Raw genomic sequence first — 108607 nt, 5'->3', positions numbered from 1 at the left:
TGACGGCGAGGTAAAGCGGCTGTGGATGGGAGCAGCAGAAAAAGTATTTTAGCCACCTAAAATAATTAATATCAGTTTAAGTGTGCACTATATTTAGAATATTTTCACAGCTTTATCTTACCGTCAGACAGCCCTTTTGCGAAAGGGAACTGAAGTCTTTATATTGCTGTCTTCAAAGCCACCAGAACAGACTCCATTCACAAAAACAATAATTTGACCTCGCAGAACACAAAATAATGTGGCCTCCACACAGCAGTACATTGCTTAGCTTCCGTGCCGGTACTCCTGTCTGCTTCTATAAACCGGGAGCGTGCCGATCGCCATCTAAGTTGTAACGTTAATACTCTGACTATAAGGATGTATATATTGTAGTGTCATTATGCAAAAACCTACGTCAGGTCACGTGTAAAAAAGTTTTTAGAAGGTCTTGGGAGAATAGCATTTTGACACTAAAGCATACTTTGACCAAAATTTGAATGTTTGGATTTGAATACACGAGGAACACCACTGGGAAGCTACAGAATGATATAAAAACCTAAAAAATAAAAATAAAAATAATGGACCCATCCTTTAAAAGGCCTTTTGAATACCATGAAAGAGATTTGGAAAGGAGGTTGGTGTTCTAACTGATAACTTGAAGGGGCGCGTCTCGTCTTTCTCCTTTTCGTCTCACTGCATGCACATGATAACCTGGGAGAACACACAAAAAAGAGAACCAGTGTTAATAATAAGACCAACAGGCCTCTACTCTGCAACGAGTGTAGAAAAAGAAACATGGAAGAGAGATCTTGACAGTTCAAACTCATCCAGAGTTGTTAACTGTAATCATGCAATCAGTGCATCATGTCTCCATGTTGTCACAGGGATCAAACTGGTGGACATGAAGTTGTATGTACTGTATGTTATTCATGGGTCATGCCATTGGTGCATGGGGGGGCTGTGTTTTGTGGGTTTTCACAGCTTTTTAGCTTAAAACAGCTGCCACAGTTGTGGGCCGAACAGCTAAACGATGAGCTGAAACTCACTATAAAGCTCCGTAAAGCTGCAGATTCAGGTGATAATTCTCTGTAAGTTCGTCAGTACGAGCGACCCCTTTCATATTGTCACATAATCATTTCATAGATGTTATTATACAAATCTTCATTACAGCCACCATAAATTCTTATTTTCTCAGTTTTGGCTCCCGACTTTAACACATTTTCTTTGTCTTGTATAAAAATTCAGGCTGTTCTCTTTCACTGTTGTATACCTACGAAAAAGAATGCACTGTCTCCTACGAAATCAATTTGTATGTAATCCACATATGTGTGAGCCAGGAAGTATAAAGAGCGACAGATGCTGCGAAGGGAGGAGGTCGGGGTGGGTCCAAAAACATCAGACCAGACCAGGAGACCGGTGTACGTACCCTGTGTAACCAGAAGTCAACGTTGATTTATTTGTCACATAACTTCCGTACTTAACTTACGCCACTTACAGAGTTATTTTAACCCAAACCACGATCTTTTCCTAATCCTGACTAAGTAGTTTTGTTGTCTAAACCAGCCTAACCAATATGTTTCCTGTAAACAAGTTTATTTTGAAAAGATTGGAGTGGAAGTTGACACGTGCGTCACGTGTTGCTGGACATTCGTAGGAAAACGCACGAAAAATGAGGAATAACTTTTTGTAAGATATCATGTGAACTGTTGTATGAGGATACGTTGCAACAAAATTCTGTCAGTAACAAACTGATTTCAGTGTTTTTCTGTTTTAGGCAGTGCTTTTCCTCTTCTACTACACCCCTCCATTCATACCACTTCTCTTCTCCCGGCCCTGTCATCCCTCATCAAATCCCAACCTTCCACTACCTCAGTCACCTTAGCCCCTGCTTCTCTACCTGCTCTCACTTCACCTCGACCACTATACCTCCACCTGTTCACCTCCTACCTCCAAACCTCCTCAGACTTCTACTCCGCCACACCACATTCTCCTTCCTCTCCGCCATCACCCCCTTCCTCCCTCCCTCCCTCCCTCCCTCCCCTGATAGGAAATGTTGACCCTGTGGCTGGTGTCTCCTGGTACTGGGACTGCCTGCCAAGCTGAATGGGCCCGGGGCATCGGGTAGCCAGGCTGTGTGTGTGTGTGTTGGGTCACGGCGTGGGGATTAGGTGTGTGTGAGTGATTGAGGGTGACAGCGGTCCCAGCATTAGGGGCCCTGTGGCAGATTTCGTAGGCCTGTTTTAGACACACTAATCTGGATTTACCAGCAGCAGTGTGTCAGCAGCGATGCAGCCTGCCTGGACCTCCTACAGAACACATACACACAAACACACACACGCACACGCACAAGCACACACACATCACCTCTGACCCCACCTATCCACCTGCAACCAGTCCGACGTCCCATCATCCCTTTCTCTCTGTGTATTTCTTTTTACTGGTAACAGTTAAAGATATGTTCCTGCTCTAAAATTTCTGATTTCCTTTCGTTTGTTTCAGTCGTTTCACGCTACAGTGAAGATGCTGAGGAATGATGGACTCTGTGGTGCATGCAGACCACTGTAGCATGCACTGAGCATCACCCGTCACCTCGACCCCAAAACAAACATTGGAGCCCAGTCAGCAAACTTTGCACAAAATCCATTTTAAAGGAATACAAACTAGAAACAGTGGATTTCTTTAACGGCAGCAAAGTATAAAGGCTGTTCTCATTTTGTAGTTATACCTACAAAAAGTAATGCACTGTATGTAACCCACGTAATCCTGAACCAGGAAGTATAAAGAGGACGGCTGTGACCAAAAACACCAGACTTTCACCCAGGAGACCGCTGTTCGTACCCCGTGGGAAATAAGAAGTCAACGTTGATTTATTTGTCACGTTACTTCCAATATTTAAGTTTTGCCACTTCCTGAGTCACTTTAACCCAAACCATGATCTTTTCCTAAACCTAACCAAGTAGTTTCCTGTGAAGACTATGCATGTAACGAGCAGAAATTGACATGTGTTGCATGAAAAATGAGGAATAACTTTTAAGATATGAACCGTTGTATGTGAAGTAAATCGAAGTGCAGCTTACTTTGGTGAACTTTGATGTGAATTTTCACCAACAAAAGATCCGCACATTGTATATAGGCCTTTTAATTTAAAGAGGTGCTGACAGAGTAGAGTCCAAAAGGTAGAAAGCCATCCTTTTAGCTAAATACTGTTTAATTAAATAATGAGCTGGCAAAGTAAAAAAGGTGGTGCAAGCCTTGTGGTGTAGCATATAGTCAATATGCCCTTTCTACAGCAGACATTTTGACATGTCATTGCAGGGTAAACACAGGTGTAATTAATAACATTGATTATGGCCCTGATCCATTTAGGCTTTGACACTAACTATAACCGTACCATAATTAGTTTGATCAATTACACCTGTTTACCCTGCAATTACATGTCAAAGTGGCTGCTGTGAAAATGGCATTTTGAGATCATGGTCGAATAGATGGTGTGTGTGTTAGAGAGCTAGGTAGCTGGCTAGGTTCTGATACTAATATGCAAAACAATTTCTCTCTGGCATTTAAAGGATATATTGACGAGACTCTTGAGGGTCTCCTCAAAATCACATTTTCTGCATCTGAGAGTTGTTCATCCTTTCCTTATCTACAAGTTGCATGCTGCTGGGAGTACTGCTGTATCTGTGTGGTCACTTTGTGTGTGTGTGTTAACGCATGGGGTTTGTGAGGCCACTGCATGTCTGCTCACACATGTATTGATGCTTGATTGTGTGTTTCTTTGTGTGACTTGTGCACACCTTTGTCTGTGTGTGTGTGTGTGTGTGTGTGTGTGTGTGTGTGTGTGTGTGTGTGTGTGTGTGTGTGTGTGTGTGCCTGCTCCCAGATCTCTGTTACAGCCTGTCCATTGTGAAGGAGAGTGTTGAGCAAGATCCTGACCCACCGGCGAGTACTAATCAGACGCATTCCTCGGGATTAAACGGCCAATTAACAATAAGAGAGCCATTGTGGCCCGGTCTCCTTGTGCGTCACAGTTAAAAGGTTTTGTGTGTGTGTACTTGTCGCAGTGAGGCGCGTGTGTGACTGTGTGTGTGCTTTTGTGTGTGTGCAAGGTGCTTTTTGTCATTTAAAAAAGCACTCTGTGATTTTTGTACCAGCATGTAAATTAACATGCACGCTATAGCTTCATAAAAAAATTGTGTGCAATTTAAAACAAACTGTGGCATTATGGGTGCTGCATGCCAAATAGTGGCTGCAAGTCACAAGATATGCGTGTGTGTTTGACACACTGTTCTTAATGATGCAAGTTAATCCATGCAGGGTTTGTTCAGGCACCAGTGGTCAGTCCACCTGGCCATTAATTCATGTTCTCTTCTATTCATTAGTGTGTGTGTGTGTGTGTGTGTGTGTGTGTGTGTGTGTGTGTGTGTGTGTGTGTGTGTGTGTTCGTGTGTGTGCTGCTGTGCATGTTGTGTGTCTATTGTGTGCATGCATGCATGAATGTACATAAATGGTGTCTTCAGTAACCATGCATGTGTGAGTGTGTGTGTGGGTGTAGGGTGGGTATATGCATCAGTGTGGCACGTGTCGGAGTGTGGCAGAGGATTAGTGAGGCTCAGGGCCTGTTGCTCCACTTCCATGATTACTACTGTCTACTGCCATATGGGCGGGTGGTGGGGGTGCAGGTGGGGGCGGGTGGTGTCGGTGGTGGTGGAGTGTGTGTGTGTGTGTGTGTGTGTGTGTGTGTAGGGGTGGGGGGGTACAAGCTACTGTACCACGCTATACACACACACACACACACACACATGCCCAGAGGGGGTTTACACACACAGTCCTTCATAAGGCAGTGCATATGAAACCACGCATGAATGCATATGAGCTTTGTTTTAACAAGTTGAAGACCGTGTGTGTGTGTGTGTGTGTGTGTGTGTGTGTGTGTGTGTGTGTGTGTGTGTGTGTGTGTGTGTTGTCCATACACCTGCCTGTCTAAATGCTGAATAATTAATACATTTAAAAAATGTTGTACTACATAAATTGCAATACTTTTTAAATTATTTAATGAAAACACGACATTTTTATATTTTAAATCTCTATTTCTCTTTTACTTTAAGTCGTTGGTTTTGACCAAACTTATGACCTGATAAATCGTCCTTAAGAAGATTTCTTTCATGAATTCTAATAACATATAAATATGAATTAGCAGTGAATAGGGCTGGGCGATATGGATAAAAACTTGTATCAGGATATAGGTCATTAAATATCTCAATAACGATATATATAATGATGTGGCATGTTTTCTCATAATTCAGTAAATATAAAGTCTATATGAAATAACCACATGGTAAAGCCTATTTCTGTATACTCCTGTGTGAAGTAAATACTTGACAAATGAAAAGTACTTTTTTTTCTCATTTAAGTGCAAAATGAACATAAATGTTTTAAGAAATTATAGCAAAAAAAACAAATAAATATAGGCCTGGCCTATATCACCATAGAAAAGATATAGAAAAATACTGTATATACGATAGATATTTTAATATAATTTTGACGATATGTACAGTATATCGTCATATTGCCCAGCCCTAGCAGTGAATAATCATTTAACTATAAAGAAAAGTCGCCTCATAAATAACCAGTTGGAGCTGCATTTCACTACAGTAGATAATTGATGCAAGCTCTTTCATGGAGGTTTTATTATATCATTATTATAGTATATTATTATGTACAGAAACATTTGATGAACTCTAAATATTAGAATAAAATATGCTCATATGGTTTGATAACAGTCTGGGTTTGCTCATCTTATCTAATTACAAGTGTATGAGTATGAGGGCATGAACAGGTGTTAACTTGCTAAAACCCCAGACAGTGGTGAAGGAGGGGGCTAAATGATGACAGTGAACACACACACACACACCACCTGCTGCTGTCTGCGGTGGATTAGAGGTCTGTCTCCTCTCAGAAGACAGCAGGACACACACATCCACGCAGCAGGGGGTCCACTGTCTGTGAAATTGATCAAGATGCTGAGGCCAGACATTATTTACAGATGAACTCATGGTCACAGACACGATGCATGCTGGGAAATTTGTTACAATGACAGAGAAAAATGTTTCCCAAAACCATTCAGCTCTCAGCTGGTTAACACGCCTCAGCCAACGAAATAACTACTAAAGGGTCACTAAAACAATGGTCCACAGTCGTCCCCCGGGGAGCCACGTTACCCAGTCTGAGCGTAGGCCTTCAAGTGAAGGGACCAGCTACTGGTTGTGGCCATTTTGCTGGTAATTTACTACACAAAGCTGCTTGCTCCTGATGCAAAAGTAAAGTCTGTCTTATTAAAAGCTAGAAGTGTGTACAAAAAAATCATAAAAAGTAAGTAAAAGTTAGCAGATGAATTACATGAAACACTGGAATGGGTTTGAGGTTTTTATCTCAGACATAAATTATGCACGGGAAGGCGTATAATTAACACGACATTACACGGACATTCAGCGCATCATGAGGACGCATTAATTTTGCGCGTCATTTTTACACCACGCAAAAAAACTACGGTAATGTCCGCAGGTTGAGGCAACAAAACCACTTGGGTAGGTTTAGGAAAAACGTCATGGTTGGCCTTGAAATAAGTACGTAAACTAAGTACAATACTATAAAGGGGAAAAATTGCCTTGTAATATCTTTGATGTCTGTTAGCTGGTTGTTTTCTGTTATTGTTGATATTTGTGTGTTTCAACATGTTTTTTTAAGTAATAATGTTTGACTAAGATTATTATTATTATTAGTATTAGCACTTTTCTTTTCCTTCATTGGTTACTAATTTTGAAAAAGAAAAGAAAAAGAAAAAAACTAAGTACAATACGTACGGAAAAAACGTCACAAACGTCACTGAAAAAACACGTCACAAACACCAAAAATATAACTTAAAAGTCGTGTGTTTGTTACCTCCCCCACCCGCTCGCCATAAGCGTTCTTTCTCGCTTTTTGTTCTACATCACTAGCTCGGAGCGTAGCATATTTACGCTGACTCGTTCACATTGCAGTCAGTACTGACAAATGACGCGCCAAAAGTAAGAAAGGCGTTCTCATTGCCCGCTAAATGCCTTGCTAATGTCATTCATTCTGAATTATGTGAAAGCATAAATATTGGGAAAATTACTAAACATATATTTACATTTAGGAGGATTATTTTAACTTCTAGAACCATAAATAAGAACTCATTAATCCCTTTGTTACAGTCAATACAGAATAACTTCTATAGTCAGTACTTAGAGGATAACTGGAAAATAATATGGAGTAATTTGTGCAAATCTGGGCCGTGGACAGGTCAATATTTTTTGTGCATATAAAACAGATTTAATAGTAAAATTATAAACAGACCAATATTTTAGATCTGTAATGTGCACTACATTATTAATGTGAAATTGAGCAGCTAATGAAAAACAAACTTACGTAATTAAGCTTTTAACGGTGTAGTTAGTAAACTGTTCTACATCTATACATAACCCCGTAGGTTAAATATATATATATATATATATATATATATATATATATATATATGCTCACTTTATATACACTTGTACACTTAATAGTTCATCATTATATAAGCGACCACAGAGTTTATCTTTAGCCTCGACCCATGACACACTGCTGACAACCCAGGTCCTACTAAACCAACACACACACGCATCCCCCTGCACCATATACACACTTATACCCACACTAATGGCATGTTCAGTAATGGCAGTCTAACAGCAGGGCCATTTAATGTAACCTGTATATGCAGATCCGGGTCCTTCATCTCATATTGTGTTAGTGTAGATGGAAGAGGAGCGCTGCTGCTGTGCAGAGAGACACATGGTCTGACCTGGACTCACGCAGAGTAATCCTCACATCACTTTAATGAGGAGTTAACGCGCTCTGACCTCAATACACACATACACACACACACACACACACACGCACACACATGTACTATTTTTAACTATATAAGCATACAGACAGTTGCAGCAGTAATATCATAAATATTTAAAACACAGAATTGTAAAATGACATCGTATCATTAACTAAATGTAAAGCAACAGAAGATAAATTCACGGCGTAAAGACCCTCAGAGAACTGAGACTACGTCTGTCCCAGTGCCCCTCCCATACCCCCCCTCACCCATCTGCCTCTCCCTCTTCTTCTACTGTTTTCTACCCTGTTTTATCACCACACTCTTCTTCTCTTTCTTCTGCAACTTTCCACCCAGTTTCCTCCAGTAACAGTCTTGACTTCCACTCACATTAAACACCACATGCCTTCCTCCTGGTCTGCCTCACTCAGTCTGCCTCTCTATCACACACACACACAGCTGTGGCCCTCTCAGTCGGTGCCTTCCCGTCCCGTCCCATAATGCTCCGTTACCTTATCAATAGTGATCGATCCAGCCACAGTGCTGAAGGTTCCTGCTCTCTGTCCCCGTGCAGCGAGCGCTCGGTTCTCTCCATCCACCCTTCCTCTGTCAATCTGGCCACAAACCCCTCTTTCCTCCCTTTATCCCGAGGTAAGATACTTACTTTTCAGATAAAGCATATTATGATAAATCGGCTGAACTCTGTGCGTGTGTGTGTGAGTGTGTATGTGTGAGTGTGTAACTGTCACACACACACACATTAGACTATAAGCACACAGTGTGTGCACACACAGACAAAAATACAGTGTGTGTATCGAACAACATGATGTCAGAGGTGCTTAACAGCTGGAAAAGTGTTAGTGGGTTTATATAATGCATGTGTGTGTGTTACGTTTTGGGTCTTTTGGGATGTGACGGCAATAATGGAGACACAAACGCACATGATTAGGAGGAGGGATGCTACTAACAGTCAGGGCTGTTAAAAAATGTAATCACGATTAATCACAAATTAATCGCACATTTTTTATCTGTTCAAAATGAACCTTAAAGGGAGATTTGTCAAGTATTTAATACTCTTATCAACATGGGAGTGGGCAAATATGCTGCTTTATGCAAATGTATGTATATATTTATTATTGGAAATCAATTAACAACAAAAAACAATGACAAATATTGTCCAGAAACCCTCACAGGTACTGCATTTAGCATAAAAAATATGCTCAAATCATAACATGTCAAACTCAAACTCAACAGGCAACAACAGCTGTCAGTGTGTCAGTGTGCTGACTTGACTATGACTTGCCCCAAACCGCATGTGATTATCATAAAGTGGGAATGTCTGTAAAGGGGAGACTCGTGGGTACCCATAGAACCCATTTTCATCACATATCTTGAGGTCGAAAATGGCCATGCCAGTTTTTCCTCGCCAAGATTTAGCGTAAGTTTGGAGCGTTATTTAATCTTCTTCGCAACAAGCTAGTATGACATGGTTGGTACCAATGGATTCCTTACGTTTTCTAGTTTCATATGATACCAGGAGCCTCACTCTATCTTTAAGACTGAGCCCACTCCAAAAGATTGATTGAATTAATGCGTTAAAGAAAAACTAATTTGCGTTAACACATTATTATCGCGTTAACTTTGACAGCCCTACTCATTGTCCATTAATCTATTATTTTCTCATTTAAACGATTAGTTGTTTGGTCTATAGAATGTCAGAAAATGGTGAAAAATGCCGATCCGTTTTTCCCTAAGCCCAAGATGACGTCCTCAAATGTCTTGCTTCGTCCGTAACTCAAAGATATCCAATTTACTGTCACAGAAGAGTAAAGAAACTGTAAAATATTCACATTCAAGAAGCTGGAATCAGAGAACTCAAACTCAAAGTCGATTATCAAAATAGCTTGCAATTAAATAAATAGTTGAGAACTAATCGATTAATTGTTGCAGCTCTAATTAGGAGCCTTTCCTCTTTTGATGTTTTAATCATCAGCGTCATCACACACGTACAGAGGATTGAAATCAAATGCACATAACAAAGGCTGGTTTACCAGGGAGGATTCTGGGAAAATTTTTGTTTCATTACTCTCAAGTTTCTGTAAAACTAAATAGAAAGACAAAAAGGCTATAGGCCTGTAGTTTCTGTTAATAAAAAGGGTTCAGAAGGCTTCAACATAATGATGATTGTGTTGAAGTCAAACTTCAATTCAATTTCAATCCAAAATCCTTTTTTCATTTTGATCTGTTGGAGTGGTCGTACCGCTGGTTTAACAGTAAATAAAACATGCTGATGAAACCTTCACTAACACACAGATGACGAAGATTGTTTCCTTGTTTTACTATAATTGTCTAGAATGAATGAGTTTCGGACGCGTGATGCACGTCTGCTAATGAAATGGGACAAGAGAAACGGAGCATATGGGCGAAATGTTCTCCAGCAGAGTGGGATGGAAGTTGAGGTCACCGAGGGGAATAAAAGAGTTTGGAGAAAATGAAAACTAAATGAAAAATACAATGGCTGTGTTTGCCTTCGGGGACGTGTATGCGTGCTTGTTTCAAAATGGGATGTTTATGAAATGCTGTGTGTGTTTCTGTGTGTGTGTGTGTGTGTGTTTCTGTGTGTGTGTGTGTGTGTTTCTGTGTGTGTTTCTGTGTGTGTGTGTGTGTGTAGGAGTATAGATTAGATGCACTAAGCCTCTTATGTGCTGGTTGTCCTTAATTTGTGTCTGCTCTGGGTCCTAGTGCGTCCAAACTACCAGCAGTCCTTCAGCACAGAAGAATTTCCACACGAACAACACAAAACATCACATGCAACGATAAAATAGTGCATTAATATATAGGACTTATCTCAGGCCATGCATATATATAATTATGCATATGCTCATATAAAAAAAATAAAAACAAGATTAAACTTTTCTAACTAAATTACTTGGATGTGTCAAATTTCCTCTTGGGACAGTAAAGTATATTATCTGATAAATAAAACTAGACAACCAATGTCTTTAATCTGTTAGACAAATTTTTGTTTTATGAGAAATCATGAATGCAGAGTTGCTGATCATTCATTATAGGTGATATAAACCAAAGATTAAACAAACTAATGAATACTTTCTATACCATCTCTATATGAATTTACAGTGTGTGACTGTTTAGTGCTCATTCTACTTCTTGTAACAGCATCATTATGGGAATTTGAGTGTAATTTAGAGTGTTACTTTTTCGGCCTACCATTATCAGAATCAGATTTATTTGCAAAGTACATACAGTACATACAAGAAATTTAACAACAGCTGTCAGTGTGCTGACTTGACTATGACTTGCCTCAAACTGCATGTGATCATCATAAAGTGGGCATGTCTGTAAAGGGGAGACTTGTGGGTACCCATAGAACCCATTTTCATTCACATATCTTGAGGTCAGAGGTCAAAAGGACCTCTTTGAAAATGGCCATGCCAGTTTTTCCTCACCAAAATTGAGCGCAGGTTGGCATTATTTAACCTCCTTCGTGAGCTTAGGTTTCCTAGTTTCATATGATGCCAGTATCTTCTTCCAGCTTTAAAACTGAGCCCGCTACAACCTCCAAAAGATCAATTAAAAGAAATTAGTGGCATTAAAATGAATTTGCGTTAACGTATAATTATCACGTTAACTTTGACAGCCCTAAGAAAAAGTAAACACGTCAATTGGGCCTAGCCTGTTTTTAGCTTTATTTAATAATAGGCTACAAGAACAGTAGGCCTAATACAAGACACCAAAAGATAATATATAGACATTTTATTTTAGTCCTTATTGTTGGTCAGTGGTGCTTTTTATATATATGTATATTAGGGCTGTCAGAGGTCAGGGGATAATAATGCGTTCACAAAAACGCTAGAGTGAAGATGCTGGCATCGTATTAAACTAAAAAACCTAAAGAATCCACCGGTACTAACCATGTTATACTGGCTTGTTGCAAAGGAGGTTGAATAACACTCCAAACTTGTGCTAAAGTTTGGCGATGAAAAACTGTCATGGCCATTTCAACGGGGTCCCTCTGACCTCAAGATATGTGAATGGAAATGGGTTCTATGGGTACCCATGAGTCTCCCCTTTAAAGACATGCCCACTTTATAATAATTAATAATTATTATTATAATTAAGTTTGGGGCAAGTCATAGTCAAGTCAGCACACTGATACACTGACAGCTGTTGTTGCCTGTTGGGCTGCAGTTTGCCACGTTATGATTTGAGACATACATTTGCATAAAGCAGCATATTTGTCAACTCCCATGTTGATAAGAGTATTAAATACTTGACAAATCTCCCTTTAAAGGGACTGTTTGTAACTTCTTACACTTATAAATCTACCGGGTCAGGATCCCATGCGCGCTCGCATATGCATGCTCGCATATGCGCGCTCACTTGTGGCCGGAGTCTCTGCTCCTCTGCCTGCTTGCCTTCAGTCACACACCGCGCGTGTTCTCGCTGTTTCGCTCCACCTCACGTGCATGCGCGGACACTACACACTGCAGAAGACTTCGTAGCTCTGAGAATATCTAGTCAATGTACATTGGACGTTTGTGCAGAAATAAATGCTACAGCTCCTCCAGACCAACAGAGGTTTTCCGTGTCTTGTGAAGTGACGGGGCTCCGCAACGAGTTACGTTATCGTAAGCAGGAAAAGCCAACACTAGGATCAGCATTGATTCATGGAGAGACCTTCGTCTGGTCAGCTAACATTACTGCCAAGCAGGTGAAATATAGAGTGATATTGTGGTTTTAGCTGACGTGTGTCGCCTCACTGTTTTGAGCGATGCTCGTTCATGTAGAGCGAGCACAAGCCCGAGCCCAACGCTGACTTTCGTTGACTTAATGGCCATAGGTGTCGCTGTTAACAAGCATTTCTGATTCTTACAAACAGTCCCTTTAATTTATCGTGATTAAAGATTTTAATCAATTGACAGCCCTGTTTTTTATGCTGGTCTTTTAATAGCATTTAAATAAAAATAGCACAAAACTATTAACATTGTGTGCGTGAAAATGGAGGCTGCAAAAAGCTTCAGTCTGAGTGAAGCAGGTGCACGATGAAGTGTGCGCGTGCACAGCAGTGGTGCGCGCAGTGTGTCGCGCGCTCTGAGGCAGATCTGAGGTCTCTTTTTTTCCCTCTTTCTGTCAGATGGAGGTCTCGAGACTCCCCACAGTTATAGCTCTAGCATCTGTCCTGCTGTCGGATAGTTTAGCTCAAACTACAACAACAAACAAACAAACAAACAAACAAACAAAGCATACCTGTGAGAGCAGCAGCTGAAGCGTCCAGGTATCCAAACGCACACAGGCCTCCTCATCTCCAGCAGCTCCTCACACTCACCTGAGCAGGTGAAGACAGCTGTTATTGGACATTTAGAGGTTGAAACACGCCGGTAAAGTGTCTCTGTCGCTCTGTGTGTGTCTTTATATCTCCGCTTTGGCTTTACACAGCTAGATAAACCCCTTATACAGTTTGGGCTGTAGCTACATGGATCTGTGTGTGTGTGTGTGTGTGTGTGTATGTGTGTGTGTGTGTGTGTGTGTGTGTGCGTGTGTGTGTGTGTGTGTGTGCGTGTGTGTGTGTGCGTGTGTGTGTGTGGATTTTAAACTATAAGAAATCCGATTCAATTAACAAGCGCAGAGAATCGGCTTTGGACACTGTGAAATTGTCCTGCAGCAGCAGCAGCAGAGGAGAGAGGATGGCACAGAGCTACGACCAATAGACAGAGAGAGGAGACACGACTCTAGTGTGGATATATATACTGTATATATAGGTTATATACAACAACAAAAACACGAGGACTCTGCGAGAATATTCCCTATAGAAAGAGAGAAATTAATAAAAACGAAATTACCTTTATAAATATATATGACTTCAGAGCTGTAAGGCTCAGATTCAAAATATGTTTTAGATTTTTTTTTTTTTTAATTTTTAATGTATATTTAACAAATAAAACCTATATTTGTGTCCTCTCCTGCCTTAAATCATACAAAATAATTGAATTATTTAACATATTATTTTACTGGACTATTGGTTCACATGTTGCGTGTTCTATTTCAAGTACAAAACATTATGTATTATCTTTAATTCTATTTTAATGTATTTTTATTTTATTTTATCTAGTTTAAAGTAGTAGTAGAGGTATATCTTTAATTCTATTTTACTGTATTTCTTTATTCCTTTTATATAGTTCTTTTATCTAGTTTAAAGTAGTGGTAGATGTATATCTTTAAATCTATTTTACTGTATTTTTTTATTTATTTTATTTAGTTTAAAGTAGTAGTTGGTATGTTAGAGATTTGTAAATACAGTGTTTTTTGTACTTACCTCGTGTCTTTTGTGTGACTGATGCACGTTTTTGTGATGTATGTAATTTGCTGCTGTAACACCTCGATTTCCCCAAATCAATCAATCAAATCAGTAAATTATTAATGTAGGCTATATTGTCCTTTAAAACACATATAACTTGTAGCCTAAGTTTACGTTTAAATATCTATAACCTAAATTTATAACAAGCGTCTTTGAGATCTTTAAAAGCGCTTTATAAGTTGAATTTATTATTATTATTATTATTTATGTCAAGAATATCCACCAACAAGTTATGTAAAATAAGAAGAAGAAGAAATAAATAAAATAATAAGAAGAAATAAAACAAAGTATTATTATTATTATTATAATTATAATTATTATTATTATTATTATTATTGACTGCATTGAATGAATGGATGAATGGGCCGGAGGGAGCATGTTGGGGATCAGAAGGGGATTTAATAGCAGAACAACGAGCTCTTTGTGCTCTTAATCCGGCCTGTACCCCCTTCTCCTCCGCCTCCCGGCTGCTCTACCTCTGCCTCCACACTCGGGCAGGGTCGCCCAATTATTCTAGGAGGCCAATTTCACAAAATGGTTCATAACAATAAAACGTCCCTTTTGGAGAAAAAGATGGTTATTGTGGTTAAATCTGAATATTCACCATAGTTGTATGAGGTGGGCCTAAACTTGCCAAGTGTCTTTATGAACACGAAAATGTAATTATGTCTTAATTTCTTCCTTTTTTAAATTTGTTTTTAATTCATCTTCAGCCTACTAATTATATGTAGGCTATCAACAGGGTTCAGTGCTGTTTGGATCAGAGCCTGCACGTTTCAACTAATTTAAATAAAAGAGACAAATCAAATATAGCTTATCCTTCATATTGTAAGATTAGATTTATTTTTGTAAAGACTTATTTTATACAGTATACATATTATAGTTCCAGATCTAACTTAAGGAGCAGAATACAATATGTATACTGTATAAAATAAGTCTTTATAAAAATAAATCTAACCTTACAATATTTAGTACAACAGGCCCAACATGAATACATAATGACAGAATGTGTGTGTGTGTGTGTGTGTGTGTGTGTGTGTGTGTGTGTGTGTGTGTGTGTGTGTGTGTGTGTGTGTGTGCGTGCGTGCGTTTGTGTGTGTGTGTGTGTGTGTGTGTGTGAGCCCAAGAGAGAGAGAGAGAGAGGAGGAGAGAGAGATGGAGAGAGGAGGAGGAGAGAGAGAGAAAGAGAGGAGGAGGAGGAGGAGGAGGAGGAGGAGGAGAGAGAGAGAGAGAGAGAGAGAGAGAGAGAGAGAGAGAGAGAGAGAGAGGGAGGTCTCTGTGTCTACTTGGTAAGAAGTTACTTCTAATTAGCCAGCCTCTTCTTGCTCGCCTCACTTGTCCACCGTGCAGATCCAGATCCTCTCCTCAGAGACCAGAGACCAGGTACCTGCAGAGGTACCACGACACTTTTCAGCAACAACCCATCAGACCCAGCAGACTTTTTGTGCGAACTGCTGCTTTTGGCACCTCTCACCTGGAGACGTCTGTGCCCTGTGCCCAATTACGCACGACTTGGATGGAAAAACTGCATCATAGCGCAGGGGATTTTTTAAGTTATCCTTTATCATATCATAATTTTTTCAATGTGGTGTCATAATTGATAGTCTTGGGTTGATTTTAGTTGTTGTTTTTCTTATTTAAGTAGAGGAAGCATCAAATAGACTCTCTACAATCAGCGGTTTTTACGCATCAGGTTAAAACAGGTGTAACGTTACATCTACAGTTGGAACAGCAGGTGCCTGGTTCGACAGCTTTAAGTCAGACTAACATGTAACTTTGTGACAACTAAGTGACAAACAACCCAGGATAAAAAAAAAACAGAGGCACCCATCAGACCGCAGATTTTTTGTGGGAACTGCTGCTTTTGGCACCTCTCACCTGGAGACGTCTGTGCGTAATTACGCACGACTTGGATGGTTTTTACGCATCAGGTTAACGTTAAAGTTACATCTACAGTTGGAACCACAGGTGCCTGGTTCGACTGTAACTCAGAGTAGACACAAAGGCAGTAAAGGACGACAAGAACAACAACTAAGTGACAAACAACCCAGGGTGAAAGAAAAACAGAGAGGGAGGGAGTGACAGAAAAAACAGAGAGAGAAAGAGAGAGAGAGAAAGAGAGAGAGAGAGAGACTCCCCCTGGAGACTAGCTAGGAGACCCAGCCCCTGGTCTGAGAGAAGGAGAGAGAGAGTGAGGTAGTGAGGGAGTGTTTTTAAAGCCAGCAGGAGGCATGATGTCCTACATTAAACAACCACATTACGCAGTGAACGGGTTAACTCTGTCTGGCCCAGGGATGGATCTGCTCCACTCTGCTGTTGGATACCCCAGTGAGTATATTTACTACTTATGTTGTTTCTAATACTTTATAACTGTCGTTTAATTGTTGTTTAAAGTGAAAAAAATGTTTTTGTAATGAAAAAATTTACAGAAAAATGTGTGTAAATTTTGGGTTAAAAATACAAGACAAGGCAAGGCAGCTTTATGCGAAGATTTAGAAAATAAAAAATAAAGAATAAGAATGATCATACCAACAAGTGGACATTCAGAATCAGGTTTATTTCCCCATTTATACAGCTACATACAGGGGATTTAACTCCAGTTGTATGCAGCTCTCTCAATTCATTTCATTTCATTTCATTTCAAAATGAATTTCGAACATGTAGAAAACAAAAAAATAATTAATTAAAAAAAATAAAGAAAAAGAGCACAGCAGAGTGCATTTGTAGATAAGGCAAGGCAAGACAGCTTTATTTGTAGAGCAAATTTCAGCAACAGGACAATTCAAAGTGCTTTACATAAACATTCAAGAACATTAAGACATAATTAAAACAGTTATAAAAACATTAAAGATTAGAAAATAAAAACAAGCTAAAAATAAAAGCAAAGGATAGAATCTAAAATAGAATATAATACACAAGAGTAAAAGCTGTAATGCAGTATAAGATCATTATCTGGTTTAATACAAGGCAGCAGCAAACAGGAAAGTTTTAAGCTTTGATTTAAAAGAACTCAGAGTTGGAGCTGGTCCTGCAGGTTTCTGGGAGCTTGTTCCAGATATTTGGTGAATAAAAACTGATTCTGTATGTTTAGTTCCGACTCTCGGGACATTAAGCAGACCTGATCCAGATGACCTGAGAGGTCTGGATGGTTCAGAACATAGCATAAGATCAGAAATGTATTTTGGCATTAAACCATTTAGTGCTTTGTAAACCAGCAGCAGCATTATTTAAATTTAACAGTATATTATGAGTATGCATAGATATTATCTGATTCTTCATCCATCACAACATGTGTTCACTTGACCTATAAGTTCAGAGGATTATAGAGTCAAAAAACAATAAAATATCCTGTGTGAATGGAAATGCAGCCTGTTCTCACACAGACTTAAACTCCAATCTGTTGCTCTTATAGTGTAACCTATTTTACTAAATGAAACTCATTGTGTTTTATTTTGTGTCATTCTTATATTGTTTTAGATGATCAGCATCTGTCATCCTGGAGAGGAGAGTATGAATGAATGATGCTGAAGGTTTTGTAGGTTACGAAGCGTGGCCTTCTTGTAGCAGATTAGTGTTACGACTCTTTTTAATATAATATTCAGATTGCTTTGGAGTTACTTTCGTTTCTTTCCTTTGTATATTTCGATTCAAACAGTCTCAGTTATGAAAGATAAACACCAGAAGAGCAGTTATATAATTTTATTCGATCCGATAAAAACATCAAGACATTATTTTACTCAACACCACATGACACTAGAGGCCAATAGAACCGATGAAAATTACTAAAATGTATTAAACTTCATCAGGTATTTTGCAGGATATGTTCTGTAAAATAATGTATAGGCCTTTACTATTAAAACCATCATTATAGGGAAGTTTATAAAATGTAGCATCGTGGTGAAGTTAAGTTTTATTATTTGCAATTTCAAGAGAAAGAGCTCAAATAATAAGCAATCATTGACATTTTATTTTGGGGATTTCCTTAGGCTATTAAAATAACTAACTAACTAATTTAATAATGTATTAACTGATAATTTAGAGTAGAATTAAGTGCTATTTCCAATCTGTTGAATTATGAAGGTTTTGGAAAATGTAGAAGTAAAGTTTTATTATTTGCAATTTCAAGAGAAAGAACTCAAACTTGATTCATAAGCAATCATTGATATTTTATTTTGTAAATTTCATTTGACTATTAAAATAGCCTCTTTTAATAATGTATTAACTGATAATCCAGAGTAGAATTTTATCGAGTTAAATGTTTAATAGTCTTTACAGCTATAGAACATTTGGTAATGCAATTTTAGTGCAGAATCTTTTTAAATACCAACATAAAAATGCAATAATAATAATAATATATTTTTCTACTATTAAAATCGTCATTTTTGGACAGTTTATATAATGTAGAATCGTGGTGAAGTAAAGTTTTATTATTTGCAATTTCAAGAGAAAGAACTCAAATAATTTACTCTATTCAATCATTGAGATTTTATTTTGGGGAATTCATCAAAATAGCCTTAAAATAATGTAGCAAAGGATAATTTAGAGTAGAATTTAGATACATAGTCTTTACAACTGAATTTCGGTGCAGAATCTTTTTAAATACAAACATAAAAATGCAATAATAATAATAATATTTTTTTTTTTCTTCCTTATAGACACTCCGCGTAAACAGCGTCGGGAGCGCACAACCTTCACGCGCGCACAGCTGGACATCCTCGAGGCTCTGTTTGCCAAAACGCGCTACCCAGACATCTTCATGAGGGAGGAGGTGGCTCTCAAGATCAACCTGCCGGAGTCACGAGTCCAGGTAACACACATCACTAACAAGTACAGTATTGATCTAGAATATATTGTATTAAGTAACTTAATCTTAACACTGTTAAGAATTTCCCAGTAAAATAACAGTAAAGAACTGGCAGCAGGGTTGCCTTCATGTTACTGTAAAATTAACATTATTATACTATCGCTGAAATTTACAGCTTGTACCGTTAATGAAAAATACAGTTTGAACTAGCTGTTTTTTATTAATTTCACAGTATTTTACAGTTTAAAGATACATTATATAGCTGTTTTTCACCTTTCTTTTACATTATCTTACTGATTTGTTTTAATGCACTATTTAGGTTGTATTTTTTACACGCATTTTATATTTTGCCTAGATGAATAGACTTAGCAGGTTACAGACATAGGAATAGTCACACTAAATACAATTAAAGGCACTTGTTAGGAAAAAGGCTATAATAGACTTGTTGACACTTTTCCCAAAATGTATATCTATAGCTGGCTACAAGCACAGAATGCAAACCAGAACAACATGTGAGTGAAGAACAGAGCTAATTCACTGATTTTACAATCATGTACAATGTACAAGCCTCTCATGTGCAGATCAGGTCCCACAATTAAAAAAATACTGCATGAAACTGTTACTGATGATACTTTAGACAGTTGATCAGCAGTAAAGTGATGTTTTTAAAGAATGCATTATAGTTCAGTTAAAAAACGGCCTATGAGCGTAATTTAACAGGTTTTCTTTTGTATTAACAGTAAAGCACTGTTTTTAGCAATAACAGGTTAATACTGTTGAAATCCTGCTGTAAATTAACAGCAATTGTTTACAGTGTACAAAATTAATTTTGATGCTCACTGAAAGAAAGAAATGTGTGAGAACTTTTACAGTTTGACTATTTGTCTTAAGCACTGGATTTGATAATGAAGTAGTGGTGGTAAAGTGTCCTTGAGTACTATAAAAAGTGCTCTATAAATGTATTTAACCTTTATTTAACCAGTCAATTAAGAACAATTCTTATTTATAGTGGTTGCCTGGCAAAAGGCAAATCCTCTTGAGGGAAAGAAATACCCAAAGCTAAATAAAATGTATTATTATTGATTATATAATGAACCTTCTCTCTCCTCCATCCTCCAGGTCTGGTTCAAGAACCGTCGTGCCAAGTGCCGCCAGCAGCAGCAGCAGAGCACGGGCCAATCCAAACCTCGGCCCCCTAAGAAGAAGGCGTCCCCTGCTCGGGATGCCAACTCTGAGGCCAGTGTCAACCAAACCAACGGACCCTACAGCCCTCAGCCACCTCCTCCAGGCACCTCCATCACCCCCAGCTCCAGCGCTGCCAGTGCCACGGTGTCCATCTGGAGTCCGGCCTCCATCTCCCCTCTGCCAGACCCCCTGTCTGTCTCTTCCACCCCCTGCATGCAGAGGGCCTCCGCCTACCCCATGACCTACACCCAGGCCCCGGCCTACAGCCAGAGCTACGCAGGCTCCTCGTCCTACTTCACGGGCCTGGACTGCAGCTCCTACCTGTCCCCAATGCACCCACAGCTGTCGGGCACCGGAGGCGCCCTGAGCCCCATCACGGCCTCCTCGATGGGCGGGCCCCTCAGCCAGTCCCCGGCCTCGCTCGCCTCCCAGGGCTACACGGCCGCCTCGCTGGGCTTCGGAGCCGTCGACTGTCTAGACTACAAGGACCAAGCTGCCTGGAAGCTCAATTTCAATGCCACTGACTGTCTGGACTACAAGGACCAGAACTCCTGGAAGTTCCAGGTCTTGTAAATAACAAGAAGTGGGAGGCGGGGAGGGAAGGGGATTGGGATAGGATGGGGAGAAATCAAAGTAGGGTGTTTTAGAAGAAGGAGGAGACCTTGGGATACTAATCAATAATCATATCAGTTGAAGAAGCTGAAATAAAGTCTTCATTTTTGGCTGTTTCATAAAAAATATGTGTGGAAGTAAACTGACCTGTTGATGCTTGTAACAAAGAGATGACAGTAGTGATCCTCCTAAGTTAAAACAACATAGAAATCAGCCTTGAAATCAATCAATGAATGGCTGAGCAAAAGGAAAACAAGATATCTGTACAATAAAATCTAATTAGTGAGAAAGAACAACAACTTTATATCTTGGTATTTGGGCTGGAATTGTCGTGATTTAAACACAGTATTAATATATTACTGGTGATGAGAATTTAAAGTGATAATGCGTAAACAAAGGCACATGTGTGTGTCACATGCTGAATGCATCATTTTGATGGCTGACTCAGTGGTTTTGGTTTATAGAAACTTACTGCTCGACTGGCCTCCACTTGGACCAGCAGAGCTTCACACAGCACAACAGTTTCAGTAACGTTTCCTGCATAGACAGCTTTGAAATCGACTGGAACTGACTAGAGCCCAAGCTCATGTTTATTTCTTCCTTCTAGACTTTGTCTTGTATTTTCTGTGATGTATTTCTTTTTTTTTAAAAAAGCTGCTTTTCATCAGCGAGCTGACTCAAAAAGCAACTCAACTATCTGACATCTTTAATAAGTAAGGTGTCTGTCTTTACAGGGTGGCCACTAATTAAATATGTTAAAAAACTGTTTAGCAGCTGATGATTCCCAGTAGCCTTGTGTGATACTGACCCTCTGCAGCCTGTGTGTGTGATACAAGCGGAGGGGGTAGAGTTGAAGTGACTGCAGTACAAACCTGTTGCCTTTGAGCATGGTTGAAATCATTAGCAGAGTGGCTCGTGCATTGTTAGTTTTAATAGGATCACTTCCAGACAATTTGTGCAACAATGGTCACATTGTGAGTACCTAACCCCCCTCCTCCCCACTCCATCTCACAGTGTTTGCATGAGGTTAGCGGATTGTTCAAGCAGTTCTCGAATCAAATGACTTTATTATAAAACTGCTCAAGTGAGGCGTTTTGATGTGAGAGATGACTGCACCAGAGAAAGGGAAGGGACTGGGCCGCCATGCAGCCCCCCTTTGCACAGAGAGCTGGGTGCCTCTCTCAACTCTGACCTGTAAAGATGTGATGGGTACCACTTTATGTGTTTGATGTATCGTTTGATTTTGTATTAGACTTAAACATGTTTCTTTTAAAAAAAAAAAAATTGTGAATTCGTCGAAGTAAAAATTGTGGTAATTTGTTTATTATTATCAGTATTATTTACTATCATTAATATTATGTCTTCAGCTGACATGGACACTGCTAATATACTTCTTTGTTGTTCTTTTGTAAATATTAAAACTTGAAAAATGCAATCAAGTCTGGTATCAGCGATGAGTTGTTACGCAGGCGCTCCACCCAACAGAATCTCTCTTTCTTAATTTCTAGAAAACTGCCAACTTTTTATTTTTTTCTGTTTATATTTTCTGGTTTCTTCTTCTTTTTTTCAAACTCAGGGGTTTATCCAATAAAAGTAGCAGTAATAGGATACAATGCTGTTTATGCTTCTTAATCATTTACTGTACTTTTATCTTTTGCATGACTATAATCTTCTCTGCTTATTTTTCTGACATGAACTATTTTGTATATTTCATTTGTCTCCTGTGTTCGAACCAGTCTCACCACTACCATGCTAGATAGCGATGATGTTTCTGAGACATTAAACAACTTCATTAAAACTCTGGCGCCAGTGTGTTCTGTAAGTCATTGGATTGTTTAAAGGACGGGTCCATTATTTTGTTTTTTTTCCCAGTGGTGTTCCTTATGTACTCAAATCCAAACATTCAAATTTTGGTCAAAGTGTGGATGTTTTAGCATCAAAATGCTATTTTCCATTGAATTTTCCCACATGACCTGACGTAGGTTTCTGCATGATGACTCTACATGTACAGCATATAATATACGTCCTTATAGTCAGTGTATTAACGTTACATACAGTAACGTAGATGGCGGTTGGCATGCTCCCAGTTTAGTGAAGTAGACAGAAGTACCGGCACTGTACTGCTGTGTGGACCACACATTAGTTCGGATTCACCAAAGTCACACAATAACACAAACAAACTAGCCGATCGATGCAGCAGTAGACCAGCGACTCCCGCCTTCTGCAATGTAAAATTACTGCTTTTCTGAATGGAGTCTGGTGGCTTTGAAGACAGCGATATAACGGATTCAGTTCCCCGTTGGAAAGGGCTGTCTGACGGCGAGGTAAAGCTGTGAAAATATTCTAAATATAGCGTACACTTATACTGAAATCGATTTTTTTAAGGTGGCTTAAATACGTTTTTCTGCTGCTCCCGTCCACAGCCGCTTAACCTCGCTGTCAGACAGTCCCTTTCCGAACTGAAGCTGTTATATCTCTCTCTTTAAAGCCACCAGACTACATTCTCAAAAACAGTAATTTTACCTCAAAAATCATAGGTGTTCATATATGAGGATTATCTTGGTGAGCAAAACGTGTAAGCATCATAAATGTTTGTTTGCCACAGAGTTTATTTTCTGCAATAATCCAAAACCCAATGGAAAAATCCCATCGGCTGTTTGTCAAGGGAACCAGGGGGATGCTAACTTCCTGGTTGGCCTACAAAAATACGTCATCCCTGGAGCACTCTATTGATTAGCTTACTTTGGTAACAAAAAACACCTACACCTATGACATGTGTTATCCTTCCCTTTGGGGCTCCAAAAGGAGAGAAAAGGGAGTGTGGGACATCCAGAGAGGGGAGATTGGGAATCAGTTTCTGGGAGCGTCCCACTAATCCATACAAGAGGTTGAGTGGGTATAAGGCAGAGATGAGAGGGAGCCGGGCAGAGAGCACAGGAAACAGATTAGAACTAACAATAATACTGAGTCCCAAACTGAAGTACCAGAGTCGGCAGATTATTTTGGATTGCTAAATGTTTCTGTGTGTTCCTGCCACCGGTAGGCCAGAGGGTCAGCATCACGGGGGTTGTGAGTAGTGCACTGGATGAAAGGTTTTAGGGATGTTATTAGCTCATGGTGTGTTGAGATGTTTGACATCTTGAAAAAAAGGCTCAAATCACAGTGATACAATACACCTATTAGAAGTAAATGTGTCTTAATCATGATGAATGGTTCATCCAAACATGTAGCCTAATACTCGCTGCTGTCAACTGATGCTGTTGTTTTTAGCCAGACTAGCAGCATGGCTCTAGGGATGTTGGCCCACAACTTTATATCTCTGTTTCACTATTGGATGGGTTGCCATTAACTTTTGCACAAACAATAATGTTCCCCAGAGGATGAATCTTCCTCTGGCACCATCATCAGCTCAAAATTTGAATTTGTCCAATATTTTGGTTTATGATTAAATACGAAGCGGCAACCTCTGGGTCTGAGAAGTGAAGCCAATGCTGAAGTGCCTTAAACTTGCATTCTTTCTAACAGCCAGCAGGGGGCGACTGCTCTGGTTGCAAAAAGGATTCTGATTGTATAGAAGTCTATGAGAAAATGAGCCTACTTCTCACTTGATTTATTACCTCAGTAAACATTGTAAACATGAGTTTATGCTCTCAATCGCTAGTTTCAAGTCTTCTTCAATACAGAATGATGTTCATTTAGTAAATTATGGTCCCATTTGGAGTCAAATAGACCATAAAGCAGGGGATGCTTTAGGGCGTGGCTACCTTGTAACCTTTTGAATGTCTTATTCAGCGTTCGGTTGTACTTAGCTCCACCCTCTGGTGTCACTTCTGGTTGCAAAAAAACAAGATGGGGATAACCAAAATGCCGAACTCCAGGCTTCAAAATGACAGTCCACAAACCAATGGGTGACGTCACGGTGACTACGTCCACTTCTTATATACCGTCTTTGCTAAATACCTACAAAATGAATGGCATTCCAATTAGCCTCAGTTGTACTTTTAGCAAATGCAAACATGCTAAACTAAGATGGTGAACATGGAGAACATCTTACCTGCTTAGTATCAACATGATACAGGAGCGTTGTCATTGTGTGCATGTTATCATGCTAGTACCAGCATTTAGCTCAAAGCACCGCAGAGTCGCTAGTGGCAACTGATTCGACTGTTATCAGGCCGTTAAATAGTCGTTATCGGTCGCTATAAGCACCATAGATGTGGGTCGGTAGGGGCCTACTACGCCTACTACATTGTAAAACTGAAAGCAACACCTAACATGTAAAACTGAATGAAAGGTTATGTTTTGAACACAACAAAAATGCTTCTTTAGGTTTAGGAAACAAAACCACTTGCATGTCAAAGGGTGTTGCACTCGGCTGCGTCCCTCACATTGCGAACTGTGAAATGCTTAATAGGACTATAGCTTAACACAATCAGACCTATGCTCACAGTAATGCTACAGTTAGTACTGCTTGTCTTGGCTGGTTGTTACACCATCAGACTGCCAAGTACCAGTGAGTCTCTGCCCTCTGACTGGGATTTATCCTGAGAACACAGAGCTGGTTTCAGCCTCACGGTGACACAGCACAACGCCGGCCATGTAGCACAAAAGCTCATTACAAAGTGCAGTAGACTACGGTCACTAACAAGCTTTAGTGGGTGTTCATTCACCAAGTTTGTTGCACTGACAACTGAATATTATAGGCTACTATTGTCGCTAGTGTCGCTGATATTGTGAACAGTCGATTCAGCATCAGATAGATAGATAGATAGATGGATAGATGGATAGATGGACCCCCTTCTGTGCCCTGCAGGTTCCAGTAATCCCCCAGCAGCAGCAGCAGCATATGGACTCTGAAGCACAGAGACACAGACACAGATACACTCAGGACTTAGAAATATGATTCATTTCTTTCCTCTCTCTAATCCCCAACAAACAAGCTGGTGGCCAGCCTGCTCTGGAGGCACACTGTAATCATGCTACAGGCTGCTGCCAGAGCTGACCAGCCTCCCCTTCATCCCTCCCTCCCTCCCTCTCTTCTTCCTCCCTCCTGCCTGCCTGCAGTCCATTTTCCTCTTAATCGATTCCTAATCCCAACGCCGCCAAGCATACACGCGCTGAGCACGCGCCCAAACACACGAACATCATCAAACACATCAATATGAATACAGACTCACACACACGCAAACAGACAGTCACGATCAAACAGATAAAAGACATGTTTTCATAGACAGTGACACACACGGTTTTAATAATTCCTAAACAATGTTGTTGTTGTTTTTTACGTGGGTTAGAATAAAATGAAAAAATAAATCCATGATGGAACAGAGTTGAAGAACATTTTGTGCTGTTGTGTGGGAAATCAGACGAGGTAAAAACAGTAGTTGAAAACACAATAGACCTTTTCATTGCCATTCCGTTGCTAGGGCAACAGCTTTGGTCCAAGTCCACTTCCTGTCAGCTACTGCATTAACAACCATTGCAACAGGAAATACAAAGGGGCTTTATGTTGTTGAGTTTGAAAGGGTCTAAAGGTAGCCTGGTTTTGAGGGGCCAGATCATGAGTCCCAAGATTCTTTCTCAAGCTGTAAACGCCCTATAGAAATAGAATTAGCAGTAGAACGAACTTTCCCATTCAAATCAACATAGCGGTCAGAGCGGAGACATTTTTAAGTGTACTGTTGCAATCAAGGCTTATTGAATTGAGGCTGGGACACGGTCTTGAGCTATGGGGTATAACTGGAACTGCAGTCATGTGTTGATATTGGCTCCATTTCGGCGAGTGCGGACCAGATTTTACTGCGCATGTGTTGTACCCCAATGATGTGACACGATATGACGCTGTGACATCTCCTCTTTCAACCATGGATGTATAAAGAGAACTGGATACAGCGTTGTAGGCGGGCTCCCATTCATTCCTATGAGAGTTGCCAAAGCCAAAATGGCTCGACTGCCGAGTGATAAAGTACCCGGATTGTCCGGTGATCTTCCTCATCCATTGGGCCCATAGAGCAGCCGAAGTAGCGTTTCCTGGGTCTCATTCACATGAACAGAGGAAGGGAAATAACTCTGGATTCAGCTATTAGTGCATTTTACAACTTTTAGGACCTAATGATTTAAATAAGGGCTATTCAAGTGTTCGTACTGGGAAGTTGATTTAGCTAAATAAAAAATTATACACTGATTTACGGACGTCTCTTTCCCAATGTAAGTCTATGGGGAAAAGCCTTTTTGGGCCCAATGATATCACGTGACAGACATGGAAGATGTAGTATACCGCCGGGGTTGAAGTCAGCCTGCTATAATGGTTCTACTTCTATCCTATTTCTATGGGAATACTATATAATTATGCATATAGGTGGATCTCAGTAACCTGCTTTAACACTTATGTATTAAAATATGATAGCCATGGTGCAGTCGTTCCACAATAAAATTATTCTACAATTAATTGAACACATAATTGAGTGCTCATTTGTAGTCAAACATTAACATCTGCTTTGAACACAGTAAAACCTGTCAAATAAATATCAAAACGGTTTTTAATTTGTCTTAATAAATATATGGCTACTGCCAAATCATCATCAAATTGATCATACATACAAAATCATTTGCATAAGTCATTAAATAAGATTTGCGACGGTGCAGTAATGCTGCTAAATCACACAGAGCTGCAGTGTAAGTAGGTGTGAGTGATCTGCAGCTAGTAGATGGTAACAGGATCAGTATTACAGTATGAATGGATCAACCAGCCACTGTCAACCTCAGCATACACTTCTGCTGAGGGTTTTACTGCAGATTACAACTTAACACCTAGTTAATATCACTAATAGTAAAAGTCAGAGTTTAGAGCCACAGATTAATGATATGTTGGACTGAAACAGACGTCTGGATTATCAAACACAAACCTGATCAGAGACACTGAGAGGCTTTTTTTCTCAGAATAGGTCTCGATAAATTGCACTTTTCAATTTCGAGCTGCTTTGGGGTTGAATGCCTTGCTCAAGGGCACTAACTGTAACATTAGATGTGTGTATTTCTTCCTGTTTAAATGATTCAAACTGCATGGCAACAGACTTTTTACACATTTTTTTTCCTGTTTCTTTCGAGATTTCATGCCATATTCTTGATGCATGTAACCTCTCTCTTCTGTCCCAGCAGCACCCCTCCTTCGTGCCACCTTCCCTCCTTCGTGCCACCTTCCCTCCTTCATGCCACCTTCCCTCCTTCATGCCACCTTCCCTCCTTCATGCCACCTCTCCCGGTGTGCCCCCTGTCCCCCTCCACTCCACCTCTCCTTGCAGTTTGTTATTCTTGCTGATCTAATTTAGAGAATGTCCCAAATCCTCTTAGTGTCCTGCTCCCTCAGCGCAACACTAAGTGAATTAGACAGGATTACTGTCTCCCTCTTCCTCCTCCTCCTCCTCCTCTTCCTCTTCCTCTTCTTCCTCCTCCTCTTCTTCTTCTTCTCCGTGCTCTCTCCTCATCATCCCACTATCTATCTATCTATCTCTCCACTTGTATGTCCATCTTTCTCTGGACATTTCTCTTTTCATCGGCAGGATTAAAGCCTTCTCCCTCTCCAGATGACAAATTGGTTCCAATGTTCCCCCGGTGACAGATGCTCTCGCAGGCCCAGTGCATCATGGGACAGAAAGTATCATTAATTAAACTTTGACCTTTCGCAAATAAAAATAGAAGAAGAAAAAAACCCTGACATAACACAGATGAAGTCCACCAAACATCGGCACGTACAGCTCGTATACGGGGAGAATTGGAAGTTAAAGTAAAACAGTTACTGCTCTATTTATTTCTACTTTCTCACAATAAACAATTATACCACAGGTGGAGTGCTATAGAGCCATCGCCTCGCTGTGGCTCTACGTCACCTCCGTTGGTCCATGCTTGGCCCAGTCAGGCCACCCAGTTCCAGTTTCATGTCAGTGTGATGTAGTCTAATCTGTAGTCTGGCTCTCACAGGTCCACCCTGATCTCTGCCATGCCAGTATACAGGGTCAGTTTAGTATCTCTAGTCTTCACCAGGACAAAAACACTGATGTTGTTTAATTATGTCAGATTATTTGTTCTGGATTTCTTGTTACCATCCAGGAGTCTTTGTCTTTAGTTCTTTTTATTGGATTTTGTACGAGGGATGCATGTGGTACAATCAAGTTGTTACGTTGTTAGAAAAATTAAAAGGAGAAAGACAAAGGAAATAATAATAATAATAATAATAATAATAATAATAATAATAATAATAATTTTAATAATAATAGGTATTATTATTATTATTATTATTATTATTATTATTATTATTATTATTATTATTATTATTATTATTATTATTATTATTATTATTGTTATACACAGTCAAATTTGCAGTTCTTGAAATAGTCACACATTTAAAAATTTTGATTTGTGTACATAGACACAAATTTCCCTTTTTATTTTGGGACGCTCAGCCCGACTTTCAACGTATTTTTCGTGCATTTTCCTAAAAATGTCCAACAAGTTAAGTCTGTTATCCTGACAGCTAAAAGCCAAACTTCCTTCTTGTTTTCTTGAACAATTGGGTGGACACTTCTATTTTTAGTCAGCGTGCCAAAACATTTCTTTTGGAGAACGAGAATATTCCAAGTTCATACAACGCATGCATGAAAACCAGCAGTTTTTTTTTTGCCATTTAATGATAATGATTATTCTGCATTGCTCAATTAAGACTATATGCTATTGTATGTAATACTATAAAAACAACTAAGAGGCACTTTCTACATTTACACTGAAGTATAGAAACTCAATAGAAAAGCAGACACTACAGTTCAGTCTGTGAGTTCCTGCCTGAGCTGTTGACCTTTGACCCCATCACTCCACCACATTTATGTCCCTCTGCTGTTTTCTTTATCTGACCTACTGCAGGATGAATGAAAACATCTTTCACCTTCTACACAATGATTTTACAAATGTTTTATTCTTTAGAGCTCCACTTTGTCAAACACACTTTAGAGCATCAGACGCGACACCAAGACCTTTGTTCAATCCCCCTTTTAGTGTAAACCGCTGAATATCTTCATCCATCCTCTGCTCCTCTTTCTTTGTCCCAATCTCTCACTATCTCTCTTTTCTTCTCTCTCTTTTCTCATCCTCTCTTCATCATGCAGGCCATCTGAACTACCCTCCTCCTCCTCCTCCTCCTCCTCCTCCTCCTCCTCCCGCATCTCCTCCCTCACTTTCAGTAATTCCAGCGTTGCCTCTCTCGCTCGCTCGCATAGCTCGCCCTAATCCAGCTCTGACCCCAATCCCGTGATGTAACGGATCATGTGATGTGGGGAGAAAGAGAGAGAGAAATAGAAAAGAGAGAGAGAGAGAGAGAGAGAGAGAGAGAGAGAGAGAGAGAGAGAGAGAGAGAGAGAGAGAGAGAGAGGAACAGGGGACGTAAAGTGGGGAAACATGGTCTAATCCCTGATGCTGGAGCCACAGTCCAATCACAAACTGATGGGGTAGGGGGGTCACGGGGTGCCTCCATTAACTTACAAAATATTAGTCAGACACACACTGATGCACACATACACACACATACCAGCACACACACACATAGGAGCACACATATACACACACATCCTTCTGGAAACAACAAGTCAACATGTTTTCATCTCTGTGACTCAGTGGCTATTTACATGCCAGTTTGTCTGCGTACTGCGAACAACAAACAACCAGTCTGCTTACGACTGCTTACATATATATTTACTGAATGAATATATATATATATATATATATATGCATTTATATACCTGTTGTTGTAGGAAAAACATGGTTTTATATGTACCAAACCACAGGCAGCAAATCTAAAGTATGTTATTGTCTCGCATAATTTACAAATCTACTCTATAGATTTACATAAACGGGCCGTTACAACAGAGTGGCCATATGGCTGATCATCTAAATATCATTAGAATTGATGTAGACCTACGAAATGTACTGTATATTTTAAAATGGAAGCCCATTTCAGTGTTTTTTCATCATTATTTTTCATCAAATATGAGTTATTTGGCAGTATGTCATAAGTATAGGTATATAGAAGATAAGATAACAGGCTCATAATCATGAAATAGTATTTTTTTTTTTTAAAAAGGAGAAAAAAGAAACAAACTTGGGTACCTGTTTCAAGTGTCATAAATGATCTTCCATAAATAAATAAATATATAGATAAATAGATAGATAAATAAATAAATAAAATCATAAATAAATAAACAAACATGAATAAAAGTAAACGTAAAGAAAATAAAAGTATAAATTCATGTATAGTTTGGCTTAGCAGGCAATTTCTTCCTTTCTTTCAGCTGAAATGTATTTTGACTTCTTGTATTAAGACTTCTGTCAGACAATAAGAAAAAAAAATTCTTCATTCTAATATTAAATATTTTAGCATTTTTATCATGTGTTTCTTCAGTTTTACCGTGTCTTTCCCTCCGTCATTACAGAGTCTAAACTTGACTCAACATTTAAAGACAAACAGTATATTTTGTGAACTATCAGGGATAAATTGAAAAAAAATACAACTAGTAATTTTGTGCATGTTGAAATTTGTTTAGTATTGAGTTGTGTTTTTGCCTGTACTCTCTAATGTCATAACTGGTCATTAGGGGGAGCTGTAAAGAAACAACATAACATAATGACAGAGAGACTCCTGTATGTTCTCCTCTCCCTCCCCTCTGGTTGCTGGTAGCAGTGTGACTAGAGAAGCACATGGCCGGCCAGACACTGGCACATTGGCACAGCAGCACAACTCACAGTCGTGAACTACAAGTGAGATTGAACTTTGGAATGACTTAAGTTATTTAAAGTCCCCCTCCACTCAGAAATGTGTTTTGCTAATTGTTCCTTCCTGTGATGTTTGAGCTCCACTGTACAGAACGATGTACTGTATGTGCAGAGACTATAAATCTGTTTTCACATTGAAGAGGGAAAGTACGTGGGCGGTAGCCTTTATGACATCACAACCAGTTGGGAAGCCAGTGGTCCAACATGCAGCTTACACAAGTGTGATGTGTAAACCTCCAGTGAACATACAGAGAATGGACTTCATAGTGAAGTAGGAGACATTTTGTCCAGCCGTTACACCCCACCCTGGGGCAGCCCTATTGGGACGGCTGTGGCTCAGGGGTAGAGCGGGTCATACACCAATCATCAGTTCAATCCCCTAGTTTACATGTCAGAGTGTCCTTGGTCAAGATACTTAACCCCAAAAGACTAGAAAGGTGCTATATAAATGCAAGTCCAAATGCAAGTCCATATTGGGGCGAACAACACTCCACCACTGACCCAAATCAAGCACAGAAGACACCCTTAAAACACTAACATACACAGGATTTATTAACAGAGACATACAAACAAGTCAATAAAAAATCATAGGCTGAGAGGCCTCTCCCTTCTGCTGTTGGGAGAGGAGCTTTCAGCACATCCTTCCCAGGCCAGGTGAACCTCGTTGAGCAATGCAGCACACCTGGGCAGAGCTACTGGAGAGAAAAGGGAAAACACATATGGCCATTAACACCAGTAGTTAAACTTTTGAAATGAACTATATTCTGGATGTTTCATTGAGGTATAAGGACCAGAGGTAGGCTAATTTTAAGATTGTTTAACTGGGTTATCAAACTTTGTTGTAAAAGAAAAACCTGTTTACTTTGCAACCCCTTTACTCTGTGTTGTGTTGAGTTGCTGGTAGTGTAAGGCAGGCTTCTCGCTGCCTTAACTATAAACTTACCTGTTACTTAATTAAACTACTGTAGGGTTGTGAGTAAAGCAAGAGCACGGGGAGAGCTTCGTCTGTGCAACAGGATCCCCTTTAATATCTCCACTCAACGTAGGACAATTGAACACCAATAACCAAAAGGTGGCACATCACTTCTTACATCGTATCACTCCGCCAATCTTAATTATCACTCACCTTACAAGCAAGTAAGGTGCGCTATATTATATAGTTCCAGATCTAACTTAAGGAGCAGAATACAATATGTATACTGTATAAAATAAATCTTTACAAAAATAAATCTAATCTTAATACAGAGGACTGATAATATGAATTTGCAAAATTTCTACTGAGTACTGACCTTAAAGGAACAGTGTGTAACATTTAGGGGGATCTATTGACAGAAATGGGAAATAATATTAATAAGTATGTTTTATTTAGTGTATAATCACCTGAAAATACGAATCGTGTTTTCGTTACCTTAGAATGAGCCGTTTATATCCACATACAAAGCGGGTCCTCTTCACGGAGCTGGCTGCTGTTTCTACAGCAGCCCAGAACGGACAAACCAAACACTGGCTCTCGAGAGGAACATTCGTGTTTTTTGCGTCGCCCACTGTAGTTCTCCTACACGCTTGGCACAAGGGAGAAGTTTAAGTTGGATGCAATCTGTACCTCACCGCTAGATGCTGCCAAATCCTTAATAGCCTACTTCAGGCGTATCTCTCAAGAAATGGAAAAGACCACCAGCAGCATTTAACTAAAAACCTCTTCTACTGAAGTTATGGAAAGTAGAATCACACTTTATAAACAGTTTTTGTCCCACAAACTCTGGGTCAGAGACATAAACTTGCATTAAGTGATATTTTTTTGCAATTACCACTGAATTAAATGACTGTATGTTGTTGTGCTAACCCTACACATAGTTCTAAGCATTTAGCAACTTTTAGCTTGTTGTTTTGGTTTTCCAGCTGAACTTAAACTGTGGTAGTGTCTTACAGCTCTCATCATGACCCATAATACTTGTAGGCTATACATAGAATATGCTAAAACAACATGTGCTGCCAGTGTCAGTTCTTGTTAAACAGTTTGTGTGGCCCCTGCTGTGTTGCTAGTTGACAACCAGGTTGTGCTAATGGCTCAACACAGTTAATCCCTGGAGCGATGCCCGACTCCCTCCACACCCCCACCCTCGGGTCCCTCAGCCCCCCCACTCCCCATGTCTCTTTGTGCACTAGTACACTACATTAATCTCAGTGGTGCGCTCATCTAGTCTGAACCCACTCACCCCCTCCTCCCCCTCCCCCCATCTCTCCCGCCCCTATAGGCTACATGGCCCCAGCACACACACAAAACACACCCCCATGTCTTCGTCATTTACTGCCAATCATTCCACTTCTTTCCGAAATCGACAATCCGACAATCACACCCATGCACTTCCTGCAGTAATCGGCCAGGTGTTTGGAGGTGTGAGTGTAAAACAGACTGTGCGTTCCAATACCCACACTACCATACTATTTAGTATGTCCGAACAATATTTAGTATGTCCCAATACATAGTACGTCAAATGTAGTATGCCAAAAATACCAGGATGTCCTACTACATCTGGTCGCATTTTGCAGTATGAAAGCCAGCATGCATTTCTGGCTATTCTGACCCACAATCCTCTGCGCAGCGGATATCATTTATGAGCAAGAGGGTCAAAGTTCAAGGTGCAATGTTATGACGAAGTAGTATGTCCCAGTTGTACGTTAATCTGTCATTTCCAGGTATTTGAAAGTGGTAAAGTAATTACAGTTTGAGCTTCCTCAAGCTCTCTCTTTTTTTGTGACGAAATTACATAATTACTTTCATAATTTTTTTGCATGTACAACTGAGTGCAACACCATCGATGCCTTTGAGGAGAGACTATCTGAAAATGTGTACCCTTATCCACATATGTGTGATTTACTCTCCAACCCATCCTGACTCCAAGTACAACGTCTTCGAGTGGCCATTTGGAAGTGGTATTAGATGTGATAAATGACACATAATAAGACCTTGTTAGTTTTAAGCATGCTGAGGCCTTTATGATACATTTACCTTCACCTGGGGAATATTATATTAAAGGGACAGTGTGTAGGATTTGTTGGCATCCAGTGAGTACCACTCCGCTCACTCCATCCTTTGCAAGACTGCAGTTTCAGATGATTTTACACTAAAGAACACATACTTATTAATATTATATTCCATTTCTGCCCATAGATCCCCCTAAATATTACACACTGTTCCTTTAAATAAAATAATTTATAAATTAAAGCTGTAACTATGTTTTCATTAGTGCATAATCACCTGAAACTAAGAATCGTTGTTTCCGTTATCTTAGAATGAGCCCTTCATATCTACACAGGATGTGGATCCTCTCCACGGCTGCCATGTTGCTACAGTTGCCCAGAATGGACAAACCAAACACCGTACATGTGAATACATCTAAAGACATACAGTAGGTAGATAGATTGACTTTATTGTCCACCTCAGTTGAAATTTGTCTTTGGCTTCTGCAAATACAGCAAAGTTACTTACAATACACAACATGTCATTAAAACATGCAAATGTACAGTATATCCAAAAATGCAATGGGCAGGTAGCAGCAGGATATATAAGGAATAAAAGAGAGCAGATAAGTGATATGTGTGTATATTAACTTGCTTTTACGTTACCTGGGCGACCATACTTCTCCGACACGTTTGTAAAACTGCGGTAACGTGAGCCGAAGAGTTTAAAACCATGGTACCGCCAGCCGCCGTCTGACTTCCGTTGCTCCTACAGTAGTGTTATTATGGTAAGGATGTCCTCTGAGCGAGGCGAATGGCGTTACCACGGTTTTGCGCTCTGCGGCTCACGTTACCGCAGTCTTGGAAAGGGAGGAGTGAGCGGGGGGGTACTCAGTTGGTTGCAATCTGCAACCACACCACTAGATGTTGCCAAATCCTACACACTGTACCTTTAAACAGGCTTCGGTGTCTCAATCTATCTCTGTTCCTCCACTCCAACTGCAATCATACATTCTCGTCTGGTTCAGCCATGAAAAGTACCTCAGCAACTACGACCCCCATCCATCCGCCCACCCACCATATATACTGTACATCTGTCCCTCTTCCTTCTTCCCCTTCTGTCCCTCTCTACTCTATAACCCCCCTCCCTCTACCAAAGACACACACACACACTGTACCAGTTGTGTACTAATCTGGGGTTGACCTCTCAACCCGCCCCCCCCACCTCCCCCCAACACACACACACACACACACACACACACACACAAACACACATCTCTCTCTCTCTTCCTCAACATCCATCCACTTCTCTCTTCCACCCACACCCCATCTCTCCATCCCCTCATCCCCCCCTCCCCTTCCAATCCCAGCACTGTGTTAATCTGGTGCTGGTCTGACGGTCAGCACTTTGAGCGGCAGACAGACAGATTGGCTTTAATCCCCTGAGTGCCACAGATGGAGCGCCACTACGCAGACCTTGGGGAAGGCGAACGCACAGTTGTGCACACACACACACACGCGCACACACACACACACATACAAACTCAACACACACATGGACAAAGACGTACAATTAGGAAAAAATAACTATGCACATATCTTTTTTTAGATGTGCTCAGCAATTAGGACAGCGTACTGCTAATGAGTATGTCACATCATCATGATGTTCCTCTAATGTAAAAGCACCATAAAGTAAATAAATACACACCGTGCTCCGTGTTTCTGATGAACAAAGCTACAAAGTGCACGTAAAGAACAAGTGGGGGTTATGTTGCAATCATTAGCATAGTGGAAAATAAAAAAGGAAGTTTAGATCATAAATAAGGTGGCAATTTAACGTAACCACAGGCCCGTTTTGCCCTCTTTTACTCAATTTGAGCTCCAGCTCCTAGTTTGCACATTAAAAAACTCAGTAGAATAGATATTTCCATATTGTCCACACAATGCAAGAAAAATGCAATCATCATAATTCATCATTCATAGGACTTATTTAGAACAATAAAAGCCTGCTCCCACATACTGGACCAGGCTTTGGGTCCAAATCCTGAAAGAAAGTATTCTTTGATATGCCGCCATGTAATCCTGCAGTTAGATTAGCTATTTATTTTTTTTATATTTTAATCCAAAAATTGAAATAATTTCATGTATAATTATCTGGTTAACTATGTGAACCTAGTTGTCACTGTAATCTGGGAAAATGTACGTTTCTGATACAACTGAGAAGAGAAAAGATTATATGAATTATTACATCTTCATAGCAGGACTGTATGTAGAACTGTAAACATTCTCAGATTACATGTTATAAATGAAACACCTTTGCAGTTATAAAAGCTAGACATATACATAACTCCAGTGATTCCCAACCAGGGGTGCTTGTATTGTACTTCAGCTGTTTCCACTCTACTTTTAGTACATACTTGAAGCTGCCCTTACAAAGTACATAATGTTGCATGCAGTATGCAATTAATTGGGACATACTACTTCCTCATAACATTGTGCCTTGAACTTTGACCCTCTTGATCATACAGTATATTCGCTGTGCAGAGGATTGTGAGTCAGAATAGCCAGAAAAGCTGCTGCCTTATGTAACAGAAGGTCTTTCTTCTTTTTACTACCTCGAGACACAGTTCATGACGGCCCCCTGTTAACTTTGTTTTGTATCGCTGATAGCAGTGGCAGCCAACAGTTTCTGCGTTGTGTTTGATTGTAGACCAACGGCTGACAGTTGACGTTCAAGATGGATTTATTTGCTTACAAGCACTTCGGGACACCCGTTCACCTGGGAGATACAAGCCCAGTCTCTTAGATTATACATTATACATAGACTATACATTTCATTTTTACAGATTCAAATTTACACACACACACACACTCACCTGAGAGATACAAGCCCGGTCTGACTTGTTCCCCCAGTGATGAGCTTTTATAGCTCCATCGTTACCATGGTTACTGTAGTATTAAATATTAAAAGTCCCATATCATGCTCATTTTCAGGCTTATTTCAGGCTTTACATGCTGCAATGTTAAAAAAAAACTTTATTTTCGTCATACTGTCTGCCTGAATATACCTGTATTTTACACTCTGTCTGAAACTCTCTGTTTTAGCGCATTTCAATGGAATTGCAATGGAATTGCGTTGCTAGGCAACAGTTTGGGTCCATGTTTACTTCCTGTCAGCTGATGTCATTCACATACACTGCAGCAGGAAATAAATTGGGACACATTTAGAATGTTTATGTTTAAAACCGTGTGATAATCTATATATTGTATATTTGTGACATCACAAATGGACAGAAATCCTAACGGCTTGTTTCAAACGCACAATTTCTGAATACGGGCTATGTGTATTTCTCCGTATATTGAGCGTTTTGATAGTTTAACAGTATTTATATATCACTTAAACCTGCTTTATAATATAAAAGCCATGAAAATGTCACTTTTTTCCAATATGGGACCTTTAAAACACTCAACTGGGTGGAGACGGCGCTGACCCTCACCCTGATGTTGACTGTATGTGTGTGTGTATCTACACCACTGTAGCTGTGGGTCCCATTCAAAACAACAGGATTAAAGGCTGGTGTTTGATTAGATGTTTGTTTATGTGTTTCATTGTAATGAGTATAGACGAGGCCATAGTGACGTGGGTGAATGTGTGTGTATGTGTGTGTGTGTGTGTGTGTGTGTGTGTGTGTGTGTGTCTTTCATTGTAATGAATATGGCTGAGGGCTAGGCTTCATCCCTTTTAATCAAGGAAGTAGAAGGATGAAATGAAACACTGATGAGGGGAATGATGTCGAGCCAGAAAAGAATATTAATTGTAATGCTGGAGTCTCACATCTGTGTGTGTGTGTGTGTGTGTGTGTGTGTGTGTGTGTGTGTGTGTGTGTGTGTGTGTGTGTGTGTGTGTGTGTGTGTGTGTGTGTGTGTGTGTTTGTGTGTGTGTGTGTGTGTGTGTTTGTGTCTGTGTGTGTTTGTGTTTGTGGGTAACAATTTCCCAGATAGAAATAGAAAACCAGGTAGAGTCGTATATTGTATCATCAGGTGAAAAATGTGTAAAAAGTGAAATTCCTGTTAGTATTTGATCACAATCCATTAGTAGAATAACAAAGAGGGATGTGAAGAATACATGTAAGTTTGTGCATGTTTAAGAAGGAGAAAAGCGAAGGATGCATATTTAATAATATTGTCCTACTTCACTCCAAGCTAAAGCCCAATTTAATATCAGCAGGAGATCCATCCCTCAGTATGAAGGAGCTGATTTTACTAACGCAAACATGGTGCTTTACTGCCATCTAGTGGTGCAACTGCTGTCAGTGTTGGATTAGAGTAAGGATGCGGAAGAGTATTAAAGAATCATTTATGGATCTAGGATTATAGGTCATATTATGTTAAGGTAAAGGAAGCAATCTGGGAGAGGTTGGTAATGATGTGTGAGCATATATGGGTTTGTAACATTTATTGCTAACCTCAAAATATACAATGGTGCGGTAATATCCTTTAGCTGTTCTTTTAACAGTAAACAAGAGATATGTTGAGTTTTAGGTGCTGATTTTGCATTTCCTGGGTTGTTTTTACCATTGCAATGAAATCATAGCTTAGTTTCAGCAATGTCTCAGTTGTATATTGTCATGCACTGTTTGAATTTACTGTACTTTGTAAGAAGAACCATTTAAAATGAAACCGTGGGTCCAAAGGTGATCCATTACTGGTTATTTACCTCATATTTCTCAATGCTAGTGCCACCAAAACAAACAACGATGCAGGTAACAGAACAGTGGTGGATGGCCTTTTTTATTTTCTATCAAAACCATCACCTTATTGTAACTTCTCCTAACTTTAGGTATCATAATAATGTATTATTTTATAACACAGCCCTGTTGAATACTCGATTCTGGTTGGTCAATCATGGTGTTGAACAAACCGTTGTTATGGACACAGGTCTGATGTCGGACTCTGGAGGACCGTTTTTGTCTCAAATTATTGATTTCATATATACAGCTAGCGGGTCATTGTCGTCCTGTCAGGGTTTATTTCACAACAATGACCAACTCGCTGTACATTATCCCTTACATATACTGTAGGTATTGTTGTTATTATTACTATAAAAGTGGGTGTGATAAAATAGATAAAAGTGGAAGTGTGTATACCACTGAGACAGAGGAGTGTGTGTAACATCCATTTATTACCACCTTATATGACAAATCTGGAAATTACAAACATTGTTTAATTGAAACATCATCCTCAACATTTCAAAAAAAAAAAGAAAAGAAAATCAAATTGAGCAAAAAAATAAAAATTAAGTTAAAAAGGTGACGAGTCAACCTGAGAAACGGTACACAGACAATCAACTGATCCGGAGGAAAACAAAATAGAAGCAAAGGGGGGACGTATACAGAAAACAACACCAGTATTATTTGTCATGTAACACTGATTTACAACAATTTCACATTTTAATCAGTTATTTTTTTGTTTTTAAAAAAAATATTTTCACACTTTGAGAGCTTTTGGTTTTGGAGAACATTACAAACCTAGATGAACCTTTGTTATAAAAAGGTTCTTTTATTTAAAAAAATGAGCCACTGCTACAAAAGTATCTCTGCACCGTACTCGAGCTCTCAAGCTTTGGCTTTAAATAATTAGATGAAACCAATTTGAACACCACAAAAACAGGTGAGGTTAAACTCTTCTGTCAGTTAGGAAAAAGAGCGTCTACAAGAGGATCAAACTTTGGTGCCAAAACGGGTCAGTAGCTTCACATTTCAGTAGAAAAAAATCTGTTCAAATCAGTTTTTTTTGTTTTTGTTCTCTGTAGGTGTTTTAATCTGATTTATCCCCCCATCTCCACGTCATCCACAAATAGTTTGAAATGAAAACAAAAATCCTGTGCGTGAGACTCATTTGGAAGGAAAAAAAAAACTAACATGATGAATGACAGCAATATGGTAATCATAAATCTCAAAAGATGCTGATGGATTGTATACAATATGCTGTGGTGATCAGAGCCAACACTCATGCAGACACATACAGGGACAGAAAATCCAGCCTCGGCCGTCACGAGAAGACCGTCGTCTCTGCACGTTTCTGAGCGAGGCTGGCAGAGGATAGAGAGCAGGAGAAGAGGACCGGGTAAGTTCTTCTAGCACCCTGCTGCAGAAAAGAGACAAGAGTCCCCCAGCAGACACATACCCGACCTCTCCTCCTGGCTGTCCCTCCCAAATTTGCATTGTTCTATGTCATGTTTTTTCCTTATTCTATCCACAAATCATCCTCTCACCCACAGAGTCCGATTAGAGACAGTGCAAACCAGGAGACATGTGCTTGAGGAGATCTCATCACCAAAGAGTCGGTACATGCACAAAAAGAGAGTACCCTAGAAGTCTGCTGCCGAGAGCACTAAGAAAAACACGACTATACACTTTATCCATAATATAATCAGTTTTCTTCTACACACTACTAACACAGGGAGGGAGAGAGGGAGGGTGAGGGGGCAGAGGGACGGAGAGACGGACTGGTGAAGGAAGGGCAGGACGAGGTGAAAAGGAGAAAGACCAAGAGGAGGAGAGAGCGTTTAAGCGCGCTCCCCGCGGATACGACGTGCCAGCTGGATGTCTTTGGGCATGATGGTGACACGCTTGGCGTGGATGGCGCACAAGTTGGTGTCCTCAAACAGACCCACCAGGTAGGCCTCGCTGGCCTCCTGCAGAGAAGGAAAACAGAATGTCAGTAGAGCAAAAATCATTGATAGTTTGACACTTTTTGAGATGGAAAGTAACTAATTTAGTGACAAAAATAATCAATAAATTAACTGTCATGAAATTGTCGTAAGGTAAAGCCCTAGCCATCAGTCCCTGCAGAATTGTATGAATACATTGTGTGCATGTACAGTAACGTCTTCAGTTGACCTGCTTATATGGATAGACATGCATTTTTGCCTATTCTGTATGTATGCACATTAATAGTATTTTATAACTCCGCTTTGTCTTCTGGTCCAGCTTTTACAACATCATAGTCATGTAGAGTTTATTGATAGTAACAATTAATCATTTGCCAACGTTGTGTGCATGGTGTGGATTTGATTGCGACACTGACCTGCAGAGCTCCGATGGCTGCACTCTGGAAACGCAGATCGGTCTTGAAGTCCTGGGCGATTTCTCTCACCAGGCGCTGGAAGGGCAGCTTGCGGATCAGCAGCTCAGTGGACTTCTGGTAACGACGGATCTCACGCAGAGCCACAGTACCAGGCCTAAAGAGGAGAGGCAAAAATGTACATATGCAAAATTTGAGATGGGAGCAGCTGAATTGACCTGCTTATATACAAACGTATGTTATCCTTCTTATACAACAAGGGGCATAAAACTGTAGCATCCCTTGTGTTGATTATCTTTCCAACACAAACAGAAGAACTATATGACCTCTCACCTGTAACGATGGGGCTTCTTGACACCACCAGTGGACGGGGCGCTCTTGCGAGCAGCCTTTGTGGCCAGCTGTTTACGTGGGGCTTTGCCTCCAGTGGACTTACGGGCAGTCTGCTTGGTACGGGCCATGGCTACTAAAGATCACCTGAAGAAGATGAGGGAAAAGGAGGATAAACGGCTTTGGTTTAATACGTCTTCATGTGATTTCTTGTACTCTCTTTACCCTGTTTATTCAGAAGGAAAAAACAAACATGATAACAGACAGAAAGTAAAATATTGTGTTCAATATATTTTGTTGGTTTGACATTACTCCTACACTTGAGGTGAAGACACTGTAGTGGAAGAGGAGTCTTCCTTAATAGTGATTATTAATTATATAAATCTAAATAGATAGATAGATTTATAGTAACTTTATTGATCCTGAGGGAAATTCAAGTTTCCAGCATCACAGTTCCATAGTGCAAAACATGTTAGTAAAAAGGCAGTAAAAAAGTTAATAGTGCAAAGTACAAAAAAAATATACCAGATATAAAAATACAAGGAGATGAAGAAAACTGTTAAAAGTGAATATAGTGCAGGGTAACAGCTGTGATACAGGACTATTAAAAAAGTGAATATAGTGCAGAAGAGACTGTGAAAAATGAATATAGTGCAAGGTAATTAAAATATTGTACTATTTAAAAAAGTGAATATAGTGCAGAAGAGACTGTTAAAAATTAATATAGTGCAGGGTAACTCCAGTAGCTTAGTCTATGAAAGTGCACTGTGTGCATTATTATCTGTCCTGTGTCTAAAATACAGTTATAATACAGTTTTAAACTTGAATTAACTTTTTCGGGAAGTAAACATACAAGACAATCCCTATCACAATCAGCCGGACAAAAACGTCAATCAAAGACGAACGAAGATCCTATTGGCTGTTGGACCAGTGCGTTTTTAAAAAAAAATACCATCTGAGCCAATCAGCGTGCAGAGTCTTCAAAAGTGGGCGGGCTCTACAGCTGCCTTCCACTGTTGCTAGGTCCCGCCCACCACAGCTCTGATGATGGCGGCGGTTTGATGCGCAAACGGGATAAAGACTCAGAGCTAGAAGAGCGACGGAGTAGCACGTAAACAACTCCAATTTTACAAATAACCGCTGTTCAAGCGTGTCGGGAAATAGCAGAACAACACAGAAGACATCTCAAGGAACTCATACATAGTGTTAGTTGAGCGGATCGGTCCATAACGGCTGAGTAGAACCGAGCCGAACCGGAGCAGACTTTGTATTTTCAGCTCATCTGAACGGCTGCAGAGAAGAACCGCGTTTCAACCGTTTGTTATTCTCCGCAACACAACCGAGTTAAAAGCGTTTTTAACACTTTAATGCGCCTAGAAATACTATAAAAATACAACTTTAAAATATAAAGTTCATTCATAAAACAGCATGGTGTGTTTTGGAGGGGCTTACCTGCGGGGGAAAGTGAGTAGAAGTGCTGAGAAATGTTTCGCTTGTCTCTATTTTCTTCTTCGTTTCCACAATGAGGAGCAGCGTCCAGCGGGAAGATGGCCGCTGCGTCAATCATCCTCCCACAATGCAACAGCGGTCATAACAACACTGTTTTCACTTTCATAAATACTCTTCTCTTCTCTTTTTAAAGAAATCATGAAAACACACATTCTCAAATTTGATTGTTTGGTGACCTGTAGATGTTTTTTTTTATTTTTAATTTTTTATTATTTTTAAAAGTAATTGTTTTACAGAAAAGTTTAATTGTTTTGGATTGAATTTACAATAAAGGTGTTTCATTTTAAGTATGCCCCTGGATTTTTATTAAAATAATGTATATAAAATAAAAAATATATAATAATATAAATAAAACAAATACCCAAATATTCATTATAACCTCAACCTTAATATTCTGTAAGCAAATTCATAAAACAAACTTTTTTTTTTACAGTTGGTAACTGATAATGATATGACAACTGTTAAAAGTCTGTTTAGAAGTGACTCTTTTCTCTTCTCTTTTTAAAGAAATCATGAAACACACAGGAGCTATGTCTCAAATTAGATTTTTTTGGTGACCTGTAGATGTGTTTTTTATATTTTTTATTTTTAAAAGTAATTTTCTACAGAAAAGTTTAATTGTTTTGGATTGAATTTACAATAAAGGTGTTTAAGTATGCCCCTGGATTTTATTAAAATAATGTATATAAAATAAAAAATATATAATAATATAAAAACATATAACAAATACCCAAATATTCATTATAACCTCAACCTTAATATTCTGTAAGCAAATTCATAAAACAAACTTTTTTTTACAGTTGGTAACTGATAACAATGATGTGACAACTGTTAAAAGTCTGTTTAGAAGTGACTCTTTTCTCTTTTTAAAGAAATCAGGGAAACACACAGGAGCTATGTCTCAAATTAGATTTTTTTGGTGACCTGTAGATGTTTTTTTTTATTTTTTGTTTTTTATTATTTTTAAAAGTATTTTTTTTACAGAAAAGTTTAATTGTTTTGGATTGAATTTACAATAAAGGTGTTTCAGTTTAAGTATGCCCCTAGATTTTATTAAAATAATGTATATAAAATAAAAAATATATAATAATATAAAAAGAAATACACAAAACAAATACCCAAATATTCATTATAACCTCAACCTTAATATTCTGTAAGCAAATTCATAAAACAAACTTTTTTTTTACAGTTGGTAACTGATAACAATGATGTGACAACTGTTAAAAGTCTGATTAGAAGTGACTCTTTTCTCTTCTCTTTTTAAAGAAATCAGGGAAACACACAGGAGCTGTGTCTCAAAATTGATTGTTTGGTGAGCTGTAAATGTGTCTTGATTTTATTATTATTAATTTTTAAAATATATTTTCAAATATATAAAAGAAGTACTCAAATATTCATTATTACCCCAACCTTAATATTTTGTTTTTTTAATACATTTTAAAAAGTAATTTTCTAAAAAAAAAGTTTAATTGTTTTGGATTACATTTACAATAAAGGTGTTTCAGTTTAAGTATGCCCTTGGATTTTATTCAAATATATAAAAGAAATATTATTATATAATATTATTACTTCAACCTTAATATTTAGTGAACAATTTGGTGTTTTAAATGGTGACCAGTAGATGGGAAATACAGACATGCTGCAGCTTTTTGGAGAGTTTTTCCTTTCTCTTCAGGTCAAACCCAAAGTTTGACATTTTACATTAAAAAGTTAGTTGTAGTTTTTACCGGTTGTTAAAGGGGGTTTGGTTTGAAAGCGCTGCAATGGATAACAATCATGTGACAACTGTTAAAAGTCTTTTTAAAGTAAGACCTATGTCTCAAATTTGATTGTTTGGTGACCTGTATGTGGGTGTTTCTGAAAAAAAATCAGAGTATTTAATACATATAATTTGTAACATGTTTGTTTTTAATGGTTTTCATTGCGTATTGTCATACTAAATATCCTTACGACAACATTAAAATAATGTTAATTTTATACATTTTCATTTTTATAATATTGTTAAGACATTTAAACTAATTTTCCTCAATATTTGTGCATCATTGTAAATTTTGATTTTGAATTATGATTTTCTTTACTCCCTGAAAAATTAGACAGTAACCATAGATGTCAGTCTTCATGCAAAAAAATATATAATGTGTTGTGTTTTATGACAGATATTTCTAATTCTAATGTCTTGTCTTGATTGTGCAAGTATTTATCAAGCATTGCACAGCAAATTTTAACAAAAATCAAAAATTTCATTGCTGGGACTTAAAAGTGCCCGTAGTTGTTGTTTTTTGATTTTAATTTAAATATCATAAAATACCCCAAATACTTATTACCTCAACCTTTTTTGACAAGGAAGTAGCTTTTATTCTTGGAAGGATGAAGAGAACAGAAATGTACTAAATGTTTGCACAATAATGTGCATCGGGGTTGCAACTAACTATTATTCTTGTTATTGATTCATCTTAAACTGCAGATAAGTTTTCTGTCCATCGAATAATCGTTTTAACTAAAATATGAATACTATTTTGATGTAGATATCCACTCACACATCTTATTTAACCACAATAATCTATTTATTATGTTTGTATGTGAATTTCAGAGTACAAATATTTTGCTTTTTAAAAATGACTGAAAACATAAATCAAAAACACAGTAGAAAAAAAAAAATAGGTTATCGTATCAACCTGAGAGAGGAACAAAAAGTCAAAACATTACCTGGACATAATAACGTGGCTGAAAATCAAAATATGATCACCATAGGTCTGCTACATATACGCCGCTTGTATTCTGCCAAAAATGCAGTGTCATCATAGCACAATGACGTTCCTAATTGACAACCAGAATCAAACTTTTGTATTTTCATACATTAAACACTAACAGTAGAAAGACACCAATAAAAAAAAGAAAATCACTACTTTTACAACAAATCTCTATTTTAAAAAATAAAAATCAGGAGACCTATTATATCAATGTAAATGTCCGTCTGAAGATGAAAATGTCTTAACCCTAATGCGATTTCCTATGCTCTTTTCATGTCACACTATTCTTGGCCTGCAAAAACACCTTATGCATGGAGATAACAAGCACCCTGTGAGCTAGCTAGTTAGAAGTGAGGAGTGTAACTGACTCAAAGTTTCAAACATACATGAAGATATCTCTAAGGAAACTGCTACTAGTAGCACCAAAGGAGACATGATCACACATTTTACGGTTATCACAATCATGATATATATATATATATAAGACCTCAAACCAAACTACTAACTAAGTATAGAGGGAGGAAAGAGATGAAAGAGTGGTGACGGGACAAAAGGACAGCATATAACAAATCAGAAAACATTTTAAGCGCGCTCCCCGCGGATACGACGCGCCAGCTGGATGTCTTTGGGCATGATGGTGACACGCTTGGCGTGGATGGCGCACAGGTTGGTGTCCTCAAACAGACCCACCAGGTAGGCCTCGCTGGCCTCCTGCAGAGAAGGAAAACAGAATGTCAGTAGAGCAAATATGACTTTTTTGACTTTTAGAGATGGAAAATATCTATAACAAAACATTGATTTTTAGTTGGAATGATTAGAACACTAGTTTAGTAATGTTATTAATGGTGAGAGCTACTGACCTGCAGAGCCCCGATGGCTGCACTCTGGAAACGCAGATCGGTCTTGAAGTCCTGGGCGATTTCTCTCACCAGGCGCTGGAAGGGCAGCTTGCGGATCAGCAGCTCAGTGGACTTCTGGTAACGACGGATCTCACGCAGAGCCACAGTACCAGGTCTAAAGAGGAGAGGCAAAAATGTACATATGCAACATTTGAGATGGGAGCACACTGCTTTTGCTCAAACTTATGTTATCCTTCTTATACAACAAGGGGCATAACATTGCAGAAGAAACAAACAGAAGAGCCATATGACCTCTCACCTGTAACGATGGGGCTTCTTGACACCACCAGTGGACGGGGCGCTCTTGCGAGCAGCCTTTGTGGCCAGCTGTTTACGTGGAGCTTTACCTCCAGTGGACTTACGGGCAGTCTGCTTGGTACGGGCCATGGCTACTAAAAGATCACATGAGGGCACATGACAATGTTTATTTTTTTGTAATGTAACTAAAATGCATTTATTTGGCACATGTACAACAGAAGGATACACTGGATGTGAAGGATAAAAAATTATTTTCCAGTTGTATTTTAACTTATTTAAAACTGTACATCAACATTGCAAACTCTACTCTTCAGAGTGGGTTATAAAAAACATAAATCAGCAGTTTTTTTTCAAATTATATCCAAGGCATCTTATGTAATGACTGTCGTTAAAGGGGACAGAGACGGCATCCAATCAGAACTGAGCTCTTTATCGTGTCAACCAATCACATTCTGTAAACAAGCCTGTGAGGCGGGATGTTGCGAACAATCCGACCAATCACAGCACGACGATCACCCGAGAAGCCCCGCCCCTTGCGCAGTGAACGTGGGTGCGTTCGTTTCCTATCACCGTGCTCCCCCGGTTGCGCACAAGCCTTGATTTTTTATTCAGAATGAGCTATTTCGAAGTAAAACAGAGCGAACCCGCCCACCCCGGCTGAGCGATGTCCGCAAACGAGCACACCTTAAAGATGATGGCTGTGCTGCTGGATGGAAGAATGCAAACGGGAAGGAAAAAATCGTTGTGAAAAAGGAAGAGGTTGATGATATAAACGACGGAAGATTATAAAAACTACCGCACGAAAGTGGAATATAGTTTTTGTAAATGACACTAGACATGTCAGGGGATCTTTTCATGAACAATATTTTGTCAGATGACCCCTCACTTTAGGCGCATTTTCCGAGTCAAATTTGACCAGATCACAAGTGCTCTTCAGGTCTCCGACTCCACCGAGCAGGCAGATAACAAGCTCGACAAAGCTCTTCTTTTTCATCGAAAATAAACTAAAAAACACGTCCATCCGAGAAATAACTTAACATTAAATGAAAGATTGGAGTTTCATTGAAATGTTGATACCTACCTTTGGGAACTTAGTGAGAGATTTGCAGCTCAGAAACGTGAATGTATTTGCTGTAGTCTCTAAAGCGTTGTTCTGTTCTCGCTATAAAATGAAGGGAGGAGAAGAAAAAAGGAAAAAGAACATAGGAGAGCAACAGGAGACACGTTTCCCATGATGCATCTGGGACAAACATATTAACATGCTGCAACATGATAAACAACATGAACACACACACGTGCAACAAGTTTTACACACTGATTATTGACAATTTGGTTAGTTTAGGTTAATAATATGATTATTATTAAATTTATTTAATATGGAAAGAAAAAAAAACAAGCAACCAAAGCACTATTAATATCCGTGACAGACTATAAACTGAGTGTTTAAGACCTTTAATACCATATTCACAATTTTATTTATTATGTAATGCATATAAACAATTATAATTTTTAAAAAAAACATGATAGTCTTCTTTGTTTTGTGTATCATGCAAAACTATGTTGTTATTAATACCCTCACCCTGTGGTAAATACAGAGTAGTATTTTATCCATATAAAATATGAAACAGTGAGATAAAAAACAAAACAAGTTAAAACTTTTATATACATGGAGACAGCGTTTACACTGTCGTTCCTGCAGGTGGCGCTACCAGCGTCCCTCCAGTCCTCCAGCACAGAAGAAGAAACATGATAAACAATTGCATGACCACACACACGTGCAATGTCTTTCAACAAGTTTTTCACACTGATTATTGACAATGTTGTTAGTTTAGGTTAATGATATGATCCTTAATAAGTTTATTTAACATGGAAAGAAAAAAACAAATCAAAGCACTATTAATATCAGCGAGAGAATATAAATTGAGTGACATTCAGTGTTTTATACTTTAATACTACTGTATATTCACGTAATGAATAAAAACAATTATAATTAAAAAACAACATGACAGTCTTCATTGTTTTGAGTATCACGCAAAACTATTTTGTTATTAATACACTCACTCTTTTGTAAATACAAAATGTTATTAAAATAAAAATGTAAAATATAAAATATAAAAATACAAAAATATAAAATATAAAATATAAACATTGAAAATAATAAAAAAATATATATATAAAATAAAAAATATAAAAATATAAAATATAGAATATAAAAATATAAAACTTAAAATATAAAACTATAAAATATATAATATAAAAATATAAAAATATAAAATATAGAATATAAAAATATAACAATATAAAATATAGAATATAAAAATATGAAATATAAAATATAAAAATATAAAATATAGAATACATAAATTAAAAAATATAAAATATAAAATATAAAATATAAAATATAAAATAATAAAACATAAAAATATAAAAATATAAAAATAACCCAAGTTAAAACGTTTATATACATGGAGACAGCTTTTACAGTGTGTTACACTCTCTGTCCTGCAGGCGGCGCTACCAGCGCCCCTCCAGTCCTCCAGCACAGAAGAAGAAGCAGCAGAAACAGTAGAAGAAGAAGAGGAAGCGTGTTTCTTTTCCACGGCCTCCAACATGGCGCCGACCAGGAGGTTGAAACGCGTGGCGGCTTCTCAGCCTGGTTTTCTTAATTTAAAGTCAACTTCAGGCGCTGCAGGCTCGCTCAGCAGCGGGAGAAAACGTGTGAACAGGAATAAGAAGAAGAACTGGAACAAACACGTCGACATAGACGATGTGAACGAGTTTCTAGAGGACGTGAGACACCAGGAGAGAACCACAGGGTGAGTTACACCAGCTGGTTAGACATGAAACAGTCAGACAAACTGTGTGATATAGTGTACTTTACGTTAAACTAAAACACCAAGAAACGTCCAGCAGTAATCTTCCTTTAATACAGGACGTGTTGTGGATGTTTTACCGTTTATGGCCTGTTGTTTTGTCGTCGTCTCCACCACATAAGGGCTGTTTAAAACGCTGCCTGTCTCTTTAACAGGTTTGTTTAAGTCAGGGGTCAACAACCTTTACCATCAAATGAGACATTTTAGGCAATAAATAAATAAATAAATCTGTCTGGAGCCGCAAAACATTTAATCATTGTGATGAAGGTAACACAGTTTATAGTCTAAGTATATAGTATATAAGTCTAATGCAGTGAGGGCCAAAGTGCAAATGTACTACGGAGTGTTAGGGCCACTTTGAGGGACAAACATCTGAGATTTACAGAATAAAGTCATAATATTATGACAAAAAAGTCGTAATATAACGACAAAAAGTCATACCTTTACAAGAAAAAAAGTCATATTACGAGAAAAAAAGTCGTAATATTATGAGAATAAAGTCATAACTTTACAAGAAAAAAAGAAAATGACACGTGCAGAAATATATAAATGAATTACTGATATAATTATCCTTATCAAAATATAAATTTGTTATCAAGCCAGAATACCAATTAATTACTTATAATATAACTTAATCAAAATACAAATTCATTACTTGCATATTTAACTTAATCATATTGACTTTGTTATCTTTTCTTATGTACTTTACTTTCTTTAATGTACTTACACAGAATGGGAATTACAGGATAAAATAATAAAAAATGTCTATATACAAGTGTTCTGGAAGCTGTAAACAATACAACGGGATGGATATACATGGACTGGATGATTATGTACATGTGGATATGTCTATATACTTTATTTACACTGAGTAGGATTTATATTTATTGATGGAGATGGAGATTTATTGTCACAAAATTAAGTTTGCTAAACAAAAAGTTCAGTCAGCTAGTGATGAAGCTGAAGGTTTTGCTGATTAGGCTTGTCATGTTTCACATTAATTGCTCAATTTTTTATTTTAATTCATATCGAAGACCTTTTAAAGGAGTTAAAATGAAAAAAAACATTTGCTGACTCCAGATACCAAATATGAGGATTTGCAGGATTTTTCTGGCTTTCGGATCATTGTAAATTGAATATCTTGAGGTTTTCGACAAAATAGATGGATAGAAAGGTAGATGTACTTTTTCGATCCCAAATTTGGAAAAAACAGTAAATATACATATCAGCACTAGAGATACATATCTATAGTACACACAATATAAAGAATGTATTAGAATACATTATAAATATACCAGACTCTACTACAACTAACTTAGAAAATATAAACATACTATATACATTAGCAAAGTGTGCAAGTTACAATTTTTGTTTTAAAATAGAAATTAAATGAGGTAGTAAACTGATGTGCCAATTCAACATGTGCAAGATTATTGTAGGATCAAAACAGAATGAAGTGTGGTCGAGACAGAAACTATAAACGAGAGAAAATGACCAATAAATAGTTAATAATTTCCCTGTAAAATTGACTGAACAGATTTCTTGATAATGAAAATCACTTTGTTGTAAATAAAATGTTGGAAAAAACAGTTTATTTAATTCAAAGTCTAAACTGTGACAATGAAAATAATAGTTGGTTGTAAATAAAAAGTTGGGAAAAGCAGCTTCTTCAACTGTATGTCTATAATGTGACATGATGTGATCTTTCTGTATTTCAGGGGTCTGCTGTCTGAGAAGTCAGATGAAAGTTTGTTCTTTTTGGATCTTGGACAACCAAAGAAAGCTGAACAGAAAGGTAAATATATTATCACATTACATATTACTGACACAAACCTGTGTAAACACATATGCATGTAAATGTGTGCTTGATGATTAATCAAAATGATCTATATTTCCCTGTGAAGTAGAGGAACCCGTCAAGGGGAGGAAAGGGAGAGCGTCCCGTCCTCTGAGGATAGATCTGATCCTGAAGCACGACTCCCTCGTCTCGGTCCCTAAAGAGTCAGTATCATTCATGACTACCTTTGTGCTTTTATTTACCCTTCTACTATGGCTACATTCAGCATCCTTAACTGTTAAGTCATTGTCAGGAGAAACGGAGCACAGTCTCCTCTCAAATGTTATTTTCGGGGTATATAGCGGTAGTGTTTCCGAGCCACAGAGTCCCTTTAGAAAACCTCTTATTTTACTGCAGCAGGGTCTGATAGTCTGCCCCGATCAGACCTGGTCTGGTTCTCCCGTGCGTCCTTTCCCTCCAGCGAACCCAGCAATACAGTCTGTGTTTAGTTATGTAGGTCATATAGAGGCATCAGTATCAAACTGAGACTGCTTAATAACTAGTTAAAAGCTCCTCACAGTAACTTTAAAAATCAGCCTTGCATTTGTTTATTTTAATGTTTGAGGACGGTGCGTGTCCCGTGATGATCTCATCCTTGCGCTCACAGTATTCCCTTCATGGGAATGTGAAGACAACACATAGGAGCTCAGGAGACTGTTATGTAAACGGTGTCCTGGGATCTGAGGATATGCAAACACGCATCATGAAGTAGACGGTGTCAAATCAAAGGGGTCTAAACATCTAGTGTGCTGGTTATTGTTTTTGCGTCAACTCATGTTTCATGTTACCTGTTTCTTTGACTTCCTCCTGCTTCACATGATCACCAAATCATCTCTTCTGCTTCCCCCCCCTCAGTGTTCTGGCCTACCAGCAACCCAATGCCAAGAAACTCCGTCGCATTGCCGAGAAGGCCGAGCAGCTGGCAGCCAAAGGCGTGGTGCCACGGAGGCAGAAACAGCTGCTGAACAGACGGCCGGTCGAAAAGACAGCCAAGAAGTCCGTGACAGAGGCCAACAACTACCCAGACAGAGAATACTACGACATATGGGGACCAGAGAGTGAGTTATCTCTCTGTGTGTGTGTGTGTGTGTGTGTGTGTGTGTCCAATGATGATCTCATCCTTGCGCTCCCAGTATTTCCTTCATGGGAATGTGAAGACAACACATAGGAGCTCAGGTGACCGTTGTGTAAACGGTCATCTGGGATCTGAGGATACACATTTCGTAGTATAGAGTTTATGTTGAGATCCACATGTGAAAATAGGGATGGCAGTAATAAATAATTAAATCATTCATAAGAACTTTATTATTAAGAACCTGTTAAGCTAAAATGTGCAAAGTCATGTGCATCCGTTGGACCTCGGGTCCTTCCACGTGGGAGTTGGAGGCTAAACCAGTTAAGGTAACTGTACAATATGTTCCACAAGCAAATGTGATCAGAGCCTGAGATACATACCTCAAGATTTCTTCAGCTAAATGTAGCCTCTTGTCCCTGCCAGCTGATGGTGATCAGAGGAATCTAAAAGAGGAAGCCACCAGGGTTTTATTTTATTTTCTGAATTGGTGAATACTGGCCTATTTGGAGTGTCCATTGCAACACAGATGGCCTGATGTACCCATGTGAAATGTCAATTTAGGCCATAGTCCGTTTGGCTAGTCCAAATGAAATGGGGGGGGGGGAAATTGATACTTTTGATTTGTTTTCTGTTTAGTCTGGTTCGGTTTTGCAGTGCACAAATTAAAGCGGACCGAATAAAACATTTTAGTTGCTGAGGGGCGTTTACGAAGGATTGAATTTATCTTTTTCATCTGAAGAGCTGCCACCTCTATGCAGGGAATTGTGGACTTGAAACTTTCACCTCCTTCAGTTTATCTTGACTGACTTTAAAAAAGTCATTATTTTTGTAGACTTTATTTAGCGTATTCTGTATGTTCTCTTCGGCCCAGGTGTCAAGCAAACATCGGACTTCTGCAGAAGTCCAGGTCAATCCTCTCCCTCATGTTAACCTGTCGTATACCTGTGTCCATCTGCACAAATGCCCACACAGGAAGCCTGCGTTTTGGTTCACTTAGAAACATTCACTCGGACCGTTTGTTTTGGTCCACACCAGAGTACAATTACTGCGTTCACAACTTCCCAAACAAACCGCACACGATTTAGATTAAAACGGATTAAGTGTTGACTTGTGAAACCGCTCTAAAATGTAGAAGTTGAGGAGGGAAATGCGTTATCACAGTCTCTCTCATCGTTCTTTTTAAAAGCCCAATCTTTCTGGCGTGTGTACGAACTAAAAACCGTACAACGTCGGAGGATTACAGCAGGAATCACAATTGATCAGAGATTTGCAGCTACATGATTTGTAAATGATGACTTGCTGTAAGTCCTGATCAGCTGTCTTTAGTGCACTTACATGCTCATATGCTTGAAACTGTTTTTTCTTTTTAATGTAGTCAAAGACACAGCTGACCCCTGGTACCTCCAGCAGACACGTAAGAGCCGCGTCAAGGTGAGAACAAATGTTTTATTTTGTGTTAAAAAGTAAAATGTGAATCTAATGAACTGCCAGCAGGGGGCTAATATTTTATATTGTATATGTGCTGATTTGATTTTGATGAATGTGGCTGCATCACTGTTTTGTCAGCGTCCAGCGAAGTTGAATGAGAAACCATCTGTGCTTCCTGCTGTGGAGGTGATCGCTCCTGGAGGATCCTACAACCCCGACTTCTTCTCCCATCAGGTAAATCACAACTCTACAGCGTACTGACTAATGGCTGCAAATAGGAGGGCTGGACATCAGCATTTTAAATGTACAGTCATTTAACACAACCTTCATATGACTTCATTTTCATAATGTTGTGATTTGATGTTGAGTTTAGCTGCTCTTGTACAGGATAATTTATGCAGATTTATATTCTGATAAAAAGGTATTTATTTGTTTATCCTGTTGTAATGACCTGCCCTAACTGACTGTTAATCTCTCCTCCTTCACTCTGTGAACACAGGCCTTGCTGCAGGAGGCCCACGAGGTGGAGGTCAAGAAACAAAAGGCGGAAGACAAACTACAGAGACAGCTTGCTGTCAACAGAGATCACATAGCAACAGAGGTGCAGATGACTGTTCCAGCACGTCCATCATTTTCGGTTTATTCGTAATAACGTGGAAGTTTGGATCTTCGATTTTATCGAACATGTGTTTGTGTGTTCTGCAGGAGACGGTCTTTAGCGAGCAGGTGGAAGGCCTGGTGGAAGAGGAGAATGAAGAAGAAGATGAAGATGCTCCTAATAATGAATTCGATGGTGGGGCAGTGGGAGCCATCTCACTTGCAGTGAAGAAGACTGAGAGACAGAGGAAGAAAGAGAGGGCAGAAAAACTTAAGGTACAGGAGGTTCTAATCACAGAAATCATTCTAGTCTTCTGGAAAGTAATGAGGCTTTTTGATAAAGTGATGCAGCAAACTTAACAAAACAAGATGTATTGATCAGGTTAATTCGTATTACCTTTATTCATATCAGATTTTTTTTGCAAAAAAAGCCCTACATTGACCGGTTGTAGCTTCTCAGATGTTGGGATTTTTTTTTGTCACTCACCATCTGACAATCCTCCTCACTGTTTCTCTTCCTCTTCCCGTCCCAGTGGCAACGGCGACAGGCCCACAGAGTGCGAATGGATAAGCGGCAGCAGATCTTCCAGCTTCGCAACATAAAGATCTCCATCAAACAGCAGGAGCAGGACACCCAGACCAAACAGATACAACGCAAGGCCAATCAAGAGGCCCAGAAAGCTCAACCCAGACGCCTCGGCAAACTCAAGTACGCGCCTCACGCTTTCCTAACATCAGCCTCCACATGTAAACTTCAGTGATTTAGTGAAGGTGGGGGACTCGCAAGAGACGGAGAAAAAAAATGGTTAAACTTGATAGTGCAGAGTTTGAGATATCCTGACACTTTGTATGAGTAGAGCTCCAAAAACGGAAGATCCTAGATTTCCCATAATGCAACTCAATGACATCTTTTGTTAAGACCCTCCCTGCCCCCTGAATGCCCACTTCAATCAAACTCACACCTCCAGTTTCCTTTCTATTTAAAATAATGTAAGTTTCAAGTCCAATACGAGATAACCTTAACAGTCATATGTCGGTTAAAGGTCTCTTCTTGTTGTGTCCTCACAGAAGTTAAACCCTTTAGTTTAAACTCAGTTGCCGCGTCTTGTAGAAATCACCTAAACGCCACTAGAGGTCATCGTATCTGAAGGTTTACCTTGCTGTAGATGTGGTGTAAGACAGGAAGGTCTACATTACTCTGATCTGAACCTGAAAACGATTCAAGCCCAGCAAAATTTGACAACCCTTTATTTAGGACTATCAACATAAAAACAATTTGAGAAATTATAAAACTGGCTGGACGTGGAACCTTCAACAGCACCTGGATGCCAGACCTTAGGGTCCTTGTTGCAGAATAATGTGTCACACCTTTGCAAATTATAACAGAACCAAACCATACAGGGCTTTGAAAGTAGCTTCAGGAATCTGAACGCTACAGGAAGTCAGTTGTAATCCAGCCAACTGATGGCAACATTGCAAACAAACGTATTCATAAAATACAGTAGGCCGATGATGGGAGTAGTAGAATACCGTAGTTTTAAATATTTTTCCATATGTTGTCATGTATGAAAAGACTCAAAATGAACACTGTGGCCGGACTACTTGATAATAATAAGCAAGTTATTTAAACAGCGTTTGTATAAGTATGATTCTATCCCAAGCTTTTTGTTCACTATAAGTGTTTTCCACTGTAATTCTGTCTACGATGTTATTATTAATGAGTCCACTCATGAGACCGATTGTTTTTGTTTGCTCTCCAGAGCCATTTCAGCAACACAAATTATATTTTCTGGCACTAATTTATAAAGTATGTATATGTGGATCTATTTGAAACGGTAGTTCAACATGTTTGTTATTTGCAGGTTTCAGGCTCAGGACATGGAGGTTCAGCTGAGTGACGAGCTGGCCGGCTCCCTGCGACAACTCAAGGTACTTCACTAGTTATGTTTTCTCGCTCATCCACTGTGACCTTTGAGGACACGAGTCTTTATCTGTAATGAGTTTTGGTTCATTTGGTTGGTGTATTATCTTCAGCACTCTGTATTGTCTTATTCTAAGCTCTATCCTATTCTCTAATACTGCGACGACCCACTTCTCCCCACAGGGATCATTACAGTTTCATGCGATCTAATTGCCAGCGGAAAATTCTCTATCTCCTCCATTATGTCTCTGAATAATACTTAAAATCAGCCTTTGTGGTGTGAATGTGGTTTTATAATTTGGGTGGGAATTGAGTAAAAGCAGAGTGACATTTGTCTCACATGAATTTATCTCTTCCCATCTCTCGTAATGCCGCGTCTCTGCAGCCAGAGGGCAGCGTCCTCAAGGACCGCTTCAAGAGTCTGCAGAAGAGGAACCTGATCGAACCCAGAGAAAGAGCCAAGTAAGGACCGCTGCCTCGCTCTTACGTAACACCTCCTCAGAGGCTCTCAGTGATGCACAGATTCATATATTGATTTTAAATGTGCCTTTCCTCCCCTCTGTTACCTCCCTCCCCCGTCTCTTAGGTTCAAGAGGAGGCTCAAAGTGAAGTACCAGGAGAAGAGGGCTTTTAGAGAGATCACTTAGTGCCGACCCACAGACCACAGGAGCTGAACACAAGAAGCCTGGTAGCATTTAAAGCCACAAATGCAACATGATGGAACTGTGTATATATGACTTGATGCCCGTTGAGGGCCTGTTTGACCCTTTCAGACAATTACAACTGATAACAAATTAATTAATGTCACATCAATTATATAAACTGAAGTGTTGGATATCAGTGTGGTGCATTTACTGTACTGGTGTGTAATATTTCACACGTTTCAGTGGGCCTCATGCAGGAAGCGACATACCAACAAATACTCTTGTTTTGTTAGTTCCATCGATTTTCTGGGATACAACAATGTTTTATTTTTGCTCTTCTCTTAGGTAAGAGAACATTTTTCAGTGGTCGAGAGCACTCTCACCAAGATAAGAAAAAAACATCTTGTTTTCACAGTCCACATATTGTTTAAAAACCAGCATTCTCTGGTGGGATCTCTCCAACTCTTGGGCATTTGCCAGAGTATTTGCATACTGCACAATACCTGCCCTTTTTATAGTGTTTAATGGGTATAAACAATCTGATTAGGGCTGCATGATTGTGGAAAAAATATGTAATTGCAATTATTTTGACTGATATTGCAAGTGAGATGTGATTTTCGATCTTTGAGGGAATGATCATTTTTACATCATTTTCATTGAAAAACATGATTATGGTGTGATTTTTGCGTAGACATGTACCAAACAAAGATGTTTTCTTAAGTCTCCTGAATATGATGTGGAGGCTGGGACATCTCTGCAGCGCCATAATATTTAATTAAAAATGGTATTTAGAATTTTGATTTCCTCCTCGTCCTGCGATTTGGAAATTGCCGTAGGCTATATTTGGATTTCAATAAAATTGTATACAATTGTGTAGCCCTAAGTGGGATTTATCATTCAGTACACATAGGTATGAGCAGACTGTTGGTGGTTAAGAATATTTGCTGCATCTAGAGCTGACTTTTATCACACGGCTTTGTTGAATAATCTATTCTGATTGGTCAATCAAGGTGTTCTACAGTCTTCTTTATAACGGACCGTTGCTATGGATAACGGACCATTGCTATGGGCGCAGTTCTGATGTCGGACTCTGGAGGACCATTTTTGTGTCAAATTATTTACTTAAGTAAGTAGCCGTGTAATACGGGGGATAATGTACAGCTAGCGGGTCTTTGTTGTGAAATAGACCCCTCTGTATCATCCTGTCCAGGTTTACTTCACAATCGCTGTACGTTATCCCTTACTTATTTTGTCTCTTAACAGAAAAGTATGGGGGAAATTTAAGAAAATGTCGTTGCATGAGGCTCAGTGTGTGCGTTATGTAATATGACCCCTATCAGAAAAAGGTTTTCTGAGGGTTTATAGTATACAGCTGAGTCTGCTGAGGCCAGGAGTCACTGTGTCACTACTCTGCTCATACATGAGTAAAGACTTGCAGCTTAGGTTAATAACAGGGTCAGATACATGAAATATTTCCATCTACTGCCGGGGTATTGGTCAGGTTCGCCGTATGTCGGCTATCAGCACGCCTGATAGTTCTCAAGATGACCGCAGTTTCAAACATGTAAACAAGCTTGTAATATATCCTGACCTCCCATCAGGAAGCAATGTTTAATAAAACATTCAGTTTTACAAGAAACTTCATCAGTGGCTTTTTTTAGCTATGACCGTGATTAAAAAGTTAAGAGTAGATGCAACAGAAATGAAAAAATTGATGTGTTTTCCATCTCCATAATTAGATTACTTCATTAAGTGGAGTTTAATTGAAGTAGGTTAATGATTTTTTTTTTTATCTTAGGTGAAATAAACAGACAGATGGGCTTGAGGAAGTTGGCATGTGATAATTGATTCCAACCCGCTGGCTTAAAACCATAATTGCCTTCAGTGTCCTGCTGGTGTGAACAAGGACTTGCGCGCACACACACACACATACACACACACTCTCTCCCTCCCATGGTGCCTGGAGCAACGCCAAAGCTTCTTATCCGTTAATCGGTGTGAAAATGTAATCTTTTACCTTCAGAAGCCCCCCCCCCCCCATCTCGCTACCTCAATCAGTTGGTCTCCCGTTTTCTCGTCACATAAAGTATGTAGTGAACCTTGGGCCACCTCACATTTCAGCGGCTTATCAACGCTTTCATGCCAATTACCTGCTGATGAATTAACCTCCATAAAGCCACAGTTTGTCCCCAAGGAGCCTCAGTCATTACTTTTCTACTTAAAGGATTTAGTGCAGAATACGCTTTAATACATGACGGTGAATCCTTCACAACAGCCACCACGCTTCTATAGCAAATGTATTAACGGTATTAAATATTGATTGAAACTCATTGGAAGATCCCCCAACCCTAATAATGTACACTTAGTCAAAATGTGTATTTTTGTAAATCTGTAACAGCCGATACGAACTTGTAAAGTTTGTTAAAGAGGACCTATTGTGCCTTTTCTCTTTAGTGTGTTTAATAATTTTTTGTGCATGTAAAAAGACTTCAAAGTCCAAAGTTCAGTCCAAAGGGAGTTACTCTCCCTCACATAAACTCTGCTCCTGAAACGCCTTGATTGAAGACCCGCCTTTTCTTCTGTAATGTGGTGATGTCACCGAGTAACACATTTGCATAATACCTGCCTAGCAGCTGGTTGACAGCCCTCAAATGGAGCTGGACTGAAATAGTCCAAAGTCTTTGGTTTGGTTGACCAATCACAACAGAGGGCTTTTCAGGAGGGCAGGGCAGGAGATCAAACATGAGAAAAAGTATGTGTTTTTTTAACGTTAAAGCATGTAAACATGTTATAATAGAAACCCCAAATACAAATATTGAACCTGAAAATGAGCATAATAGGTCTTCTTTAATTTTTGTTTTACTAATGAAGCTGACTTTTCTGGATATCTGCATTTCTACTTCTTTATCCGTGCATAATCGGGCTTATATGGAAAGGAGTAACCACAACGTTTGTTGGTTTATTATGTGAAATGCAGCTGCAAATCTATTGGACACCGTGATAAAAACTTGCCTAAGTGCTATAAGATAAAGCTGCAGCCGTGCAGCTCTGTGAGGCTGTACTCGCTAACATCAGCATGATAACATGCCCATAATGAGAAGGCAAACGCTGATGTTTAACATGTATAATGTTGTCGTGGTGGCGCTGGAGGAAACAGTCAGAGGGTCAAGTCCTTATGATTCATCCTCTGTGGACCATGAATATCTGTACAAAATGTAATGGCAATCCCTCCACTAGTTGTTGAGATATTTCAGTCTGGACCAAATATTGAGGAATAATACAGAGTTTATATATTTTGAGGTTTCTCAGGAAGAGCAGATTATTAGTTTAATAGCTGAATTACAGAGTTACAAGTCTCCTTACAAGGATATTGTGAGGTTGGAGTTAAATATGTTGGTGTTTTCTTGTGCTCTCGTGCCAGACGGAGGCAGATTACAGCCAGTTTGTGTTTTTCTTTTTTTCTCTCTTTTTCCTTACTCTCTTCACGTGGGAGACACGGTGCTGCCAGATTGTCTTGGCATGGGGTAGGACGGATTACATGCGTGTGTCTGTGTGTTTGTGTGCAGTCTCTCCTTACCTCCTTAAGAATAGATTACTACTCCTCCGGTCTGGGGATCCAGGGAGGGACAGAGGAAGCCACTGAAACACTCGGCTGCACTGCATGGAGATGCTGCTGCTGTATGTGAGTATTTGAGTGACTATTGTCATGTAATCCCATTTACAGCTTGTTTGCTGCAAAGTGACACAAAAATCCAATATTAACACAATAATAATCAGTTTGTTTCACTTGGTAACGAACTACTACAAATATGTACGAACTGTTGGCATTGTGTGAATGTCCAATATTCATTCTCCTTTCAGCTTTTTGGTCTCCACCAACTCCAACTCCCTCTATGAGAGCGGCGAGAGTGAACCAAACCAGTAAAGTTGTAGGCTGATGAGATGAACTGCTGAGTCAGGTTATAATTCTGCATTTATAATCCATTTATAATATAAATAAATATTAATTATAGCTGCTTCAAGTCAGTTATCAAGCAAAAAATTGTCCAATATTTGCTGATTTTTAATATCATTGCAAACTGAACATCATTGGTGTTTAGACCTGTTTGGACAAAACATGCTAACTGAAGACCCCATCGTCGATTCCCTAGCCCCCAACCCCCCAATTAAACATTTGACATGCCAGCAAAAAAAGTCTTACATTTTGGCCCCTACAGGATTGTCCAAATACTATTTCAAAGCTTTCCCCACAATGTCAAGAATATATGATATAATATAATTTAGGCCAAATTTATTTGGGCCGAAAACAGTCTTTAAATTTAAAGCTAGGGTTGGTAATGTTGAGAAACTATCAAATTTAAGATAGATTTTAGAAATTAACCAACCGAAAAACCGAGCCCAGTGTTCCCAACTTTTTTCCAATGAAAGCAGCAGCACTAGCTCCAAAAGTCTCTAAATCTAGAGAGAAGATGCCAACTCTAGACGATTACATTCCTCAATTGCGGAAAAAAGTTTTTTACGCTTGGTTGAGGTGGTTTTTGCCTTTACTGAAATAGAGTTGGTGCGCTAAATGGATCATGGAAACACCTTTGCCGAATAAGTTCTAACGTAGCGAACATTTAACTCATATGACTGATCAGCTGTTTCTGCTGTCGGCAACTTCTTGGTTATTCCCATAACGTGTGAATGCTTGTCTTGTCTCTGGACAACATGAAATATGGCAAATACTAACTGACAAGAAAGAACAATTAAAACTTAAGAATATGAGATGGTCAAACCGACTTGTCTTTTTTCCGGTTCACAACCTCTTCTTCTACTCTGTTTACTGGTGGATTACATCCATGCAGCCTATCAAGCCAACTTCTGACCAAACGACGCTGTAGCCGAGTTTATTCACCCCAAATCAGTTGATGGAAACGCGCCTATTTTGCCTTTCTTTTTTTTTTGCGACATTTAAAAAAGTTTGCTTAAAATTTGCTTGACAATTGAATGTCAACACAGCTACTGACAGTCCGTCTCCTCTCTCCTCTCTCCAAAACCGATCTCCCATAATTATCTTTATGAACGTAAACAACGAACAAGGCTTTATTAAAGTCCTGCGACAGCCACAGATACAAGATTTTTTTGTTTTTTTTATCAGAGCATTTGATTTATTGATTGCTGACAGGATGTCAAGAGAATTTCAACAAATATAAAATGTTTTTGAAGAAGATTATCAACCCTAGCTTTAAGTATCTGAATCCAACTAAACGTGATCCGTCTGTAATTGTAGATGTCCTCAAGTGGTCCCGACCCTGGCTCCACCCAACACTAACCCAAAAACAGAGACTTTCATGATTACAGAGAGTGTGTGTGTGTGTGTGTGTGTGTGAGTGAGAGAGAGAGAGAGAGTGTGCATCCAACCCATCGAGCAAATTACTCTAAATCTTGATGACTGCCACTAATTCCATTTCCATCTCTCTCTCACACACACACACACACACACACACACACACACACACACACACACACACACACACACACACACTGCATGGCACTGCCTTTCATGTCTCTGTCTGAGAGTGCGTGTGTAAACAGCAAAGATCATCCAGTAGGTATTCATGCACACAGACAAACAAGATGATAAAAACATAGATGGAAGGCAAAACCATGAGCATTGTGAGAGAGAAGAGTGGAAAATGATTTGTGTGGTGTTGCAGTAAGAGATGAAGAGGAGGAGGAGGGAGGAGGAGGAGGAGGGAGGAGGAGGAGGGAGGAGGAGGAGGAGGAGGAGGAGGAGGAGGAGGAGGAGGAGGAGGAGGAGGAGGAGGAGGGGGGATAAACACAGTGATGGAGAGTGAGTGAGAGGGGGGAGGAGCGGAGAGATGATTCCTCTCTCTAATCCTCTAGACACACGCTCGGTCTGGCTGCCTACTGGCTCAGAGAGAGAGAGAGAGACGGAGGCAGGTGGAGGGCGCAAATGGAGAGAGAGAGAGAGAGAGAGAGAGAAACCAAGTGGGAAGGGAAAAACAAGATGAAGGGAAGAGAGGAAAGGAGGGCTGCCTCTCGTAAACCACGCTGACAGGAACGCGGAGAGAAAGAGGGAGGACGAGGAGGACCGGAGAGACCTCTCGCACCGTTCCAAGCAGAGGGAAGGAGACGGAGGAGAAGGAGGAGGAGGACGATGCTTCAGTCCAGCGCTGCCTGAACCAAACCAGGAGAGGAGCAACAGAGAGGAGAGGAGAGGAGAGGAAGGAATCCATCGAACAATAGCTGGAAGAGGACAGAGAAAGAGGAGACAGAGGGAGGAAGAGGATGGAGGAGCGGAGAGACACAGATCCCCGGTTACTCTGGACCTGAGTCCTCCCAGAGTTACTACAAGATGCTGTCAAAGAGTGTGAGGGCGGAGTGATGGGTGACTGTTTGCACAAACTACGGCCGCTCCTTGAAACTCAGTAGAAATAGATGAGTGTCAGTGTCGAGAATATATGACAGAGCAGCTGTTTTAGGAGGTAAACGGGGTCAGGTGCACCCAGAGGAGGCACGCAACGAGGGAAGACAGGCACATGGACGGAGAATTACACTCATGGACACAGAAAGACAGACGAGCTTCAGTCCAACCATCTCAGGTGCAGCAGCGACGATGAACTGAGCTTCTTCAGAGTTGCTTTTGACTCCTCTTTTACACGGGACGAGCCACCTGAAGCCGCTCCCTACCTCATCTCAGCCCAACAGGTGGATTCGAAGACTCATAATAAGGGACTTTTAAAAATCAGCTCTGGTGCTCATAACCTCAACCATGGGAGAATGGACGATCCTGGAGCGCCTCCTGGAGGCCGCTGTCCAGCAGCACTCTACTATGATCGGAAGGTGAGTTCTTGTGTGTGATTGCTATCATGTGTGTGTTTTCTTGTTTCTATACTCTATGTGTATGCATTAGGGCTGTAGAAGTTAACGTGATAATAACGCGTTAACGCAAATTTGTTTTAACGTCACTAATTTCTTTAACGCATTAACGCAACTTGCGATTTTTAGGTTGTAGCGGGCTCAGTTTTAAAGCTAGAGTGAAGATACTGACATCATGAAACTACAAAACCTAAAGAATCCATTGGTACCAACCATGTCATACTAGCTTGTCGCAAAGGAGGTTAAATAACGCTCCAAACTTACGCTAAATTTTGGCAAAAATAAAACTGGCATGGCGATTTTCAAAGGGGTCCCTTGACCTATGACCTCAAGATACGTTGATGAAAATGGGTTCTATGAATACCCACGAGTCTCCCCTTTACAGACATGCCCACTTTATGATAATCACATGCAGTTTTGGGGCAAGTCATAGACAAGTCAACACACTGACACACTGACAGCTGTTGTTGCCTGTTGGGCTGCAGTTTGCCATGTTATGATTTTGATGAGCATATTTTTTATGCTAAATGCAGTACCTGTGAGGGTTTCTGGACAATATTTGTTATTGTTTTGTGTTGTTAATTAATTTAAAAATAATAAATATATACATACATTTGTATAAAGCAAGCATATTTGCCCATTCCCATGTTGATAAGAGTATTAAATACTTGACAAATCTCCCTTTAAGGTACATTTTGACCGGATAAAAAATGTGTGATTAATTTGCGATCAATCGTGATTTACTATTTTAATCAATCGACAGCCCTAGTATGCATACATACAGTATTTAAAATACAAGTATGCCAGTGCATGCAGGATATGAATCCTTCCCTGCACTCAGTCTTTAATCCCTCTGAGTGACATGACGGGAGGGTTAGGCGACCATGGAGAGGCTTTGACATCAGAGCAGCGCGAGGACATCTCACCTTGAAATCATTTATTGTGCTCATCAATTTTCTACTGTACCTCTTCATCCTCATGTCTTCTTTCTGTCTCCTTTTTCCTCCCTCTTTAACATCAAATCTGCTTCAGAAGCCGTCCCGTTACACAAGCGTGCCTCATACAGCGTTCCCAGAATCCTCCTCCCTTCCCTCTTCTTATCTTTCTCTGACAAGTATGAAGTCACCCCTCAACCTAAAAAAAACTAGTCACGAGCACGAGGTCACGGCTGTTATGATTTATGCATCATTCTACACGGCGAGAGATGTCTTGTATTTTAGTTTGGATAACTCGTCAGCCGCAGAGCGAGCAATTATTGATGAGCGTTTTAGCCACAGAGGCACATCAGCTCTGTGGACGGTATTAAACATGATGTTACATCTAGTAAAGAACACATTCATGAGTTTGGGTTTTTTTCTTGGTACATCTTTAAGAACCAAAGGTTCATTAGAGACTGTCTGAATGAGCAGTTTAAACCAATCCCCTGAGGCTACTGACTCACTGTGGTTAGTGGTACTCTTGAATTATTGAGTGAATAAATGTCAGCCAGTTTACAAAGTAAATGATGTGGAGAAACATTGTTCTTTGGCAGAAGATGAGTCTTCTCCTGCTGACAAAGCTCTGAGTGTGAATGTTGTCGTGTTATGAAACTGACGTGATTTGAAAGCAGTCTGTTGGTTGAACGGTCAGTTAGAGTTGTTTCCTTCGGTGTTATGATGAATGATTGGTCAGCAGCTGCTTCCCTTCATTCATGACACACTGGAGGAGCGGTGTCGCTCATCAACTGGACTCGTCATCCTGGCTGCAGGGGCTCAGCGCGAGCGAGAAAGAGACAGAAAGAGAGCGTTGTTAAGGAGGAGGAGGAAAAATGAAATCCCCCGAAGGAAATCGAGGAAAAGAGAGTTTGGTTGCAAAGTAGAGAGGATACTAGTGGAATCCACCGACTGCGAGATGTGAGAGACGGGAAGCAGATGACGGAGAAAGAGTAGAAAGTGTAGAGTGTAGGCGAGGGGCGGCGAGGAGCAGTTATTCACAGACAAGCGAGCAGACACATGGCCTCAGTCTGCAGGGCGTTGGTAGGAAGCCAAGAGGACTGTCTCGTCACGAGATGGTGCTGTGTGTCATGACCTAAGCGGGGCAACCAGGACACCCGGCGGCGAAAAAGCCTCAGATCATCTTCGCGCGGATTATATCTGTTGTCCAGACAGTTGAAATGTTCAGATGACGGGAGGAAACCGGCCCAAACCTTTTCAAAATAGCTACATTTACACGTAGGATTCCCAGCAGCCACTGTACAGTTTCACTTTGTTTAGACTCAATACATTTGGTTTCCATTCCTACAACCACTTACTGTACTATAACGTACACACTGCTTCAGTAAACCAGTGAATTACAGGTTTTGACATGTTTCCAACGGTCTGTGTACAGTATCTCTCTGAGAAACCTGAGGTTGTGCATTTTTTTGTATCCATAAAAAAAAGGTTTTATGTATACAGGAAGTTCAGAGATCAGGGTTATATCAACTGTCAGATTGGCTTGAGCTCAGGTTGACATGTTGAAGGATGCAGCGATGCATTTATAGTTATTACAGTTAGCAGTTAAACTGCAAGTGGGACTCGTTTGGCATTCAGTCTCTGACATATTGACGACTGTCCAATTGGCCAACTGATTGAGTATAGGCTGTCCATTCCTTGTGAAAGTCTTACTAACTCTACTAATTGAATTATCTTTGTGGTTTCCATGGTAAATTAACTATTTATTTGATGTAAGCTTCCAAACCAGTGGGCAACCTCGGGTCTGAAAAGTGAAGCCAATGCTGAAGTGCCTCAAGCATAGACTGTATATAATGAGTGGATGTAGTCACCGTGACGTCACCCATTGGTTTGTGGACTGCCGTTTTGAAGCCTTGAGTTCGCCATTTCGGCCATAGTTAAGCATCCCCTGCTTTATGGTCTATTTGACTCTAAATGGGACCATAATTTACTAAATGAACATCATGCTGTATTGAAAAAGACTTGAAACTAGCGATTGAGACCATAAACTCATGTTTACAATGTTTACTGAGGTAATAAATCAAGTGAGAAGTAGGCTCATTTTCTCATAGACTTCTATACAACCAGACTTCTTTCTGCAACCAGAGGAGGCGCCCCCTGCTGGCTGTTAGAAAGAATGCAGGTTTAAGGCACTTCAGCATTGGCTTCACTTTTTAGACCAGAAGGTTGCCCACTGGTTTCAAGTCTTCTTCAATACAGCATGATGTTCATTTAGTAAATTATGATCCCATTTAGAGTCAAATAGACCATAAAGCAGGGGATGCTTTAGGTCGTGGCTACCTTGTGATTGACAGGTCGCTACCACGGCATTTTCGTCATACAACTTTAACCCTTTAACAGTGTGTTTTCAGTTCATGAAAGTTAATTGTAATAGTTTGGTCGCCTAAAAATTTCTTATTCGGCATTCGGTTGTACTTAACTCCACCCTATGTAGCTCCACTTCTGGTTGCAAAAAACCAAGATGTTGGCGGCCAAGAAGCCAAGATGGCGAATTCGAGGCAAACCAATGAGTAACTGCGTCCACTTCTTATATACGGTCTATGTTCACAACACGTATGCGCTGGTATATGTTTATAAATCTAAAGGGGCATTGCTGCTTGGACATATGCAGTATATGACATTATACCAACTTTGAAAAAAAATGGATAAACAAAGGGAGGATGTCATTCATGGTATTTATTCATCTCTTAAATGTCGTTAATCGGAAGCACTTCTAATCACTTAGTGCCATTACTGATAATGTGAAAAGACCATTTCTAGCTTTAGTTTCTGTGTGACAGCCTGTATGTTCCCACATTAAAGTGCCTTCCCTGCATCTGGCTTTTCTACAGCTCAAAACCGTCTAATCTGGGACATCACTGCCGCCGCTGACATGAATTTTTATAAACGCACGCTAATACTCCCTCAATCCTGAGACTTATTGGTCGCCCCGCTGCGATTTCACGCGTCTCATTGGTCGGCACAGGTGGAGAAAGCGTTGGACAGGTTTGCCGTCCCCGAGGCGACGCCAGCGTGTGTTCTCATGAGCCCGCCATGACAACAGCCTGCAGGCCTGAGTGGATTCGTCATACATGAGTCACACACACATTAGGGGGGATATAACACTTGTTGTTTGTGTAAGATTACAAGCGGCTCTGGAGATTCCCCTCTACGGTCGGTTAGGGTTGTGTGTGTGTGTGCATCAGACTGTGTGTAAATCGTGAGCTTCTGAGTGGTTTTATCACATGTGCTTGGTCGGGTTTCGGCGCTGTCTGTGAGTGTTTGTGTATTCACCTACGAACCTGTGATTAATCCCTGCCATTACAGGCAGTGGGGCAGGTGTAAATCGACTCGGACTATCTGATGGACTGTGGGACCCCAGCGCTCGTTGGTACACACAGAAACCGTGATGAAGCACTCTCTACCTAACTACCGTCAACACATCCCTCATGCTGTCTCTGTGGTCTCACTCCCATAGGCTACTGTCCTTACAGTGAGCTGCCATTGGTCAGAGTGTCTGCTAAACATGCAGGTGCATCCTCTGAACACCCTGATATTGATCTCCAATAATGGAATAGGAAGTGGAGCTTGATAGAAGACAGGGCACTTAATGAAACAGTCTTTAGGCCTGTCCATTTGCAATACAAATGAACTCATTGGCTGCAGCGGCTGGAATGTTAAGTGAGTGATTAAAGCTGTTAGTACCTCATTGACTGTTTTGCCCGTTAAAATAAACCACGCCAGTAATTAGCACACCAAATATTTGTTCTGGCAGTAACTTTCTCGACTAAAGAGCTGTATAGTTAAACACTGCGAGGGCAGATAAAAGTTAAGGGGGCTCTTCACAACCGGTGTTACGACTTGTAAAGCTGAGTGGGAACTATAAACTGGACAACTCTCACTCCCAACGCCTCTTTAAACATCATAATGGCCGGATATAAAATGTCTTATATGATGCCCCCTTTTCCACAGATTTTTGGCAGCCTGACAGATAATTTTGTTTTCTGTTTCTGCAGTAAAGACGTCGGAAGATGATTTTACGTTGTTTTCACTCCTCCGGGAATTTATTTCCTTCCAGAAAAATCAGACATGAGGCGATATAAATTACATACTAAATGTGAGCGGTGCAAAGTGGGGGTCAACCACACATACTTCTTTGCTGTTGGTCGAGGTTGGAGGCTATGACTTCAACGGTCGAAGTTCACCAAAGTTGAACTCCACGCGATGTGAAGATGCAAATTTTGCGCATGTGCGACCATGCCCTTCGTGACGAATAAACAAAGCGAAAATGCGAAATACTCACCTGTGAATATTACACGTCTAGGGCTTTTATTCTGAAACGTAAGAGCAGAAGGAGTCGATCTGATTTGCGCTTCCTTTGTCAAGGTTAAAAGGAGTTATAAAGTTTGTTGTGTGTTGTTGTTTCATAAATATAGGTGCAACTCAACCCGTTCCGCACAACGGGATTGGTTGACGCCTATATTTGTGATGCAAAAGCTCAGAAAATGGACCTCATTCCGAAAAGAAACCTGTGTGCAAAGGCCTTAAGGCTACAAACAACCCATAATGCAACACTCTGTACTCTCTCCATTCAAAAATAAAATTGAATAGGATACTTCCCTTTTTTCTCTTTCACACATATTTCTGTATCTGTTATACATAGCAATGGTCTGTTATAAAGAAATAACATTGTAGAACACCGTGATTGACCAATCAGAATCGAGTATTCAACAAAGCTGTGTAATAGGTTACTATAAAGGCCTTTGTACGCTTCTTCTGAACTAGGCTGAAGGTTGAACAACGTTTTGTCCGACCGCGTCTAAAGGTAAAAGTGTGACAAATCACATTTGAAATTTCTCTCAAATGATTCCACTCTTCAATCTGTATTAATTTGTCATCTCTGCCTGCTGAATTGTCCAAAGGGGATAACAGCACACACTTTTGAATGTCGGAGGACATACAGAGTCAGCCTCTTCACACCTGGCCAATCACTGCATGAAATAACCGTGATAATCATCGGATGCATCCCTCTCCAATCCCACTGTGAGAATTGAAGAGGATTCCAGTGGCTGTTATGTGATCCAACGAGCACTTAGAAGCATACTGAGGCCTTAAAATGGCTTTGAAGCACTAGATGTTCATTTTAAAATACAGCCCTTAACAGCTGTAGTTCATTTGGAGCGCTAGGTAGAAGAAGAGATGGTTGAAGGTTTGCTTGAATCACAGCATGTCTTTGCACATGTGCACTTTACAGGAGGTGATGAAGAGTGTGTGTAGGTGTGTTTCTGCAGAAGCTCTCCTTGACTTAGACCAGCCCGCTCAGCATGACTCCTCAGCACGGCTCCCCTGAGTCAAATTAGTGTCGTCACTCAGGAGCCCTCAGCTCATCCGTCTAGGAAAGCGTGTGTGTGCGTATGCCACATGCACTCTTTCAGCACAGCACAAAGCCAAATCCAATATTTATTAGTGAGCGGCGTGCACTCGCGACTCAGCGTGCCGGCGTTTGTTGACAGGTTACAGCTCGGTCGTCGCCTGACCTTTAGATCATTGTGCTTTTATTCAGCGAGTCCCCGCGGAGCGCTCGCACACCCCACGGAGGTGATGGATGGAAAACGAGGCTTATCTGGCAAATGTGTGCTATATTGCAGAGAAGAAGCAAGCGAGGAAGAGGCTGTGATATCGCCTCGCTTGCGGCAGATTCCCCTGAGAGATTGTTAAGAAGAGACACTTACAGGAGGCCATGCGAGACCTCCGACATCTATTTGCTCCGTCCCTCGCTGTCTCTGCTTTCACACTTCCTCCATCCATATGAAATGACCCCCGGGATGCATGGCGGCTGTGATGTCAGCGCCTTCTCCGTGCTGCCATGAGGAACCTGTTATTAAAATGACCTCACATATTCCACAGGGAGATTATGAATGGGAGATGCTGGTAATTCCTGCTGCATCTCAGACTTTTAGAACAAATGTACAGCATCCACCTGCTGATAAATCCTCAATTTATGGATGAAATAATCATAATGTCAAGGATATGTTTATTATTGAAGATGCTCGATACGGCTGCGCTGCTAGAGATATACAATCATCGTGGAAATGAGCCTCGGGAGCCTGAGAGAGCTGCTCTGTAGCTGCTGGCAGCCTTTCATGAGTGGAATACTACAACCAGCCTCCATAGGGACCGCTGGAGATGCACAGTTGTAGCTCGGGGAGAAAGAGAGAGCAACTGCTCATAATTATGCAGCTTGTGTTCTCATTTCTTTCTGCTTGCACCTCATATACACTCCACCACCCCTCCACCCTCTCTCTGGTTCTCAGCTGCTTATTCTCCCTCTCTTGATCCTCACAGTCCACAGATGCTAAGGTCAGAGTTGACGTGTTGTAATCGACTCCAATTGCATGTGTGTGTTCATCAGATTAATTATGTTAGAAGATAAACCTATATCTTCATCCTGTGTTAACGCCAATCATACATACATTTTACCGTTCGTAGCTATACCTACGAAAAGTAATGCACTGTAATGCATATATAGCCCACAAAATCAATTTGTATGAAATCCACGTGGGAATCAGGAATTATAAAGAGCGACAAACGCTATGTAGGGAGGAGGTGGCTCAAAAACACCAGACTTTCGCTCGCTGTTTGTGCACCAACACATTCCCCCTCCCAACTCGTCAAATGCTGCCATTTGGTCAGTACCCCTCGGCATCGGACACCAACGCACGGGGTACCCCTCTTGCGTTACTTTTGGACGAACCAGGGACGGCATGACGGTGCGCTCGTTCACTTCACTGACGTATGACTCACGTGTCTACCGAGTGACTCACAGGGCTATATGACAAAATAAGTTACCAGTTACTTTAAGTTTAACACGGGACACGAACAGCTGTCTCCTGGGTGTAAGTCCTGTGTTTGTTTGACCCATTCGCCCACCCTGAGCGGACTTTCATGCTCTTAATACTACGTCACATGCTCAGACCGTCGAGTAACGCCGCGGGGTGGGTTTACATTGGCGTTAGTTGAAAGCCTGGTTCTTACAGTCGCTCAACGGCTTGGTGAAACCAGAAGTCAACGCCACTTCCGTAGTTATTTTACCCAAACCACCATCTTTTCCTAAACATAACTAAGTAGTTTTGTTGCCTAATCCTGACCAAGTTGTTTCCTGTGAAGACAGAAGTTTATTTTGAAAAGACTGTATGCATGTGTAGAGTACAGTCTAGACCTGCTCTATCTGAAAGGGTCTTGAGATAACTTCTGTTATGATTTGAAGCTATATAAAAATGAATTGAATTGAATGTAACAAGCGGAAATTGACACGTGCTGCTGGATACTCATAGGAAAATGCATAAAAAATGAGGAATAACTTTTTGTAAGATATCACATGAACCGTTGTATGAGGATATGTTGTAATTTTAACATCTATGTAGTGCGTAGTAGGGCTGGGCGATATGGAGAAAATCAAATATCACAATATTTTTTAACAAATACCTCAATGACAATATTGTTACAGTATTGAAGGGTTGATGGTGCTTTTACAAAGTATTTACACGATGAGATTTCTGATAAATAATAATCAGCAATGTGGATGCCCAGCTCTAGTGCATAGTGTCATAGTATCATGACATACATGGAGGGAAACTGGAACACAATAACATGGATGGTCACAGAGGACAGATAGAGAGAGAGAGAGGGATGAATGGATAAAGATAGAGAGATTAGGGCAGACGAAGGGGTCCGAGTCCAGACAGGTTTCACCTTGCAGGTCCTCCGGGTGAGACTGTCTCTGGCAGGGTGACTCAGTAAGGCTTACAGGTTTAGCGTTAGCACCTCGCTGGGGGACAGAGCAGGTCAGTGTTAGAACCGGAGGGTTAGTTTAACCCGGACATTACCTCACACGCGCGCACAAACACAACAGAGAGAGCAACCCTGCAAAAACAGCCACCTGAGCCGGTCACCTAGTCGTATGTTCAGTCATAAAATATGGTTACATTTTAAGGTATCAATATAGAGTAGGAACCATGGATTGATCATTCTGTTGGCTTTACTTTTTTTGTAAAAGTTAAGTTTTTGTGAAGTGGAACATTGAATTAAAAGCAGGATCCCGTTTGGTAACTCTTCCCTGCTGGTGCATTCAGGGACCTGTGATCAGATCTGACATCCAGGGAGTGAAAATCTGCCAAGACCTACACGTATGCTGTCAGAAAATCAATACTTGAACACGACAACATGAAAAACATGTCCCTGTTCTCATCGGCATTACCACATGATGACAACAGTGATGTGATGAATTATTTATCTCTTTGACATCTCTGCAAGATGATTTTCATACCCTGTTGACGTGACCTGTCTGCAAGATAAATAGAATAAATATGTTGGGTGTTGGGTGTTGGGTGTTGTGATACCAGCGCATATACAGATATGTTAATGATGCTAAAAATATGAAATGGCCAGCTTTATTAGAAAGTTGTCTAGAGACCTAATGTCAGGTGATTTAATGTGAAGTAGTGTAACCATGAATTCGTAATGAGATAGTTGTCACTCTGTGCTGCAGGTAATGCAGCTTCTCTTTGGATAATGTTCTTTAATCAACATGACAAGACAGTAAAATACTTCCCTCTTGGTTTTCACATTAGACTCTTAGACCATAGACTGTACTGTATATAAGAAGTGAACGTAGTCACCGTGACGTCACCTGTTGGTTTGTGAACTGATGTTTTGAAGCCTCGAATTTGGCATTTTGGCCATCGCCATCTTGTTTTTTTGCAGCCAGATGTGACACGAGAGGGTGAAGCTAAGTACAGCCGAACGCTGAATAAGAAAATGTTCTAATTAACTTTCATGAACTGAAAACACACTGTGAAAAGACGTAAGTTCTAAGACGCAAACACAGACCTGACAGCGCCGTGGTAGCGACCTGTCAATCACAAGGTAGCAACGCCCTACAGCATCCCCTGCTTTATGGTCTATTTGACTCTAAATGGGACCATAATTTACTAAATGAACATCATGCTGTATTGAAGAAGACTTGAAACTAGCGACTGAGACCATAAACTCATGTTTACAATGTTTACTGAGGTAATAAATCAAGTGAGAAGTAGGGTCATTTTCTCATAGACTTCTATACAATCAGACTTATTTCTGCAACCAGAGGAGTCGCCCCCTGCTGGCTGTTAGAAATAATGCAAGTTTAAGGCACTTCAGCATTGGCTTCACTTCTCAGACCCGGAGGTTTCCACGGCTCTTGACTTGTTACCTCTGTTACTGTTACAACTGTCATGTACATGAATACGTAACCTAAAGGGCACACTAAGCTATAATAATAGTCTTTGAATCATCTTTACATAGATACCATTGGAGCAAAAAGTCCTGTAGCGCTAAGGCAGAAGATCTTGTGTTAAAGGATGTTAACAAATAAAGAAATGTTACAGAGACTCATGCTGAAGTGTCTGCGCTCTCTGGTATAAAACATCGGACTCTCTTATGCCGTCATATACAAACAGAACTACATAAAATATGAGGGACTTAATTATAACAAATAGCCAACTTTGATCTGTGTGTGGTGCGAAGCAATGCTGCGGCTTTTGAAGTTTTCTCGGGTAGAATCTATTTGTGTGCGCTTGTGGCTGTGAGATTGTTGTCTTATTTATAAGATCTGCTTTTATAACTCATGACTAACTGCATTTCTATGTGGGCATCATAAAGTTGACATTCTCGTTTTGTTTGATTGATCGTGATGTTCTGATAAAAACACTTTTTCACTCTGCCTCCTCACTTTATCTCGCTGTTTGAAGATGAAACAGTCGCTCTTCTTCCACTGATTTATCCTCCTTATCACCACCCGCCTCAACTCCCATCATCGGCTGCATCTTCACTGTGGCCTCTAATGAACATAGCTGCACTTACACTGCAGTACATTCACGTCTCTGAGCGTGTTTTAGTGTGTGTTTGTTCCTCAGAGGCAGTATCAGCTCGTGCACAGTGTGATTGACTCAACATGAATAAAAAATCGTGAGTTCACACACAGTCACACCTTGCTAAAACATACACCATCTCCGCCAGGACCAACATACTATGAGGAGACGTCTGATTCACCGCCCTGTCACGCGTGCACACACTCTTAACCAGATGGTCATCCAAATATACAAACGTGTGCGTAAGCAAACTTGCAGCGTGGTTGATATATTTAGTCATCACTCAGGGGCGGAAACGTAGACGCGCTTTCTCACACATCCTGCCAAAGCTGTCAAAGCCCTCGTCTTTGCATATGAGCAACCAGATAGAGTGTGACAATGCATTCGCACCTCACCCCACACCCACACACAAACACACACTCTACACGCATGATCCCATGTGCAGATTCTTCAATTAAGCAGTGTCAAGCTGCGGTGAGGGCGTTTGTCTCTCGGCAATATGCTATATTCACACAGCTCTCTTAGCCAATTATGAACAAGATACTTGGTAGACAAACACATACGTCTAGCCTTCATAAAATAAGAATTAACAGGTTTTCTGTACAGTTATTCCTATATGAGCTGAATGATGCATTAGATGTTGACTGGGTTTAACCAGGTCAGGACTTCAGAGGGGTGGCTGGTGTGCTCTTAAATTCATGAGTCGGGACTCAGCTTGCAACCTCAAACCCTCACTGTGCTTATAAATCCCATTTCATCATACATGTATCTAATCAGATCAGCAAAAACACATTAAATCCACATGTAAAATGCACCGCAGAAGATCCAATCATCCACCACGGACTACTCCAGCATTTCCCATACCATCCTAAAGCAATTTATTTAAATGCTTAAATAAATTAAAATGAGATGTGATGTTTAGTGTCAGTTTTAAAAGCTGCAAATAGAAAAGCAAGAAATTAATACTTCAGTATGTACATTTAATTATCATACCCACCCCATGATACCGACTCTCAGTGGTGGAAGTACTCAGATCTTTTACTGAAGTAAAAAGTACCTGTTCCACAGTGTAAAATTAGTTTAAAAAAAAAAACAGTTAACAAAGTAAAATTAGTTGTTTCAAATGTTTTTTATTGTGAAGCATCATTTTACCAAGATAGTAAAACATAGTATTGCCATGTTTCTTTTCCACATAAACAAATAAACATACATAGTGTCAAAAGACACAACAACAAATAAATATTTAAATATATAATAAAAAAGGAAAATAAATAAATTATAAATGAATGTGTTTATATTAAAACAAATTAATAATAACTAAAATATAATACGGTAATAATAATAATTGAAAAATGGTAATAATAATCATGACAACAATAATAATGAACATAAGAATATTAATTGTATAACTTCACCTACAAAATATTCTAGCCAACATATCCAGGTTGTATTATAATTAGTGATGCATTAACGTGTACATCACTAATGTTGCAGCTGTTGCAACTATACTTTATATACTGCAGCTTAATCTTATTAGTTGATTTATATTTTGTATTAATAATCTGAATCTGCAAAGTAACCTCAAAGTTAGATGGAATTATTCAAGTTAAGTACAAGTACCTCAAAATGTTACTGGATATGAGACATGCAAAATATAATCTGTGTATATTTCAGTCATTCATATTTCTTATTGACCTCCACTGGAGCCGCTCTGGTGGATCAGAAACACGATAGAACAGGTATAGGAGTATTTTTTGTTGTTTGGGATGTTCCCTTCAAGGCCATGTGCTGCCTGCTTGTGTGTCATGGAGGCTCCCTGCATGTGCCAGAGCGGTTGATTTGGGTTGGAGCTTGGCACGGGAGAGTCGCGGTGGGTGGGGAGTTGGCATGGACGCGACGGCCCTAACTCGGGATTGTCCAAAACCCACCGTTTTAATCCGGATTACGCCCATCATTTCTCTCTCTCTCTCTTTCTGTATTTCCCTCCATTGCCCCCCCCCCCCTCCCTCCCTCCATTCCCACCCACGCATTCGCTCTCTTCCTCTCTCCTGCTGCTCTTTTCCTCTGCTCACGTCTCACCCCTCCATCACAGCCTACCCCAAAAACCAATGCTCTGCTGCACACTGGTTGGTACGTTGCCATGGCGACCACTCATGTCACTTCTTTTCACTCCTGCCAATGATTCGCTCTGAAATGATCGCTCAGACTAGATTTGAGAAAAAGTCTATTTTTAATGTCCGGGCTCCAATTTAACTCTTACTTTTATCGCCTTGTCTGTTGCCAAGGTAACTGCCACAGTTATTATCGTCATGGAGACCCTTGCGTACAGCGCACTTTATGTACCAGTGCACTGGTAGGAAGATGGGATACTTCATCTCCCTCAGGATCAATCTGTTCTTTATTAGTGTTTAAAAACTACAAAAAAAAATCCTTTTATAGTCAGCGGTATAGAGGATACATAATTTAATTTGACAGAAAATACACAACTGGATGTTTGTGCATGTGTGTGTGAGAAACTGTTAAATTTGAGTTATTGTTTGCTTCAGTGGAGCTATGATCTTCATCAATCTATCTCCAGAGAGTCCGTCAGTTCACATTCATCAACACACCACTTACATACCTTTGTGTGTGTGTGTGTGTGTGTGTGTGTGTGTGTGTGTGTGTGTGTGTGTGTGTGTGTGTGTGTGTGTGTGTGTGTGTGTGTGTGTGTGTGTGTGTGTGTGTGTGTATGAGGGGGGCAGAGAGATGGATGGATAAGTGAACAGTATTAGAATGTGCTATTATTAGATTTTCCATTTTAGGAGCTTACAGATCCCGGATTACACACGGAGACGATACCATAATAAAAAGAGTGCTGTCACCGACCACCTTATCGTTGCAACAGAAATATGCAGTATATACAGAGTCCTACAGTGCATGGAGGAGATGAATAAACGGCTGTGTAGTTATATTCAGTAATGTAAGGAAATATATTTGTTAGGCAAATAATAAAATAATGCTAAAATGTAATTAAGAACTAAGATGTACTACTTATGGGTGTAAATCACAAAGTTTCATCACGATGCAATATCATATTGATTCTTTGGACAACGCTACGATATTTGCTGATATCACAAAGTCTGCCACGATACTTTTATCACTGGGCTCTGTAGGAAGGAGGTGCACTTTGACGGAAATGGGAATTTAAAAATAAAAGAGTATCTTAAATGTATTGATGTTTTCACTTTGCATCGATGATATTGGATCGTTGATCATTGAATCGATATATTGATCCAGATCGATGTATCGTTACATCCCTACTAGTGGTGGAAGAAGTATACAGATCCTTAAAGTGCAGAGGTATTATCAACTATCAGCTTACTTAAAGTATCAAAAGTACTTGTTTCCTCAGAGGATTGGCCTCTGTGACTGATATATTACACTTTATATCAATATATTATTATGAATATATTACATATATTACTTAGGCATCCATGCACAAGTAGCGTTTTACTGTTGTAGTTGGTCGATGTGCAGCTTTAACTGCTTTATATACAGCTGAAGTTTGGTCCAGTCCGGATGGATGGATGGGTCAAAAAACCCGGACTTTCACCCAGGAGACCGGTGTTCGTACCCCGTGTGAAACCAGAAGCGTTGATTTATTTGTCACGTAACTTCCGTACTTAAGTAACGCCACTTCTGTAGTTATTTTGAGCCAAACCACGATCTTTTCATAAACCTAACTAAGTGGTTTTGTTACCTAAACTTAACCAAGTTGTTTCCTGTGAAGACGGAAATTTATTTTAAAAAATAAAAATAATTAAATTGACACGTACGTCACATGTCGCTGGACATTCGTAGGAAAAGGCATAAAAAATGAGGAAAAACTTTTCATAAGCTATCATACAAACTTTTATATGAGGATACGTTGGTCATAATTGTACTTAAAAATGCCCCCACATTGTCATAATTCATAAAGCTACTCCCCCCCATGTTTTTATATCCTAGTCGACACCATTTTATTCTTATCTTTTTCTGTCTGTATTAGATTGCTGCGTGTTTTTTTTTTACTCTACAGTATGTAAAGCGTCTTTGAGAACTTTGAAAAGCACTCTATAGATCTGATGTATTATTATTATTACAGTAGAATAAATATACTGCACGCATGCCACATTTATCTTCCTAGGAATATTTGTTTTAAGGTGCTTTATACTGCTGCTTGAATAGTCATTCAAATAAGCTTTGCTAGTACATTCTGTCACTGAACTGAACTCAACCCGAGAAGCCGCTGAAGCCACCTGCTAGGAGTTCAAAGGCTAAACAAATAAAACCATTATTACTGTTCACTATGATAGAAATTCATCTTCATCTCCTCCTGAGAGGATGGAGAAAACACCCGGCAATGTCAGACACAATCGGCTTTGTGACGCCCTGCAACAGCTGGACGAGTGTGTGTGTGTGTGTCTCTGATTAAAATGTGTGTGTGTGTGTGTGCAGATGTGCATGCAGAGGTGTCCTCAGAGATTTCATCCTCTGATTCTCTGTGTTCTGTGTAAATCTCTGTATATTTCTGTTGTATTGGTCTTAGTGTGATCGTGAGTGTCCGTGTGTGTCGGAGCCTATATGTATGTGTGTGTGTGTGTGTGTGTGTTCGGTGGACGTGCAGGATAAAGGTCTGTCAGCAGGGGAGAGTGCAGCAGCCCCCTCACTCCTTCTGTCGCCGGCCCGAAGCACTGCAACATCCCTTCTGGGTGTGTGTGTGTCTCCTGTGTGAGGTTGGATACAGCTCAGTGCCAGGCGACCTACCGTGAACTACGAGCTATTGATAAACCTTGGCAAAGGAACACAAAGAGAGAAAGAGAGAGAGCATGACAAGTGTCCATCCGTATTTGATGTGACAGGATTAGATTCGTCAGAGCTGCTGGTTTGTAGTATCTGGGTTACCACCTGGCACCCTTAAGACCCACAAGAGAGACACAATGCCGGAACACTGAGAAATAAGGAGAAGAGAGGCTGGATGGAGGTTGGAGTAAACAAAGAGATGGATGGACTGAGGAGGGATTTTCCCAAACCACTGATGTGCAAAACATCAGTGCTGCAAATCCCAAATCTCAATTTGTGTGTGCAGCGGACCCGCCGCATCACGACAGTTGATTGGTTGAATCAACTCCTGTCAGGAGGCGGGCTCCAAACAGAGACAAAAGAACACTTTTAAACATATTACACAGAAGTATCTATAAGTATAAGTATAGCATGTTAGGGCTATTGTGTGGTAATATGCTGAGAAAAAATTCTGAATTTTTTAGATTAAAGTTGCAAATTTGCAAGAAAAAAAATTGGATATTCCCTGAGATTAAAGTGCCAAATTTTCTAGAAAAAACTCACAAATTTGCGAGATTACAAAGTTGTAAAAAACCCGAAAAAATAATTGAGTGCAAAACCCCAATTTTTTTTTTTTTCTTGGAATATTACCCCTCTCCCCCGGCTCCGTAACTTTTTTTTTTCCATACATATATTTTCATATTTTATTCATTATGTTCTTCTCTAGTATGCTAACTAGCTACAGTGTGTACAGTTATTAAGATATGATTATATCAACCCAGTCTGGGAAGGCGTATAAATAGCACAACATTACACAGACAACATGTCAAGACAACATATTTGAGCCTTTTTGTGTGTCATTTGTACGCCACGCAACAAAACTACTGTAACATCCGCAGTTAGGTTGAGGCAACAAAACCACTTAGTTAGGTTTAGTTACTAATGTAACTTACGAAACATAACACTGGTCTCCTGGTTGAAAGTTGTGTGTTCTCCCCACCCGCCCACCTTAAGCACTCTTTCAACGCTTTTATCCAACATCACTAGCCCTGAGCGAAGCATATTTATGCAGACACGTTTACATTGGACTCAGTAGGCCTACAGACTGCTTGGCATGCACCAAATGCAAGAAAGTTTGTATTGCACATCAAACGCCTTTCAAATTATCGTGGCATTCATACGCCTTTTTTGTGCAAACGGGCTGGATATTATATGACCAAAGTCAGTTATAGGCTACTTCAATTAATATTACTCACCTGGAGGACAAGCCGTTGGTCAATATCCGCGTTCACTTCTTTATTTTGTACGTCTTTATGTGTTGATGGGTCAAATAATTAAAGTCCTGCAGTGTGATGTGAAAGTCAGTTTAAGAGAGAGATATTTTTGCCTGAACGTGACTGTGGCCATTCTGCTTGATTGCATTACATTACATTGGCAAACGTTTACAGAGCGCGTCTGGCTCACATTGCCATCACACTCCCATCATGCTGTGCTCCTATAGTTAGACGTGCTGACCTCTGAAAAAGGGTAAAAACTGCTCACTTCATGAAATTACATTGAGTGTGTAACTACAGTGAGTCGTCCAGACCTCTGACATGAAGTGAAATGAAAGTGAAGTCTGATTATCAGGCTAAGTGAGCGACATGCAGATCAGAGGTTGTGAGACAGAAGACACATGACGGGAGGCTGATTGGTGAATATTTCAGAGAACTGGGATGTAAATCAAGGAGGGATGCAGGTTGTAGAGGTAATCAGTGGTAGAAACGGAGCTGCAGCAGCAGGTATGGAAGCGTAGAAAGGGGGGAAGGGAGCGGTGAAGAGAAGAGGCAGAGCTTAACAGAGAGGGAACAGGTATTGATGGAGGCTAAAGGTGAGGCTCTGAAGGGGATTAGCAGGTCAGCCAAAACATTGGACTTGTTTACATCGCTGTCCAGAGCAGCTGACACTCCTCAGCCTGCAGAGACACACCTAACAGCTTTTTACTGATTATCCGTCCCTGAAACTGAAATTTAACATTTCAAAAACACAAATTTTAACTACTTTAAGACTATGCATCTATATTTTTAAAATGTCTTATTTTGAGAATAACCTATTTTCAAAACAACAGTAGAGTTTCTTCTCTCCAAAATACGTTCTCCTGGTTTTCTTCACGGCATTATCTTCTAAGTAGCATCATGTGGTTTTCCTTGCTGGCATCATTTGTCGTGAACTCTTCTTCAGGCTTTTTTACATGAAGTAAACAAGCATCCAGCTCTTTGAGGCACCTAAAGCCACGCTCTAACTGGTGCAACAAATCTGCAGAAAACACGCTGTTCTTTAGTTGACTTAAAGCTTCTCGTCGGCACACTTCTCGCTCTCTTCTTCATCTCCCTTCGTTTTTTTCTGCCCCCTCGCCTGTTGCCGTGGTAACGAGCAGAGGGGAGTTGAGTGGAGGGGAGATTGAAGGGAGGGAGGAGAGATGAGAGGAAAGGAAAAAAAGGGGGGTTGTGTGTTGGGTTTCTGGGTAAAGGAGCCACGGCCGCTCTTACTCCTCCCTCTTCTTCTTCTTTTTTTATCTCCTCCACCACATCTTCCAATCTCTCCAAAACCTTGCGCTCTTTATCGATCCCTAACCAATTATGTCTTGTCTTTTGCCTCCTCTTCCTCATTATCCTCTCACAGTTTTGCCTTCTCCTGGTTTATTCTCTTCTTCTGTTACCTCCTTCGGTCACAGTTCCTGAATTTTGTGCTTTTCTACCATCTAACCATCGTCCCCGTCTCTGTCACATCTCCGTGGAGAACAACATCTGGGTACTTTGCAGTGGAACAATACTCAAAAGGGCCTCACATCAAGTGTACATGTTAGGGCTCGTCTTCAATACCATTTTTTGGGCTTCGAAGCTTCAGTGAGAAATATTTGAAGGTATTCAAAGCTTTGGGACAGCACCACTGCCGCACTACTGTACTCACACGCAGCTCTACACATAACCAGCGATATCCATCTGAGAATAACTACTAGTAATGAATGTTGAATACGAATAATATTGTGGGATTATTCCTTATTTCATGGGCTATTTTGGGATTTATACTTTATTATTACATACTTATATATAAAAAACAACAAAAAACAAAGCATTCGAATACTGTTTTGGAGGTCGATTACCATGGCAACGGTCGAAGCTTCATGTGTCGTCATGCTTTGCCTCAATAATGAGCGTATATTGACACGCTGTCCCTGGTCCGTCCAAAAGTAACGCAAGAGGGGTACCCCGTGCGTCGGTCTTGAGGGGCACTGACCAAGCGGTGGTATTTGACGAGTTGAAAGTGAGAATGCGTTGCCCACACATGATCAGCGGTAGAATCGCTCTGCGCTGGTTGTGCCATCGTTTTCCTACGGGGAGAGCGGTGCCGCCCGACTAGGCGGAAGCGCTACCCTTGGTGTGGGGCACCACTTGAAATCACCACCGAGCGCTGCGCTCAAAGCTCAAATTATTTCAACTTTGACCTCGGTTATCGCTGACCTTTCAAAGCGCAACCAATGAGAACAGCTGCAACTGTTGTTGTTGCCTAGAAACAGTGAATGGCGTTCCTTGCACTCTTTTTGGTGACATAGTTTACCTGCTGCCTCTGCGAGTTTCTGCGCCCGACCTCGCTGTGAGTGAAGAGCAAACGTCTTATCATGTGAAGGCAGCTTAAGCTCTACAACTCAACTTCAGCTCGACCTACTGAGCTACACACAACTCCCACCTCGGCTCTACTTCTATTTTTATGCAGCTCGTCATATAAACAGCGTTGAAGGTTTCATTAAAAGAGGCTGGCATTAAACATGAAGGAATATATTCAGTAATATCAAGGGAGCTGCTCTGTGAACGGCATTTCAATTTCTCTGGAAGTTGAATAATGCAGACCGCTGGAGCAGCACGGAGGAGGCAGACGTACTGTAACTCGATTTCTCCTGTCAGATGCACAAACTATGATTATGTTTCACATTTCTGTTACACATTTAATTTCTGACAATTAACTGCCACCGTCCACAATGAGAGCTTTGAATATGACAAACGCCCCCTCAGTGCCACCGATATCCAGCGTCAGATAACAAAGAGGAGAGAGAGAGAGAAAGACGGCCGGTCGGGGAAACACAATCGCAGGAGGAGAGGAGGCGTTTTGGACTTGTGTGTTGGCACAATGCTTCTGTATAATCACCACGGTCTGTGTGATAACACAGTCAACATATTAGTCAAAGGGAACAACAAACAATGTCTGCTGTGACGGTGTTGAGATACGTGCTAATATGTCTGCCATGTTTGATGCATATGTATGCAATGCAGGGCTGAGCTGATGGTTATTCTGATTATTGGTTAATTTGTATGTTGTTTTTTAGGTGAATCAATGAAACTTTTACTCTACAAAATGTGAGAAAACATCGGAGAGTCCAAGGGGACGTCTGCAAGTTGTTTTGTCTAACCAACAGTCAAAAGTATTCAATTAACAATGACAAAACACCTTTGAGAAGTTAAATCCAGCTTTAAGGGTGCTATATACACGATATCCAGAGCATTAAAATAGCCGCAAACAACTATTTTCTATGTAAAGATACAGTAGAGTAATGTCTACCTGAGCAGAGAGTGAAGTCGCTCTCCCTTTGTGTGTGTTGTAATCTGAGCTTCTCCGTGCTTTGTTGACCTATCCGGCCCAGCACTGCTCTCATATGGAAGTTACAGCTGATAACGGCGTCCCGACCGACGGCGCCGTTGCGGAAGCTTAGCACCCAACCTCCAGTTGCCCCCCCAGTTAACTCTGTTAGCACTGTTGCCATTGTTTGCACCGTTAGCTATGCGCCCAACACATTCTCAGTCCCAACTCGTCAAATATCAAAAATCTGAGACAGGCCCAGGGGGTACCCCTCTTTTGTTACTTTTGGACAGACCAGGGACGGCGTGTCAATATAAGCACGTTACATTTTGTCCTTACAAAATAAACTTCAGTTTTCACAGGAAGTTAGGTTTAGACAACACAACCACTTAGTCAGGGTTAGGAAATGGTCGTGGTTGATGTTAACTTCACTGACCAACGACTCACGTGACTCACGGTACTGATGATACCGATGAGTCCCGTGACTAAAGAATGACTTGACAAAATAAGTCACTTACTTTTAGTTTCACACCGGACACAAACACCGGCCTCCTGGTTGAAAGTCTTGTGTTAGTTTGACCCATCCACCATTCCTCCTATCTGCCCTTAGCGGACTCTCACGCTATTAATACTACGTCACATGCTCCGACCATTGAATAACGCCGCGGGTGGGTTTACATTGGAGTTATTTGAAAGCCCAGTTTGTGTGTCGGTTTCCAATGCTGAGGCGGTATTTGATGAGTTGGGAATGAGTTTGGGTTGGCGAGCTGCCGGCTCAGCTGTCATTTAGAGCCGTGCGGCGGCAATAGAAATGCTTCCAATCTTGCACTTAGCACCTTTAATAATAACTCAACATTGTCATCAGTGTTTTTTTTCTTCTGTTGATTGGCAAATAAATAATTTAACGAATGAATTCATCAGTAACACAAATGTATTGTAAATGTTTCCACAAGATTGTGCAGAGACAATTAGAGAGCGCATTAGGAGGACTTTGGTGTGGTGTTTTCTGTTTTTGTGGGAAGCCACCGGCAATTTAGACGCTTACCCTGACAGTTAGCAGCGAAAGGAAGCTCTTCATAGAAAACTACAGACACAATCTGGAGATTATTCCTGTCACAGAGAGAGAGAGAGAGAGAGAGAGAGAGAGAGAGAGAGAGAGAGGGCCACAGCAGGAGCTCTGGGAGTGCAAATGAAAGAAATAAAAAAAGATGCTCTAGAGAGGAGAGAAAAAACAGGTGGGGGGTTGCTGTGTGGCGTACGATAATCTAAAGCTATTCGATGGCATTAACAAAAAAAAAAAAAACTAATGCAAGAATCCTCCCTTGGCCCAGCCACAGATTACAGCAGCGGGTTTGCGTGTGGAAGCTATTATATAATTCATTCTCTATGATGAGATTTTCCTCCATTGCTGGTTTTCCCTTTCTCGCGCTCTGTCTCCCGGCACTGGCAGGTTTCTCTTTTAATTTAAGGCAGGGTTGTCCGAGCCACACTGGTTTTTTTTTGGCGACTTTATAATCTTTTTATCCCTGTCTGGAACTAATTCATCTCAAACAGCAATTTGATGTCTTCTCTCAGTGGTTTTAAAACGGTCTCCACTCACACTGGTGGTGTCTGGTTGGTGTTTTGTTGCATGGATATGTGTGTGGACATACAGAATACATGTGTGTGCACGTGCACCCATTTCGTCTCTCACTCTGTTATTGTGAATTCTGCGCTTGCTAAGCTCCTTAATGGAGTCACTACAAGGGCAAACGCGTTTTCTTCCCTCCCTCGCTGCATGCCAGCTGATCACAGGTGGGCAGATTGGCATTAAGTCCTTTATTTTTCATTTTGGAGGTCATCAAGATGATGACCCGCCGTTTTGATGAGAGATACATGTGAACCGCACGCCGTCAGACTCTGGAAAGGATTAACTCTGCCCTTCGACTCCACATCTGCGCCGCGCGAGACTGGCAGAGCCACTGTGTGATTGGTAGATTACCCTTCACACACAGCCAAATGCCATCTAATGATTAACTGGCAAAGGTGTGCGGTGGCCCTGGATCCACCGTACAGTCACACGAAACAGATCTTCTACTTGAGTTTGATTTGATAAATCTATACTGAGCTCAAATAGCACTCTCTCTATGAAATGCAGTGGATCGGCCTGAAGGTAAATTCAGGTGACAGCTACTATCTCTTGTTGATTCCATCTCATAAATCCAGACTTATCTTGAGGGAGGGTTGCAGGCGAAATGGAGGAAAGAGGTTAAGGTGGGATTTGAAATGGAAAGCTGTCGACTGCTGTCAGAGGAGAAAGTGTGTGAGAAATGTACCTGAATAAAGGTTAATCGATCTTGACAGAAGCGGGAGTTTTTAGATTGCTCTACATTACAATCTTTATCCAGCCATTTATCTACCGACATGAAACAACGGAACATAAGTACGGAAAACACACGTCCCAAACATCACTGAAAAAGACCTCATTTACGTAACTTACAAAACAAAACAAAGGTGTCTTGGTTAAAAGTCGTGTGTTTGTTTGGACCCATCCACCACTAGCTCTGAGCGTAGCATATTTTTACGTGGATACGTTTACATTGCAGTCAGTACAGACTACATGGCGAACAAATGACACGCCAAAAGCAAGAAAGGCGTTCATATTCCACGCTAAATGCCTTGTGCATTATCGTGTCATTCATACGCCTTTTCGTGCGAACGGGCTGCAATTACGTTTCAAGGGAGTTGTATTTTCTCACGGATTACGTTTGTTGTTGACGTGTCACAAATACATTTGTAATCATAGTCCACAGAAATCCACGTATAGGGAGGAGGTCAGGATGGATGGATGTGTCCAACAAATACAGGACTTTCACCCAGGAGACCGCCGATTGTGTCCCGTGTGAAACTAAAAGTCGCTGCCTAAACATAACCAAGTAGTTTTGTTGCATTTTTGTTTTGTTTTGTTTCAATTTACAACATTAACCACTTGTTTAAAACTGCGACCGTAATCCGGGAGAAAATATGTTTCCCTCCAACGTCACTAAGAATGCAGTTTAGTTGTGAATGTAATGTTGTCGGAGACAGGGTTGAAACATGACGCTGTGTCCTTTTCAGACACCAACATGTAAAACTGGTGGGCCAGTTACAGTTTACCATTGTCGTCTGAAAGGCACTTACAGTGTGTTTGTTGTGAAGCTTTATCTCTTTAAATTTAAATGCACATTGACATTCTTCTCAGGAATTAGCGTCTCTTCCTGGAGCGTGTTGTCCTGCCCATCAGCGCTGCCTCCAAAGCCATTTTTATATGTCACCGTCTATTGACTTGTATGCACTTAAAAACCCATAAATCCATGATAAATGTAATGAGGTCAGGTTAAGATGGGCCACTGTTAATGGTATTCACTATATGAAGTAATGACAGCGATTTATCATACCGTTATTTATGGGATTATCATTAATATAAATGGTGCCGATTAGTGAGAGTTGATTTTACAGAAGTCATATCTGTGGGATTGAACTACAATCGATCATCAGATTAACAACAATGTCTGCAGTCTGCAGCCTTGTTCCACATTTTAGTCACAGATTACAGCACAAGACGGCCAACAGGCACGGACAGACTGCAAAAGGCAAAAAGCCTTCTATCTAAAGTGCATGCCTGGTCTCAGATCTGAAAAATAAATGAGGGATGAGTAAAGTAAGAAAAGAACAAAGAGAGAGGGAACAGAACAGAACATGAGGCAGGAATAGAAACCTGTAGTAAGATAAGATAAGATAAGATAAGATAAGATAAAATAAGATAAGATAAGATAAGATAAGATAAGATAAGATAAGATAAAATTAACCTTTATTAATCGCCGGAGGGAAATTCAGGTGTCAAAGCAGCAACATCAGCAGACAGAGTGAAACACAGGAGAGGTATAGGTTCTCCAGGATAGCGTCCAGCTTCCTCTTCATCCTCCCCTCTGCCACCACCTCCAGATCGTCCAGTTCAGATCCAACTACAGAGCTAGCCTTCCTCACTAGCCTGTTCAGTTTGTTGGCATCCCTTGTGTTGGTGTTATCCCCCCCAACATGCCACGGCAAAGAAGAGGACACTGGCTACTACAGACTGGTAAAACATCTGCAGCAGCCTATTGCAGACATTGAAGGACCTGAGCCTCCTCAGGAAGAACAGTTTGCTCTGTCCCTTCCTGTAGAGGGCCTCGGTGTTGTCGGTCCAGTCCAGTTTATTGTTCATGTGTACTCCCAAGAACTTGTAGATGTCCACCACCTCCACCTCCTCTCCTCGGATGGTGATGGGAGTTGGGGGCCTCTTCTTGCTCCGTCGGAAGTCCACCACCAGCTCCTTGGTCTTTTCCAATGTTGAGCTGGAGGTGATTGTTATCACACCACCCTACGAAGTTCTCCACCAGGGCTCTGTACTCCTCCTCTAGTCCATCTATTACTGTGTGTGTCCAACATCACTAAAGTGTACAGATATGCCAAGTCAGCAGCGTACCGTACTCTTAGATAGACGCACGTTAACACACACAGAGAGAGTTGAAGTGACACTATAATCTCTGTGTGTCACCAAACCCCACTCAGAAATAGCTCCTAATCTGCAAACAAGGTTCACCTCAGAGTCACCTGTTGATGGAGCAGTGATAGTCAACAACTGGGAGATTACTCCCTATGATCTCGTGTGTGTGTGTTTGTGTGTATGTGTGTGTGTGTGTGTGTGTGTGTGTGTGTGTGTGTGTGTGTGTGTGTGTGTGTGTGTGTGTGTGTGTAGAAATTGATCACAGCCCCAGTTAAAGTGAATTTATTTCGAGGTTGTCATGGTAACTGGGCCTAATGATGCAGAAGACACTAAAATTAGACCTCAGATCTCATCTCTTTTTACCTGTAAACACCCTCACCAAACACACAGACAGTGTTCGACTGTTATCAGGCCTTAAAATAGGGCGTTATCAGTCGCTGTAAGTGCTATAGGGTTTGGGTCATTAGGGGCCTACTACACCGACTATGTTGCAAAGCGAAATTTAAAAGCAACACGTAAAACTAAATGACATGATACGTTTTGAACACAAACAAAAAGGATTCTTTAGGTTTAGGCAACAGAAACACTTACATTTAGGGAAAAACATTGTGTTTTTGGCTTAAAATAACTGCAAAAGTGAAGATGAAAGTTAAAGGCAGGTTTGAGGATGTTCTCCAGTAGCTATACACTATTTGTTATATTTGTTGACATGGTCTTTACACCCCGACAGCGATCCATTACTTATGAGTTCTGAAAAAGGACCGGAAATGAGCCGTCATCTGTAGCTGCTGTGATTTCTGTCCATTTGTGACATCCCAAACGGACAGAAAACCTGACGGATTGTGTGTGTTTCTCTTTGGATTGACTGTTTCACAGTATTTACAGGGCACTTAAACCAGCTTTATAATATAAAAGACATGAAAATCTCACTTTTTACAACTTGGGATCTTTAAATAAAGGATCTGAGTACTTCTTCCACCACTTCACACAAACACAAACAGCGTCTTGAATCACAGATAGCGAGCTGTGAGTTATGAGCACTGAAGTCACATCGAGGCTGCGCTCACAACTGTTCTTCTTCTGGAGTGTTTACTCTGGCTGATAAATGAGATTTGGAGCACTTATCTTGTTCTTCTTCTTCTTCTTCTTCTCTGGCTCTTATCGGTAGAAACAGTGACTCAACAGCGACACAATGTCCCTCTCCATTATTAGTTCATTATTTTCTTTCTTCTCTACCTCTGTGCCTTCTCTCCCACGTCTCTTTTCTAATTAAGGAGCTCAAAGTCCTCCGTGAAGTCAGTCACTCTGAGCTGCTCTCCACTTTCTCTATCTACTGTAACTTTTACAGTTTCCATTTTAAATGAAGGTGTCATCGAGCCTCCTGGGTTTTGCTTTTAACAACTAATAATAGTGCAGAGTATTTTTACACGCTGACCTTTTTAACACTGCCCATTCTTTTATTGTCTATTTTTACTCTTTTCAAAGCTGATTACAGTGTTTTTCAATCGCTAACTTCACACTAAAATGACTCATAAAGCACAATTATTGAAACTGACACTGGGAGAGAAAAACCTCAGCTCAACACATTTTCTGCTTTGCACCCAATTCGCAATTCAACATGGCACTTTTGGCAACACACCGCGCACGGTTCTCTATATAAGACACAGGAATCTGACATAAAGTAACTTGTTTGCCATTTCAAAACACTGCCATTCACTGTCCGAACACCTAATTGCTTGATTGTCTTAATTAATTAATTGCTTGACCTCATCAATCAGGATGTAAACTCTATAAAAAAAACACAGGTGAGTACCTGTTTACGACAACAATGGAAGCCAACATACAGTAGCAATGACAGGCCTGTTTTCAAAACCGAATGAGTAGCCTACATACTTCCGTTTACGCCGAGGCGGGGTTTAATGTGACCAGGACGCATTTGCGTACACACTACTTAAAGAATGTGGTCATATGTGGTCCAGACCACCTCTGAATGTGGTCTGAGGGATCGGATCGGATCTCAATGCGTCTTGAGTGCGTTTACACCTGTACTCAGAGCTGTCCACTTGTGATCCGATCACTGAGGACGCATGTTAATACCAGGTCTGAACAGGGCCTCTGAAAAGAGATCTTATGAGCCATGTGTGTGCCATATGTTGACAAAATTAGGTTTTTATAAATGATTGTATAGATCTGAGGTGTTCTTGCTTATTGTGTGTAGTCCTGTTTTTAAAACTGTGCTCAAGCAGTCGTAAAAAAAAATGCAAATGCTGGATTTAATATCTTCCTCCTGTACCTTTACATTCATCCTTCACCGGCTCTCTTATCTCTGTTCTTCCTCCTTCCTGCTTTCTCGCTCCGTCCTTTTATACTAATGTGTGTAGAAGCATTACTGGGAAGGATATCTGAGGACATCTCATCCTTCCTGACACAGTAAATCACTAAGCGTCTCTAACCCCATTCATCTCTCTCTTCCTCCTCCAGGATCCTGCTCACAGTAGTGGTGATCTTCCGTATCCTGATCGTCGCCATCGTCGGTGAGACCGTGTACGAGGACGAGCAGGCCATGTTCGTCTGCAACACCCTGCAGCCCGGCTGCAACCAGGCCTGCTACGACAAGGCCTTCCCCATCTCCCACATCCGGTACTGGGTCTTCCAGATCATACTGGTGTGTACGCCCAGCCTCTGCTTCATCACCTACTCGGTGCACCAGTCGGCCAAGCAGAAAGACCGGCGCTACTCCTTTCTCTATCCCATAATGGAGAGGGACTACGGGGGAGGAGGCGGGGCGCGAAAGCTCCGCAACATTAATGGGATTCTAGTTCAACACGGCGGCGACGGCGGAGGAGGGAAGGAAGAACCCGACTGCCTGGAGGTGAAGGAGATCCCCAACGCCCCGCGGGGCCTCACCCACTCGAAGAGCTCCAAGGTGCGCCGGCAAGAAGGGATCTCCCGCTTTTACATCATTCAGGTGGTGTTCAGAAACGCGCTGGAGATCGGCTTCTTGGCGGGCCAGTACTTCCTTTACGGCTTCAGTGTGCCTGGGATTTTCGAGTGCGACCGCTACCCGTGTCTGAAGGAGGTGGAGTGCTACGTGTCCCGCCCCACGGAAAAAACGGTTTTCCTGGTGTTCATGTTCGCGGTGAGCGGCATCTGCGTGGTGCTCAACCTGGCCGAGCTCAACCACCTGGGCTGGCGCAAGATCAAGGCCGCCATCAGGGGCGTGCAGGCCCGCAGGAAGTCGATCTGCGAGATCCGGAAGAAGGACATGGCGCACCTGTCCCAGCCGCCCAACTTGGGACGCACGCAGTCCAGCGAATCAGCCTACGTCTGATGGCGAAGAGACGAAAAAGAGGAGGAGGTGGAAGAGGAGGAGGAGGAGGAGGAGGAGGAGTGGGGTGAATGTGCGAGAGACAGAATTAATTAATTATGATTTTAATTTAACGGAGGTGGCGTGGAGATGACCCCTCCTCCGCGATGAATGAAACAGAATGTAAAAACCTCCGGCGCTACGACTTTGAGAGTCAAGAAGGAGGAGGGGAAGAAGAAAATTAGAGAAGATAAGAGAGGACAAAAAGTTATGTTCTGCAAATGAACATGATGAACACATTTTGGTCTCATGGGGAGATACTCCAACTGCCATTTTCTACTTTTGTCTCTTTTTTTTAAAACTAATTACCCTCTCTTCTGCCCCTCTTTTCTTTTAAAGTGGGGAATTAAATCCTCAAGGGGGCCGGAGAGGGAAGGACTAGAGATGAGGGGAACAGATAAGAGGCTGTTTTGTAATCTTTGGGGATATTGGAAGATGACGGCGGCGTTTGATGCATCCCATGGTGCTTTTCTTCTGGACTGTGTCAGCCTCAGTGAAAAAGGGAGGACTAAATAGGGGATGGGACGGGGAGAACATCATTAAAAGAGGAACGGAAGAACTGTCAAAGCCATGTCGGACTCTAGAGAACGAAGGCGAGGGAGTTTGTGAGAGAGAGAGAGTAGGTGGGAAAACATATGATGTACCCGAGGAGGGAGAGTTTTTCTTTCGCTTCCTCTCCTCGCAGAGAGAGCGAGAGCTGCCTCTGATCAGTGTCAGCCTCGCCTCTGCTGGAACATCGTCACCGAGCCAAAACCAAGAGAAAAAGACTGACGATGTTTATGTTTTGTCTCTTGGCAAAAGCTGATTTTAACACAAACACGGCGAGTACCATAAACACTTCTCCTCTCGCTCTCTCTGCTCCGCGGTTGGCAGCTACATAGACCCCAGCGGCTTCTGGTGACAGTAATGACTCTCGCTGCTCCTCTTCTGCGTAAACTTTGGAGAGGAACTAATGAACAAATGGACAAGCAGCGTGTAAACGCCGGTCTCTCCTGAAGCACAAACCAAACCTCCCTCCTTCCAGCATTCCAGTGTGCTGAGAGACAAAGGAGAGGACAGAAAGAGAGGAGAGGAAGATCACTTTATTACAACTTTAAACAAATTTTATAAAATATATCACCATGATTTTTTTTTCTTTTTGGAGAAAGCGATGGTGCCATCCTTGAGATATTTAATTATTGTTGAAATAGAGTATATCATGGTAATATTATTTATCCATTTAGAGTATATCCAAATAGATTTATTTATCTTTGCGTGCGGGTTGGTTGGGACATCATTTTGTTTTTTTCAAATGTATAAACTGTCTGTCATTTTTTTCATTTTTGTTTAGTTAAAACATTTCTCACTGATGGGACTGATTAACGGCATGTAGGGGGGAAGGGACAAGCTCTGTTTTGACCGTTTTGAGGCTGTGCAGCTGATTTTTTATGTGCAAATCTTCATCGCCATTGTTACTTTATTGCATTCAAAATGTAAAACAATGCATCTTTACGGAGAGCCTTCTTCAAAATCAGCTGCACAGCTTCAGGCGGTTCATTAATGAAGGCCCGAGAGCCATTTTGAAAAAGGCATGTTTACAGGACGCGATGTTTCTTGAATGATCAAGCTGTGTAGCCGACGAGTAGTTAACTCCTTATAGGGGACAATTGTGTTTTTTGAATCTCAGTGGTTTTTCATTTTTGCATTTCTTTCCTGACAGGATTTTCAGCATGCATGCCTTGTAAGAGAAAAGAACGTCACGAAAGAAAAAAGATAAAAATGACGAGAGTGTTGCACCTTGATTAACGCAGACGAGCGGGAGAGTGGCAGACTGAAGGAAGTGGGCCGCCTTGTTGGACACACACTCAGCTTTCACACTGCGAGCCTGTGAAACCAGACATAGGGACAGTTCAGAGACAAAGATATTGGACTGTTTAGGTACAGGGACATTATTGGTTATCAGCTAACTGAGAAAAAAATCCACAAAATGCATCTTAAACTTGGTCTAAACCTGCTGTAGCAGATCAGTGGTCTGAGCATTGAGGATCTTATCTACCAAACTGAATGGCCTTATGTAGCTCAACACTGCAGAAGCCTAACACTGCCACGTTTGGGGGTCTGACTCTTACAGGGGCCGCCCGTGCACTAATGCTTCTCTCTCACAGACCAAACTGCAGCTACAGTTTATCACTTTGTTCCCCATTCAACTTCTGCTACTAGATTGCAGCAAATGCAGCTGCAGTTGTTGAAAATGTGCAGAAAACCTCCTTGTAAGAAGTTTTGTAAATTGTATCTACTTTCCTTCAACCTGCCTGATCTGCTTGTGCGTCGATTAGTGATTTCCTACATTTCCCACAACGCCTTTAAGGTAAATAGAGAGGCAAAAGTCCCGCCCCTTCCGGTGGACGTCACATACACGACTTTTGGGTGTGTAGTCTTTGTAATTATGTATTTTCACAGTCTTATATTAATACGTTTTACAACTTTTTGACTTGTGAAATTATCTCTTAAATTGACAAACATCATATGTGTGATTCATGCTTCAGTTCAAACGGGATCAAAAAGGAAGGTTTGTTGCATCAGCACCATTCAAAACCCCTGACGTCGTCAACTACAGTAGATACTACAAAACTACAAAAAATTAAGCAAATAAAATACACCTGATTGCAAATGTATAGTCAACACTTCAAGTGCAGCTTTTACCAATTCACTAAAGATCTACAGTAGATGTGAAATGTTTTTCTTTTGTAGCTTATTTAAGAAGAAACATACGTGTCATCAAATAGCATTGCCGCTCTGGAAACACCTTGACATGACATGACAATAGGTATCACTGTGTAAGCACCATAAACACACGTTACCCTGAGCTAAAGCAGGACTTGGAGCAACAACTGACGTGGCAGAAGAAATCCCCCCCAACTCTCTGTTTCTCCATTCACTCCCACTGTCATAATCTCTGTGATTCTTACAGGTGATTATCCCCAGATTAGACTCCTCTCTGTGGGGCTCAATGGGATCGCTGCCGTCTACTGTAGGAAGGACGAATACACTGGAGGGGGCACGCTAGAAAGCCTAATAATAGAAGTTGAGTCATGGCTTCCCTCAGTAGCTTGTGCTTCTAGCGAAGGCTTAAACGCTGACCTTGAGCTTAAAGGCCAAGCCGATGTCCTGTGCTATACGCAGCTCCTGCCGGACGGCCACCGCAGCGCTCATCTAATCTCCACAGAGCACAGGTCAAAGCTGGTGTGAGGCTTATTTATGATGATACACACATGCTGAACATGTATGTATCTAGGAAAAACAAGCACAACGTGAGAACAGCGTTTGGCTTCTGTTGTTATGTCTGGTTTCATTCAGGACGCTAGAAGGCCATAAATGTGTCCTCCTTCTCTTCGGTTTACATTTATCCGCCGTTCATTACAGTGACTCACGGCTCCGGCAGTTCTACAGTCAGCGGGTTCACAAAGTAGAAGCGGTTCTTCCAACAGTCCACTACTCTCCACGGTCTACTTTTTCTATTATGTCAATGTGAAATGAATTATGCAACTTGTTTTTTTTCTCATTTGCTTTCATCTTTTTTGACTTGTGGGTTCATTTTGTTGTCTGTTGCTCTTTTTTGTGCAGTGACATATCAAAAAAAGAAAGATGTTTTGGGTTTTTTTCTATGTAAAGGAACAAAAAAGTTTTTCAATGTGTAAAAATCAAGGGTAGAATGTCGAAATATAAGAATAGCAGAAAAAAAATATGTTATATTTCCTCCCTTGCCAAAGTGATATGCAAAATTCATTTTCAAAGATTTTTTAACTGCATGTGTAACGGCATAGAATAAGCATGTTTCTACGTTTTCTTCAGCAGAATCTTTAAAGAAAGACTTTTTTTTAGTCCAAACTATGAAGCGAAGCTATTACGTCTTGATGCCAAGTGTGTATATTAATTGTTCTTCAGATGGTACAGAGCCAGGCACACAATACCAACTCAGTGATGTTAAAACTTAGAAACCATAGACTATATATAAAGATGGACGACGCATCTTTACTTCCTCCCAATGTTCAGAAATGAAGCCAAAATATCTCAGATACGGGAGTCTGCGCTGTAGTGATCGGGCAGTGGAGCCGCAGTATCGAGGTCACCGCAGCTTGTCAGCAACAGAGACTCACAGCTGTCAATCATGACGTTTCACCCCCTTTTTATAGCATCAAATAACAAATTAAAACCAAACTTATCAGATAAAGTAACTCTTTAACATACATCAGTGTGATAAGAACCACCAAAATGACAGAAACCATCTTCGGGGAAAATTTATTTGACTTTTTAGTTTGGCTCTTGTCCCATCCGCTAACATTGAAGGGGCGGGGTTTATGACCTATGCTGCAGCCAGCCACCAGGGGCGATCCAGATGTTTTGGCTTCACTTTTAGGGAGCTGTCATGTCGTCCATCTTTATTAACAGTCTATGGCTCAACTCCCAAAATATTTTGAAAACCACTACATACAGTAAATCTTCTAATTTAAGAAATTTGCACATGAATATATACCTTTATAATCTGTTGTAAAAGATGATTTATACGCCATCAGTCAAATGGTCTACTGTAAAACACAGGGTACACAGGAATATAAGCATACAGGTTGAATACTGGCACCGTGAGATGTCAGACGCCAGAACATTCCAGGGTTTAGTCCCCATGCAGCACAAATGTCTAATTAACCTTCAATTTACAGTCTCTTTATGTGTTAAATATGATTAAATCCTCTTGTTGGGGAAAAGTACACTGACAGCAGACTCAGGAAAGAAAACAATGCTGATCTTTTACACCAATCTTTTCTAGTAAAAACGCTGTTTCTAAGAACGCTTTCAGAGAAACATGTCAGCATACTTTCCATTGACCATCCTACCTTGTACTGTAAAGCCCACCCAAGAAAATTGTCTGATTATTTACCTGTTGGTGCTATTGAGGTTTACCAAAAAAAAAGTGAAATACATTCCCTTGTCTTCAGCACACTACTGCCCCACATATCCAACACGTTCTCATCCCAACTCGTCACAGACGCTTTTCAGACCCCTTGGCATCACTTTTCGCTTGCAGCTTTCCCTGAGCGTTTACTGTTGCCGCGGATGGGTTTACTTTGTAGTTAATGGAAAACCCGGTCTCGACGTCGACGGCCGTGACAAAGCGTCGGTATTTGACGCTCTGGGAATGAGAATGGACTGGCATATCACAAGTCATGTAGCACTGCAGGTCTCCTTGAAAAATCTACTCTCGACTGTTACTAACAAACGGGCATGAAGCCTTCAGCAGGTAATGATATCATTCTCATGAAAATCTCCACAAACAGTAGCAAACAATTTGACTCCTCAGGAATGCAGCGTGTAATTGAACTGCTTCATTCATTAAAACTGCCACGTTACTCTTTATACTGCCAAAAGGACGTTAGATCAACTTAGTAATCACATTATGGAGCCAATCCTATAAGGGCTGCATGGTGGCCCTTGAGCAAGATTTGGAAGCACCTTTCGTTTACATTGAAGGGCTTCTTCCTTATTACAAACTAAAAGCCATAATTAAAAAAAAAAAAAAAAGATTTCAAACTTGAAAGAGTACCAATGTGCACTCATGGGCCAAGATTAATCACATTCATATGTAGTCAATTATGCAATCATTTTTGCATTTAAATTGAAAATTTGACATCTCGCTTCAAATGAAAAGCTTTTTACTTCATGTGCTTAATTGAATGAGAAAAAAAATGTAAGTTATAAAGCTCCTTTTATCCAGATGTTCAGCTTCAATTTTCATTTTAGAAATAAAATGCTCCCTCCTCCCCTCCAGCCCCGTCTGATACCGTGGGCTTAGATTATAACCATTTCAGTGTTCAGAGAAGGACCTCTCAACCTCTCACTAATCTGTCATGATATCAATCGTGATTACTTCGTCTAATTACGCTGAGTGGCAGATACAGTCAGATTTAAACCAACATCCGGATTTGACCAAATAGCCCACATGCATCTCTCTCATCTCTTTCTCACCGGCTCTGCAAACCACCTTGGCGGATGTGAGATTATGACCTGAGATGGCTTCAGTTTGTGGCTCTAAAATGCAGTGATTGTTGATTTATAAAGTTTAAATTGGAAACATTTCATTTTTCCACTTCTCCTCTAAGACCTCATGATCTTAGACCAGGTCACCTTAAAGGGATAGTTCGGTTGTTTTGAAGTGGGGTTGTATGAGGTACTTATCTGTAGCAAATATATTACTTGCAGTAGATGATGGTCGGCACACCCCCAGCATTAAGAAACAGACAGGAGCACCGACACCAAAGCAAAGAAATACAGTGCTGTGGACTAGGATGGCAGCCTTAAAGAAAGGCTCACCAAAACAAAACAATATCAGTTTAAGTGTGCGCTATATTTAGAGTATTTTTGCCAGTTTACTTTGAGAAAGTTATACAGTCTATGTTTCCGACGGGGAACTGAAGCTGTTATCTGTGCTCTCGCCAAAGCCACCAGACTCCATGGAAAAAAATTGTGATTTTACCTCACAGAACATTGGGGTTGCTGGTCTACCACTGCCTCAATTGGTCAGTTTGTTTGTGTTATTGTGTTACTTTGGTTAGTTCCGATTCACCAAAGTCACAAAATAGCACAAACAAACTAACCGATCGTGGCAGCAGTAGACCAGCAACTCTACTGTTTTTTTCAATGGAGTCTGGTGGCTTTGGTGAGAGCATAGATGGATACAACGGCTTCAGTACCCTGTCGGAAAGGGCTGTCTGACGGCAAGGAAAAGCGGTAAAAATATTCTAAATATAGCGTACACTTAAACTGATATTGTTTTTTTTAGGTGGGCCTTTCTTTTAGGTGACTAAAATAAGTTTTTCTGTGTCCTCGTCCACTGCAGCACATTGCTTTGCTCCCGTGTGGTAACTCCTGTCTGTTTCTCCAAGCTTGGGGTGAGCCGACTGTTATCTACTGTAGGTAATACACTGACTATGGATAAGTACCTCATACAACCCCACTTCAAAATACCCAAACTTTCCCTTTAAGTCAGTGTGAGGAGCTAGATGTTACAACGAGAGGGATGAAACCTGAAAGCTGATACGTCAGGGGAGCAGGGGAGCAATGTCAAGTTTAGCCAATATTTGGCATCCTACAGTCGTATAAATCAATATAAGGGATAAGGGATCAGAAAGGGAAAATTGTTAAATATCGTACAGCCCTAGAAACCTGTCATTCTTCAGCTTATACTGTGACATCTGCACGGATGTAAAAGCATGAAAACAGAGACGACGAAACCGACGCTCAAACACACTCACGCTTTGTAACCTTCATTGTTTCCGACTGCAGATTTTATGGTGTACCTGACGGACCTTCGCTGAAGGTTCACTGTATATTTCTGACTGGTGTACTGTATGTAAAGACTGAATAAAACCTTGAATGTTACATCAAGCCTGAAGTGGCCTTGTGCCTGCTGATTTATGACCTGTAAGCGTGTGTGTCCGTGCATTATGTGTGTGTGTTGTTTTTCTGCAGAAAAAACATGAGGATATTTGAGCACGTGGAAGTGATGGGATTTAGGAAATAAAAAAGCCTCCTGTGGTGTGAGGGAAAGAGAACAAAGGTGGCAACAATTCATATTGATTCGGGTCTATATATAGCTGCCTGAAAACAATATTTGCAGAGATCTGCGTGCCGCCCAGCTGGTTGGCGTAATGACATTTTTGAACTCAATAGGTGACACTGAAACCTTTCAGCGGGATTAAAACCTTTAGACCATGGCACTGATGAGAGGAGAGGAGGATGTGTGTGTGTGTGTGTGTGTTTGTGTGTTTGTGATATTTTCTCTTGAACTATCCTCTCATTGAATGCACAGTGCATGCAGCGGTGTGTGTGCGCTAACATGTTATATATGCATGTGTGTATCATATCACCAAATTATGGAGCGTGCATGTCGTGTGCATGTGTGTGTGTGCGCACCCGCGTGCACATGTGTGTGTCTGTGTGTGTCTGTCCAACCCCCACCCACCTTCTTCAGCAAGGTCACATGGTGGCCACGCTGGACTGGGATTGAAGGCTTGTTGCCACGGCGATAAGCCAGCCGGTAATATCTCTAAGCACAGCCAGGATTAATCTGCCGACAGATGGCTGGCTGCTCAGCGTCACTTCCTGAAACACACACACACACACACACACACACACACACACACACACACACCGGATTCATATTCACCATCATCATCATCATCATCATCATTGTCCTCTTATCCTTTAACATTACCTTCACATCCCATGCATGCAATCACCGACACACACACCACGAACATCATCATTTTCCTGCACGCCACGCCATAATCAAAGCCCATCCACCCTTGCTACATCATCATCATCATCATCATCATTACTCGTCATCCTCGCCAATGACCATCCTCACCCCTCACCTACCACTCTTCTTCTTTCCTTCCTCACCATCTCCATTACCACCACTATCACCTAAAAAACCACGGTCATTACCGAAGATCGCCTTCGTCCCGTAGGGATCAATACGCCAGGCGGCTGTTACAGTAAATCACGCGCACGTGCCGCTGCATGCAGCTCCCTCGTTCATCAACAGCCTCATGATAATAGAAGCAGGACCTTCGTTCATGGTCTAATGGGTCTTCACCTCATCCACACAAAGACTTATAGATTTACTTCCTGGACACTTTCCATAAGCTTAGAGGTGAGGACATTGAATGCTAAAAGCATACCTACCGTACATGTGTGGATAATGGCCGTGAACTTTTCATCTGCACAGGATTGTAGAGAAATGAAGGTAGCATCTTCTGTTGCATAAGTGTGCTGTTTTTTTGTGGTGATTGTCGAACAAATGTGGATCTTTGTACGTACAGTACAAGCTTCTGTTGAGGGTTATTGAGTTCATTCATAAAGCAGGCAGGTGGTCGGTCCTTCAGTGTACTGTGTGATGTAATAATATGCAACGAGCATCAGCAGGGCTGCACATCAGAGACATGCAGAGGTACAGTGGTTCCCTCTTTAGCTGAAGACCTTGAGGCAGGATGTTTTTTCTTTATTATTACACGGCTTTGTTGAATACTTTATTCTGATTGGTCAATCACGGCATTCTGGTCTGTTATTTCTTTATAACAGACCGTTGCTATGGGCGCAGTTCTGATGTCGGACTCTGGAGGACCATTTTTGTGTGAAATTATTGATTTCTGAAGTAAGTAGCCGCGTAATAAGCAGGATAATGTACAGCGAGGCGGTCATTGTTGTGAAATAAACCCCGGCTTGCTGTACGTTATCCCTTACCAACACGTTCTCATCCCACCTCGTCACTCATTTAGGCTTTGTCAGACCCCTCGGCGTCACTTTTCGGCCGCCTTAAACACGTGCTTCATGTGTGAATTAAACTATAACACTTTCTTAGGATTAGGCAACAAAACCACTTAGGTTTAGGAAAAAACAACATGGTTGGGCAAATGTGACTGGACTTTGTGAACACGGGACACGAACGGACAGCACATTGTAAAGTGAAAGTGAACCGTAACAGACGGGACATGAACAGGCAACCTCACCTCCCAACCCACCTGACCTGTGTCTTTTGCTCTTTAAACCACGGCACCACAGTACTTTCCCTGTGCTCTTATTGTTGTTAGATGGGTTTACATTGTAGTTAATATAACGCCTGGTGCGTCTCATACCGGCGCTAAAGGGTGCCTTGTGCGGCGGTATCAAATGCCGACGGCCATGACAAAGCATCGGTATTTGACGCACTGGGGATGAGAACGGGCTGGTCTGAAATGTTCTTCCTCAAAAATTGCCTAAGATTCTTAAAGGCACATCATCATCTAGTCCTTCCCCCTCATTGAAATAATCAAAAAGTCATGAATATGCAAATACTGTATGGTTAACGTTCATTTCAAAAGTTTAACTGCTGGACATACAAGATGTCTCCTATACTTCACTGTAAAGTCCGTTCTCAGTGCGTGTGCACCGGAGGTTTCAAGTTTACACATCACACTTGTTAAACTCGTGTTGAACTCAGATTTAAGAAGAGCACAGGAAAAGCTTTCCGCCTTCAGCAGATTAATGTGAAAACAGTTTTCTAGTGTAAAACTCTGCACATACATCATTCTGCACAAGCTCAAAACTGTAAGCAAAGCACATTTTAGAGTTCAGGGAAGCTGTAAGTAGGTGATTTACTCAGCAGTTATAATTACTTTGCATGTTTGCCTGATACTAAGATCAAACTGTGACTGTTTCTTGATTAGTTCCCTTAATCAGTAGTTACCGTAGAGCTCACTGCATGCAGCTGGATTTGTGTTTGATGATGTGGTCAGCATTTTGTATCTGTCAGGGCTCGTCACAAAAGCATTTATAACAACAACATTTTGAACTAAAGTGAATGAATCGCTGAGGTAATCTACGCACTTGAGCCAATTCTGAGCTCAAACCAGAGGAACGACTCAGGCTGTTCTTATACACCGTTCGTAGCTATACCTATGAAAAGTAAGTGCATTGTAATTCATATATATCCCACAAAATCAATGTAATGTAATCAACATATTCATGAACCATGAAGTATAAAGGCAGGAGGTCAGGGGTCAAAAAACACCAGACTTTCACTCAGGAGATCGGTGTTCATGTCCCGTGTGAAACCAGAAGTCGATGTTGAGTTATTTGTCACGTAACTTCCGTACTTAAGTTACGCCATTTCCGGAGTTATTTTAACCTAATGCTTAATGTTGTGAATTAAACAAACACTTGCTTAGGTTCAGGCAATAAAAACACTTAGTTAGGTTCAGGAAAAGAACAACATGGTTGCGCTTAAAACTACTACGTTTGTACAGTGAAAATGTGACTGAACGTTGTGAACATGGGACACACTTATTGTAGCTGATTGTAACGTGACGCACAGGACATGAACAGCGGTCTCCCGGATGAAAGCCTTGTGTTTGTTGGACCCATCCACCTCCCCTCCTACCCGCCATGTGTGTCTCATGTTGCTCATAAAACTACGTCACCACACTCCCGGTGAACTTTCTCTGAGCGTTTAATATTTGAGGTTTACATTGTAGTTAATGGAAAGCTTGGTGCGTCTCATACCGGCGCTAAATGGTGCCTCGTGCGTCGGTATCGAACGCCGACGTCCATGACAAAGCGTCAGTATTTTTGACACCCTGAGAATGAGAATGAGCTGAGTAGTTCATAGCTGTTTAACAGTGTAGCAGGTTAATTGTTGTTAGATGAGATAAATGAAGCTTCAGTCAGGGTGTTGCATATTGAGACCTTGAAGAGAGACAGAGAGACAAAGAGCTGATGGGCAACTGAAAGGTTTCAAATCAGCAGCCAAATCATAATGACTGAAATATCTCGCAGCCACTTCCCACACACTCACTTAACTCCAATAAGTGCTTTTGTCTCTGTGTCTTTTATTCAAATGAACATACTTTCATTCTGCCGCTGCCTCTCAGAGCGTTGCTGTACGTGATGTGACGGGGCTGTGGGCAAAGTAAGAAAGTCATTACCATAAACATGAACCCATATGTGACACTGATAAAAAAACAAAAAAAAACTGCACACGCAAGGAGGGAGGAGATGATGAGTATCAAGGAGTAAATAAAAAAAGGGAGAGTTGGTTTGATGCTGAGCAGAGAGGAAGCAGAGAAAGCGGGAGGAGGCTGTTAGTGGTAGAAACACTGGAGAGTAGAGAAGAGGGCTCGGGGAAGGAAGAAACAAGAATGGCCTTGAGCGATGTTTAGCAGGGAAGAGAGAGAGATGCAAAGACCAAGGATGAACCCTTGAGGCAAGGGAAGGGTGAGGAGGAAGAGGAGAAGGAAAGATGAATGGAAAATGATGAGGACAAGAAATTAAAAAGTAAAAAAGAGGATGCCAAATAATGTGTGCTGAGGAGTATGGAGGAGGAAACAAGGGGGTGATGTGGAGAGAAATGGTTTAAGAGGACTGCTGCTGCAGCCGCAGAGAGAACATGGGAACATGCTGGCTGTTCTGCCTGGCTGCATCTGCTCTGTCTTCAGGGAGAGCAGCTGAGGAGGAGGAGGAGAGGAACGGGGTGAGGAAGAGGGGGAGGAGGAGGAGGACGGGGGGGTTGCTTAAGGATTGAATACAGAGCGAAAGAGAACGAGGTTAGGGAAGGAGAGGGAGACGTTTGAGGGGGATGAAGGGGAGAAAGAGAGGCTTCATTGAGGATGATGAACCGACTGTCAAGTTGTTAAAACAAAAGTGGCCTTCTGAGAGTTAAGAGGGAGCGCAGAGAGAGACAAATGGACAAAGACTGGGGGGGAAAGGAGCACTATATGATAGTGGAATCAAAATGGAAAGAAAGAGAGAGAAATAAGGCTAAGTGGAAGAAGTAAAAAAGAGCGAAATGGGTGCAGAGATGCAGAAGTCGTAACACAACGAAAAGTAAGAAGGACAGTAAGTCACGAGAGGAGAGAGAGAGAGGAGAAGAAAAAATAAGGAGGAGAGGAGGGAATCGTGTCAGCGTGATTGTGAGACGGCGAGGCAGTAGCTCTGGGCAGGGTGAGAGGAAGTGATGCGTACGCTAACAGGAAGGAGCAGATCTCGGCAGCACGCGCCAATCAAACACCAGTCCTCCCAGGCGCCCTCCTTGACCGCCAGCACAAACACACATTCATTACCAGCACACACACACACACACACACACACAGACATTATGAAGCACTGATGGGGATCCTGGAACCACTTTACTTAAACAGACATCTCACACACACATAAAACAGAGGATTGGGTGCGTCGTGTAACCTCACATCAAGGGTTCACACTCAAGGGTCAGTTGGCAGGCCCTCAGTGGCATGACACGGTGTCCAGGCGATGTCTGGCTCGCTCCTCAGGCACCGCTGAGACACAGTCCCTGTCGCTTCACTCTCACACACAAGATCTATATAACGTACAGCTATTACATGAGATGTACATCACACAGCTAAGAGCTTTGAGTAAAGTGCAAATCACACACCAACCTGATCTCATGGGAAATAAATAGCACAACATTATGAGGATATTCTGCATGCCATGAGAACGCATTTTTGTCTTTTTGCGTGTCATTTGTACGCTAAACAACAAAACTACAGTAACAGCCGCAGATAGGTTTAGAAAAAACATCATAGTTGGACCATGGATGTATTAAAAGAACTGGATACAGCGTTGGAGGCGGGGCCCCGTTCATACCGAAAGTTGCTCAGTAGCGCATGGTGCCAAAATGGCTCGACTTCCGACTGGAAAACTACCCGGATCTTCCGGCGATCTTCCACATCCATTGGGCCCATGGAGCAGGTGCAGTAGCGTCCGCTCGGTCACATGGCTGGGTCACAGGGTCACAATCATCATGGTGCCGTTGCGGCTTGCAAACTCCACCTCCCAGCCCTCGCTCCAGCCTCGGTCTGGGTCTCATTGACATGAACGGAGGAAGGGAAATAACTCTGGACTCAGCTATTAGTGCATTTAACAACTTTTAGGACCTAATGATTTAAATAAGGGTTATTCAAGTGTTCATACTGGGAAGTTGATTTACCTAAAAAAAAAAAATACCTGCTGAGTTACAGACGTCTCTTTCCCAATGTAAGTCTATGAGGAAAAGTCTTTTTGAGCCCAATGGCATCACGTGACGGACACGGAAGTTGTAGTAGCGCTCTTTGGCCACTATGAAAATTGGGATCAACGTCCTGGGGACTTGGGTTGGGCTTAAAATAAGTACGTAAACTAAGTAAAATACATCAACAACACTTTTGGACACGACCACCGGTTTCCTGGTTGAAAGTCTTGTGTTTGTTAGACCCATCCACCTCCCCTCCTGCCATACAACCTTGAGAACTCGAAGATAGGGAGGATTTCAAATCTAAAGTTGGGGGTTTGGGGTCCTCCCCTTGAAAAATTAGAGTTTCCTGAGTGTCCTGCACTTTGTTCTGATTGCAATTTGAAGATACATCATGTAAAACCTTAATAAAAACGACATCGTCCACTGAAAAAAATAGGATTTCGGCCCATCCCCACTCTCTAACACTACGCTTCACCATGAAATATAATGATTACAGTCCTTCAGGAATCTTATTTTTCTTTGTATTATTGCCAGTGTATTTCCAGTTTAAACATAAAACATATTTTCTAATCAGAAATGTTTTATATGTTAGTGAAAAATGCACATTTTAGTCATGTCCCCAGGTTTTCACTCAGTCCAGTCACATGATCAACAAGGAAGAATCATCCTTTGAGTCTCCTGAAGGCCATGGGACGACACAAAGGTAAGTTATCTCACTCTAGTTTCTGTATTTTTGATCATATTGTAAGTATGACTGAGAATGTCAATCTCAACGTTCAGTACGGATGTTATTATGTTGTTGTTTTTAAAGATAATTTTGATAAACCATTTGGGGATGCTAAGAGTTCTCATGCTATTAGTATTGATGTCATGTGGCTGCATCTCAAGTATTTGCTAATGCTGTGCTAAAAAACTCAGGCCTGTTAATTTATGAATCTTCTATTTAGAAAACCTTGTAAAAAATGAATAAAATGGCGTGAGATTGACCATTACACATTTTGATTTTAGTTCTCCCCCAGTAGTAGTAGTCTAAGCATAAGTAAACTTACGTTTCCCTCATTCATTCTTTGAATCAGTGGTGTAGAAGTAAAGATACCATATAAGTATTACTGCGAGACACAGTCCAACATCGCAGCATCTGAAAGGTTAACAAAGGCACCATTATATCATGTATACATAATAAGAGATGATCATGTCACGCACAGGAAAAGATTTTATTATTTACAAAAGATGTTCTAGCAAAGACATTTTTGGAAACCAAAGAATAAACTAAAGGAAGTTTGTGCTGGCAGTGACGAAAATGTAATAATATATGGTGAAATAACGAGAAATTCCACTTCAACAAAGAGTCGTAAAGATCAGTCAGCAACACACAATCATGGACCAGGAACCTCAATGTAAACAGAACAACGTGCCAGGACACAGCGTCTATAAGCACTCAGAGATACTGCTCCTCCTGTTGTCACATGGACGCCTCGTGACTGTAATACTACATATTTTCATTCATGTCTTTGAATTTTTAATTTGTAGAAGGACTTTGAAGGTGTATCACAGCATTTACATCGTATATGAAAGTGGTCAGTTTGCTTGCTTGTCTTATTAAACCCTCTAATGTGACCTTCTTGGTCTTATATAGGCTTTAAATGGCAGGTTGTGGAGCATCGCACTAATATGGCATATTCAACCTGACATGCCCTTTCAAGCAGCCCGACTGTAAACGCCTCCAGCAGCCACTTGCACTGCATACTGTTCAAGTCATGAATATGAATCAAGTCCTGTGATTTATGAGCTTTAATCTTATTCAGAGAATTTACACCATACTGGTTCTAGAGGATGGATTTAACGTTAGCTTTAATTATCATTGTTCATCTATATAATCCTGTTCATGGTTGCATCCGAATTTCCACACTAACATGCTATTTAGTACGCTAAAGCAGTATGTGAGATATGTTTAGTATGTCCAAAACCTTAAAAACCACAAAATGCATATTTCCAGTGAAATATTACAGTATGCAAACCAAACGCTGGACACTATGGCGGCATAAATGTCCCACAATGCAATGCGGTAGTGACAACAACATTCATAACAGACGTTGACAGACAGCTCTATTTAACTGTGAGTATAAGATTTCAGTTTGCTAGGCGTAATATATATTTAAAATTAATCTAGACTTTGATTCTCACAAAC

General features: G+C 40.7%; 5 protein-coding genes across 8 annotated transcripts; 3 read left to right on the top strand and 2 right to left on the bottom strand.

Moving 5' to 3' along the window:
- The first annotated feature begins 16333 nt into the window (after positions 1 to 16333).
- On the top strand, positions 16334 to 22642 carry LOC141771253 (homeobox protein otx5-like). 2 transcript variants are annotated; one of them, XM_074641307.1, is made up of 4 exons: positions 16334 to 16571; positions 17721 to 17747; positions 18899 to 19050; positions 20167 to 22642. In XM_074641307.1, the coding sequence occupies exons 1-4, from the start codon at positions 16475 to 16477 to the stop codon at positions 20803 to 20805; spliced, it is 915 nt and encodes a 304-aa protein (XP_074497408.1). In that variant the 5' UTR covers positions 16334 to 16474; the 3' UTR covers positions 20806 to 22642. The 2 variants fall into 2 exon arrangements, with proteins under 2 accessions (XP_074497408.1, XP_074497410.1); XM_074641309.1 differs by lacking the exon at positions 17721 to 17747.
- A 17141-nt stretch (positions 22643 to 39783) lies between these two features.
- On the bottom strand, positions 39784 to 48637 carry LOC141771262 (histone H3.3A). 2 transcript variants are annotated; one of them, XM_074641319.1, is made up of 4 exons: positions 48534 to 48637; positions 42040 to 42172; positions 41710 to 41863; positions 39784 to 41317 (listed from the first exon to the last, which is right to left on the bottom strand). In XM_074641319.1, the coding sequence occupies exons 2-4, from the start codon at positions 42165 to 42167 to the stop codon at positions 41189 to 41191; spliced, it is 411 nt and encodes a 136-aa protein (XP_074497420.1). In that variant the 5' UTR covers positions 42168 to 42172; positions 48534 to 48637; the 3' UTR covers positions 39784 to 41188. The 2 variants fall into 2 exon arrangements, with proteins under 2 accessions (XP_074497420.1, XP_074497419.1); XM_074641318.1 differs by lacking the exon at positions 48534 to 48637 and adding an exon at positions 43489 to 43626 and having other exon boundaries at positions 42040 to 42183.
- LOC141771263 (histone H3.3A) lies at positions 46091 to 48674 on the bottom strand. 2 transcript variants are annotated; one of them, XM_074641321.1, is made up of 4 exons: positions 48534 to 48674; positions 47454 to 47586; positions 47156 to 47309; positions 46091 to 47006 (listed from the first exon to the last, which is right to left on the bottom strand). In XM_074641321.1, the coding sequence occupies exons 2-4, from the start codon at positions 47579 to 47581 to the stop codon at positions 46878 to 46880; spliced, it is 411 nt and encodes a 136-aa protein (XP_074497422.1). In that variant the 5' UTR covers positions 47582 to 47586; positions 48534 to 48674; the 3' UTR covers positions 46091 to 46877. The 2 variants fall into 2 exon arrangements, with proteins under 2 accessions (XP_074497422.1, XP_074497423.1); XM_074641322.1 differs by having other exon boundaries at positions 47454 to 47583.
- Positions 48675 to 50012: 1338 nt separating this feature from the next.
- nop53 (NOP53 ribosome biogenesis factor) lies at positions 50013 to 59466 on the top strand. The gene is made up of 12 exons (XM_074641317.1): positions 50013 to 50268; positions 52044 to 52120; positions 52230 to 52326; positions 53018 to 53220; positions 54613 to 54668; positions 54804 to 54899; positions 55165 to 55266; positions 55371 to 55538; positions 55796 to 55971; positions 57125 to 57191; positions 57569 to 57645; positions 57770 to 59466. Exons 1-12 carry the CDS (start codon positions 50063 to 50065, stop codon positions 57828 to 57830), a joined length of 1386 nt encoding a protein of 461 aa, XP_074497418.1. The 5' UTR covers positions 50013 to 50062; the 3' UTR covers positions 57831 to 59466.
- A 4179-nt stretch (positions 59467 to 63645) lies between these two features.
- Positions 63646 to 92863, top strand: gjd1b (gap junction protein delta 1b). Its single transcript, XM_074641305.1, has 2 exons — positions 63646 to 64676; positions 91988 to 92863. Exons 1-2 carry the CDS (start codon positions 64606 to 64608, stop codon positions 92835 to 92837), a joined length of 921 nt encoding a protein of 306 aa, XP_074497406.1. The 5' UTR covers positions 63646 to 64605; the 3' UTR covers positions 92838 to 92863.
- The last annotated feature ends 15744 nt before the right edge of the window (positions 92864 to 108607 follow it).

Source organism: Sebastes fasciatus, chromosome 7 (assembly GCF_043250625.1).
Source record: "Sebastes fasciatus isolate fSebFas1 chromosome 7, fSebFas1.pri, whole genome shotgun sequence".
NCBI classification, from domain to species: Eukaryota; Metazoa; Chordata; class Actinopteri; order Perciformes; family Sebastidae; genus Sebastes; species Sebastes fasciatus.
Note: the sequence above shows the minus strand (reverse complement) of the source record. Positions and strands in the feature narration are given on the sequence as shown.

Excerpts from the sequence above, each read along its gene's own strand:
- nop53 (XM_074641317.1), top strand. The coding sequence starts at position 50,063 with ATGGCGCCGACCAGGAGGTTGAAACGCGTGGCGGCTTCTCAGCCTGGT. Across the intron at positions 50,269-52,043 it reads CACCAGGAGAGAACCACAGG|GGGTCTGCTGTCTGAGAAGT; the intron begins GTGAGTTACACC and ends TCTGTATTTCAG. Across the intron at positions 57,646-57,769 it reads GAACCCAGAGAAAGAGCCAA|GTTCAAGAGGAGGCTCAAAG; the intron begins GTAAGGACCGCT and ends CCCGTCTCTTAG.
- LOC141771263 (XM_074641321.1), bottom strand. The coding sequence starts at position 47,581 with ATGGCCCGTACCAAGCAGACTGCCCGTAAGTCCACTGGAGGTAAAGCT. Across the intron at positions 47,310-47,453 it reads AAGAAGCCCCATCGTTACAG|ACCTGGTACTGTGGCTCTGC; the intron begins GTGAGAGGTCAT and ends TCTCCTCTTTAG. Across the intron at positions 47,007-47,155 it reads CAGCCATCGGGGCTCTGCAG|GAGGCCAGCGAGGCCTACCT; the intron begins GTCAGTAGCTCT and ends CCTTCTCTGCAG.
- LOC141771262 (XM_074641319.1), bottom strand. The coding sequence starts at position 42,167 with ATGGCCCGTACCAAGCAGACTGCCCGTAAGTCCACTGGAGGCAAAGCC. Across the intron at positions 41,864-42,039 it reads AAGAAGCCCCATCGTTACAG|GCCTGGTACTGTGGCTCTGC; the intron begins GTGAGAGGTCAT and ends TCTCCTCTTTAG. Across the intron at positions 41,318-41,709 it reads CAGCCATCGGAGCTCTGCAG|GAGGCCAGCGAGGCCTACCT; the intron begins GTCAGTGTCGCA and ends CCTTCTCTGCAG.
- gjd1b (XM_074641305.1), top strand. The coding sequence starts at position 64,606 with ATGGGAGAATGGACGATCCTGGAGCGCCTCCTGGAGGCCGCTGTCCAG. Across the intron at positions 64,677-91,987 it reads CACTCTACTATGATCGGAAG|GATCCTGCTCACAGTAGTGG; the intron begins GTGAGTTCTTGT and ends TTCCTCCTCCAG.
- LOC141771253 (XM_074641307.1), top strand. The coding sequence starts at position 16,475 with ATGATGTCCTACATTAAACAACCACATTACGCAGTGAACGGGTTAACT. Across the intron at positions 17,748-18,898 it reads GCATCTGTCATCCTGGAGAG|ACACTCCGCGTAAACAGCGT; the intron begins GAGAGTATGAAT and ends TCTTCCTTATAG. Across the intron at positions 19,051-20,166 it reads TGCCGGAGTCACGAGTCCAG|GTCTGGTTCAAGAACCGTCG; the intron begins GTAACACACATC and ends TCCATCCTCCAG.